The following is a 124,547-nucleotide window of genomic DNA, read 5'->3' on the forward strand; positions in this document are numbered from 1 at the left end:
ACTTACTCTTCTGTGACTTTGATGACGCTTTACTTGTTTTTGTTTTCTCACTAGCCCTTTTCTCTTCCAGAACTACATCCTCCAGTTGCTTTGCAATGGAATCAGATATGCAAGATGACAACATATTGTTATCTTCCTCCTGCTTCAGCATCTTTGATGGGGTTTTAGTTGTCTCCTTTCTAGGTGGCTTTGTATTATCACTAAGAGCCATGTTGCCCATCTTCTCAGCTATTACTTCTGAGCTCACATGTGTTTCAACTGATGGAGATGTACCTACCATGCCATCTTCACCAGGAGCAGCATTCCTAGAATCCACATTCTCGATTCTGGACAGCTTAATTCCAGCAACTTTGTTCTGCATAGCTGGCTTTTGCCCTGAAAACAGAACACAAGCTCACTGTTTCTTCAATTGTTCGAAATTTAAGACAGGCCGAACAAAGCGCAAGAATGGAGTTAAGCATCCTTTCATGTACAGAAATGTGCCTGCAAATAAAACTACCATTACTCTGGTAGACATTGTACAAAACCATAGACCAACCCATAATGTTTTCAGAATCCTAACAGAATGTCAATATTCTTCAAAGCGCAGGTTCAACCGCCTCAGTAGCACAGTCATGCTGTTTAAAATTTAAAAATGCAGCAATAGATATCAAGATCATTCCATTGGCTAAAACGCAAGGTGAAGTAACCTCCATTATGGAGCCACGATCAGGATTCCACGCCAAGGCTAAAACACAAGAGAAGGCAACAGTACCTAGCTATTCGCATCCTTCCATACTTCAAATCGCAATTATAAAATCGAATGCAGCTATGAGCAAGCAAATTATGGGATGCTCACCTTCGGTAGTGCGGTCGCGGCGCGGGACATACCCCTCGATGGCATCCGAGGGCCCAACCCAGTCCTGCAGCGTGACCTCCCCTGACCCAGAGACCTCCTTCTCCTTGATCTCCAGCTTCCTCCCCCCGTCCTTCTTCTTCTCATCCGCATCGCGAAACCCTAACCCTTGCCCCTCCCCGGCGCCGGCGCCCTCGACGAGCGCGACCACGGCGTCGAGCCGCTCGGGCGGGACCCCGAAGGGGCGATCGGCAGGGAGCGACGCCGCCAGGGCCGCGGAGGCGACGAGGCAGCGCTCGGAGCAGAACCTGCGCGCCTCCTCGAGGTCGTAGACGCGGTGCTCGCGGAGGGAGATGTGGAACCGGGGCCCGCCGGCCGCGGCGGCCGCGGGGAGCGGGTTGGGGCACGCGGGGTTGCCGCAAGCGTCGGCGATGGTGCGCTCGGTGACGACGTCGTCGTAGTCGGCGCGGGAGAGGAGCGCGGAGGCGGCCGCGTGGAGGAGGGCCTCGTTGGAGGCCGCGGCGCCGTCGAGGAGCGCCATCTGGACGCGGAGCACCGCCGAGGCCACCGTACGCACCGACGCCGCCGGACCCGCGGCGGCGGACGCCTCGGCGGGCGTGGAGCTCATCGTCGGGCGCGGGGAGGGAAGGTTCGAGAAGGCGGCGAGGGGTTTGGGGAGTTGGGCCGAACTGGGGGAGCCGAGCTGTGGAAGAAGAAGCGTTGCAAAAGAAGCGTCCTGCGACTCGGCCTATTTGGGCTCTTGGTAAGGCGGTTCTGTGCGGTCTGGGCCGCATAGCCCAGCATGCTTTCTTCTTTTTTTTGGCCCCGACGAAACAGCCGGGCCTTTTTGTCTGTTCTGGGCTTTGGGTGGGCTAGTTTCTTCGAAGTACTTAACAATTGCTAGTTTATATCCATTTCGCTCCTTTGCTTTCTTCTTCGTTGCGCTTTATTGGCAGCTGAATTTGTTGAGCCAGAAATGGTTGGAATTAAAAAAAATGCGGGTAATTTTTTTTTTGCTATTTTACATGGACGCACCACCAAGTTACCTTAGACCTAAGCTTCCTGCAAGCTTGATTTCGAAGTCTGCAAAAGTGGTTACAAAAGGGTTTTACCAGTCAATGTGCAAATTTTCTAAATTGATTTAAAAGTTCCTTAATTTGGGGGTTCTCTATATCAATATGACCGTAAACCCATAGACTTGTCTGGGTGTGTCATTTAGGTCTATGGACTCTCAATGTTTAACAGCTCTCACCTTCCCTCCACAATGTATGGATCGTGGCTCTAATGATCTTCACAATTCAATTTGATCTTTATATATTATTAACTTAAAATTATATAAAATTAGATCTCAGCTCTTTTAAGATCCAGCCCTTAGATTATGTACATTAAATTTAAGACCCTCATGTAATTGTATCAAAGTTTTTTCTTTTATTTTAATAAAAAAGTGCAGCTCTCATACATTTTGGAGAAAAAAACTGTATCAAAAGTTTGATGGAAAAGCCTCTCCGCGGCTACCCGCCGTAACATACAAGGAAACCAAAAAGAAAAAAGATCCTCTAAAAATTTCTCACGTGATGATCGTTTCTGAACTGGAAGGGGGCCAAGAAGCAGAAACTTCGCATGCCCTAGCTAGAATGATAGAGGACCGGGCAGCTAAGGCCATGTTTGGATGGAGTGTGAAAAAGTTTTGAGGAAAACTTTTTAGCACTTTGACCACTAATTAAGGGTATTAAATAAAGTCTAATCACAAAATTACCTCCACAACTATGGTACTGTAGCACTTTCTCTACCTAATGAGGCCTTTGACCGTACGATTAGTGAATAATTGAGCGCGGTCACTGTAGCATCACTGTAGCCAATCATGATGAAATTTGAGTCATTAGATTCGTCTCGAAAAGTTACACCCATCTTTGAAAAGGTTTTGCAAATAGACTTCATTTAGTACTCCATGCAGACATTCGTCTTTTTGTGAAATTGTGATGTGATGGCTAACCAAACATGGCCTAACTGACGGTGCCACGTTGGACCCCACGTGTGCACCCCCAAGTCCCGACGAATTTGGAATTGTGACCGACACCACACACCTACGTTCTTGACCGCTCTGCTGAACGCCTCAAGCTGCCACCTGCCCACATCCCACTTGTCACCGACGAGGTTGCCCCCCCCCCCCCCCCGGTCTCACATGCGTACGTCCCGGGTAGATCTCTCTTTCTGATTGCACAAAATCTTCTTCTGTTTTTGAACGAAAATGATCTCACTTTAGCTAAATATAAATATAAAAGCAGCAACATGTAGTGTTCAAATTTGCAGCAGTAAATATATTTCACACTGTGCGTGCATGCATGAGGTTAATAATTAGAGAGCGGGAAGGGATTCCAAATTAATTTCACATGAGCAGTATTACACTTCATCAGTTACCACCCTAGCTACTAGCTCGTTGCTCTCAACGTAGACTCCACAACAATCAAATAGACGGTCACTCACAACAGAGACGTCCCAACTGACAAAAATGAAAAAGGTGGCACGCCACACATCTCATCCACACACGCACCAACCACCACTGCACCGTACCTCTCGCTCTGGCATGCCCACCTGTGCATCATGCCATGATCACACTCGTTTAATTTCTCCACCCTGAAAAGAAAAACTCGTTTATTTATTTGGGTGCGATTTGATTTGTCGACCAAAACACAGGCTTTTTTCCTTACTGGAAACAAAGCTGCTAAAACCGATGAAGAACAAGTCGCGCGCCAAGATCAACTAACCATGTGCCGACCGGGACGCGCGCACACATGCGTCCCGGCCTTGACCACAACGGCCGGCGGAAGATGCACGGCGCCTTCATTATTGGTGCGAGGCTGCGTCGTCCAGGCTAAATTAATGGTATGATATGTGGTGGCAGCTTTAACTTAGTTTAATTTTATCAGGATGATTGGAGCATGAACACAGTTTATACAACTATATGCAGTGCTTTCACGAGCATGTCTTCCTTTTTCCAGATGGCTCTGTGTTTTTTTTTCTTTATGAACTGAAAAAGCAGGGTGCCTTGTCGGTTTCAGTATGCGTTTCTTTACTACTCTTGGTTCTCTTTTTTCAATTGTCAGGTTAAGTAATGGACAATACTATCATCAGCTTTACAGTTAAGCATGCATGGTCCATGACAAACCTACTTTAGTAGTTTGTACAGAATGCAACGCTCCTCTTGGTATGACATCAGCCACTAGCTACTGCCAAATACTGTATGCAACACAAGAGAGTACCACTAGCAGGCTCTAAGCAACTCCTTGAAGGGGGTGAAACTGTGACTTAATCAATAGAAATTAATGTATAACATCAACGCTTTAACAAGTTAATTAATCATCTATCTCTGCGTTATGGTCCAAGTACTTGTGATGTACCGAAATGGTCATAGATAGTTTCTGTAATTTGCATTGTCTAGGAGAGAATTGAAGGCACAGTATACAATCATAGAGTAACATCCCCAGCTGCACTGTACCCGGGCTAATCCTGAAAGTATCCTACAAGAATCTGTCTTAAGTTCAACGTATACTAATCAACAAAATGTCGTATATATATAGCAGCAAGTACTACACAATGATAGACTATATATGTCTTCCAAATGAACAGACACACAAATTAAACTAGCTAGCTAGCTAGTGGGGATCACATGTAAGTTGTGGCCCAGCCCTAGCTAGCTAGGTAGCCTGTACCAGAACACAATTTTGAACGGACAAGCAAATGGCAACTCACAAAAGCAAACCTTATAACCACTAATAATAATAAGAAATAAAGGAGACATTTATGCACAAGAATCAACCATCTAATTTTTCAATAAGTATTGTCCATGGATTGTTTTGTCTAGTCATCAAACACAAAATTAGCATGCACATTTTCAATTCCTTACTTGATACCAAAAATGGAATTGCTGAAAATAAACAACAAATAAGCAGTGAATTCCTTACTCATCATTTTTAAAATTTCCTTTTTGTAGTCAGCATGTAATTTTGTTTTACTAGAAGGCCGAGTTTTTAGGATGTAACAAACACATATATATTCTTCTTAATGAAATGCTTACTCATGCAAGTTCTAAAAACCAAATTAAGACATGATACCGTGGGCACAGCACGTACACCAACCATATGCCAGGGACGACAGACGCTTAGATCATCGATCGACCCTTGATCAAACTGAAAATTGCATGGCACCAGCATTATTATTGGTCCAGGCAAAGCTCGACTGTTGTGTATATATGTCACAGCACAGTGTTCTGATCAAACTAGATCTAGCGGCTTTAATTGATTGGAATGATATCATTGGTGCATGAACAATAATACATCATGCATGCATAGGCATAGTCTTTCGTCTTTCCAGATGCCTGTATGAATTTTTTCAATTTTGTGTGAACTGCATGCTTTATGGTTGCTGTGAGCATCTCTTTATTGCAAATTCAAATTTATGCTCAGATTAAGTATGTGTGGATGGTATATATGATGTTCAGCTTTTACGGTAATCATGACTCACGGAAAGCTTATTACAGTAATTTGTAGGTGTCGCACTTGCTCACTAGCTATTAGCTTATATAACTAGTCATTCATATTTCATAATTCATTCTTTGATGGAACATGCATTTGGTTATCCTAGCTAGCTAAGTCATGGCCTCTTCTCATGATTAAAAAAAAAGTAACACGTACGTACGCATGCATCTATCTTCAGTTGACAGCCGCCGCCCCAGTTGGCGAGGACTCATACGCAATTCTTGGACCCGAATCTGAGACCTGGACGTACGTACTGAAACTTTGTTGATTGGCGCCTTGTTCCTGCTGCTGCAGTCTGAATTTCCAACGTTGATGCATGTATGCTTGCTTGCTGCAAGCAAGTACTACGCACTATATATAATCCTTCGTTCGAAAAGGTATACACATACAGTGCATGCGCGTGCACTAAAATCTTTTATTAGCCCGTATATATTTTAGTGCACGAAACGCACAAGTTACTAGTATATATATAAAAGTTGCTAGTGGGGATTCACATGTTACTTGTGGCCCAGGGCTTCCAACTTTAAAAAACGGTCAAATGGGAAGAAAGGTAGCGGACACAGCTGGCATTGGTAGTTCCATGCATCCCCCACCTCCCCCCCCCCCCCCACTACCCCAAAAAAAATTGCAAAAAAAAAGGGTATTGTCCAGGGTTTGGAATTTTGCGTTGGCTGTGTATACGGCCGGGGTGGAGGAGGTAGCGGTCAGTAAGTGGTGAAGCTACATGTACTCATCGGGGTCGTCGGACCCCGACAAAATCTGCAAATTCCTATGTATAACACTGTTATATACGTATTTGACCCCATCATCTCAGTGGAGCTGACCCCGGTGGCAAGCTCGGCTGGCTTCGCCCCTGCGGTCAGTACTAGTCCCCAGGTGGCTGTCACATGCGTAATTTGGAATCTCAAGACTAGGGACAATGCCGGGTGTCGTGTGTCGCATGCATGCCTTGCTTGTTCCCTCAAGACGGAATCTCTGTCCATGGTTTGGCAACTAATAAACCGGTATTATTAGCAACTGTGCAAGTAGGCATCAGCGCATGTGTACTCGACTCGATCGATACGAGCATCGAGCATCAAGCTCAAACTATATGTACTTGCAAAATTATATTCTAAACGATGAATGACAGTGCACAAGTATGAAAAAAACAAAGCTTTAATTTTGAGCAGGTATATATAGCCGTTATCTTTACTTGTCTTTTGCCAAATTGCCTGGAATAAAGCATGCAGCATATGCACGCATCCTCGGCATCTAGCCACCGCCTGCTCTCTATCCTTTTCTTCTAAACACCTTTATTTGTGTGTGTGTGTGTGTATTTACGTGGACCACACACAAGGATATATCATATCATATATAGACGATGCAGATGCAAGTGTACATGTAGCTACGTGCAGCACGATAGATGCATGCACATGCCAGCTGTGGAGTGGTTCGTTAAGCAAAGCCGCCCATGCCGGCCCGGCAGCTGGCCTTGTTGGAAGCTTGCTGCCCAATTTGCGCACGAAACGCTCAAGTTGCGGACACGGATGCGTCGTCGTCCACGTCACGCGCGTTGAAAGTTAAACGGGCAGAGAGTTTGGTCGCCTAGCTAGCTCTACTGCGTACCCATCCCCCAGCTGGCCTGACGCTCAAGTTTGTTATCATCATCATAATCTATCATCTTTCGTTTTGTTGATCGATCCGGATGTATCTCCCCGCAGCCTGCATGAATTGACCGGTCACCTTGCTAAATGTAAGCTATACGAAGGCATGCATCATGCATCGATGATGGAACACATAAGTTCAGCCATTAGCTAGCCAGTTATATATGTTGGCTAGCAGATAGCTAAATGCATGCAGCGATGGACGAGCGACGGAAAGAGGTGGACAATTCACTTATAGTTCAACAGTCCCTCTTATATGCAGGCTCTCTCAAGCCTCAAGCGTGGTAATTAGAAGTCAACTGCAATTATTTTATTTTATCGCGCCCGGCAGGATTCGAACTTGATACCTCTGATTTTAATACCATATTGAGTTGGATTGACCAACCAATTTAACCAAAAAAATTAAACTGATGGAAAGAGGTGGACAATCTATTATCTTAATACAATAGTGTTAAAAGAAGCCACCACGTTCGCCGAGAGAGTCTAGAAATTCCCACGTTAATCTACAAAAGAGAAGAACCTACACTGTTGGATTTTATGAAGATCTAACGGTCAAGACTAACTCAAAGAGTCCATATCCAATACGACCAATAAATAGAATTAAAAAAATAAAAATATGGAAGTTGGTTTCCAAACGAAGTAGGAACCAGAATAGGAAACAAAATACCTCAACGAAAGTATCATACGGATTATAAATATAATAAAAGGAAACCTGATTCCATAACCCATAAAAAGAAACATGATCCAGTTATATATTTTTATTAACGTATCATAATGGCCTATCCATGGCTTTCAAGAGGACATGTACGTCCACCAGGACAAAAAAGGGGGGGAAAATAGTGTGAGCCGAGGGAGTGCCACGATTGTAATGCTTGAAGAGGAGGGATCAAACCAAGGCAAGACAACGGCGAGATTAATCCGTTTGACCAATCTCCATGCACAAAAGGTCACCATGAACTCCAGCAAAACTGATTCGGGGAAACACAGGATGTAGTAGGCAACAGTGTATGCCACTTATGAGTTGGAAAGAAAGACCGGGACGGGGGGTAAGAGAGAGAGAGAGGTGGAGGGAAAAAAAATTATTTTTCCATACCAAAGAAGGTGATTGGTAATCGATTGAGCATGGCGTCTTGAGAACATATTCCCTATGTATTTTTTCAAATATTTTAGAATTAAAAATTAAATGAAGTAAAATTGAATATTCCATAGAGTCCTACCAAATAATAAATTCGGTATATTAGCCATTAGTTTTTACATGGCTTCGGAATTGAATAATCAAATATGAGTGTATTTCAAATAGATGTTTGAAATAAAAATAGAATCGACCATAATTTGTATGTAAATAAAAGGGAAAAAAATCAAGAGGCACAAATTAATATTAATCACATGGTTAGTATGTGGAGGAGGTCGTATGGCTGCAAACTTCACATTTTATGATGAACAAATGCAGCTAAAACATAGTTATAATGGTTTAAATAAATACATAAAACTATACTTCTCCTCAACTAACCTCCCCTTTATCATGAAAATGAATACACATTCCACGTCATACAGTAGGATGATAGAAAAGGACAGTATCTTGGTCTAGGCCACTTCAATGAAACAATGATAATGAAAAATAATATTATTTGATAAATTTATTTCCAAGTAAAAATACAAATGTTAGTATAAAGCAATCTAGTTACCCGCGCTATTTGCGCGGGCAACCTTGCTAGTTTACTTATACTTGAAACTTCAGCCGTTGATAGCACGGCAGCCGGAAATGGGCATGCATCTCGGCTGACACCGATCGACGGTCCGAAATGCCACGGTTACGTTACGTACCCTAGCTAGACTGTTCCTAGCATGTGGGGCAAGTGCTTGCTTGCTTCCATTCGCGCATGAACACTGAACCACGGATGCAGGTGAACGCATTGAATTGCAGATGGAACGTACAGGTGCAGTGCGTTGCTTGAGCTGTACGTCGAGATGTCGCGACTGTGCTACCGTTTTCAGATGGATGAATGGATCGGCTGTTGGTCGCCTGCAAAGATTACTGCAACTGCACATAGTACACGAACGGCTAGCAGAGCAGCAGTACGCCCCCTGTACGTGCAAAGATTATCTGTATGATGGCAACCGATCAATCGATATGATGGATGCACGCAACGACCGGCGATCGGACGGAAGAGATGGGCATATCGCGCTAAGAATAGTAATAATTTTTACTACTAATTACGGTATCAAACAAAATCAGTTTACAAAACCAACTTCAGAACTCCGCGCTAGTGACCCTGAAGAATCTAATGAGATCTTTGACCGTGCGATTAGAAGATGCTTACTGTAGCACCACTGTAGCTAATTATCGATTAATTACCACCATTAGATTCGTCGCGAAAAGTTACACCCATTCCTAAATTTTTTTTGCAAATAGACTTCATTTAGTACACCATGCATGCGAGATTCTCTTCTCGGGAAATGTGCGCGCTAGGATTCTTGCACTTCCAAACAAGGCCATGGATCATCATGGGATAGATGGAAGAGCCTCGAATCCGCGCGCGGCTGCTGCTACCGACGGTGACGGGTCATACGACTACGAGCACGTAGTACGTGAACCCTGTTGATGAGAAGTCACCGTACGTACGTGCGTGCGCCCCGTGCTGGCGACACGCACGCACGCACACGGCACAGACGGAGGTTACCGGCCGGCCTGCCGGCGGCGATCCTCCGGCAGCATCCAAGAAAACCAAACAACCAACAAGCGACGAGCGAGTGCACTGATGCTCGTCGTCGTCGATTAAAGCATTCATTCATGGACGGCGCGCAGCCAAAAGGGTGTCAACAAAATTAAAAGACGTGCCATCGAATCGATCGACCGATCGCGGCGTGCAGGACGGACCGATGGGAACGTGGCAACCACCCGCGCGCACCGGATCGGATGGATCGGATCATCCACGGGCGCCGGCCCATGTGGATCAGCATAAACACGGAGCTAGCAAGCCGCCAGCCCGAAAGGCCAAAAGGCTCTCGCGCGGCAAGTGATCGTGTGTGCGGAACAGGGGGGTGACGCCGCCGCGCCAACGAACCAACGAACCGACGTATAGATGATGGAGCCAGCGAGAAGCGCGCGACTCCACGGCGGCGGCCCGGCCTCGCGGGAGGGAAAGCTTGCCGGCGGCGAGGCCACGCGCGCGCGTTCCTCGAAACCCACAAAAGATGGAGCCGGCCACGAGATGTCTAGCTAGTAGTCCGCCTAGCCGCCGCGTGCTAGCTAGCTAGCTCTACGCCTCTACGTGCGTATACTACGTTTGGTAGAGGTAGGCAAGTTGCCAGGTAGGTACGTACGTAGGAGTACTTCGTAGTAGTAGCTAGAGAAAGCTATAGGACACGACCGTCCGTATGATATCTCTCTCGCTGCAGGCCCCACATCTTCAGAGAGAGGGCCCAACATCTTACATCTTGAGAGGGAGGGAGCTGAGGAGGGGGAGAGAGTTTCTCTGATTGGTATCCAATTGCATTGTATGCCTCGGCCCGGACGGACAGTGCATGATTCCAATGCAAGGACCAAGAAAACCATGGACCGGTACCAAACTGTGTCGTGCTACGTACTGTCTGCACTGTACCGCTAGAGCCGCGCGCCGGTTGGCCGTTCCCTGTCACCCCACCCGACCGAGATGACGCACCGCTCACAACTGCGCTCTCTCCGATCCAGCCGTCAAATATTCGCGGGTGCGAGCCGGGCCGCCGCAGGCAACGACGCCGAGCCCGGGCCGGCGGCTAGCGAGCGAGCGAGCTGATAATGATATATACCCCACATCCACACCCCCAGCAGCAGCAGCCAAGCGCCACGCTCCACCAGTCCACCGGACCAACCAGCCGCGCGCGGTGATCAGCTAGTGCGGTGGTGTTGCTTTCCGCTCCGTGGGCGCGGACCGGCATCCAGCGGGGAGGATGAAGAAGGTGTCGGTGGCCGCGGCGGCGGCAGCGGCGCTGCTGCTGCTGCTGCTGCTGGCGGCGGCGGCGACGGAGGGGAGCGAGCTCAAGCTGGGCTACTACGCCAAGACCTGCCGCGGGTGGGAGAACGTGGTCAAGTACCACGTCGCCAAGGCCATCCGGGCCAACCGCGCCAGCGGCGCCGCCCTCGTCCGCCTCATCTTCCACGACTGCTTCGTCAGGGTACGTACATACATATATAACTCGCTCGCCGGCTCGCCGCCGGCCGCCGTCGTGATTCAGCTCGATCGAGAAAAGGGTATTTTAGTTGCATTTCAGAAGAATATATATACTTGGTTGATTGACCGAAATAACTTAAAGCTGATTAGCTACAGAGATCATCGTTTACCACCGTTACCAAGGCCAAGCACACAGTGCACCTAGTTTCTAGCTGACTTAGAAAATGCTGGGAGCTGAGCAGCAGTAACTAACCTAACCTTTCGTCCACTGCAACCGCACATTTTTCACAGGTGCTAAGCCAGTTCCGCCAAAAATAGTCCTCATGCATGGATGGCTATTATTGAGCATCTTCGCTCTTGTTTTCTTTTTGGCTTCAACCATAGTAGTACTCATCATATCCGTCAACCGAAGCAGCAACTGCATTGTTCCACATGTACTAATCAAGCGGTTACCGAAACTGTCAACGCTAATAATATACCGTTTTTCTTCAATTCAATGCAACCACCTACTACCTGGAAAGTGGAAAGCACATACGACCGACGAGAGAGAGAGAGTCCTAACAGCACACTCCTCCATCGCTCTGAGCTTCGTTGCCGATAAGCATGCATGTCTCCCAGTAAAGTTTCCCTGTAGCTTAGCTCCAGCACGCTGTCGCCGTCCATACAGCTTTCGCTCACCACCAATCGTCATCAGTGCAGCATGCTGTCCACGAATAGTCTGATGCCGCGGTCCAGTTTCGTGCGCCGGTTGTTCACTCCAACATGGCTGCCTAGCTAGCTGGAGAATCCGTCAGGAATGTGATACTTCCCTTGGAGTACTTAGGCGCATATCGACTGGCATGTCCAAGGCTTTCTTTTAGGTAGGGCCCCCCAGCAGGGATGGTGCCCTTTTTTTTTTGTCATTTGCTGATTGTGGCTCCCATTACATGTGTTCCTGATTGGTAAGTGATAACTAACATGCAAGCAACTAAATAGCAAGGGTTGATTAACTATAATATCTAGTACGAACATGTAATCAGTCACATTCTACTTTATTTAAATTCATTCCAGGGAAAAAAAGGTAAAATCTTTGTTAGAACTAATCAGCTATATAGTACTAGCTACTACTACATATCATTGTGCATAGAAGAATTAATTGGCCATGATACCATACCGGCCATGTCGCTGTTACACATGTGGAAGTTTCTTCACTAGTTTGCAAACCCAAGTGGCGCGGAATGAATGGGATGTAGATGGAGCGAGGCTATTGATTTGTCCTTGCTTATTTTTTATAGCATGGAAAGCAGAGCTGGAAAGGGCTACAATGCAAGGAAAAGAAATTAATAAAGATGACTAGCATTAGCCACACACACACTTGTATATCCACATCAATCATTGAGGCTGCACTACTAGTCCTCCAGAGCCCCTAAAACTCTGGTTTATTTATCAGAAATCTCCAAGGCTCCAACTAACAGTGTGTTTTGTTTGAAAAAAGGGCTGGGCATGCATTTACTTACTAAGTAGTAGTGGACATCCTTTTATTTAAAAAAAATGTCCAATGTATGTTAAATCTTGAAATATAACCAGCAGTTTATTTGCTGAAGAAAGATCTACATTATGTTCTTAGAACAATGAACAATTCAATGAGTAATGGCCCAATAATAATTCAAAAGACACCCCTGCCGACACTACTTCATACTATGAACATCCTTTTCCAACAACTATGCCGAGTACGTTTGACGGTTTGAGGTCCAAACAAAGCTATAATTACACGCACAGTACCGTACCGACGAAATGGCTTGCCATGCACACTTGACACGTCACTCTACAGCAACGTTGCTATCAACTAGTAGTTGGGCCATTTATTTATTGGGAACGTATCTAGTGCAAACCACAATCTTCGTGAAAACTCATGCAAACTATGGAAAAAAAATCGTCTAAATTCACCAAAAAAATCACTCATATAGATGATATGATGATACACAACCTTGTAAAATATCTTGTCCAAACTCGACTTCGTTAGTGAGATATGAAAATAATAAATTTCTAACAAATTATCTGGACAACTTTCTGGCTTGAAATTTATTATTTTCATATCCCACAAACAAAGTCGAGTTTGGACAAGATATTTTACAAGAACGTACTGGTAGTAGGGTTCTCCTCATTAATATGTTAGTTGTCTTAATAATTAATAATCATCATCTCTCGATTAGCGTTAGCTTAAGCTACACATTGGTTGCAGGGTTGCGACGCGTCTGTGCTGCTCGACCCGACGCCGGCGAACCCGCACACGGAGAAGACGGCGCCGATCAACATCGGGCTGGCGGCGTTCGAGGTGATCGACGACATCAAGGCGGCGCTGGAGGAGCGGTGCCCCGGCACGGTGTCGTGCTCGGACATCGTGGTGTTCGCGGCCCGGGACGCGTCCAGCATCCTGAGCAACGGGCACGTGCACTTCGACCCGCCGGCGGGGCGCCTCGACGGCAAGGTCTCCCGCGCCGCCGACGCGCAGCGCGACCTCCCGGACTCGACCTTCACGATCGCCGAGCTGATCCGCAACTTCCGGCGCAAGAACTTCACGGTGGAGGAGCTGGTGATCCTGTCCGGGGCGCACGCCGTCGGCGTGGGGCACTGCTCCTCCTTCCGCGCGCGGCTGTCCTCGCCGCCGAGCCAGATCGTGCCGGCGTACCGGAACCTGCTGTCCGGGCGGTGCGCGGCGGGGCCGGACCCCGTGGTGCCCAACAACGTGCGGGACGAGGACCCCCGCGCGGTGGCGGCGGCGTTCCCGTCGTTCCTGAAGAAGCTGCGGCGGAGCGGGGACTTCCTGGACAACAGCTACTACCACAACAACCTGGCCCGGATCGTGACCTTCAACTCGGACTGGCAGCTGCTGACGGAGAAGGAGGCGCTGGGGCACGTCAAGGAGTACGCCGAGAACGGGACGCTGTGGGACGAGGACTTCTCCGAGGCGCTGGTGAAGCTCAGCAAGCTGCCCATGCCGCCGCGCAGCAAGGGGGAGATCAGGAGCCACTGCCGCGTCGTCAACGGCCACCACCACCACTACCACTAGCTTCGATCGATTCCTATATATCTCGCGCTCTGCTGCTGCTGCAGGACGACAACGCAGTGATTACTATATCTCGTTCATTCTATCTCTCGCGTTCATCATTTGATTGTTCATTTTGCTGTTGATGCTGTACGTTTTTTTTTCCTATGTGATTTTTTTGTTGTCTTTCTGGTGTTGTTGGGGGATGTAATGTGATTGATTTGTTATATGATCTTTGGGTGCACAAAGTCACGGAAAAAAGTTGGGACATGGTCACATCCTAAGAACAAACCACTCAAGTTGGTTTGGACTTTGGACAAGAGTCCAATTTTCTTGTAATAAGGATAGATTGTCCAATTAAGAAAGTAAAGTAATTGGCCGGCCGATTGGCTCGGAACTAACAATTCTCCTCATGTGGATGCCATGATGGGTGATGGATTATCTATCTGGTATTCTGGCCTGGACACTGAAGATCCTTGTGCGCACGCTCTGAAAGCCAAATCCATGATGGGCCAACATATGCTGCTATGCATGTAGGAGTATACTATGTACTACTAGCTACAGTGGCTACTCCACTAGCTCCGTAGCTAGCTGCATGAGATACTTTGGGTGCAGAGCACAACCAGAAGCAGAACCAGTCGCCCCCCACTGAACGAAAGGAATGCCGCCAGCACCCAGCAGTGTGGTGCAAAAGCGAAAGACCGAAAGTGCATTGCTGTGTGGAGTGCACGGTAGCAGTGCTAGCTGCAATGCAAGGCAGCTCAGGAGCACATCTAGCCGCACATGGAGGCATCATCCGTGCCATACTTTTTTTTCTCCTTTTCTTTTATGAAAGAGCAGCACAGGCATGTCATGCATGAGTTCTTGACGATGGCGCAGCGGGAGCTTGCTTGCATTGCCGTATGTGGTGTGTGCAGCTTCATGCATGCTCCAGGTTAATCTAGTTCTCTTGCCTGCCTCCACGTCAGTTGGTGATGCCGTTGGATTACCAGAATACAGTGGCCCTGTTTGTTTTCGCTTATAAGCGGATTCTCAATGGAAAAAAGCCAGAAACCCATCCAAACGGTTCGATTAAAATCGGCTTCTTTCCACCGCCGCTTCCACGGAAATCAGAAAAAACAACGTCAACCCCGATTCTCACCACCGTCTCCCCGAGCTCGCTTCGGCGGTAAGCGAGTGGCTTTTTCCCTCGCAGCCCCCGCCTCTCTCTGCTGTCACGCCGCCGCCCGCCCTCCCCTGCTGCCGCCGCACCCGTCGCGCCGCCGCACGCCATCCCCGCGCCGCCGCCTGCTGTCCCTGCTGCTGCCGTGCCGCGGGCCATCCTCCCCTGCTGCTGCCGCGCCGCGGGCCAACCCTCTCCTGCCGCTGCGCGGGGCCTTGAGCCGGCGCCGGAGCACCACGACGAGGCGAAGGCGCAAGTGGCGGAGCAGAGCAGCAAGCGGTGCAGCAAGGCAGCAAGCGCTGTGTGAAGAGATAAGGAGAGAGAGAGAGTAGAAAGGGATAATGAGAGGTAGGAAAAAAGAAAGAAGAAAAATGTGTGGATAAAGATTCGGTAGGAAAAAAAGTAGGAAGAGTATATTTAGCTTTAAAATATACTTAATATTATTGTGATATAATTATCTAGTCAAGATACTAAAAGAATATAAAAATTATTGACTTCTACTCATATTCAATGGAAAATGAGATATCATCAGTTTCAAGGGCACTTCAGACATTTTACTACTTATTTCAGAGAATCAACTCAGAATAATTAAGATTGTCAAACACCCAGCTTATCCAGACAGCCGATTCTTCAGGCAGTTAGCTTATCTCAGAATCATGATTCTCAGAAAAACGAAGTCCAGGAAAACAGAAACAAACAGGGCCAGTAAAGCTCGCCAGCTCTTGTGTTGGGCAGTTTGGGGAAATATGGCCCACCTAGGAAAAATTTGGCCCGAACTGGCTAGCTAGAATTACTCCGCATGCATGCTGGTCCATGGGCCGAAAATTGCCCTTACAATCCTCAAACGCGGCCTGCTTGCCGGCCCAGATAGTCCTTTTTTTTTGTTAGGGGCCGGATCAACCGTGTCCCCACACGTGCTAATTATATTTAATATAAAACAAAATTTATAGCTAATAATTATAATTATTTATCTCACATCCTCTTTTATCTATTAAAAATTCTAACACATACTCTAAAATGCATAGTTATCATTTCATTACTTACTACTCCCTCCATCCAAGTATAATAGATATATTTCCATGGCACAATGACTAAGGGCACCAAGTGTGCTTATTAATCTCATAAGTGCAACATAGACTTTTTGTTGGTCCTCCAATATTTTAACTAGGAACTCATTGTTTCTAGAGCTATTGATTGCCACAGTTACCATTTTTGAACATTTGTAGTTTTGAAATATAGCTATCAAAAGTGGATGGAGAGAGTAGTTGCAATAGATTCCATTTTGCATCACACCTCTATAGTGTTTGATATATATTTAATTAAATTATTGTTTACAAATTAGTATTCTTATCTCTTTCGTCAAATTTGAATACATGGTGTACATGTCGTTAATAGCATTATTTATATAAACAGTTGCATAAATAATATATTAATAATGATAGAAATAGTCATTTAGAATTTTATATTGGTGTACATTAACATTTTGTTACCATTATATAATTTACATTCATATTTAGGGTTACCTTAACTTTGAATAATAATATAATGGGATAATTTATATGAAAATTTAGGATGTTATTTGTATTATTTTATAATAGTATAGGTGGGTGATTTACATGAAGATTAGGGGGTTACTTTATTTTTTTTTAAATGACAGAGGTGGGTAATTTATTAGGAAAGATAACAGATTCAAGAACTATTATAATTAGAGTTGTTGGATTGATGGCCGAATGTTTGAGAATTTCTAAAATTTCTTTATTTTTTTAGAGCGCCCACCTAGGATTTTAAGTGGTTTTACGTGGAGCTTTTTTAAAAAACCACCAATTAGTAATATTAAGATGCAGGCTTGATGTAAATCAGGATTTGCCATGTATATGGCATTTGAAACGGAACACTACATTTTCCCCTCCTGGATTCCTCCTACTAGAAAAAAGGGTTGTTTGTTCTTTACTTAAAAAAAATAAAAAATTGATTCTGAATATCTCAGATGAACAAATCCATGTATATGTTACCATGTAAATCAGGATTTGTTTGTTTGGTACCAACGAAAATCACTCTGAACTTTTGTTTACATCATGCACCCACCATCTGAGTTGCTAAACTTTAGATGCTGGAAGCCTGGAACACTCTAATCGCGCGCCAAAGGTGAGATTTAGTTTTTCTCAGCTAAGCAAATCCATGAATTCTCGACTCCAGAATTCAGATGCATATCGAAACGAAACGAACTGACTGATGTAAGTTTAGGATCCCCAACATTTTTGGCCAGTTCATCTTCAGCATGATATTGCACAGTAATGCATGACTAATTCTGTCCTAAGCTAAGCTGAAGACTGAAGGAACCAGTTAACCACACAAACATGGACTCGTTAGCATGATACCTGTAAGCTGAAGAAAGGGAGGAACCTGCAGCACTGATGACATGGGAACGAAGCTCCATTGTGCCGGCAGGGAATGTAGCAGATTTCTGATAATCAAACATTCGAACCCCCGTCTGAACCGGCGGACTACCATGGCATCAGGCTGCTGCTGTCTTGCTGCAGCAGCGTGCCGCGATCTTGATCTGCTGGAGTTCACACCCTCCGTCTTCGGAGCTCGGACCCTGACATGGACGACCAGACGCCTCGAAGGAGCGCCGCTGCCGCGACGCGTTCCGGCCATGCTCTCCGCTGGTGCCGCGGCGAGTTCGGTGATTGCGGCCTTTCCTGCAGCCTGCTGCGCCAATTACAGTTGCAGCAGCTTCTGATCACCACCGGCGCCGTCCAGTGTGCCCGCCGCGCGGCAGTGGGACGAGCGTCCCCGGATGCCCGAACGGATGTAGAACTTCCACGAACACGACGCTGACTTCCGTCGCCGGCGAAGTGAGCAAGTCGTCGCTGCTTATCCTGAGCCACCGGACTACCGGCTGCAGCGCCCGACTCGCGAGGACGACGCTCTTGAGTCTTGAGGGTCGAGATGGTCCCAATCTGGACCGCACAGAACGGATCCGACGGCTTGCAGGCACCCAGGGGATGGACGGTATTTGAAATACCGTCCACCCTTGGGGTCCGCCCCGTCCACGACGCGGCGCGCCGGAGCGGCGCCGAGTTCAGGCCGTCCCTGGCTTTCCAACCCCCAGTCCCCCCTCCTCGTAAGAACTCAAGAGGCTCGCCTTGCATCCGATTGGCGCTGGTGGCCTGGAGCCCTAGAGGGGAAGGGGACCGGGACAGGTGTGCTACCGCTGGGCTCGCGGCGGGTGTCAGGAATGGCGCGCGCACAAAGCGCAGGCGAGACGTTGGCGGCCGTCTCCTTCTCCTCCGCAACACTCAATCCCGTGCCCCGCCGGCCAGCCTGAGAGAGTCTTAGCCGCCTGACGCGGCTTGCAGAAACGGACGTTGCATGACGAGAACGATGGTGGCCCAAGTCTCCGCAATGTTGGGCGGCGCCGGCGCCGATGATGACGACGCCGTCGTGAGCGCCTAGGCTGACACTAATAAGGCGGTCGGATGCGGCTGCTGCTGTGGCCACTGGCCACTCGCCACGGTCGGCAATCGACGTTGTTGGCTTGGAGCTGCACAGTGCATCCTTGGATGATGCCAGATTGCCGATGTGGAGTTTCCTGCCCAATCCAATCAAGTTTGTACGCTGTAGTTGTAATCCTGCAATGTTCAGGATTTTCAACGACAAGTTTGCCGGCGGTGCGAACGACTGGCCACGCGAAGGAGGACTGCAGTCTATAGAGCTTCGGGATGCCAGATTGTCAGATTCATCCTGAACCGCTTCCATGACAGCCGCCGTCATATATTCACAGTGGCTGTCACATGCATGGCAACTTTTGGGGGTCAGGTCCTGATTCAGTAAAAGTACACTTTCACATTTCTCTTTGTGGTCTGTTCTTCGACATCTTGTTTCTGCCATCCCTCTAGAGTCATATATTGACAGTCAAAAGCAGCTTAGTGCAATTTCTCTGAACACCCTGCTTCTCTGCAATAAAGGCACTCTTTGCCATGCCCGTTCACCTTGGTTCCATGAGATGGGAGGACGTGGTAACCGTGTGATTCGGCTGTTCTAGCTAGTGTGTTTCTTCCTTGCAGTTTCTAGTTTTTAGTAGCAGCCATCGCTAATCCAGGAAAACATAGCTGTATTTACTTGCTGCTGCAGAGTGCAAATAATTAAGGACTGGATTGCAGCCAGTTTGCTAGATAGTTCAGAAATGGCAGTGCTATCATTAATTTCGGATTGGACTTGTGTATCCAAATGTAATTCCATCGATTATGATGAGGGGATTCACATTGAGGCTTTGGGGCTTGATTTGCAGCTTCAAGGCAGGGACAAACAAACTGATCTCCAGGCAGGACAGGATTTGTTTGTTTGTTACAATAAAAAATGACCCTGAACTTTTGTTTACATCTTGCACTCACCATCTGAGGTACTAAATTTTAGATGCTGGAAGCCTGGAACACTCTAATCGCCAAAGGTGAGATTTAGTTTTTCACAGGTGAGCAAATCCATGAATTCTCGCTTTTTTAAAAGAAAATCCATGGATTCTCTACTCCAGATGCACGTCGAGTGATCTGCTAGTTCACTGAATGATCTAAGTTTCGTACCCCAACATTTACTGTGGTTCGTCTTCAGCATGACATTGTTAAGTACTATCCTGAGCTAGACTGAAGTAACCACACACAGACATGAACACATGAACTTGTTAACATGACATTGCAAGCTAAAGAAAGGGAAGACACAATCGTGCCGGCAGGGAATGCAACAGATTTCCGACAAAGCTGCCGAGCTCGCATGATCTCCGATGGGGTGACAGGAAGTGACCAAGACCAATCAAACATTAGAACATCCTTTGAACCGGCGGACTGCCTTGGCATCAGCGTGCCGCTGGTTCCATCCTCCGTCTTCGGAGGACAAGGACGAGTATACGCCTTGCAGGAGCGCCGCCGCCGGGACGCGTTCCGGTAGTGCTCGTCGCCGGTGCCACGCGGAGTTCAGTGATTGGGGCCTTGCCTGCCGCGCCAAATCTAGCGCTAGCATCTTCTGATCACCACCAGCCCAGGCGGCGCGTCCATTGCTTGCGCCACGGGGAGGGACAAGCCTCGCCGGAGGCCACAGCAGATGCACCACCTCCACGAACACGTACCGGCGAAGTGCCACCTCTGGCCACCGTCGCCGGCGAAGTGGGCAGGTCGCTGCTTCTCCTGTGCCACCGGACCACTGCATGCCCGTGGCCACCGGCTGCCGAACGCGACTGGCGAGGAAGACGCTCATGAGGGTTGAGATGCCCCAATTTGGACCACACAGAACGGATCCGACGGGCTGTAGACATCCGGGGGTGGACGGTATTTCAAATACCGTCCACCCGGTCAGTATCCGAGACGCCGTCCACCCTTGGGGTCCTGCCCGGCCACGGCGCGCCGAAGCGGCGTTGAGTTCCGACCATCCCTGGCTTCCTGCCATGACATCCTCGCCTTCGCGGCGCGCAACGCGGCAACCATACTCAGCGGCGGGAGGATCCGGATCCGCGACGACGCCACGCCAAGACGACGCCATCCGCCGCGGGCGCAGGGACGGCTTGTCCGTGGATGCCGCTGACGCCGTGCTCTTGGGCCCCGCTCCAACTTCGCCGCAAGGGCCCTCGGCAAGGGCGACCTCACCGCGCATGCAGTCGGCGCCTCTGCTCGTCCGTCGCGACCGCCTACTACCAGCCGGCCCTACTCGTCGCGGGGCCGAAGCTTCTGCTGCAGACCGCGGCGAGCGACACGACAAGGACGGAGACCATGACGATGATTAAAAACGTTCGAGACATGGACCCGGCGTTCCGGGCCGCGTCCAGCTACAGCGGGGTCAGGGTGGACACACGGCGGCGACTAGAGATGGAATTGGCGCTGGGAGTGCGACGAGCGTCGTCGGGAGCCCGAGCAGATGCAGCAATTCCGCCAACACGTCCGATACTTCTACCGCTGGTCACCATCGCCGGCAAAGCGGGCAGGTCGCTGCTTCTCCTGAGCCGCCGGACCACCGTCTGCGGCGCGCGACGGGCGAGGAAGACACTGTTTTCCTTTTGAGAGTGCTGAGGAAGACGCTATTGAGGGTTGCGATGCTACAAATCTGTACCGCACAGGACGGATCCAACGGCTTGTAGGCACCCAAGCGTGGACGGTATTTCAAATACCGTCCACCAGGTCGGTACGTGAGATACCGTCCAGGGTCGCGCCCGGGCACGGCGCCCCGGAGCGGCGCCGAGTTCAGGCCGTTCCTGGCTTCCACCCCCCCTTCCTCGTAGGCACCCAGGAGCCTCGCCATCCTGCATCTTACCGGCGCTAGTGCGATGGTTGGCCTGGAGCCCTGGAGGCGAAGGAGACCGACAGGTGCGCCGGGCGCGCGGCGGGGGGCAGGCATGGCGCGCGCGCAAAGCGCCGGCGAGATGTCGGCCACCGGCTCCTCCGCGCCACTCAATCTCGTGCCCCACCGGTCCGCCTGAGAGAGTTGTAGCCACTTGGCAACCATCGTTAGCCTCCGTCCCTGCTCTTCCTCTCGAAGTCCTCTCCGCACGCGCGACAAGGAGTGCGGCACAGCTCTTGACCCTGTCGATGACGAAGGCGCGGTTTGCAAAAACAAACGTCGCGCGACGAGAACGACGGTGGATATCACAGGCAGTATGTAATCAAGTCTCTGCAATGTTGGTCGGCGGCGATGATGGCGCCACCATCGGAAGCGGCGGCTGCAGTGCCCGTGCCACTCGCTAGGGTCGGCAACGTTGGCGGCTTGCAGCTGTGCAGTGCATCCATGAATGCCATGCCGATGTGGAGTTTTCCGACCAATCCAATCAAGTTTGTACACTGCAGTCATAATCCTGCAAGTTTCAGAATTTTCAATGACAAGTTTGCCGGCGATGCCAACGACTAGCCAGGCGGCCAGGCCCAGGCGAAGGAGGACTACAAAGCTCCTGTATGTCAGATTGAACCTGATTATCTTGCCTGACAACTAGGGCTGCACGAAAAACTCATAACTCACTAGCTCGCTTGACTCGCTCGTTAATTGCTCGACTCGAGCTCGACTCGTTTTATAATGAGCCAGCTCGTTTCCAGCTCGGTTCACGAGCTGCTCGCGAGCCATAACAAGCCAAGTTAAATCTCAAGCTAACAACTAAATTGGCTCGGCCCATATAGCCACACATCCTTTGGCAGCTTTTGGTGTTTATATATTACCTACAAACCTGATGAGTCTAGCACTCAAGCTGTTGCTCATTTATTTTACCTACAAACCTGATGAGTCTATCGTTGACTTATGGTTATGGTTGTGGTGGGTTGGACAAAAACTTTGTGGAATTGTGGACCAATCCCTGGATGTATTATATTCTCCGTTGTTAAAATTATAAGTATTTTGTGTGTTTTTGTGGTTTGGCTCTCGAGCCAAACGAGCTGGCTCGAGCTGTTTAGCGAGCCGAGCCAGCTCGTTAACGAGTAGAGCTATAACAAGCCAAGCTGTAACGAGCCAAGTTGGCTCGATATCCAGCCCTATTCACCGTGTTCGGCTGGTGCACCAGCCTCCAGCCCTATAGTATTTCTCTCTCACATCGCTCCAGCACTAGCCTCCAGCCACCAGCCAGGTAATAGTGTTTTTCTCTCACACCACTCCAGCTCCAGCCTCCAGCTCCAGGCTGCCGAACGCAGTGACAACCGATAGGATCAGGTCCGGTTCAGAAAGTATACTTTCACATTTCTCTGTTTGGTCTGTTCTTTGACTTTTTATTTCTGCCACCACCCCTTTGGACTAGTTCGGCGGTAAAAAGAAGCTTAGGCCTTGTTTGCAAAATTCAAAAACTATCATATCACAAGAGAATCTTACAACCACGGAGCATTAAATCTAAACAAAAATAATAATTGCATAGTTTGTTTGTAAATTGCGAGACGAATCTAATGAGCCTAATTAGATTACGATTATACACTAAATTGCTACAGTACTCATGCGCTAATGATGGATTAATTAGTCTTAATAAATTCGTCTTGTAATTTACAGACGAGATCTGTAATTAATTTTGTGATTAATGTATATTTAATACTTCAAATATGCAAAGATTCAATTTCAAAAACTTTACAGGTGCAATTTCTCTGGACACCCTATGCTTCTCTGCAATAGTACTGGCACTCTGCCATGCCTAAGGACCTTGGTTCCATGAGATGAGAGGACGTGACCGTGTGATTCGACTGTTCTAACTAGTGTGTTTCCTCCTTGCACTATGTAGTCTTTAGTACCAGTCATCTCTAACTCAGGAACAAATTGCTGTGTTTTTACCTGCCGCTTGAGAGTGCAAATTAAGAAGTGCATTGCAGCCAGATTACCAGATAGCTGCTGCAGACAGTTTAGAATTAGCAGATGTTGAGAAAGAAGTACAGCCTTATGTATGTCGTCAGAAACCTTATTGCCATCATTAATTTTGGGCTGGACTTGTGTATCCAAATGTAATCCCATGGATTATGATGGGGAGATTCAGGGAATGCAGCAACTTTCTGATAAGCTGTCGAGCTCGCTTGCTCTCCGGTGGGCGACGGGAAGTGATCACCAAGACCAATCAAGCAATCGAACCCCCTTCTGAATCAGCAGACTGCCATCCGCCATGGCATCAGCAGGCTGCTGCAGCAGCAGCCTGCAGCGGGTCACACCCTCCGTCTTCGGAGCTCCGACCCTGACAATGACGACAAGCCGCCTCGTAGGAGCAGTAGCACCGCTGCAGCGACGCGTTCGGGGCATCCTCTTCGCTGGTGCCGCGACAAGTCGGCGCCAATTCCAGCGCCGAAAGGTCCTGGCGGCACGTCCACCGCCGTTCAGTGAGCGCGGCACCGGACAAACCTCGTCGGATGGCAGAGCAGATGCAGCACTTCTGCGGACAAGTCCAATCGTGATTGCGCGGCGCTTGCCACCGTCGCCGGCGAAGTGAGCAAGTCGCTGATTCTTCTGGGGCACCGGACCACCGCGGGTCCGCGGCCACCGGCTGCCGCGCGCGACTCGCGAGGAAGACGCTCCCAAGTGTCGAGATGCTCTCAATCCGGACCGCACATGTCGGATCAGACGGCTCGTAGGCACCCAGGGGTGGACGGTATTTGTCCACCCGGACGGTAATTCGGATACCGTCCGCCCTTGGGGTCCTGCCCGGCCCCGGCCATGGCGCGCCGGACCGGCACAGCACTGAGGCGATCCCTAGCTTCTACCCTCTTCCTCACACGCACCTGGGAGCCTCGCTGTCTTGCCTCTGACAACCGCCGGTGTGATATGGCCTGGAGGCGAAGGGGGCGACGACGGAGGGAGCTGGGTGAGGCGGTGGCGGGACGGCATGTGGCAGACATGGAGCGCGCACAAAGCTCCGCCAGGACGCCGGCGGTCGATTGGAGCCACTGTGCCACTCGGTCCCGTGCCCCTCCGGAGATAGTCGCAGCCTTTTTTACCATCGCTAGCCTCAGCCGTCAGCCCCTGCTCTTCCGATCCTCCCGGAGTCCTCGCCGCGCGCGCGACTAGGAGCGCGACACGGCTCTGAGTGACGACCGGCATGCTGAACACGCGGAGGCTGGTTGAAGAACGGTGGTGGACACCATGGGCTGTAACGAAGTCACCTCAATGTCGGGCGCTCGGCGAGGATGGCGCTGTCGTAATAAGCTAAGCAGCTGGGCCGCCGGCCGCCGCCGCCATGATCATCGCATCCAGGCTCCAGTCTAGGCACCACGTGGGCGACGTTGGTGCAGGCACACAATCACTCCAATCTTCATAGGCACGCATGTCAGTGGAGCCACAGCGGGCGCTCTCTGACGACGGTGAAGTAACCAACACCAACCAGCCCTCTTCTGAGCCGGCAGGCACCACCATGGCCTCATCGGCGGCACTTGCTTCTTCAATGTCGTTTTACTGTGAAAGCAGGATTAGATCAGAGGACGAAATGACTGTTCACAAGTTAGCTAAGCTTTTATTTGCAGGTGTTAGACTGTTAATAGACATGTTTGGGAGCTGAACACACCAAGTCACCAATTTCATTGATGTGTTCATAAAACTTAGGCCATGCGATAATTTCATCAATCTCAAGCTCTACGCCCAATTAATATAACTAGCCTATCAACCCGTGCTCCCGCAGGGGCTAATTGGAGTTATTCTAAAAATAAATCATATAACTACGAACTATAATTATCTATCTCACGCACTCTCATCTATTAAATATTCTAATACATACTATAAAATATATATTTATCATAATATAGTTGCAATAGATTTTATTTTGCACCACACCTCCATGTGTGTTTGATATATATATTTAATTAAACTATTTATTTATGAATTAGTGTTCTTATCTCTTTCATCGTACATGAATACACATTGACACTTATCGTGGGTAGTATTTTATATAAATAATAATATAATAATAATAGAAATAGTAATTTAGAATTTTATATTGACATACTTTTATATTCTATTATAATTATATAATTTAGATTTAGATTTAGGGGTTATTTAACTTTTAATGATCACATAATTAAATAATTTATATACAAATTTAGGGGTTGATGCATTATTGTTTTAATGGCATAGGTGAGTAATTTACATGAAGATTAGAGGGTTACTTTAGATTTTTTATAATGGCAGAGGTGGGTAATTTAGATACATATTTAGGGGGTTACTTTAGTCTATTTTTATAATGGTAGAGGTGGATAATTTATTAGAAAAAATAACAGATCCAATGACTATTATAATTCGAGTAGTCAGATGGATGGCTAGATGTTTTTGATTTTTGTAAGAATTTCTAGAATTTATCTATTTTTTAGAGTGTCCACCTATGATCCTAGTTGGCTTCACGTGGAGACTTCAAAGGAGCCTCCAATTAGTAATAGTAAAATCTCATGGAAAAATATTATTCAGAAGGTGATGCTGTTATGTTTCTAATAAAACCTGCTTTACACTACAAACTAAATTTACGGAAATAGGGAATAAAACATTTCCAGCGAAAAGCTCAAAAATGTTTAGGCAGAATGAACTATGGCCTATCATGGGCCCACGATAATTCAGTAGAATGAGAAAAGCAGCCCATCTTACCCTACATACCATTTCCTTTCCTTTTCAGCCCACATATACAGCTTAGCTTGTAGGCACAAATTGTGTTGGCAAATTACTACGAATTTCTAACAAATTTAATTGACGCTTCGGACAAGAAATTTGACTTGCATGTAATAACAGCTTATTTTATACTACGGGATTCCACTTCTTTGCCGTGTGCTCGCTAGGAGCACATGGCAAAAGCCACAATGCACAAGGCATAGATCAGCCGGCAAAGACAAGTTTTGCATGTGCTTTTTTTCCGGGGCACACAGCTTTTGCCGTGTGTTTTTTCACGCCCACGGCAAAAAAAGTGCCCCCTGACACCATCGGCCCTAGAAATTACCTTTGCCATGTGCTAACGGCAGGCACACGATAAAGTTCAAATGTTTGCCGTGTGCCAAGTGTCCAGAGACACAGCAAACAATGACTCCTTTGCCGTGAGCCAACGGCACACGACAAACAATGGCCTCTTTGCCATGTGCTAGGCCAGGACACACAGCAAATAATGGTCACTTCGCTGTGTGCCCTCCCAAGGCACATGGCAAAGCGTCAATTTCATCCTTTTTTTTGTTTTGGCACGTATATGAAATCCCAATCAAATATCATATGCAGTTCATATATTTCAAAATAAATATTACAAACATTTCATAAATCACAATAAGCATCACATGCAATCCATCAAACCACTAGTATACTTGCCTGTGCTCTCGATTTGCCATGTGTTTATTTCCTTGGCACAGGGCAAATGTAGACTTTTCCGTGTGCCTTATTTGTGTTGTGTGCTTTTAGTTCTGCTCACGCCAAAAATTGTGTTTGCCGTGTACCCAAAATTTAGCACACGGCAAAGTCTAGGGCACACGGCATTTTAGCAGTTTCTGATAGTGTTAGTTGAGTGGAGGGAGTGTATAAATTAAAACGAAGACAGATTTAAAGCAGCAAAGAAGACGATCTGGGAGTGTAAATAATAAGAAATAATAAATGTTTTTCTTCCAGTTCATTATACACCTCTGAAGTTATAGAAAGGAACATCTAGTGCATTGCAACTTGAAATATCAAATTGTTGCAATGCATGAGCACCTGGATGTTGACAAGAAGTCTGGCTTAATCAGCTAGCTATTGACGACGTTGCCGTACTTCCTGACCTGGCCGGCCGTCCCGGTGAGCACCTGGATGCCGCCCATCTTCACCAGCGCCGCCGCGAACTGCCCCATCCACGTCGCAGCGTCGCCGGAGTTGTTGGCCACCTTGGCCGCCGTGTAGCTGCTGGTCCGACACGAAGAGCCCCTGCCCGGTCACCAGGTTGCTGTAGTACTGGTTGCTCAGCACGTTCGGGTCGGTCACGCGGTTGTTGTTCACCACCGGGTCGCCGCCGCCGGTGCCCGGCGCCGGGCACACCGTCTTCAGAGCGGCGTCGTAGGTGTTGTTCATGGTCGGGTCCACGGTCGGGTACAGTCGGCCGTTGACGAAGGAGCAGTGCGCCTGCCCGAAGGAGTGCGCGGCGGAGAGCGTGACGAGGTCGTCGACGCTGAGGCCCTTGGCGGCGAAGTTGCTGATGAGCTCCTGGAGCTTGAAGATCGGGGACGGGATGTTCTGGAGCACGTCGATGAAGTTGGAGACGACCCCGTCGCGGCGGCCCGACGGCATGGCGAAGCTGGCGAAGCCGCCGGAGACGACAGCCGAGTCGCGCGCCGCGAAGGCGAGGATGTCGGCGCAGGAGACCACGCCGGGGCAGACGGACTCCACGGCGGCCTTGATCTTGTTCGCGGCGTCGTAGCCGCGGAGCGCGATCGCCTTCTTCTCCACCTGCGCGTTGTTGCTGGTCGGGTCGAGCAGAATGGACGCGTCGCAGCCCTGCAAAACCCATCGATTTTGTTCATATCCGCTTTTCATCAACCTTAACAATTTTTGGATAATATTTGCCAGTTGCTACTAAGCAATAAGAAGATGATGGATTACCCTGACAAAGCAGTCGTGGAAGAAGAGGCGCATGAAGGCGGCGCCCATGGTGGGGTCGTTCCTGACGATCCCTTCGGTGACGCTGCGCACCGTCTCCTCAGCCTGCGGGCATGACGAGCCGTAGAAGTTGTTCTGCAGCGGCGACTGCGCCAGCGACGCCGTGCTCAGGGCAGCAGTCACGACGAACGCCATGAGCAGCATGGTCTTGCATGACGATGTCGCCATCGCCGTTCCTTCCTCAGCTTAATCTACTCGCTGACCGATCTCCAAGCTTTCAGAAAGCTTATTAGGATATAGCGACCAAGTGTTTACTGAAAGGGGACGTGCAGGGAATGTTTGATGGTAACGGTGATCTGGTACCTGAGGGTATATATAGATCGTCATCCATGCCTCTACATAGAGTTCACTACATCATTATTTTCCTTTTTTTATAATGTCAACCGCAACTAATGATTTGGAAGCTGATACCACCACACCATAAAGTGCCTATAATACAAAATATTATTGGCTACAAAAGCTTTGTTGACATTCCCAATTGCCACCTGGCAGGAGGTGGTATATATGATATATATACATGATCTTATATAATTCAGGACAAACAACATCAAAATAAAGCGATATGGAAGATTTGTAAGGACATGATTCCCGCTAATTAATAACTTGTGGTAGTTGATTCTAGCTGGCTGTCGTCAACGCGTACTCTATACAGAATGAAGCTGACTAGCAAATGTTCTTTCACATTTGCCTAGATGGAAATTAGAAATTATGAATGGTGTTCACATATTAAAAGTTGAATCTTCAAATCCTCTAGAGAATTTCTTAGGTAAACATACATATATAGTCCATCCGTCCTAAAACGTACGAGATTTGAGTATGTCCTAAGTCAAACTATTTTCAATTTTTATACAGAAGAGTGTTACTGTCTACTACATCAAAACGTAAACTACAAAATATATTATTTCATAATATGATGGATATAATTATGCTCATTTGATATTGTAAATGCTATTTTTCTTTTCTATAAAGTTGTTTAGACTTAAATTATTTATAGTTTGACTTATTGCAAACACAAAAATCCCTTCTACTTTGAAAAAGCCTATAACAAGGTCAAATGGAATTTCTTATTACAGTCGCTTCGGTTGAAAGGCTTCTCGTCCAAATGGATAGAGTGGATCAAGTCTTTCATCTCAGGCGGCAGTGTAGCAGTAAACATTAATGATGAAGTGGGACCTTATTTCCAGACTAAAAAGGGAGTGAGGCAAGGAGATCCCCTTTCACCTATCCTCTTCAACATTGTGGCCGATATGCTCACGCTTTTTATAAATAGAGCGAAAGCAGAAGACCAGCTAAGTGGTGTGGTGCCGCATCTCATTGAGGGTGGGTTATCTATATATACTACAATACGCTGATGACACAATCTTATTCTTAGACCATAATTTGGAGCAGGGTCAGAACATGAAGAACATCCTTTGTGCTTTCGAGCAACTATCCGGTCTCAAGATTAATTTCCATAAGAGTGAAATTTTCTGCTTTGGCCAAGCAAAGAACTGTGAAAATCAATACATGGAACTATTCGGGTGTAACCCTGGTACTTTTTCCCAATTAAATATCTAGGCATTCCTATTCATTATAGGAGATTGTCTAACAATGATTGGACGAAGGTCCTAGAAAGAATTGAAAAGCAGTTGGAAAGGGAAAAACCTCTCTAACTGGTGGCCGACTGACTTTAATCAATTCGGTCCTCAGCAGTATACCATTGTACATGATGTCCTTCTTCGAGACCCCGAAAGGGGTCCGTAAGAAGTTAGATTATTTCCGTTCTAGATTTTTCTAGCAAAGTGACGAGCGTAAGAAAAAAATATAGATTTGCCAAGTGGGATATCCTGTGCCAACCTAAGGACCAAGGGGGCTTAGGGATACACAACTTAGAGCTAAAAAACATAGCCTTGCTCAGTAAATGGTTATATCATCTGCTAACGACAGACGGTACATGGAAGCAACTCATCCGCATTAAGGACATTGGGACAAAGCCACTTGTGCAAGTCCAATGGAAAAACGGAGATTCTCATTTCTGGGCAAGCCTAATGAAAACGAAACAGGAATTCCTAAAATTCAGAACATTCATAGTTAAAGACGGGTCACAAGTGCGTTTTTAGGAGGATAGATGGCTAGGCAATATAACTCTCCAGGAACAATACCCTCAGCTTTACAATATAGCCAGGAAAAAACATGATACGGTGGCTGATGTACTAAGCACACAGATCCCAAACATATCTTGGCGGAGAGACCTAATTGGCAACAAGCTGATATCGTGGAACAATTTTCTATCTCGGCTAGAGGGAATAGAACTAAGACAGGAGAGAGATGAATTTAGATGGAATTTAGATCAGTCTGGTGTTTTCTCTGTGAAATCACATTATCTGGGATTAATCCATCAAGATACCCCAAATCTGAATAAGAAACTCTGGAAACTGAAGACCCCACTGAAAATCAAAATCTTCGTATGGTATCTCAGGAGGGGTGTCATTCTCACAAAAGACAACCTAGTGAGACGAAACTGGCAAGGAAATCAATAGTGTTGTTTCTGTCATGAAAATGAAACAATACAATATCTATTTTTTGACTGCAGGTTCACTAGAATGTTATGGGCTACAATATATGCGGCCTAGGGATTACCCAAACCTTGCAATATGTCTAATATGTTCGGAAGTTGGCTAAATGGAATACCCAAAGATTTTAAACCATTAGTGCTTGTGGGCGCGGCAGCCTTGTGTTGGTCTGTTTGGCTCTACAGGAATGCGGTGGTGTTCGATAACAAACAATCTTCTCTTTTTTGCAGGTTATCTACTTGACGACACATTGGCTACGTACGCGGGCTATCCTACAATGTCCTTCTTCGCAGAATATCCTTGTAGCGGCATCTCATTTCTTGGCGCAGGTGGCCAAGGATTTTTTTTGCCCAGGCTCATGGGTGGCGGTATAGTCGTATGATTGACGGTCACTAGTGTACCCAGTGCCGTAGGCTCCCGCACTGTGCGGGGTTATTTTAGAACTCTTTTTAGGCTGTGTGCAGTTGCGGCAGAGGCCGGGAACATTTCAAGTTGATGTATCACCTTGATGTATCCTCTTGAAATCAATAAAGTTTCCCCTTTCCAAAAAAAAACTTGGTAGTTGAGTATATAGGACTGTTTTTCTTGTTGTATCAGCAAGTACCTAAATCTGCACACCATCATAGTTTCAGTACAGGAAAACAAGTAAGTTATGATTAAGGAAACTATTGTTATAACCTGTTAAGGTCACATATGATTTGTGGGTATATTGTTGAAGTATATTTTACTAATCTTTTTCCGAGTGCAAGACATTTTAGTTTTGTCCTAATTTAGTTAAACTTCTCTAATGTTGACCAAAGTTATTGAAGAATCCATCAATTTCGACAACAACAAATTGGTTTCATTAATTCTATCAATAAAATATGCCTTGATAATGCATTTATTTAGAATCGTAGATGTTAACATATTTTCTATAAACTTTATTAAAGTTAGAAAAATTGAATTTGAACAAACTAAAACGTCAGATAACTTGTTTAAGACTTTCTTTGGCAAAAGAATGCAATGCAAATGCATACGAAACGTTTTTTCGGATTTGTTTGGACAGCATATAGTCCTTGTGCTACCTAGCTCAATAATGTGCTTGCTAATATCCAGCATGGCCAGGTTCGGCTAAGACAGAAGGTTTGTTACAACTAACAAAACTTAATATATGCGGACATACATGCGCAGCATGTTTGTTTTCTTCAACCAATGTCATGTCGACAGTATCACTAATCGTGCTTCACTCCGTGCTTAACTTTTGTTAATCCACCGACTCCCGACCGGATCTCAATGTCATTCTTGTTTAACTTTCCCACCCTGTACAAACCACACCTCAACGCGGTATACTTATGAACCCGCCGCCCGCCACGGTAAAAGTCACACGTACATATACCTTCCATTCGTTTATTTAATATATAGACACTCTCAGCATAGTCGGTGAAATTAGTGTTTTGGTCCGATCAGCGAAAAATGTTATTTTCCGACAAAAGTTGGAAAATCTATTATCTTATTATTTGGCCACCAAAAGGAGCCTCCACGTTCGCTCTCAAAGTCTAGAAATTCCCACGTTAATAGGAGAAAATAAGAGAAATTAAAATTACCCATCACTGCCATTACGAAAAAATAGCCTAAAATACCCATATACATGTTTATAAATTACCTGCCAGTTCTATTAAAATATATTTTTATTTATAAATATAAATATATCCATCGTTTTGCATATCAAGCTACATATCATGCATACCTATAGGATACTAGCAGCAAAGAAGCACTATTGATTACTGAAACAAGTAACATGTGATGAGAAAGATTTAAGTTTATAAATAATAATTAGATAAAAATACGAGATATATTTAAAATATCAATACTAGACGCGCAAATGCGCGGGTCACCCCGCTAGTTTTTAATTATTTACTGAACATATAGCCTCTATGAGTGCCAAATACCAAGTGCTAAGTTGTAGTGTAGTGGTGGAAGCTCTCTGGCTCTATGTTTTGAATCCTTATTTTTTGCTTTTTTATTGGCAATTTGCTCCTCTGCATATACAATAATTGTTGTAAAAACTAAATAGGTGCAGCAAGGACTCAAACCTGAGCCTCTTAGTTGGTATTATCGAGAGCAAAACACTGAGCTATCACCCAAGTTGCAAATGTAGCTTCTCTACTATTTCTAACAAGCTTTATAAATATTTAAATTTTCAAATTTGAGCAAAGTTTCTAATAAAAAATAAGGAAATTCACGAATTTCGTTTATTTGTACATGACCGAGACTTTAGCAACAAGCGAAATATAATATCCTGGTTGACACTCTCTTCCGCTGCAGGAGTACATCTTCTTGAAAGATAATAAGTATATGGATTGTATTATGTGCTAACAACCCTCCAATTGTGTCGGTATGCCTTGTCAACAAACAGACACCATAATTAGTCGACAACGTCAATCATTGTAAATCTCCCCAGATTGTCCAATATATTGGTAGATACGTGCCCATCTAATCATACGTGACCTTAATGAATATATTGGAAATTTACAAAAGACACCTCAATGTCTGGTGTTTCAAAAAATGAAGCATGCTAATTGACCATATTGTCTTGGATAAAGGTCCAATGTTATCCTAGACATTGTGTGAACTGAGGCTGCAGAAAAAAATAACTTTACTAATGTTGGTTGTTCCATTCATGTCATGGCTGCCATTTCCAAACCGAGTCATAGAGACGACACGGACAACAGGAACAAGTTGCAGGTATAGATGTCCAACGGGCCAGCCCGGCACATCGGGCCGGCACGGCCCATTACTGCATGGGCCCACACGGGCCATCGTGCTTTTCGGGCTGTTTTTCGGGCCGTGCCGGCCGTGAAGCACGTCAAAAATAGCAGGCCGTACCGGCCCGTGAAGCCCCGGCCTCCTTTCCTTCCTCCTCATCTCCTTCAGCCCCGGCGGTGACGGCGGGAGAAGGTGCGGAGGCGACGACGGGTGGCGCGGCGCGCACCGACGGCGGGTGGTGGCAGGGGCCTGCGGCAACGACGACGCGCACCGGCGGGCGCGGCAAGTACCGGCGGCGGCAGGAGGAGATACGACGGCGATGGCGGGTGGTGCGACAGCGACTGCGGGAGGCGCGGCGTGCACCGGCGGTGGCAGGAGGAGGCGCGGCCTGGCATCGGGAGGAGGCAGGAGGAGGCGCGGCCCGGCGGCCGTGCGGGATGCGCTGCGGAAGGAGGAGGCGCGGGATGCGGCATACCATGGGAGGAGGCGCATGGGAGTTTAGGGTTAGGTTTTGTGAGGAGGAGGGGATTTGCTGGCCGGCTGGGTGGGCCGGAGGAGTTATTGGGGGCATCGGGCCGCTATCGGGCCGATTGTTGGGAGCGTGCTGTGCCCGTGCCGGCCCACATGCTTAGGGTACGGCCCAAGCACGGCCTGCTCTCCCGGGCCGTCCCAGCCTGAGCCCATGGATCATCGGGCCGGGCCGTGCTTGGGCCGACCAAAAAAACAGACCTCAGGCCGGGCTAACGGACTCGGGCTGCCTGGTCATATATAGTTGCAGGCTGGCAAAGTGGACAGAATACAGACGCAATGAGGGGAGGAGGATCAGAGGCAGGTATCAAAGCGGTCCACACGGGTCAAGCTCAACAATTTACTGGATTATCAGGGGTCACTATATAAGAAAAATCCAACGGATTTAATTTTATGCAACTTTAATTTGTTCGTGTGAAATTTAGATGGTGCTCTACAAGAAGTGTGGAACCTTCATTTAGTTATTCAACTGCTTCATTCTGTCTGTCGGTAGGGAAGAAGTTCCCGTGTTGAAGTCAACAGCTTAATTAGCTAGGTCCTTCGAATCTTGCCCTAAGCTAGCTCTTGATACCCTACAAATCCTCAAACAAACAAATTCTCAAACAACTTATGTAAGCTATCCTGATCGATATTAAGCACGTATTACTCCGCATGTCAATGCGGCGATGCATGTCAACACACCTAGTATAGCTAGATAGCTGCGCCGCACGTAACTACCAATGATTGTAGCCAGTTTATGGCGTGTCAGTACCCTCACAAATGGTGCTAGAGTTATCTTACACACTCGTCTTCTTCCTCGTGTCATGATCTATAAATACCCCCAAAGACACACTGTGTTATCACCATCAAACATTCTCTCATTTCTCCTTTGGTACACTCCTCCAGAGTTGTGGAAGCTTTAGCTAGCTGAAACTGAACCATGGCGATGGCGGCCTCAGCATGCAAGGGCTTGCTGCTCGTGGCGTTGGCTGCTGCCGTGCTGAGCACAGCGTCCGCGACATTGCAGTACGACTTCTACAGCTCATCGTGCCCCAAAGCCGAGGACGTGGTCCGCAATGCCACCATGAAGATCATCGCCGGCAACCCCACCATGGGCGCCGCCTTCGTGCGCCTCTTCTTCCACGACTGCTTTGTCAAGGTGACCATTAATCAATTGATATGATCGTCTTTATGCGACATTTTTCACAATACCCTATTTTTCATGTCATACACAATCGGTGTCGTTAAACTATCAAAAATCGGTCAGATGTGTATTTTGGGCATAAGCAAACTGTACTACTTTTGTATTTGATGTTCTTATGGTCGGTGTCGTTAAAAGTTAAAACCCTTGATGTGATTTTCAGGGCTGCGACGCTTCCATCCTGCTCGACCAGTCGAACAGCAACCCGCAGCCGGAGAAGCTGGCCATCCCGCTGCGCGGCTACGACGCCGTGAACACGATCAAGGCGGCCGTGGAGGCCGTCTGTCCCGGCGTGGTCTCCTGCGCCGACATCCTCGCCTACGCGGCGCGCGACTCCGCCATGATCTCCGGCGGCTTCACGTTCGCCATGCCCGGCGGCCGCCGCGACGGGGTCGCCTCCGACCTGAACGACATCCCCGCGAGCCTCCCCTCCCCGTCCATGCAGGTCCAGCAGCTCATCAGCAGTTTCGGCGCCAAGGGCCTGAGCGCCGACGACCTCGTGGCGCTCTCCGGCGCGCACTCCTTCGGCCAGACGCACTGCTCCTTCGTCACGCCCCGGCTGTACCCGTCCCTGGACAAGACCATGGACAAGGCCTTCGGCGCGGCGCTGCAGAACGAGTGCCCGCGGCGCGGCCCCGGCGGCGCGGTGCTCAACAACAACAACGTGACGGACCCGAACGCGCTGACCAACCAGTACTACAAGAACGTGATCGCCGGGCAGGTGATGTTCACGTCGGACCAGACGCTGACGAGCAGCGCCGCCACGGCCAAGATGGTGCAGGACAACGCCGCCAACCCGGTCGCCTGGATGGCGCGGTTCGCCGGGGCCATGGTGAGGATGGGCGGCATCGAGGTTCTCACTGCGACCCAGGGCGAGATCAGGAACTTCTGCGGCGCCACCAACAGTGGTAGCTAGACGACCGATAGAGCTGCCTGAAATCTGCATACGTTGCAAATCGATCGCTTTGTTGTTGCACTCTCTTTGCACTTCATTTATCTATCTATTATCTTATTATTTAGCCAACAAACGGAGCCTCCACGTTCGCTCTCAAGGCCTAAAAATTCCCACGTTAATCGAAGAAAAATAGAAAAACTAAAATTACCCACCACTGCCATTACGAAAAAATTAGCCTAAAATATCCATATGTATGTTTATAAATTACCCACCAATGCCATTAAAATATATTTTTATCTATATATAAATCTATCTATCGTTTTGCATATCAAGCTACATATCGTGCATATTTATAGGATACTAGCAGTAGAGAAGCACTCTTGATTACTGAAGCAAATAACATGTGATGAGAAAGATTTAAATTTATAAATAATAATTAGATAAAAAATATGAGATATATTTAAAATATCAATACTAGCCGCGCAAATGTGTGGGTCACCCCGCTAGTTATCTTAATATAATAGTGTTAAAAGCAGCCACCACATTCGCCGAGAGGGTCTAGAAATTCCCACGTTAATTAAAAAAAAAGATATACACCGTTGGATTTTATTAAGATCTAACAATTTAGATTAATCTAAAGAGTCCGTGTCAAATAAAACTAATAAATATATAGACTAATCTGAGTCTCACTAAATATTTATGAATTAGAAAAATAGAAATAAAAGGTACATGTCCGTTACAACAATAGGAGAGAGACTAGAAATTATGTACATATTATTTTCTGATTAGATTACATTCCACATTGATGACGAGAGAGGAGCCATGCACTATATAAACTTATTTTCTAATCAGATTATTTTTTCGTATTGAGGAGAGATAGACTATAGATATCACCTACCATTATTTTTCTTTATCAATATCACCCGCTACTATATCTTAGCAGGCTTCGATGCTGCTGAATTGCAAGTAAATGAACAGGAGAAAGCTAGACAATTATATATCGAACTACACAGCTTGGAAACCTCATTGCAAAAGTGTTTGAAGTAGGCTACAAGTTAAGGCAAAACACATATTGTTCTCTCACTGGAGTTGTTAGCAGTAGCCTAGCCAATAATTCTCTACATGATACAGTTTTGATCTATGTGAATGCATCTCCATCTATATATGGCATGCTACTAGTGATCCAGCAAAATAGCACGAAATAGAGATATGACAATGGTGTAACCAAAATGTCATATGCATCCACTCCGATGTTCACAATAACATGCTCAAAGAATAGAGCACAGACCTCACCCTATTAGCACTTCCACATCTTCGGGCACAACCACTACTGGTGCACCTTATTTTGTTGCTTTTATAACCAGTTTACCACATGGGTATAGTCTTGCATGAGTAGTTGTTGGTGTCACAGAAAATAACAAACTACATAAAAATTGTCACTTTTATGATAGAGGAACTCACCAGCCAGCGATGTCCAACTGTTGACACAAATTCTGATGACACACTCGAATGCGCAAGAACGCACAGCAAGATCATCAAATCGATCAACACTAATAGCCTCTCTGCACAGACCGATCATACTGGTTATGCGGCCCGGTCAGACTGGTGCCCCAGGGAGACGATAGAAAACCTAAAACCACAAGCTCGGGAGGGACCCGTCGGAGCTATTGGAGCTAGGGTTGCTCTGAGGTTGGCAGGCCACTCAGAACGCCATCGGACGTCATAGAGACAAGCGAAGAACAATATGGGGTTGGAAAAGTTAGGGTTTAGAGGTAAAAAGTAAAGGATAAATGTGTGAGTCGATTAGGATTACCTTCAGTCGGCCGTGACCCTTCATATATAGGGTTTAGAGGTAAAAAGTAAATGATAAATGTGTGAATTGATTGGGATTACCCTCAATCGACCGTGGCCCTTCATATATATAGGGTCGGGAGATCTGTTCCCATCAGAAGTCGAAACCCTAACAAACTCATGTCAAAATACAACTCCTAACTCGGATTGGGCGTTTTGGACCGGTCTGACCGGTCTCCGAACCGGTCTGACCGCCCTGAACCGGTCTGATAGGTCAGACCGGGGTGCAGATCTTCCGGTAGGCATAACTTCCTCATCCTGACTCCAAATTGGACATTCTATATATGCATTTTGATCGTCTCAATGTGATCTAAGAAATGGTGAAGTCAATTTGACAATTTGATAAAGTTGTTATGGCCAGCCTAACCGGTTTATATGACAGGTCTGATCGATCTGTCCAAATTGTCCAGCAAATCTGAACTGTGACAATTTTGGGTGTCAACACCAACATCTGGACTGGAAGCAGCAAGCTAAAGACCTTCACATGCGGGTGCAACATCAAACAACTCAAGGTGAAAAAACATATGAAACAAAACACGAGTGTTACAATTTACTAAATTGTGAATTTGAAGAACAGTGCAAAGATGCATGTTTTTCTTCTAATAAACCTACCAGCAAATAAATGAAGATAAATGTTACAAATAAATGTTACAAAATAAACAGTGCTAAGTAGCAGCTAAACAATAGCATCTGCTAAGCCTAGATGTGACCTTCATCATAATGTTAATATCTTAAACACCACTACGGATGGTGATGCTGCAAAGAAGTGACTCTAGCTGTAATTAGATTGCTGGCAATCTAGCTTTTCATGGAGTAATTCTAAACTAAAAGAAAATAAGGCAGTGTGCAATTTAGAGAGAATCAGGACAACCATGGATAAAAGCACCATAACTTAATAATAAAAACTTACAGGGAAAAAGCATCACCAACACAAAAGGAGAGAGAGAAAAAAGGCAGGATTAGTCATATTATTTTGTGAAGGTGATGTCAACTAAGAATGATAGGTTCGGTTCGCTAAGAAAAAGTTTAGCTGCATAGGAGAAAATAGAAAGTAAATACACAAGAGGTAGAAGGAAAAGCAGCAATAACTAAGAAAAGACTTCGATCTACAAAGCGATGAGAGTCGCTAGACTTAGAAAGCGCAATGATAACTAGTTACAGAGATAAGGATCAAATGATAGCACTACATCATAACCACGACACGATCCCAACACAGTTGTTGGAACGACTATCACCCTAACTTAGTCTACACTGTCATTGCCATTGAGGTATGGTGATTACCACTAATAATAATGAAAAGCAGTGAGACGGTGATGTCTTTCTGCGTAGAATTGTGATCAATGGTTGTCCAAGAACTAAAAATTTAGAGAACAAATGATGAATGATAGAGCTGCAATTGGGTGTTTGGGAAGGTATAGACTACAAATGTGAAGTGTCTAGAAGAGAGTTTTTTTTTTTGCAAGCGTAACAACAAAATTGTTGGTGATGGTGCACGATTCTTAATAATTAAAAAGTGCTGCAACTATGAGACAAGGGGAGCTTGGAGAACAAAGAAAATAAAAGAGACATTTAGATACGTGACTTGAGAGGTCGCATCCAATTCTTTTTAATGTTTCGATTCAAATTCAAAACTAAATTCTAATTATTATATACAGTAGACACTCAGCTAGATGTTTTTAAACCCCAAAGATAATTTATCACCATAATTAAAAAATAAAAAATTACATAGCTGGCCAGCAATAAAAAATTATATTTATATTAAAAATATAAAATATTTATTTTAAAGTAAAAACTCAAATGTTGGCATAAAAGATGCTAGGTACCCGCGCTATTTGCACGGGTCTCCTTACTAGTTTGTAGCATTTGATCCGCTGTGACTTGACGGCGGGTGTCAAAATTGTCAAATTAATTTATGTTTTGTAATTCCGCTATTTTTAGATGTGTTTGTAGTTTATGTTTTTGTTCAAACAACATATATACATACAAGCAGGTGCAGTATTGTAGTCTTCCCTTACATCTCTATCTCTATCTTTATCACTATCTCTATATTTATCTCTACTATTTCTAAAGCAAGCAATGATTTCTTATTGGTCCGTAGATTGGAATTCGAATCGGAACCTAAATAAATCAATCGGAATCCTAATCGAAACCCAGACAATCAATATCTCGTACGATCACAGTACGACTTGCACCCGAAATTAAAAAGCACAAAGTTGGTGATCTTATATTGGTCTATTATAGTACCTATTGCAATGCACGAGTTATAGGGCTTGTTTATTTAAAAGCCTCCCACCAAACAGGCTGCAGAAGACGCACATGCAAAGCGAGAAGTGATGGAATCGGCACTTCCGCCAGACGCGCTCTTGCCGTGCGATTGGCATCATCCCAATTCCCAACATGGCTAATAAAGTTGTCCCCACTGGTCATACTCTATTTTTATCCTATAAAAAGAATATTCTATTCTGGTTATCGAGATTCTCTCCTCTATACAAATTTTTCTCGCACACATCATACTCTATATCTCATCCTCTATACCTAGGGATGAAAACAGACAGGAATAGGCGAGAAAACCCTTCAACCGTCTTCGTTTTCATATTTTATTACGGGAAACATGAGTGGAAGCAGAACAACCGGGAAAAGGAGCGAAAATGGGATATACGGGCTGCAAACGGGCTGCAGAAACGGACGGAAATCAGAAAATTTAACGGAAAGCCGACGTCCTCGCGTTCGCGTTCGCCATGCCCGGCGGCCGCCGCGACGGGCTCGTCTCCGACCTGAATTGCATGTATGCGTTGAAAATTAATGGGTGCCTTTCTTTAAGGGCGCGTTTAGTTCCTTCCCCCAAAAATTTTTGGATGTCACGTCAGCACTTTGACCAGATGTCGGGAGGGCTTTTCGGACACTAATTAAAAAACTAATTTCAGAACTCACTTGGAAACCACGAGATGAATCTTTTGAGGCCTTTCACCACATCATTAGCACATGTGGGTTACTGTAGCACTTATGGCTAATCATGCACTAATTAGGCTCAAAAGATTCGTCTCGTCGTGTAATTAGTTTTATTATTTAATTACATTTAGTGCTTCATACATGTGTTCAAATGGGAGGTGAAAATTTTTGGGTGAAAATTTTTAGGAACTAAACGGGGCCTAAAAAGAAATAAAAAAACAAGCTGATTGTTCTGGGCAAGGAAAAAAAAAGAGGCCAGAACGGGGCCTCCAATTCTTTGGGCCAATGCTTCGCAAACCCATGTGCTAGCCCAAACCAACTCAGCCGAGTGGCCGAGTATAACGACGGGCCTCTTTTATGGAGTTTTATGTTTTATTTTTAAATTGTGTTTTTAAAATAATTGCCGGAATAAAGATTCTGCAGAACTTATTCCGCTTTCCAGATGGCTCGAGGGCCGGCGAGATTAAAACGATATTTAATTTCGCCATGTGAACTGGCGAGATTCAAGTCTAGCCAAACTGGTGAGATTCATGTGGTGAGTTAAGTATAACGCAAAAAAAGGTGAGTTAAATATGAGAGGGGTTTAGGTAAATGGAAGTATGAATGAATCAACATGCCATGCAAAATATGCAAATCAAGAAGCAATACATATGCAAATCCAATCACTGACAGATCAGGGAACACCAAGTAGCGTGCACTTGCAAGCAATCACAGAAAGGTGAATATCCATGGCAACACTGGCTCGTCAAAGTATACTGACAATGTCAAAACCACGGAGCCAAATGTCTGGCATCAGTGGATAGCATTACCGTCAGATAAGACATCGGCCATGTGTTGCCACTACAGAGAAACTACAGGATGCAAAGTTCATTCTAACACAGATCGGCCCATCCATCAACCATCTAATTGGGCAATGTACATCGGAATCGCATTTAACCTGTGGAAGCAGTTCACAGAGGCCCGAGAAAGTCACCAGCTATTGTAGCAAGAAGCTGGAATTGGCGGTCGGCTTCCATCCAACGGAACCCCATGACCTTGAAACGCACGGCAGCGACCTTCTCCAGCTTCGAGTGTTCATTCATGAAGATCGGGTTCTCCCCACCAATGTACTTGTAGTCGCTCATCGACTTCTCAGCCATGAAGATGCTCTCGATGGGTCCAGATTTGAGAAACACACCATGCTTGAGGATCCTATCCACGTATCCAACCATGACCTCACCCTTCATAGGCTTCTGCGTTATGCAGGTGAACGTAACTGGGAACAGAACATCTCCAGTTAGCTCACGCACTTTCCCTTCAGATATCGCCTTCAGCTGATTGACGGCAATGTAGTACCCATGCTCCTTGGAAGCCCTCCTATTCGTAACATCCTCCAGAAGACGCACAATGATAGCCTTACGGAGCAGGAGGCCCTTGCGGTCCAGCTGGCAAGGTGAGATCAACACATTCCATGACATCTCCGCCTCAAGAAACACCATGGCTGAGTACCTGCCAAAAGATAAAGATAACAATCTTAGTAGTTTGGTGTGCATTTAGCTGGTTCAAAGGACATGTTTATTAGCACATTTCAGGGTAAAACTTTGAGCGACCCATTCTTTCACAGAACACATACAATTGTGCATGAAGTATCATCACACAAATAATTGATGAACAAAATATAAAACAAGATTCTGTTTTAGACAATGTTAACTAAAATTTGAATGTCAACACATAGTTATGGAGTATGACTTTGGTTATCAACTGTAGGAAATAGCCAAAAGTTGGAGGATGCTTCTCCCTTGTGCAGGCGTTGGGGGCTCATCCCCTATCAACCTATCATCATGACAAGAATGATGTCAGATGATGAAGGAGCGATAGTTCAGGCTTTCAATTCGTTTACAGCTTTATAATCTGATACAGTTCTCCTTAAGCTTATGTAGAGGACTCTCTACTCTACTAACAGCTTAAATAAACTAACTACTGGAATAAAAAATATATTGAACCTTAGCCATCATAGAATCGAACTAGCATTTTCTACTTACTATAGTTGCCTCACAGGTAACATCCCACCCCTATGCTGTGTGATTGTGTTCTTGAGAAATTCTCCAAAAAATGAGATAAAAGCTCTAGAATAAATTCTTTGGGTTGGGGTTATAAGTAGTTGAGAAAATCGCAGTTTTAGGACTCCAATCACTGCGCTTTGTATATTTGCCATTTCAAACGTTAACATTGTAAAATTGGTACTCCAAACATCAACCTCTTGATTATACTGCAATTTAGGGTATTTCTCATCTTTTCTTCTACTCCCTCTGTCCCTTTTTAACTATCGTCGTCGGTGTGCGTGCCATAAATTTGACTCGATTTATAGAAAAAACGTGCAACATTTGTATCTCCAAATAAATTTGTTAAAAACTAGATTAAAAGATAATGATATTAATTATGTATCATAAATGTTAATATATTTTTATATAAAATTAATCAAAGTTTTTTTCTCGGGAAGCGAAAGCGACAGTTATTTAGGGACGGAGGGAGTATTCTTTTCAGGTATTTGGCAGATGAAAAGACCCTTTTGCCCAGCATGGACTTCTCGTTTGGACTGCACAGCGCACATCGTATCCTCATCTTCTCTGATCGTGACCTAGACCAGTGCCGTCTCCATCGTTCCGCCAGCCGCCGCCCCTCCTCCACGCCTGCCCCTCCTCCACGCCCTGCCCCGTACTTGCACCATGTTCTGATGATTTCTGAATTCTCAGTGCGCCCCTGCTGCATCTTTGTAAATGCTTGTTGTGTTGTGATCTGATCATTGGAGACGTTGTTATAGTAGACTAAGACTAGTCCAAGCAGCTGCAATTTGACATTATTAGTAGGACAGAATATTTTGGCAGTCTGACAACTCAGCATGGTCTGACAACTCGATGCTTGAAATCCTCACAGCGCAGCATGGTCAGGCGGTCAGCGAAGTAGCAATGGGAAGCTCCGAGCTCTCAGTGTTCTCCTTGCCCCATTCCTTCTCGTCCTCGCTGCCTTGGCCGAGGTGGCCGGCGGTGAGCTCGCCATGTTCGTCGTCCACGTGCAGCCTCAGGAGGGCCAGGTGCTTGCTTCCGCCGACGACAGGAAGTCAGGGACGACAGGTTGTTCCTGCCCGAGGACAGCCGGATCGTCAACGAGGACCACCACATCGCCAGCAGCTTCGCAGCCCGGCTGACCCGGGAGGAGCTCGACGGCGTTCCCCGCCCAGCGCCCAGGACGGCGGCGTTCCCCGCCCCCAGCAGCGATGCGGGTACAAGGGACTTTTCACACCCCAAATACATGTAAAAGAAAACAGCAAAGATGGGAAATACACCAAATGGCATTATAATCAAAGAGACACATGTTTGGAGTCCCAATTTTACGATGTTAACATTTAGAATGGTAAATATGCAAAGCGCAACGATTGGAGTTCTATTTTTACATTTCAATCAGAAATATAGTACTACAAACTGTTTAAGCATATATTACAGTAGTCCAAAACAACATAGGGCTCGCGCATAACAGAATGTGGCGGCAGAACAGAGAAGACTAGGGATAAGGGATGCCCTTCCGCCCAAGCCCCCACCTGCCGCTGAAGGATTTTCTAAAATCCCATCAATCAGCTGTGCCAACGCTCCAATCGCATTCTAGGCAGGGGCGGAGACAGATCGAATTTAGTAGGTAAAATCATGGTCAGACTCAGATCCGAATACAAATACCATATGTTAGGGGTTTGGTTGTTCGATTTCGCGCAGCAGGGAGCGAACAGAACGGAATGGACGAGCGTACCTATCGGACACTCGCCGGCGGCGAAGCGCCCGACGAACAATTGGCGGGCGGCGCCGCTCCCTCTGAGGTCCCTGCTCGCCGCTCCCAGGCGTGGGGAAAGAAGAAACGGAAAGTCCAACCAGCAGAGCGACGACGTTCGGTGATCCGGCGGCCTGCGCGGCCCGTCGTGTGTGAAGAGTTTCCTTCACATTCGTGGGCTGGGCCAAAGCAGAGAGCGGCTGGGCTACTGTTGAAATATTTGACAACACGATTGACGAGTACATAGAATCTATCTATCTATACTATAAAATCTATTCTATACTATAAAAATTAAAACAATTGAAATCCTTTTTCACCAAAATTAGGCCTACCGTACCTCTCACGGAAGTTCCACTTATCAGGACAAAAAGTTTGACGAAAGAGGATGGAGACCCATTTTTGATAGAAGAAAAATGTTTCTACCAAAAAGCTAATATTTTTTACACAAAAACTCTACCATACCCACCCACCCTACCCGCATAACACTTTCCAATTATTTGGATTGGCAATTCCTCCCTTTTAGCAATCAGCGATGACTCTTTCCATTAGTTTTGATTGACACGGCCGACACCTCTCTTTCCATTTGTTTTGGATTGGCAATGACACCTCTTTCCATTCATTTGGATTAATTATTCCTTTTTCTTGGCAATCACCGCAGGAACCTCTTTCTATTTATTTGGATTTATTCTCGCTCAACAATTTTAACGTCACCGGCGCAAATTACGCTCCTTGTACCTTCCAAAATTCCAAATCTTTCCTTGTGCTGCTTCACTTCTATTTTTTACCTAGCCTTCTAGGTGTACCCACATAGCGTACGTACCTTCTTGATGCACTTTGCGGTCCGCAATTAGTTTTTTTAGTAGAATTTAGTTGTTTTAGTAATCGATCGATGTAATACAACTTTACTTTGTTATATCATCAAATTTTGAGTCTCATGTTATTTTTAAATATAATTACTCTTTAAATCTATATTATTTTTAATATAATTATTCTTTAAATATGTGATTGTGGCACGTGCACCTCTACTAGTTAATTAGAAAAATAAAGCAATTTGGACGATAGAAGTAACTAGTAGTGAACCTAGGATTTCAGAGAGAATATGCCACTGACATTTTTTCCCACTTGCAATAAGGTATGGTCCATATATAATTCGGTAATAAAATTTAAACTTCACCGAGAAATTCAGTTACCAAGAATATAATTTACATTCTAAATCTTAAATTCAACGGTTAAATACCAAAATTGCATAAATATAATACAAATACTTCAAACATACTAGTTCAAATGAAAACAAAAGCTACTTGTCTGGTCTACAATTTCTAATGCTTATGGAAGTCTCGATTATGTCATTTTCATCCACCTCAAAGAAAATATTCCGGTCAACGAATGTGACAAAGCAACTCTTTCAAGGAATTGTTCTCAACCATTAGTCCTTAATTACCGCATTCTATTTTTTGCCACATTAACAAGAGTGATTGCATCAATAATGTGATATACGTACTAAGCTAACATGTCATGTGGCTCAAATCATGTACCGTATAGAAGAAATTTAGAATAGAGAGATTTGAACAAACCTTCAGCCTTAAGGAGCTGCGAACATGGCTATAGGGGCGTCGGCCTCACGGCAGCAGGGGCGCCGGCCTGCAGGGGGCAGGGCAGCCGGGGGCGCCACCACTTCGACCTGCACGGAGGGGGCGGCGAAGTCTTGCAGGGAGCCAGGGAGGGGGCGGCGGTTGTAGGGTTAGGGCGCCTGATCTGGATGGGGATTGAGGAATTGGGGAGAAGAGAACAAACCAGGATCCGAAGGAGGCGTCGCCAGACGGGAAGGCAAGGTGGAGGAGGCCCCCTCCGGGCGGCGGGGTGGCGCGCCGGAGCAGCCGAGCAGGCGGCCAGGCGCCGATAGCGTGTGTCGCGTCTCGTGTCCACCTGGGGCGCTGGGTGCGGGCAGCTTCGGAGGGAGTCAGAGGCAACGGGGGGTGGGGGGGGAGGCGGGTTCCTTGGCCTCCTAGGGGGCTTGGACTTAGAATTGGGATGGGAATATTTTTTTCTGAGTGGGTCAAAAATTTAGGTATGTCAAGGCATACCCGCCCCACTCATTGGGTCCGCCCCTAGAAGTGGCACGTGTAAACGATGGCGTTAGCTTCATCAATGTGATGAAGGCTGGAACGTTTGTCTGGTCCGTCTAAAATGCATGCACCAGTATAGCCCTAGATTGCATAGTAGAGAGTATTAGAGAAAACCATTGCATAGGGAGTGCCACAAAGAAAAAGGCAAAAGATCACAAACTCTCAAATACATTTTTAGTTCTATAAACTTGTCCCGCGGTATCATGCAGATCCCAAAACTTTCAGGATGCTATTTTTAATTTAACATAATACAAATAATATTTTGCAACTTTAAGTTAATGAAATTTTTTTGCTACTTTAAATTTAATAAAATTGCTATTTTGATTTTTTTATTGAGAATGGTAACAAATTATCTTAATAAATTTATACAAAGCGCATTCAAAGTATAAATAGTTAGTAGGAAATATTCAGGATTAACATTGATATTTCCATGTTAAACGGCAACTATAATATCCATAGTTGAAATCAAATGATCTAGGTTAACCCATGATATATGACTAATAAGCAGCGAATTCAGAATTAAAATGTTATTAGTGTTAAGATTTCTAAATGAATCGACTGAAAAATAGTTAAATAAACAGTCCATTTTAAGTACAATTAACTAATGGCAATTTTCATAGATATGAAAATTCGCTTTGAGAGTTTACGGACTGAAACGACATGGTGAGACAAGTTTGGGGACCTGAAAATGCATCTTAAGAATTTAGGGACTAGAATAACAACTCCGGACAAGTTTAGGGATCTAAAAATGCATTTTGAGAGTTTATGGATCTAGATGACACTCTAAGACAAGTTCGAGAACCGCTATATATTTTATTTAAAAAATGAACATTGGTTTGTAATGTATGACATAAAAAAGACATAACCAAAATTGACAAAAAAATTATTTCAAGAGCACGGCTGATGAATATGGAAGATGATTACATAAAATTAATAAGAAAATAAATCAATCCGATGGTTGGAAGTGGTGGCCCGTTCAAAGCTCTAGATCGAGGTTGCAATGACTACTTGACTACTAGTAGCTGTTGACGACGAAGCACTTCTCCCTGATCTCCCCCTCGTCGCCGGTAAGCACCTCGATGTTTCCCATCTTCACCATAGCCGCGGCGAACTTGGCCTTCCATTCATCCTCGGCGGCAGCGTGGTACTCCACGATCCCCGCCGTATTGGGGCTGTCGAGCAGCGTCTGGTCGGAGGTGAGCACGACCTCGTGCGCGAGCACGTTCTTGAAGTACTGGTTGTCGAAGGTCGCCGGCGTGACGGGGTCGAGCGGCACCACCGTGGGGTCCATCTGGTCGTCGCTGGACGGCCACGGGCACCGCTGCTTGAGGTGCTCGGTGTAGGCGGGGTCGATGGACGGGTCGGCCTGGCCCAGCTGACCGCTGAAGTTGTAGAGGCGCTGCGTGAAGGAGGAGCAGTGGGAGCGGCCGATGGTGTGCGCGCCGGAGAGCGTGACCATGTCGTCGGCGGAGAGGCCCTTGCGCCTGAAGCTCTCGACGAGCTCGTCGACGAGGTCGGTCGGTCCGGGGACGTTGTTGTCGAGCACCTCGTCGGCGTTGGAGACGCAGCCGTCGCGCCGCCCGGAGGGGACCTCGTACCCGACGCCGCCGGCGAGGTAGGCCCCGTCGCGCGCCGCGAAGGCGACGACGTCGGCGCAGGAGACGGTGCGCGGGCACTGCGCCTCGAGGGCGGCCTTGGCGTCGTCGATGACCTCGAAGCCGCGCATGCTGGGGTTGTTGGCGACGGAGTCCTTCTCGGCCTGGTGGTCCGGCGTGGAGTTGATGAGGATGGAGGCGTCGCAGCCGCGGACGAAGCAGTCGTGGAAGTGCATCCGGATGAGGCCGGCGCCGAGGCCCGGTTCACGCTCGAGGGCGCGGCGAACGGCGTTCCGCACGATGTCCTCGGCCCGCGGGCACGAGTCCTTGTAGAACCCGACCGCCAGTGACGGCGAGGCGTGCGCCGACGAGGCAACGGCGAGCGCCGCCAAGGCAAAGGCCAACCACGTTGACCTCATGATGAACACGAAGGATTGTTTGATCAGTCAGATGCTACTCCGATTCTCTGAAGTTGTAGATCGAGGCGCTGCTTTGAGCTCGAAAGAGATGGTGATTAGAATTGAGATCGATGAGGAGTTGCGCAGCTGCTGGATCTCTATTTATATATACAGGGAGCGCATGCATGCATGGTGGTAGCAGTTGGGGATGGATAGCTTGATTGTGCACCGAGTCAACACGTGAGAATAAGACCCAAATCCTGCCATTGCCAATGCCCAAATAATGCAACGCAGCCTCCTTACGCATGCATCAACCTAATAATTAAGTAACAACTTGTGGTGTGTCCTTGCATTGCATACGCATCAACCTAGCTAACAAGTAGCAACTTGTTCCTCAAATATCAAACGCTTGCATTGCAAGAACCGTGTCAGTGGACCTAGTAGCACAGAAGTACGGCTGCATCACGAATCTTGATGAGGACCGATGGACGGTGCTCGATGAACCATGCAGGCAATTTTGACTTTGATGTTGTGATGCATGGTACAGCTGTAAGAACTGGTAAGAGTAAGGCATAGAGAGGAGAAAGCAGCCGACAGTGTGGTCTAAATATAAATGTCACCGTCTACCTAATGTTGCCTAACTTTGTTGTAGCAGCAAATGATTTGCAAAGCAGAGTTGTTTAACGAAAACGACGTCGATCGATCGGAAGGTTTGCTTGAGAAAATTCTTCTCGACGAAGTAAAAGTTTCTGATGTTATTCAGATTATTATTGGCATGGTCGATACCGCATGACCGGGACAAATCAAAGCCGTGCGTGCATCTGTTTGATTGCAATTTGAAGAGTTTCTGTCGACCATCTTTTATTTAAAAAAGAGTTTCTTTCACTTTCCATCGTTTACATTTGTCTCTCATAGCACCAAGTCAAAGAGATCGATCTGGTGATCATATGGATTATGTTATCATTAGGGCGACCACAATGCTGGTGGCCGACTTCGGCAATAGGAGTAGACCCTACACTGACATGGCAATAGTTGATTACGACTTCTATAATGGAGAGGCGAGATAAGGTGGACCCCACTCGAAAAAAAAAATCGAAACCAACGTTGCAGGACGGGCGGACGGACTGGGGTGAAATTTGAAAGTAGAAATATTAAGGTGATTGCATGGCAACATTCACCGAAAATCGGCAAAAAAACATAGTGGATTTTAATTGCATGTGATAGTGCATTGCTGAGGTGGACAGCTTGCATATTAAGAGAAATCTTTAGTGGAGACCAACTATATAGGTTTTATAGATGCCGGCAGTAGTGCTATGACCCGGTTTCTACTGCTTCCGATGCCCACAATGTTTACAACCTAACTGCACGTAGCCGGCCTTAGCACAACGACCGAGTACATATGAACAGGTGAGAAGAGTACAAAACCAAAGTCAACTTGGTGCTATATTCAATGCAAGCAACAAATTAAATTAAACCTGCCCCTGGTAAACCTTCAGCGTTTTAACAGGCTATATATCCCTCCCCTAAGTCAGATCCGGCCGGGTAGGCATTCCAGAGAACTTTTTCTGACGAAGTTGTAGAGCTTTAGAATACTAATATGCAACAGGCTTGAAACCTTCAGTGTCTTTGAAAATAAAAAAGGAAACCTCATTGCAGATGATGCAGGAATTTTTTAAAAGAAATTAAAGTACGTTGATGCAGTAATTTGCTATGAGCAAATGCCTAAGAAATAAAATAAAATTAAACTTGATTGATGTTGGTGCAACAACTTGCTGAGGGAAGTTGACAGAGCAATTCGGTACGAGCAAGTGTGAAAAAAATGATTGTATTACAAGTTGAAAAGGACCTCGCTATAGGCAGGGACGCATTTGCCAAGATCAATTTTGAGTTTTTGATCAATGTTATAGGTCAACTCTTTCTAGGACTAGCATAAACGCACGTGCATGTCACACATGATTTAAAAAATTAATTAGCTTGTAATCCGAAAATGCATTGAATTTTATGTTAATTAAATTAATATTCAAATCAAATCACAAAAATATATACCGTGATAGATGTCACTGATATGTCGATACTAACCTATTGCAACAGGAACAAAGCTAAAATAATTAAGCGGATGATTTTTACAGATATAGAAATAGAGGTTTAAGTGTTTTAAGCTTTATACTTCGGAGGTTAGCAGAAGGTTTCACAAGACACATTGAATAGTACTCACGAATTGGGAAAATATAGATGTGGGTTTATTAATTTGGAGACTATCCAACCCCCCCCCCCCCCCCACCCCCAACCAGCTGATTTTTTTAGTCTTGACTAGTGCGCGCACGATTCTTGTTGGAACTACCCCTTTTTATGGAATTTTAAATTCTTCACCACCTTGGATTTTTTTTCTAGAACTCTTTGAATGGTCACAACATTTATTCTTTTGAGATTTTCCTTTGATTTTTTATTAACATGTAATTTTGACAAAAGCACTGTTTAATTAGAAGCCTCACACCCGCAGCTCACAAGGTAGCAATTGATGTGTTTTGTTGTAACCATGACAGCAATATTTTATTGTCATGTTGCAAAATTTATTTAAAACTTTGTTCAGATTGCTTTTGACTAGTAAACTTATATGTGTGAAGCTCATTTGTTTGAGAATCAGCTATATATAAGGTGTTAACTCAACTTTGAGACCAAATTATGGTGGGAGCAGCCGCTTTAGGTGGTGTTTATTTCATGGGTCTTTTCCATAAGTTCCTGAGTCTTATGAGTCTAAAAATCCAAACTGGAGAGTCTTTTAGACTCTAAAAGGTGGTTGTAGTCTAAAGAAGAAAAAGACCCTCTTGAAGAGCTTTTTGGGTCTTTTAGACTCAAATTCCACCATACCCCTTGCGGGCCCCACCCCTCCCCACCACCACCGTCACCCGTGACCCCTCCCAACCCGTTCCTCCCCTCCTCTGCGCCGACCGCCGCCCGCGCCGCCGACCGCTGCCCGTGCTGCCAACCGCCGCCGCCGACCGACCCCAGCCGCCAACCGCCCCCCCTCTCCTGCGCCCCCCCACCCAACCCTAGATCCCCGCCGACGTCGCCCGCGCTACCAACCGCCACCACCGACAGCCCGCATCCGAGCTCGGTGCGAGCTACGGAGGGCCACGGCTGAGCTCGGCGCGCCGCCGGGGGCCTGGCCACTCTGCTGCCGGGGTTCGCCCGCCGCGGCCGGCACTCGGAGGAGGGTGGCGCAGGGGAGCCGCCGCCGCCGGCGGCCAAGGAGGGAGCGAGGAGGGCCGCCGAATCCGGCTGCGGCCAATGGGGAGGGGCAGATGTGCTTTGGATGCATGAGGGGCAGTTTTGTTTTTTGACAGCTTCATTTAATGATCTTTAGACTCTCTAGTTTCTGAAACCAAACAGGGTGGGTCTAAAAGTTTTAGCCCAGGGACTTAAATTAGCTCAGGGGATTTTAGAAACCAAACATGGTCTTATTATGCTAGACAACATGGACGAGTCGACTAAGAGAACATATCTATTTCTTGCAATCTACACAGTTTCCCATTTCAGATGAGAGGGCTAAGACAGCTTGGAACCTCTTTTGTTCTCTTTTTATTTTCTTTTTTGAGGGATTGCTCTTTTTTTTTTCTTTGGAGGGTTGCTCGTTTTGTTTCTTTGTTGCGGAGGGAAATTTGTGACTCCAGAGTGTGTGAAGAGCTTGGCCCACTCAATAATTTGTCTAGGCTCATTCTTCTGTTGGGCTCAATATTGCATGAACCTCCTAGGCCTAAGTGGTTTCAAATCCCAAACCCGGCTCAACGGCAGAGTCATGTAGTTTTTTTGTAAAAAGAAATATTCTCTTTTTTTGCACAGGATACACCCTCCTCGCAAGAAAACGAATAATGGCAACTGGCCCAAAAAAGCTCAAAAAGACTAATGAAAAATCATTTTTGTCCAAAGAACTTCAATAACTTTGAGGAAACTAGAGGGGGCAAGCCTCTACAGAAATTAAATAAAACTATAGAAAAAAGGTTTCAGGATTATATTACAAAGGAAACAACAATGAGAGAGGGAAGGAAAAAGTGAAGGAAAAGGAGGAAACCAAACTAAGCAAAAGAAAAACAAAACCAAAATGCAGGGATTACAAAGCGTTGAGCCAATTCTGCAATAGCTAGAGAACGAGAGCTGTTTGATTTGAGAATGAGAAATTGAATTCCTTGAAGAAGTGTGCCCTGCAACTTTGAACTGAAGGACAGATACCCTAGAAGAGCCAACCATTCCTTTCCTTCCAAATGCACCATGTCATAACAATGATGATCTCCATAAAAAAGGATACCTATAGCTGGTTCTAACAAATGAGATGACGATGGATTCCCAGCAGGCCCTAGTAAAATTTAAAAATTCTGTGGAGGCGGGCTACAAACCCTGCACAGTGCAGCCCCGTCTTGATCTTTGACGCGTGGACAGGAGAGAGCATCGAAGGGATCCTTTCCTTGGCTTGGCAAAGGCAATACAGCTCGGCTTTCAGCTCGTTGCCACGATTGGCTACCCCATCAGATAGTGTCCGCAAATATCGCGCCTCTTCGTGGGTGCAAACCCAAACCCCTTGGACGCCGCCACCATGGTAGGAGGTGAAGGGTCCCAGAAGGACGATGACCCTACCGCTAGGTACATCGGCACCACCATGGAAGAAGGAGGAGGAGGTGCCATGGAAGCTGAAGGATCCCAGGGTTTCGACGCAGGAGAAAGGCTTATTGTGCCCTCATCTCATCTGCCTTCGCTTGCCTTATTGATGCGTAAAATGGTGGGATTGGGTTAATAGCCAACACACGGATCGCTCTAAACTGAATTACAAAAGCATGTTTTGGTATAATAACTAGAATATTTCTGAAACCATCACTCAATTAGGTTGATTTATTCCCATCAACCAAGTCACTTCCAAGATGATTAGTTTAATCATCCATGCTTAACTAAATCATTTGGGAATGAGTTTAATCCAATGCTTGACTAAATCAATTGGGCTGAGTTCATTCATTGCTTAAGTTGTCCAATTTGAGTTCAGACTTTTTGAACTACTGAAAGTTGGACAAGTCATTTTGAAGACTGCTAGAGTGTGAATGCATGCTGCAAGTAGAATGCTGTAAGTTTATCTAAAGGGATTGCAACAAGTTTGACATATAGGTATTCAAACTGCAATGGAGAAGCTACATATTTAACCTATTGTCTAAATCAGCAGCAGCAATAGGCATCAGACAGCAGTATAGGAAACCTATTATCTAAATCTTAAGCAATAAACATGAGAGCTCATGTCTCAAGGCATCATATTTGTCAAAAATTGCTATAAGCTAGATTTCTCTGCTCACGCATCTCTATACTCAGAGTAATCTCTCTTTTGTAATATATACTTACATTGTACAATTTGAGAACTTGATATTGCAGCAACAAACACTGACTAACAGCTTTGTTCACTTTAAAAAGAACACAGAAACAATTAAATGCTGCAATGTTGTCAACTGAAAGCCACCTTGATAAGCAAGGGGAAACTACACGGTCACTGTATCTGCTTGACAAAGTAGTCTTTACACAGAGGAACTATGCTTTCAATGAAAGTTTGTGTGCTAAATGGAAAGTTAAGCTCTGGCATCTCCATTGTCGGTTCACCTGTGTAACGAACATGGCACCATTTATGCCATTTCGAGTGATTTTGATGATCGTATGACAACGCAATTAATGGGACTAATGCTTTTATTAAGTGAATATTTCTAGATCCCAGGGATGAAGTAAAAATGTCATACAAAGCAAAACACGAAGAAAGAACTCTAAGAAACGGTGAATTGGACGAGTTCTGCAGAAACCAGTAGCACCGGAAGAATCGATGCCTATAGCATCGGTGCATCCGATGGTTGTCGGAAGATCCGACGCCCTGGCATTAGTGCAAGACTGAGCGCCTCTGGAGATCAAGTAAAAAAAGAAGATGTCGTGGCTCTACGAGGGGGGCCACAACCGGGTGGTGTAGTTCACTCGCCTAATCCCTAAGGGTGGTTACTCGGGGAAGTGCCAGCGATACCTCAGATCTACTCTTCGGACGAGAACACATGAACACTCGGGGCTTTTATAGTGGTTCGGGCCGCCGGAGCGTAATACCCTACGTCCACTGGGAGTAGTATTGCTCTTGAGTCTGTGGACGAGTCTATCCTCTGCCTCTAGTCCCTTTTCGGACTTGAGTCCTTCTCTAACGGACGTCTCCCTTTTAAAGAGCAAGGAGGGCGCGTACACAGGCGTTGGACCCCGACAGGTGGGCCCAACAAGGATGTATACTATACTAAATAGACACCAATGGTGCTACAGTGATGGAGAATCTCTTGTCGGATACGCTTCATCGTCTTATAGACTCTCTAACCGAGGGGGTCTTCTCCTGTCCCATCGGCGAGGCGCCCGTTGTGGCAGTGTAGGTTGCGGCGTAGACTGTTGGGTCTACCGCGTAGGCGTTATGATACTCTGTCGCCGAGTTGTCGTGTCTAACTGGCGTAGCAGACTAACGCGCATGGCGTGAGTGGCGCCAGCGGTTGTACTGTGCACCTTGGTAACACGCAACCAACAGTACAGCCTGGCAAAAGTCTCATCGGGCTCTGCTGTGGCAGAGTGCACTTAACGTCTCCCGCATTGAATGCGGTAGGTGGGCAAGTCTTCCCGATGAAGCTTGGCAGCCGCACGCGCGTACCTGCGCCTGCGGACACGTGGCGGCTCCGGACCCCCCCCCCCAGGCGGGGTGTCTGTTCCCTCCCTGCTGAGAGGTCCGGATAGCATATGGGGGTCCGGGACCCGTGGGAGGTCCGGGGCCCCTGGCTGTTTTGGCTGAGTGCTCCCTTCTCCGGGACACGTGGTGACACCGGATCCGTCCCCGAGTGGGATGCGGGTCCGAGACCGTTGGTCCGGTGAGATGGAGTCGGACCACAGGGGTCCGGCTACCCAGCTCCTTTGGGCGTAGTTACGGATAACTACGAGTCTTGACACAGCAAGAGGGGGTACCCTATTCCAGAGGTACCGACAGAAGTGAATCACCGGTTGAACCAACGGTGTCAAGTCAAGCATCGGTGCATTCAACGTACTATATTCCAGAGATGATGTCAAGTGCCCAGGAGCCAAGTCTTCAGCACCGGTTTAACCGATGGTGCATCGGAGCATAACGTCGGTGCAATGACGTCAGCAGAAGTGGGAGGTCCAACGGCTAGTCCTGGCACTGTGTGTGACCGGTTTAACCGACGCCCTATGCATTGGTTTAACCGATGGTCCCTGGAGTCGCTGTAGTTGTGCCAGGAAGCCAACGGCTACTTCAGTTGCTGTGAGTGATCGGAAGAACCGATGCCCCTGCACCGGAAGTTCCGATGCCTACGCAGAAAAACTGCTAACGGCTAGTTCGACTTGGAGGTCTATATATATGTGCTCCCCCGGCCATTTGAAGATTGCTGGAGTCCCAAGACATCACACACACATCCAAGAACACCTCCAAGCCATCCAAGAGCATAAAGATCAAATCCTTAGTCCTTAGCACAAGCTTTGTGAGTGTTAGTGCTTGGTTAGCTCTTGAGTGAGTGATCAAGCAAGGTTTAGATAATTGTGCTGTGGTTCTAGAGTGAACCAAACTTGTATCTCGGTGCGCCGGCCTCCTTGGAGTATTGGTGGCTCGCCGGCACGTCAACGACCCTCCAGCTTGGTGTGGAGAGGCGTCGACAACATTGTGATTAATGTGACCGTGATTGTGTTCATGGAAGAGATTTGATTGCCGGAAAGCAATACTCTTTATGAGTGCTTCAACAACGTGGATGTAGGGACGTCTTTGTAGCAATCCGAACCACGGGATAAATCCTCGTGTCGAGAGTTTGGTTTCTCTCATCCCTTCTTTAAGCTTCCGCATTTCATATTGCAACATTTGTGCTTTTATTTTCATAGAGTAGTATCTTGATAGGATTGGATATAATTTGCTAAACTCTTTTGGAACGAGGGTTTCACATTAAAGTGAACCGTAGTTGCACATTTAGATAGCTTGTTTTAGTTTAAGTTTTGTGCAAATTAGTTGGAGCCATAGATTAAGATTTTTAGAGTGCCTAATTCACCCCTTCCCCTTTTTAGGTTAGAGCACCCGATCGCTTTTAACCTAAGCTTGAACATTGTCAGTTATTTCAGGATTAAAAGATTAACTTTGCAGCCTCCTTTTCAGTCTGACTTCCTACTGCAACACTGATGTAATCATTGGCTTGCTTAAACCTTCGTGGAGTGATAAACTCCGCACAATATATGAAATAGGATGTGTCAAACACTGGATTAGGGGCCTGGATGATAACATTTATGAAAAAAATAGGCCTCAATTCCCAATCTAACCAAATAGAGGATCGGCAAAGAACACAGAACATAGGATTTTCCATCGGCCTCCACACCCGCTGGCAGCCAGACGCGGTCGCTGCTGCCTCCACACCCGTCGGCGCCCAGGCGCGTCCGCTGCTGCCTCCCCGACCAGCCGCCCTACTCGTCGCCCACTCGGCCCGACCCGGTCGCGCGCAGCCGCTGCACTTCCGCTGCGTCTCCTCCCCACCTGGCCGCCCGGCCCCACATCACCTGTGGTTGTCTCCCCTCTGCCGCGCCTCCTTCCCGGCCCGCACCATGTCGCCCGCGGCCACCTCCCCTCCCTCTACAGCGCCCGGCGCGGCCTCGCCGCCCAATCTTGATTCTTGAGGTGTGATGTTCGTGGCCACGATCTGACGAGAAAGGCAAGCGACAATAAACTGGAAGCCAAGCCATAATGTTCGTCCAAGCCAAGCCAAGTGACAACAAGCTCGCCAGCGCGGAGCCAAGCCAAGGGAAGGTGCCGTTCGATGCTCTCTCCCGTCCACGCGGCGAACATCCAGACGGGGCTGCACTGTGCAGGATTTGCAGCCCGCCTCCACAGAATTTTTTTCCCCTCCAAAACAGGTGAGCAACCGTTTCCCTTTTTTGTAAGATGCACATTTCTCAGGTGTATGATTCCAAGACCATATTAGCATAGGACATGCTTGTAATGTGCGGGTTCATGAAGTTAAAAAATAATAATCAAGTTATTTCCACAAACGTGTACATATTTTAGAGGTTCCTTTTAAGTAGGAAAAAAGAATATACTCTTGCAAAGACCGGCCACAGTTGTGAGGGGGAAAAACACTTATCTCATGCTTGTGATGACAACAAGAGATGCCATTTTAAGAATTAGCATGGTCATAGTACTCAGTGCATACAAAAATTTCTTCTAAATGTATCGGTTTGAGATGTCTTCACTGCTACACATCGATCTTTAGCGGTTGTCTTGATCATAGTCTTTAGCGGTTGTCTTGATCATAGTTAGGCCTGAGACTAATCTAGGCATTAGTCCCGGATCCGACGGCTAAGAGCGGAGAGCTCTTTAGTCTCGGTTGAAGCCACCTACTGGGACTAAAAGTTTATCCTTAGTCCCTGTTGGTGGCTCCAACCAAGACTAAAAGTTACCTTTTAATCTTGGTTGGTCACACCAACTCAGACTAAAGGATCCTCCGAGACTAAAAAAGATCTTTTAGTCCCGGTTGGTGTTATCAACCCGAACTAAAAGGTGGTCAATAGGATAGTTCAATACAATAGCATCCCAACAGACTCACATGCCTTGTGAGGGAGGGGGGGGGGGGGTTTGGCAAGGAAACTATACGCGAGTTAAGAGGCTTTGAGTTCAAATCCCATAGGGTCCAGTTGTAGCAACCGGGACTACAAATATGGAGGTTCCAAACCGGGATTAAATCCCGCTTCAATATATACTTCAATATTGAAAATAGTGGTCAAAGTTATAGTTTTTTAGCACAGTGCCGTCATCCAAAATGAAAATGCCAAGCATTCATGAGTGGATGAATTATTTTGTCGGCACAATGGAGTAACTGTCAGACCATATGAAGAAGTATATATGAGAACCATGTAAAATCCAGATTATACAATGCGGGGGGAGAAAAAGGTATGGCATCTAGCACAGTTACGAGCATGTGCATGATTTTGGCAATCATGTGTGCGTGCCATGTCGGGCCACAAGGATCCAAAGTGAGTGCCCTACATTATTCTGGAACGAGAAAAAAAAAAGGGTCAGAAGCCGGTATCCTGTATCTCTCAACCTCAATCAGGCCAAGCGGCAAGCGCCATGCATGCGCATGAGGCGGTAGGATCCAAGAGAGAGGACGGCGAGCCCCAGGCCCCCAGCGGCACTGTCCTCTGACGGAGCAGAAGATTCTTCTTCCTCTGCCCATCCAGCACTTCAGCCACCTTTTCTGGCTTCCCAGCAGCCCACGGTAAAGCTAGCTAGCTGCAGATGCTGTCAGAGGAGAGAACCTTCGCCCCATGTCCTCTTGCGGGACCACCAGTTGTTTTGTTTAGCAACGTGGATCGAGCGATGATTAAAGATGCAGAGGAAGGATCCATCAACTTGGAGCAAAGGTTTCCAGTAAAAAAGACAATGCTAGAGGTGATGCACAGATTGCAGAAATGGTTGGTTGGTCGTGCAGGTATTCTATCGTAGTCAATGCATGGCTGGCGCTGGCAGTGAGCAACTGAGCAACCCAGCACTAGTTGACTCGATCGCTGACAGTTTTGCTCCATTCCCCGGCTCCGATCCCGATGCGGTTAACTACCTCGCCAGTCGCCGGTACTGTCGTAGTAATAGTAAAAGCAGCAGGAGCAGAAGCTTCTTCCGGCGGCCGGTCTGAACTTGCCACATGAGGCCAATCAGCAGGGTCATCAGTCGTCAGCCATCACCAAACTGTAGCTCGTGTCTGTCCATGGCGCCATCTCCATGTACTTGCTCGTTCATGCAGGTGTTGTGCTGCCGATAATTGGAGGAGGACCATGCCGCGGCACATGCGCGCATGTTCTTGGTTCGTTCGAGCGATGTGGAAAGACGACCAGGGACACGGAAACAAAACATGCCTCGCGCGCTGCCGCTGGAGGTGCCCGCCAGGCAGGAGATGCCCCTTTGCCATTTGCAAATTGCAGGGCTCTCCCTCTCCGTCTACCTCCCTCATGTGCTCGATCGTGGTAGTCTTCTACCAGAACCACCGGTTCTGCTTGCTAGCTAGCTTTCACACGCGATGCAGTGCGAGAGGTCTCAGTGACTGGTGACTAGACTGTTCGTCGTCCTAGGGGCAATGCAAACAGAAACTTCAGGAGATTGTCAATTCAGATGGCAGAAGGACAGATACATGCATGGATTGCTGTTCCTCATTTTTCCAAAAGAAAAGAATGCAATGCAATCTATTATTTACCACCATTGTAGTAGCAGATGACCATCCTGTTGTGTGCCGATTAATTCTACCATCTCTTCCTCATATGTTACAGCTTACACAATCATGCGCGCAAGTGGTAATTGTCTAAGTACAATGCAGAATGGAAGGAATGACCAGCATATGTGTCATGTACAATTAAGTACACATGAATAATGCAGGTGGGTGGATGGATCGATCAATCGATGGCGGCTCTGATTTGATTTGAGTTGTCTGAAAGTTCCCGATCGACGATGATTTCCTTTCCCTAGTGTGCTGTGCTGATTAGTTGACCTTGTTGCACTTGAGCCGGATCTCCCCGGGCGGTCCGGTGAGCACCTCGATGCTGCCCATCTTGACCATGGCGGCGGCGAACTGCTGCGACCAGAGCGTCCGGTTGGCGGCGTAGAGCGCGACGAGCGCCGCCGTGTCGTTGCGGTCGACGAGCGACTGGTCCGACGTGAACACCGCCTCGTGGGTCTGCACGTTGCGGTAGTACTGGTTGTCCAGCTGCAGCGGCGTCCGGAAGTCGAGGTCCACGACGCGGTCGCGCCGCCCCGTGGCGGCGGGGCACCGGCCCCGGAGCGCCGCGCCCAGCGTGGCGTTCATGGCCGCGTCGAGCTGCGGGTAGAGGCGGCCCGAGAAGGAGGAGCAGTGGGAGCGGCCGATGGAGTGCGCGCCGGAGAGCGTGACCATGTCGGCGGCTGTGAGGTTCTTGGACGCGAAGCGCGCGACGAGCTGGGTGAGGTTGAAGGAGGCCGGGGGCAGGTTGGCGATGGCCTCGGAGGCGCTGGAGACGCGGCCGTCGAGGCGGCCCGACGGCATGGCGAACCTGATCCCGCCCATGATGCGCGCCGCGTCGCGCGCCGCGAAGGCGACGATGTCGGCGCACGAGACGGTCCCGGGGCAGCGGCGCTCCACCACGCGCTTGGCGCGGTCGATGACGGCGAAGCCCCGGAGGCTGGGGAAGTTGGGCCGCGAGGTCTTCTCCACCGTCGCGTTGCCCGGGGTGCCCGTCGGGTCGTCCAGCAGCACCGACGCGTCGCAGCCCTGCGAGGAGGTGTGGGCAATTGGCATTGGCATTGGGGAATGGCTGGCATTGGGGGATGGCGGGGTGCGAACGAGGAGGCAGCCAATGGCGCACGTACCCTGACGAAGCAGTCGTGGAAGAAGAGGCGGATGAGGCCGGGCCCGTTGCCGGCGTCCTTGCGGACGGCGGCGTGGACGATGGTCTCGATGAGGGTCTCGGCGCCCGGGCAGGTGGCGTTGTAGTAGCCCACCTGCAGCTGCGCCTCCGACGGGCGGAAGCCGCAGCACGCCCATGCCACGACGACGGCCGCCACGGCGAGCTGCAGCCGTACTAGGGGAGCCGGAGCTCTGGTAGCAGTGGCGGCGCTCATCTCTGATGGTCTGCACTCTGCACAGCAACCACCACGGCACCACTGTACCGAAGCTAGGGGATAGTAGGAACAAGAGGGAAGAGCAGACGAGCCTTTGTATATATACAAATCGACGCCGGAACTACCGTATGTATCAGAGAAGGACCTACACTGTCACTGGCGAAGTAGGAGCTAGCTAAGCTACCTTGCTAGGAATAACATGGCCACCAGCAGTGATCCAGCGTGCCATATGTGGTGTTGACCAGCGTGAGGTCTTGTCTGATTGGGACCTGCAGCAGACTGACTGCAGAGTGCCTGCAGATCTGTGCTTGCATGTACTCTCTCGCCGCCACGAGGGGGTTGGATTGGGGCGCGTGGGCATCTAGCGCGGCCGGCTGTGGGGAAGGATGCATGGAACATGGCTCTTTTTTTGTTCGCGCTACGTTAGTGAATAGTTATATTTTAACGGCTAATTTTGGTGTCAAATAAATTTAATTTATAAAATCATCACCAGAACCCCTGTGTTAGTGACCCTGAAGAATCTAATGAGGCCTTTGACCACGCGATTAGAGTACTGTAGCATTACTATAGCAAATCCGATCGTTAGTACACCATGTATGCGAGATTTTTTTTCGAAAAACATGAACACTAGAATTCTTGCCGATCCAAACAAAACCACAGTGGCAGTGAGATGCGGAGGACTCGGACGACCACAAGAGGACGGCGCCATGCGGAGGGGTCGGAGGAGTGCTGCGGTCGTGCTAACTGCGATAAAGCGCCTGATCCGGATCCTTGGATTCGTTCAGAGCGTAAATCCAACCATCCGATCGTCAGATTCCGTTTCTTAATTAGTTAATTTATTACTGAATTTGGCTTCAGATTCAACGATTTTTAGTACCTTTTAGTAGGAAGTACGACTAGCAGCTCTGAGCCTCCTGCATGCTACTAGCAGCTATGAGTAGGCCAAGGGCGTGAGCACTGAGCAGAGCGTCAGGTTCAGTTTCACCCTTTATACGTTCGTGCTATTTCCACTGGAGATAACTATTGAAAATGGTAAAAACTCGTTCACCAAACGGTTTTCAAGAATTTTGAAACGTTGCACAAGTGTTATGTTTCCAAGTTCTGGTATGTACTCGCAGAAAAGGCTCAAATTCGATCATTAAAAAAAGATGCAAAAGTCATAAACCCCGGGTGCAGTTGTGCAGCATGTTTCTTTTGTCACTACAGTGCATTTATCTTTTCATATATGAACCTACTCGCATTACTTTGTGTAGTAGCTTATATACATTATTAATGAGTAGAGTTGTAGATCAAATGCATGTCGTATCAAAACAAACTAACGAAGGAGTAGTGACAGAAGTATAGAATGCGGCTGCCGGTTTCACTGTATTTTTTTATTCTGCCTTCATTCAGTCATCCAGACTTGGACCTGTGACGCGAATAGTGGGCCTTATAGTGACAGTAGTGGGCCTTATAACTGTGCAGGCCTGGAAAAAGGGATCGGTACTCTAAGAGGCCATTTTTTCTCTACGCGGAACTTTAAAAAGCCCGAGAACTGGCGTGGAGCCTAATTGTACGATCGCCTAGATTGGTGGGCCGGTCTCTTAAGAGCGAGCGCCAAAATTTTGGGAGAGAATTATTTTCTTAATCCTAAAAAAATTGTGCTCAGTTTTTTATCTTTTTTCTCTTAATTTTGGCTATTTAGCTTTCAAAACGAGTTTTGTTTAGTTTTTTGACTCTTCCGTTACCTGTATTTAGATCTACAGTCTAATTATAATCAAATACATCAGTATAGGTTTTAACTTTTAACCTGGAAAATGATTTTCGTGATTTTTTTATTTACCCAATAGTAGAATAATTTCTTGATATTTATAAATCTATTTTTTATTTTTAAATCACAATAATATGGTAAAATAGTGAAAAACTCAGTGGAGTCATATCTAAGCATGCTGAATCCAGCAAAAATCACTAACATGTCATTTGAGTTACTGAAAAGTAGATATTGTTGCTAATAAATTACTAACTCGTTTTGAGACCAAATACCCAAGTTCAAAAAAAAAGGGTCAAGAAACTCATCACAACTTTTTATTAGGCCAAGGAAATAATTCTCTCAAATCTTGGACGAACCCCCAACTATTTTTATTTTATGTTGTAGAGTGAACAGAAACCAACTAGCAACTAGGCATGAATGCGAGCAAGAACAGTCACCTCTGAAATGAAAGGCACTTCCTTCAAAAAAAAAAAAGAAATGAAGGCACAATTCCTTCAAGAAAAATAAAAGAAATGAAGGCACAATGATTTGATTAATTTGTTTTCCAAAGAAAGAACAATCTCGTGTATGTTTTTTTACAAATATGATATTTTTCTTTTCAGTGCAAAAATGACGCAAACTATTATACTACATAGCCTACATATAAATCACGAAATCACTTGTAATTTGTACACCATGAGACAGGATGCAAATTTCTGGTGGGTGGAGTCAAACTATATTAGATGTGACCTAATTAATACTTTGCTCCAATAATAGAGCTATGCTACGTACTCCTTAACCATTAATCAAGGTTTGTTGGTGCACAACTATGTGGTGATTTGACAAGAGAACCTTAGCATTTTGCCAAATTCAGTCTCCTCATTTCCTAATCTTTTCGCCCCACACATGCTGCAAATGCAATAGTGAATCACTGCACCATGTTAAGTGTTAACTTTCATAAAAGAGTTACTACATCAATAATTCCAAGTTTTAATCCTCTAAAAATCTGTAAAGACTTCAAATTTTGTACATTTTTTTAGGGAAACAGGAGGGGCACGCCCCTACTAAAATTTATTGGAAAAAAAACAACAGAGACAAGAAAGAAAAGGAGAAAGAGAAAAAGAGGAGAAAGAAAAGAAAATAAAGGAAGAAAAAATAGAAAGACTGTAACCAAAGTTCAAACCTTGTACATATACATACAGTGTAAAGTTTTGAATTATTCCCCAGCCACAATTCAGCGAAGCGTGCACCGTCTTTGTATTGCTGTCGGCCGGCCATGTGATCTGACTTGGGACAGGGGTCACCCGGGGAAAATTATCTGCACGGTCTGAAGTTGACTCTCACAACGTTGTTTCTGTGGACACACAGTGTAGAGAAAGTATCTTTGTCTTCCTTGTACATAGTCAAAACCCTAGCTGATATCTCTGTATTCTTCTCACCTCCTCCCATTTGTTGGCTGTTGTTGTGGGTACAGCCAGTGGCGGAGGGTGAATCATAATCAAGGAGGGGCCAATTTTAGAAGGTGTTACTGTATGCACGGCTTCCATTGCCAGCCTTTTCCTACTTCTCTGCGGTCAGTCAAGTTGTAGTATGCGGCTAGTATGTACTATTACTGCTGTGCCAGTCCTGCCTTCTCTGCTTTCCATTGCAAATACGAGGCTTAACACTCGGCTTTTGTCAGAGTCAGGGGGGCCAACGCCCAGTTTCACCTCTATGAGGCTCCGCCACTGGGTACAGCTACCTAAGCTACTACCTGTTGCATCGTCGATGGCCCAAACTAAAAGTGTTTCCACTTTCCCGGTAGAAACGAAAATGTTCAGAAAAAAAGTTGAAAAGTGCAGCGATTAATTAGATCTAATCAAACCGCGACTCTGATCAAATCATGATCACGCGTGATACATTCATACATAGCAGCTGGAGGAGGAATGAGTTGATATAACTCGGTGCTGAAGCTGCATACTTTTCTGCCTTTGTAACAAGTGATATAAAAATGATGGAGATCACCGAATCTCTTGACTAAGTGCGAGCTACAAGGTAAACGAAAGCAAAGTAAACCCTAATGTAAAGAATTTCATGCCCTCCGATCCTCCAGGCTCTTACGTCCGTCTCTAGTTATTTGTCCCGGTCAGACGTCCCTGCCGACCCTGTCAATGTTCATCCCTGAAACTTGCACTTTGTCAGAGAATGTTCACAAGCAACCTTCACACATCCTTTTCTCTTAACAACTCTGCTTTGCAAATGATTATGTGCAGCTCCTTCTACAAAGCCTCTCTGAGCAACATGAGGTGACATCTACTGTCGGTTTGTGTTCTCTCTTAGACTCTTACCCTTTCTGACTACTACAAAACCAAAGTGAAGTTTTGTTCATCACGGCTCGCCGTTGGCGGCGCCTCGAGATACGCGAGATGGTGATACTAAGTCCACCACTGACACGGTTTGCGTGCGTGTGGCAATTGGACACGAAATGTTGATATACTACTTTAATGATGCTGCATGGAAGGAGGCTCTAGCTAACATTAGGGAATGCAAATAAAGAACGGGTCTTTTTGTTGACTCGGTGCACAAACACAATGCTTCCATGTACACGCCATCTCCAACTGCCACAACATGCGTGCTCTGTATAAATAGAGGCCCAGCTGCAGCTCCATTCTTCATCTCCTCATCAGCTTCCAAGTCTCTCGAGCACAATTCTCCTCATCTTTCATTAAAAAAAAACAATTCTCCTCATCTCCTGGGCAGCAAACTTGATTCCCGGAGAGTTAAGAGCAAGACTGTGGGTTGACGGCAATCCATTGCAGATCATGATGAGGTCGACGTGGTTGGCGTTTGCCGTGGCGGCGCTCCTCGTCGCCTCGGTGGCACACGCCTCGCCGTGGCCGCCGGGGAAACTGAAGGTCGGGTTCTACAAGGACTCGTGCCCGCAGGCCGAGGACATCGTGCGGAACGCCGTCCGCCGCGCCCTCGAGAGTGAACCTGGCGTCGGCGCCGGCATCATCAGGATGCACTTCCACGACTGCTTCGTCCGCGGCTGCGACGCCTCCATCCTCATCAACTCCACGCCGGGCAACAAGGCCGAGAAGGACTCCGTGGCCAACAACCCCAGCATGCGCGGCTTCGAGGTCATCGACGACGCCAAGGCCGTCCTCGAGGCGCACTGCCCGCGCACCGTCTCCTGCGCCGACATCATCGCGTTCGCGGCGCGCGACGGTGCCGACCTCGCCGGCGGCATCAAGTACCAGGTCCCCTCGGGGCGCCGCGACGGCCGCGTCTCCATTGAGGCCGAGGTGCTCAACAACAACGTCCCCGGACCCACCGACCACGTCGGCGAGCTCGTCGAGAGCTTCAGGCGCAAGGGCCTCTCCGCCGACGACATGGTCACGCTCTCCGGCGCGCACACCATCGGCCGCTCCCACTGCTCCTCCTTCACGCAGCGCCTCTACAACTTCAGCGGCCAGCTGGGCCGGACCGACCCGTCCATCGACCCCGCCTACGCCGAGCACCTCAAGCAGCGGTGCCCATGGCCGTCCAGCGACGCCCAGATGGACCCCACGGTGGTGCCTCTCGACCCCGTCACGCCGGCGAAGTTCGAAAACCAGTACTTCAAGAACGTGCTCGCGCACAAGGTCGTGCTCACCTCCGACCAGACGCTGCTCGACAGCCCGCGGACGGCCGGGATCGTCAGGTTCCACGCCGCTGTCGACAAGGCGTGGCAGGTCAAGTTCGCCGCGTCCATGATCAAGATGGGCAACATCGAGGTCCTCACCGGCGACCAGGGGGAGATCAGGGAGAAATGCTTCGTCGTCAACCACTACTAGTCACTTCAACGAATTAGCTATAGTATAAAGATTGCTGTTTCCACGTTATAGTCGTCGAGGTTTTTTCTCCTTTTTTCAATGTGTGTAATTGAACACGTTTGTAAAGTGAAATGATATCAATGTTAGTAGCAGGCATCATTACTACGCAGATTTGGAGTGACTTGTCCATCGCCACACATAATCAATTTACTACGTCTTTGTGAAATAATCTTTAGGTTAGCGATTTTTGTTGCATATGGTAATAAAAGAAATAAAAACTTGTACATGTTTCCCTCCCAAATGAAATCATTTTATGTATTTTGTTTGGGTTGTGCTATATGTCACAGCTAAAATCTTAGCTCTTCTTCTCAGCCAACAGTAACAATCTCAATCCATGGTACCAAAAAAAATTAACTGCTCTTTTCAAACAATCGAAGTTGTTGTTCTGCTTTATAATTTCTTATTGAGGGGCCAAGCATTTCCCAGTAAATTTAGACATTCCCTGAGAAGAAAATTAGCAGCCAATATTTCCCAACCAAATATCATATGTCGATCACTTGATAAATAACTCTTGAAGATTATTACCTCAATTAGTCTTAAAAACTTGGATATTTAAAAAATTATAAAAGGTTAATAACCATGTTCTTTCGCAAAAAAAGGGAGTGTCGACGTGTCACCCGGGTAATTTTATTTTCCATTACGAAGCACATTTCAACCAATAAGATAATGACATGTCAAATCTAAAGGAAAAGGAAAAAACTGAGTGGTAAAGCCATTTTTCAATCAAATAAGCCAAATACATCAATCAGATTAAAATTGAGTGAAAATAAAAAGAGAAATCACTCAAATTACATATCAGCACTCAACATGTACTAAGAACAACAATAATAACACTAAGATGAGCCAAAAATCGCACAACAACAAGGTACATATCAGATATTAGAACAAAAAAAATTAAACATCACTGATGACATCTTATTTTTATATCTGGAAGATGAAAAAACAGCAATAAGCAAAATGCAAGAAATCGCACGGAAAACTAACTAGAGATTAAACGAAGCATACAATGCGGATTGTGCTTTTTTTCTTCTAAAACGAATGCGAACTGTGCTCTTATGTGTATGCAATCTTAGCGAAATGCTGGAAAAATAACGATTTAATATTGTCGTTAACCACAAAAACAACTGAAAATTACACATTGCATGAAGTACAGTATGCAAGCAAACACATCATTGCGTGGAATTAGACGTAAAATGTTGCTCGACAGTCGACGGGTGGTACATATGGGGAGCTTGAAGGAGAATTGTGTATGCCCATAATGGAATGGCCAACTCGTGAATGTCCCTCTCCAGCATCTTAGCTCGAGATCACCTCGAACCTAGGGGAGAATGTAACAGCCCACGGGCTAGAGTGGGCCGGGCCAAATTCGTGAGTACTGTAGCAGTACTGTAGCAACACGATTTGATTCCGTTCTGGAAGTTGAAGGGGACCCAGATCAGCTTAAATACCAGGCCTAGGATAGTTGAATAACTCCGGTTGCAACTTTTTGTGCGAAGCGAGGACGAAAGCGCAAGAGAGTTATTTAGCAGGTGAGGAATGTTAATTACTCTATCCTGCTTGTTATGTGTGAATTGTCAACCGTGCGGTGTGATCGTGCGCTTGGTCTTTGGATTGCAGGTACACGGGCGTCGAGTGTCGACAGAGAGTTGCCATGGAGGAGCTCAGGCCGGGCGGCAGCTGTGGCGTCCACTCCTGGATCGAGGGCGCAGGCGGCGACGGAAGGCGGGTTTCTTGGTTTGCGCCACAAAACCAAGGAGTTGAACGGCGGTTGAAGACGCCAAGTCGTGGAGGTGACGGGCGTCGGTCTCGGCACTGACGGAGGCGACGGGCGTCGACGGCGTCTAGGGCCTCGCTACGGGCGAGGAGGTGACGGGCGTCGGGCGGCGTCTAGGGCCGTCAGAAGGCCGAGGCGGGAACGGCGTCTAGGGCCACGGCGTGGAGGCGGGAATCTTCCCGCGCGAGGAGTTTTGGCGGTTTTCTCAAAACCGGCCATCTACCCGGGTTTCGCGGACCCTCCAAAACCGCGGACCGGTACTTCATCGACGTGGCGGCATCGCAGCAAAGACTTCGAGTCGAAGAAAGAAGCTCCGCCGTCGATCGAGGGTGTACAGCGGGCTGCTGCAGACCCGACCGGTCTGACCGGTCTGGCCGCAGCAGCTGGGTATAAAAACCCCCCACCAGCCCGTGGCTGGTGGAGTCTCTTGAGTCTTTTGTTTTCTATTGGTTTTTCCTTCTCCCTGCCCCTGCTCTAGGTTAGGGCCAAGGACTCCAACGCAAAGAGAGTTTAGATTATAGCTATTCTCTTCAATCTAGTGGGTGGATGATGGGCGGATGGCTCTAGCTGTTGTATAGGTGAATTCCTCTGAGAATTAATGGATGAAATTTGTTTGTGATTCACTTGTGTGTGTGGAGCATCTCGTCCTCCCCTTCTCTTGCGTTTTGGGTTCAATTCTCCTCTTTTGGTGTGTTTCTTGTTTGGAGGAGACCAACCCTTGATTTTGTGGTTTGATGAACTCTTTGGAACGATTCCTATGCATATAGCCTAGTGCCAAACCCCCTGAATTCATGGGTTCTCACGAATTAGCGATTTTGTGTTCTTGAGAAAACCCCAATCCTTTTCGATCTTTCCTCGATTTCTCTCGATCTGTGAATCTTTTGGGTGATATCTTTTGGGAATATGTTCACGGGGGTAGTTACGAAGTTTTCCTCCAAGTTTCGCTGGATTTGGACTTCGTTTGCTCAAGATTTGCCTTTTGAAGCCTTGATCTCGGGCTGTCTGGAAGGGACCGGTCTGACCGGTCTCTGAAACCGGTCTGACCGGTCTGGATTTTTGAATTCCAGCCCAACCGGTCTGACCGGTCTGTGCTAGCGGTCAGACCGGTCTGACTCAACAGTGCTGCTGTTTGTGGAGTTTTTCCAGTTTTGCTTCCGCGAAGTTTTCTAGGGTGTGCAGCTGTGAGATAGCTTGTCAATAGCTATTCTCACATACCCTAGGTGAAGGGTTTGAGGCAATGTTGGAAGTAGCGGGCTATGAAATTTAGCGGAGCCTCCTCTGAAACGCTATGACAGCTATAGCGGCCGCTATAGCGCCGCTATGACATTTAGCGGAAATGAAAAAATCAGCAGCATTTAGTTCATAAGTGCATACATTTCAGAGCAAAAATGCATAAGTTCATAAATATCATGAGTTCATAACAATAAAAAACACACAAACAGTGATAAAGATAAGGTATTCACTATTCACTTATTCAGGCATCATGGGCTTCAGTTCGACAATTCTTCTTCTCCTGCTGATGAACTTGAAGTAGAGGGTGATTGCATTGGCTCATCTTCATCATCATCAGAAGAGGAAGCCTCCTCTTCGTCATCCAGAACAGGGATCAGCTTCCTTTTCTTCTTCCTATGGTCCTGGTTACTTCCCTTCCTTTTCTTTTGCTGTTGTGATGATGGTTCTACTTCAGCTTCAGCATCATTTCCTTCTTGTGCTTGCTCTTGTTCCTGTTCGGGAATGCCTGTGATCCACTCATTGTCTTCGTCTTCATCAAAATCAACCACAATTGGGTCTCTAGTCTTGTCTTCCCTCTTTTGCTTCAATTTGGAGTTGAATTTCACAAAAACAAGGTCTTTCATTCTGTCATGGCCAAGCTTATTGCGTCTCTTTGTGTGGACCTATTTTAAGTACCAGACCAGTACACCATAGATAAGTTGAGGGCCTATTTTTAGACTGTCTATGTCTAATAAAAAAATTTAAATGCTTACTTGCTCATATGAACTCCAGTTTCTCTCACATGCTGAAGAGCTACAAGTCAAACCAAGGATTCTTGCAGCCAATTTCTTGAGGTTTGGTGAACTTGTGCCATGATTCAGCCACCACTTAGCTACATTAAAAAATAGCACACATTAGAAAATGGGATAAAAATAAATAACAAAGCAAATGATGAAATGAATTTTATCACACCTGGATCAAAATTTTTGCTTCTCCATTGCCTTCTAGCAATTTCCTTTCCAAATGATCCATCCCCATCCTGATATTGCTCAAGCTCACTAATGATCTGGTCTTGTATATCTGTTTTGTCAACCATCTTTGTGATGCAAGTTATTAGACCTTCTCTAAATGTTTCATCTAATTCAATTTCCAACTTGTTTGGATAGTAATAATATGGATTCAAGTAGTAACCAGCTCTATGCAAAGGTGATTTGAGCTTGTTGTCCCATCTTTTGTCAATTATATTAAACACTTCCTGAAACTTGACCTCCTCATTGTCAAACCTCTCAGAGATGTCATTCTTTGCTTCTAATAAAGCTCCATACAAGAACCCCATAGCTGGTACATCACTGTCCATCCTCCTAAGCACATTAACCATTGGCTCAAAAAAATTGATAGCACAGTCTACTCCTTTCCAAAATGGGTCAGACTTCACAATTTTGTTGGCTGCCTTCCCCTTCACCTTCTTCAGATACCCCATCTCATTCATGTCATCAGATCTGAAGAGCCTCATCAATTGTTTCTTATTCTCCTGCATGCTCTTCAAGTTTAAATAGGCAGTAGCAAACCTAGTAGTGCCACACCTAACCAAGTCTTTGCCAAGAAATTTCCTCATCAGGTCAAGAACCCTTGTATGAGCATATAGAAATACTGTCAAACTCCTTGCTTTGCTTATTGTTTCATCAACTAAAGGTAGCTTGCCAATGTCTTCCAACATAAAATCAATACAATGGGCAGCACAACCATTCCAAAATATGGATGGTCTCTTTGCTTTCAACATACCAGCAGCAGTATCATTTACTCTTGCATTGTCAGTCACCACTTGAACAACATGTTTGTCCCCAATGTCTTCTATACACTTGTCAACTAGTTCAAAGATGTATTTGCCATCTTTCCTAGCAGCTGAACAGTCCACTGATTCTAGAAAGCACACCCCATATGCACTATGAACTACCAAATTCATCACCCCCCTGCCTCTTTTGTCTGTCCAAGCATCTGTCATGACAGTACAACCATGAAGTTCCCAAGATTGCTTGTGTGCCTTTAATGTATCCAACACTCTCCTCTTCCTTTTCTGTAAGAATTTTCCACTCATCTCTTTCCTAGAAGGCCCTCTCAAGTTCCTGCCATAATCTCCAATTGCCTCAAGCATAAGATCAAAGCTTGGAAGTGTGACTGTGTTGTGTGGAATACTTGCTTCATAGAAAAACTGGGAGATGTATTCACATGCTCTGTCCCTCTTCTCTTCTCTCTTCTCAGTAGATAACTTTGATTGTACCTTCTCAGCCAGCCCTGATTTACCCTTTCTTGCAGCTACAACTTCTTCTGGAGTTAGCTTACAATACTTCTCAATAGGGCCACTGCTGGAGCTACCTTTTACTTTCTTAAGCACAACAACAGCATTGCCAGCATCAGTATCACTTGCTTCTTCTCCCTCTGAATGGCTCAAATCCACTATGGCTCTATCTTCCTCTTTCTCCTTAGCCTTCCTTTCCCTGACATTAGCCTTCCCTTTGAGAAATTTGAGCATTTCCTTCTGAACATTAGATGGAACCTTACCACACTTTGCAACATTAGACTTTGGTACTTTTGCAAGGTGGAGCTTGATTCTGGTTATACCACCATGGTATAAACCTTTGCAATAGTTACACCTAAGAGAGTTTTTCTTGGTAACATCAGGCATTGTGCAATGCTTCCATCCAGGATCAGTTGAATCAGTAACTATAGCTGCTGCAGTTGTATTTATGGATGCAGTACTTGATAGGCCTACAACAACATGGTACATAGTTCAAATCAGTCTACTACTCTACTGTCTACAACTCTACATCAATATTGGTCTACATTCTACAAGTCTACAACTCTACGCAAGTTTCAATTTCAGGATGACAAAGAACTGCAGATCTGAAGAACAGAAGTGATAAAGTGAAGAACTTGCCTTGCATGCCTGGAGCACTCTCACTCTGAGATGGATCAGGTTCTGATGTTGGCTCACTTGGCTGAGACATCGTTGTAGTTGCCGGCGGGTGCAGAGGCAGCCGGCGGCGCAGAGGCAACCCGTGGTGAAGCAGTTGTTGGCTTGTTGCTCGGCCACTTGATGCTCCTCGCTGCCTCAGTCCACGGCTTGGCCTCGCTCAGGGGAAGAAGTCGCCGCCGCCGCCGCCGCAAGAACACTCGCGAGTCGTGACTCGCCGCCGTCGCCGGATTTTGGATGTATCGAGTGGGGAAAACACAGAAGAGTAGGGTTTCGCCTTGTTTATATGCATCAGTGCCTCAGTGGGCTAATATTGGGCCAAAGAAACGTTGGGTAGACTGAGTTTTGATATCGGACATCGGTAGAGTAGTAGACGCGCGGAACGCAGGGCGAGGAGCCATTTTGCGCCGCTAAACGCTACGCGACGCTATCCAAAATAGCGGCGCTATTTTGCGCTTTAGCGTGCGTAGCGGCGTTAGCGGTAATAAAAGCAATATCGTGGCGGAGGTCTTCTCCAACCGCTATAGCGGAAGCGCTATAGCCCGCTACTTCCAACATTGGTTTGAGGTGATTTTGGGATATAGGCCGACAGATCGATTTCGAGAGAAATTTTGATCGGCTCCCATTCACCCCCCCTCTGGTCGCCGGCTTCGGTCCCTCAGCAGGTGTGATTCACTCAACGTGCAGAGTACATCTTAACCGTTATTCCGGGTCAGGTCGTTACTCTGGTATCAGAGCCAACTCTCGCGGACGTGGCCAAGAAAGGAGATCCTAGTGGTATTTAGGTTGGTCTGGTACTCAACGGGGACGTCGAGCCCTAAGGGGGATGATTGTATCAGCCCACGGGCTAGAGTGGGCCGGGCCAAATTCGCGAGTACTGTAGCAGTACTGTAGTGACGTGATTTGGTCCCCTATTGGAAGTTGAAGGGAACCTAGACCAGCTTAAATACCAGGTCCAGGGTAGTTGAATAACTCCGGTTGCAACTTTTTGCGCGAAGTGAGGATGAAAGCGCAAGAGAGTTATTTAGTAGGTGTGATTTACTCAACGTACAGAGTAGATCTTAGCCGTTATCCCGGATCGGATCTGAGTTACACAGAAGACATCAATCGTCATGAACCCGATCGTTCCGTGCATTCACGATGAACTTGGCACCGATCGACACGCTCCTCCGCGCAAATTCACCTTTTCCGCCACCTCATCCATCAACGGTGACCCGAAACCAGCCGCCACTGACAAGCTCGTTGGAGGCAATGCTGGTCATCCACTCATCCTCACCTAGCTAGGGATTTGCTGGAGGGTTGGAGGCTGCCTCGTCTCATGGCGGCTGCACATCAGTACAGGTGATGATGGAGTAACAAGCCCTACCTCAAGTCTTGACAATCGAGCTGAAAATCGACAAATGGGTCGGACCGAACGAAGAAACAAATTAAAAGTGCCCCACAAATGAAAGGATAGAAACATCCACAAATCCCACAAAATAGTTGCACGAATCACCAAGTCATCACCACCATAGAAAATGAGTGAAAATACATCAACAAAACAAACGGGTGATGGATAGAAATTTAGAAGAAAGAGAAACATTTAAGAAGTCACAGAATACATCACTTTGGTGATTTTGTGTGCTGGGCTTAGGATGGCTGCGATTGTTTGTAGATTATTGGGGGGATTTGATTAGGTCAGTGGTTTGTTGTGGGCTATATTATGCGTTGTGTTTGTGGCCCAAAGCGACTTTTGTTATGGGCTGAACCCTCATCATGGGTATTTTCATTGTTTTTGTTACAGGCCCGTAGTATACAGAAGTACTTGTTTATTTTTTTTGAAATAGTAGCACTGTAGCAGCAGGAGTCAATCCAGTTACCAGAGACAGAAGGGGTAAGCGTCGCATGGGAGAGGAAAGCAAGAGCTCTTACGATTTTACAAGTCACACGGTCCTGCAGTTATTTTGGTCGTTCCATTCTTGACACCATCGGCGCGATGATTATCTGCCGGGGGTTAAGGTTAGAGCCATTCACCAGATACTTCCTTTTGCAAAGTCATCAAGATATGTTAAAAATTGATTGAAGTCTATCAGAAAATTAAAAAATTCTGAAGTGATAAATGTGACTTATATTCAAACAGACAAAAACCTAACAGATCCCTTTACAAAAGAGTTATCACGAAATATGATAGAAAGTGCATCAAGGGAGATGGGTACGAGATCCATATAAATTATCACAGTTGTAACCCAACCTATGTGATCGGAGATCCCGTGAATTAAGATTTAGGAAGAATAAACTGTCGGCGAACTGAAAAGAGTAATGATTAGACCCTCTTTGAGTGAAGATGCAATACTCTTAGTTGCTGTAAGACAGGTTGGCTATTTGCCTTAATGTGTTTCTGTTGGCTCTGATGAGCAAAGATGATGTCCTATAGAGCATTCTTGAAAGAACACACCTATATGAGTCTGACTGTTTAACGTCGCAGTCTGAGAGATTTGGGTGATCTCTAGTAAACTCATGAAGAGATCAGGGAGTACGACGTATATGCTCCATCCGCGGAGCAGGCTACTGGCTGCCATGTACTGGTTCGGGCTTTGAGTGAATCTTGTTCGCACAACACTTGTAATTCAAAGTTTAATCCATTGTTCAAGTTGTGAATGAGTGTAGCTTGAAGCTCTAAGCGAGACTTCAACTTAACAGTCCTTGCTGAAACACTAGTATATAAACAGTAGTGAGAAACAAGAAAAATCTCTTATAGGTATTTGAGATCTGGCGGGGGATTGATGTAATTTGGGCTTGGCCCATGAGCAATTTCAGAAATTCCAATTAATTCTCAAAGGCTTATGTAGTGCATGAGGAAGTGAATTAGTTTGCAATCCTTTAGTCCCACCTTCCTAGATGAAGTGAAGTATGACAAACTTAAATATGGAGGTTGTATTCACTCCTCGAAGATATGTGTGTGGGGAGAGAAAGAGAGCTCCACACGCGCTCGCTCGCTTGCCTTGCATGGCGTGGCGTGGCGAAATACGCGGGCGCACGTAAATGGTCCGCCGAAATCCGGCCCCTCGCCTTGCGAGGGCATTGTTTCTTTTTTGCTATTTTTGTTTTTGTTTACTTGGCTTTTAAATCTACCTAGATATGGAATCCTAATCGGTTTTACCCGTCAGTCTCTACCAAAACACGATCTAATCGAGTTAGGGTTTTGCCTCTCCTCGCTGCTGCGCTGCCTTCGTAGTTTGCTCCATCCCGAGCGCCGGCGTGCATCGGCGAATGGGAGAGCAGGTCTCCGGAACCGCTCGCTCTCGTGATCCTGCACCGGGAGAGGGCGAATCAGGTTTTTGGGAAGCGCCAAGCGCGACTGCTCATCTCCTTCGCCACGCATCCTCCGTCCTAGTCAGCTGCTGCGGCATTTCGTCGTTTGCAACGCCGGTTGCTGCGCTCCGTTCGGAGGACCGTCCTCGTCCCGTCTGCGCCGTTCGTCTTCCCAGCGGCTCCCGCTCAGTACGTATTATGTGATCAGATTTAGTTCATAATTATGTTTTCTGAGATCATGTTTATGATGTTTGTACTGTCTAGTATGTTAGAGTCTTGCATGTTAGGTTTAATTCTCGTCATGTTAAATCTAGTTCGGAATTTAAACTTACAATTGTCTATTTTTCCAATATGAAGTATTAAATCTAGACGAAATAAACAATGAATCGTATAGTTTGCTTGTAAATTGCGAGACCAATCTAATGAGTCTAATTAGGCTACGATTATACACTAAATTTCTACAATAATTGCTACAGTACATATGCTCTAATGATAGATTAATTAAGCTTATTTATGTAATTAGTTTTGTAATTAATTTATATTTAATATTTTAAATGTGCAAAACTTCCATTTCAAAAATTTTATGGGCGTTTAAACGAGGCCCAAATCTTTTTTACCAATTGCTTGCATCGGCTCGGCCGCCGATGTTCCAGATTCATGGGACAAATGGATACCATGCATTCCTCTTTGGGCCAAAACTCTTGGAGGAGGAGAATCTACTACTGTCCTCTGCTCCTCTGTTGCAGGCCTGCAGGGTTTGCTGCCGCCTGGTTCTGGTTCTGGCCGCCGCCGCGTTCCGGAGGGAGGACGTCAGCGGGGCGGCCGGTCGCCGCCGAGGAGAAGCTGCACGGAATGAGACGCCGGGGCGAGGGCCAGGGCGCTGCGGAAGTCGAACGCCGCCGTTGGAATGCTGGATCGGCGAGAGCTGAGGCTGCAGCACTACGCCGTTGGAACTCTTTCTTAAGCAATCAAGAAACATCTATATATCCAAGTAGATAGAGCATCTAGTAAAAAAGTTGTGAACAAGTGGCGTGGCTTCCAGTGACTGGAATTGAACAACCGTACGCTCCTGAATGGCCACGATGGATGATCCATCGACAGCCAAAATCTTCGCCCGCCTACTTGAATATGAAAGCTGCACAGTAATGAGAAAACACAGATGCCGGCGTCGGTGGGCCGGCGCCCAACGGTTCAGTGTAAAAGCCCAGTGGCCAAAGTCTGGACTCTAGAGGAGGAGGATGTATAGGTGCATCACCAATGAACGAGAAGAGAGGAGGCGGGTGGAGGATTGCTTCCGTCCTCCGCACAGGCGGAGGCAAAGTTCGAGCTCTGAATGCTCGATCGTGGCTTGGGTCACACTGACGCAATAGTAGCACTTGCAGAGTTGCAGTTCCTCCACTCTGCCCCTTAGCCTCGATTCGGCATTAAGCAACGGGTGCTGCAGAGAAGCAGGCAGTTAGTCCTGCTAACAGGGAGGTGTGTCCTTTGGATTTTCTGGTGAAAGGAAGCGCATTTGTCCTAAAGAGAAACCCTTTTGCATTCTATTAGTTGGAAAGGAAAGAAGGATCGACGTCAGCTTCGATCAGTGATTAGACAGAGCCTTGAGGTTTCCTCCTCATGTCTCTTAAGTGCATGGATTACATTTATGCGCGCACAAAGCGCGGGGCTGCATGAATCTTGTGCGGTGGGTGGACATGGATTCAGAATCTCTCTCCATGTCCACCGCGATCTCCCATGGCGAGCAAGCGCTGATGATGCCCCTCCAAACTGAATATCTGATTGGTGTGGGTAGGTGAGTGCCCAGTAGGTGCTCCTATGACGTGTGACCGCATCAGAGTCACCACCTTCCTGAGCTCTCCGTGAAATCAATCATGCAGGGGGAAGAAAAAAAAGCTTTGGCCTGCTTACACAAGCTTTGTTTGGTTGGTTCCAGTAATCTTAGAATACGATTCCCGAGAAAAAAATCTCGCATACATGGAGTACTAAAAGAAATTTATTTGTAAAAATTTTTTAGGAACAGATGTAATTTTTCGCGACAAATCTAATGACGGTAATTAATTGATAATTGACTACAGTGGTGCTACAGTATCATCCTCTAATCACGCGGTCAAATGTCTCATTAAATTCTTCAGGGTTCCTAGCGCAGGAGTTCTAGAGTTGGTTTTGTAAACTGACTTTATTTGACACTCCTAATTAGTGGTCAAACCATGTTCTAAAATCTCTAGAACATAAACCAAACAAGGCCACATGTTGGAGCTGCCGATGAAAAGCGGAAAAGGGCCTGTGGTGCGGTCTTGGTAGGTGAAGTTGCTGTTGGTCGTCTGGCCGGCCTGGGTAGTAGTAACCACTGTTTGGTCTGCCTAAGATGTCCCTCTCCTGCTACCTAACCTCCATGGACATGGTACACACCACCACCGGTCAGCAGATCGACCTGCTCGGCCTTGGCCTTGGCCTTGACCTTGGCGTGGAGCGACGGAGACGACTTGAGAGACTCTGCGGAAGGGCCCGGCTGTAATGATTTATTTGCAAGTGGATCGATGCAATTTATTTGCAAGTCAAGTAGTATCTATTTTTTTAATCAACGTAAACCAAAAAAATGTATGAAAAATGGCACCTGAGCTGAAATGCTTTTTGAGAAATAGGAAGACAACCAGCATGCACGCCCTCCTAGCTTCCATCAAATTATGAAACCGGTACAGCAGAGCCCCCCACGGGAAAAAGAAAGAAAGCAGAGCAACTGGGTGTTCTTGTTCTTCGATCTGCGCCTACATGCATATAAGCTCTGCAACAACTGTATCTACTTAAGTTTCGCAGCCGGTGCGAGGTGGTTAGTTGTAATGCGCGATGACTCGCTACGGTGCCACCTGCAACAATGCTGAGCGTGAGCGAGGCAGGCGAAAAGGAGAGCGGTCAAAGTGCAGAGATGAGATGACCTGTTAGGTTAACAACTTCAATCAGTGAGCTCCATGGGCTGTAAAGCTCAACTAGTATACACACACCCCCAACAAGTTGGAACAAAGTCCAAACAACAAATTGGTTCATCATCAGGCCCTGCCACCTTGGCCACTTTCACCTGCAAGTTGGCTGCTAGCTTACGCGTGATTGATTTTTGTTTTGGCGTTTTGGCCCGTTCTGACGAACTGATTAGTAGGGCGCGATTGATTTTATCGTGGAAATAAAGCACGAGCACTGATGAGCAAGAGCCTGATTAATGGAATGAAGGGAAAACAAAGTTGACCAAAATGAACATGTCAAGCGAGGTGCGTTTTGTGTCTCATCTGTCGGATGGGCCAATGCCAAGCATCCACGCAGGACGACCACGCTAGGTGCGTTGTGCTGTGTTCGTTTGGTTTGTTAGCCAACCGCCAGTAGTATTGTTTTCTCATACTAAATCAGTACCAGTTACCAGCCAGTCAACAATTCTCTCACAACAAATCAGCATCAGCCGTCAGCCACAGCCAAGCAAACACACCGAAGTGGTCCGGTTTTCTAAGTGAAGAGGAGTATGGCAGCCCATGCACGTACGATCTCGTGGGGGTATGGCAGCATATATGGATAGAGTGTAAGATTTTCATAAAAGATGTATAAATACTTAATAAATAGTACATATATATATCGGGAGATTGACGAGACGTGTCCACCGATGATTGCTGGTGCTGTTATTTGTCATTGGTGGCCTGCGCGATCGGCTGCTGAGAATCAATGTCTGCATGCAGATACCTGAGAGAGGAGGATGCCCAACTGCCCGCCCGTGCGTGCATCGCAGCCGTGACTGCGAGCGAGACTGTAAGTGACCCAACAAATCGTGTACGCACGTTGTTGTGTGTGCGTGTGTGGACCGTGGTTGACCTGGCCTGCAGCTCCGGCTTTTAAACTATGTTTAGTTCTAAAAATTTTCATTCGTTATAATAATTTCGAATGCTTGATCACTAATTAGGAGTATTAAATGTAGATAACTGACAAAATCCATTCCATAACCCTCCGGATTCAAATCACGAGACAAATCTAATTAACCTAATTATACAATGATTAGACAATATTGTGCTACAATAAACAACATCTAATGATGGATTAATTAAGTTTAGTAGATTCGTCTCGTGATTTCCCGTCCATCCATATAATTAGTTTTATAACTAGTCTACGCTTAATAATTTTAATTAGTTTCGCAAACGTTGTAAAAAAATTTGCCCAAAATGTTTTGCCAACTAAACGGGCCATTAGTTTAGCCTGCACCGCAAAGCTAACGCACCGCTACAGCCTACAGCTTGTGCAAGTCAATGGGACCCCAGGAAAAGCAAATTCTGAGGGCGGCGAGAGAAATGGATGAAGGGTTTTCTTTTTCTTTTCCCCTTTGTTGCTCGTGATTTGAGGCGGATTCTCTCTCTTGCCTGATTTTTTTTACTACTCCCTCCGTCTCAAAATAATTACACATATAAAGTTTAAAATTTGTCCAAAAAATGCTATTTTGATCCAACTATTACAAAAAACAAGAGTTTTCGGAGTTTTTTTTACAAAAGAGACAAGACATTATCTAGATCTTTCTTATAAAAACAAAGGTTATTTTAATAATTTTACACCCTACATTGGTTTGCGTGTTTAATTTTAAAATTATATTTATTTTAGAACGGTGTGAGTATTAACGAGGCTAGGGGTGATGAAGGCGGTGATCGATGAACCTGGACATGAAATCCAGTAGAGAAAATTCCTTGCATGGCCCTAGAGGAAATAGGGCTTCCTTGTGTGGCCCTGGAAAATAAAACTTCCTTGTATGCTCTCTACTTTATTTTCGATCCCTTCTGTGGCCTTCCCGTCACCTCCCGTTAGAAAATCCGTCAATGTCACACGGGCCCGGCGGCCGTCTGCTCCACATCCCCCCACCCCCGCGATGCAGGCCCCGGCACCGTCGCCGCCCCGCGCCCCCATTGACCTGTCGTTGGAGGCATCGCTGCCGCCGCTGATGAAGGCAATGACGCCTTGTGCCAGTTTGCCCACCCCGCCGCACGGGCCATGATGCCTTGCTCCTCGCCATGCTCATCGCCGCGGCCGCCACCGCCTCCCCGGCCACGTGCGCGTCGTGGACGCGCCGCTCTCCCTTGCCTCGCGTGCCCCTCCTGGACCTCCACACCTTGCTGCTGCGTGCGCTGCGCGCCGCCGGCGCCTCCCCCGGCGGCGGCGTCCTCTGGGAACACGAGCGCGCCGGAGGGAGCAGGCCGCTCGAGCAGAGCCGAGCCGCCCGGCCCCCGCCGCGCTGCCCGCCCCAGCGCCGCCGCGAAGGCCCGCCCAGCCCCGGGCCGAGCCGCCCCCCCTGCAGGCGGCCGCCGTGGAGGGAGGAGCGCCACTGAGGGCAGGCGGCCCCGCCGTGGGAGGACGGAGAGCAGGTGTGGAGGGCGCCGCCGCGAGATCCGCCGGGGAAGCGGTGGTGCTCGAGCTCGAGCCGGTCCTCCCGCGGAGTGCAGAGGGACAAATCCCTCGCGCGTGCCGGAGCGCCGGGGAGGGAGGCCTCCCGCGCTGGATCCGAGCGCCGCCATGGCCACACAGGCTGGATCCGGTGTCCACCCCGCGCATCTTCCACCGCCGGCGAGGGAGAGGAAGGGGGAGGGAGGAGGAGCGCCGGCCGTGTGGGGAAGAAGAGGGGAGAGAGATAGGGGAGGGGAGGTGGCGGTACCCGCTCTGCCCCGCCGAGCTGCCGCTGGCAAGGCGCCCCTGCGCGCGGCCGCTCGCCACCGTCGCCGGCCCACGCGTCGTCGTGTGTCGGGGCCGCTCGGCCCGCCCGCCGCCGCAGCTCGCGGCGCGCTCGGCCCGCTGCTCGCCACCGCCGTGGCCGCTCCGGCTGCCCGTTGTGGCCCCTCCACCGGGCGCACGCGAGCCAAGCGGGAGCAAACTCGCCGGGGCCGGCGCGCGGCACGGGGCCGGGGCTCCCCTGGCGGGAGGTTGGGGAAGGGGCGGGCCCCACCTGTCAGTTGGGCGCCGAGAGCCCTGTGGCCGCGCTGGAAGGACGGCGTTGGCGTGCCGCCCAACGGAGGAGTCACGGAGGTCACGGCAAGGCCATACAAAAGATGCAACATAAAAATCGGATCAAAGAGGGAAGTTTCAACTCTTCAGGGCCATAGAAGAAAGCGTGATTTGTTCTAGGGCCTTCCAGGAAATTTTCCCAATCAGTAACGCGTCATTGGCCAGGAGGCCGTGTTCGTGCTGCCACGCCGACTCGGAACCGAGCGGGCCGTGGGCCCCGCCGCGGCGGTCGGTGAGCAGGGGCGGGGCCGAACAACGCGGCTCCCTGGTCCACGGGCCCACCGGCCAGCGACCCAGTAAAAAACCACCCCGGGCCTGGGGGAGAGTTTGGTGGGTTCGGGTCGCTGTCCCCCACCCAACCCACCCAGCAATGGCGTCCCCCCTCACCCGTCGTCGTCCCTTCCCGCCGCCCGATCCGACCAGATCAGATCCGACGGCGGGCTCCCCCGGCGCCCGCGCCGCGCCTGCCCGGGGCGTCCTATAAATCGGCCGGCGCGCGGCCCAGCTCGGCGTGCGCTGCGGCCGGGTCGGATCTGAGACGAGCGACCATTCCTCCAACTTATTACCATCTCGCTCCCCGGTTTCCTCCTCTCCCCCCCGCCGCCGGATCGGATCGGATCGGATCCGCCGACCACCCCGCGCCGCCGCCGCCGCAGCAGCAGCAGGTGAGCGTCCGTCCGTCTGTGCCCACCCTCCTCCCCGTCTCCCTCGCCGTCGGTCCGCCGCGCTGCTCTGGGGCGCTGCCCCGTAGGGTTTTGTTTTTGTTCCGCCGCGTCTTTCTAGGAGCTGACCGGAGGGTGTTCTCGACCCGCCGTCCCGCGATTGCTCGCCCGGTTGCTTCCCGGCTCGGATGGTGGGCTCGGGGTACGCGCCCTGGGCGTTTCGTGCCATCGGCGCACAAAGGTTGCGGCCGCCATGATACGTTTTCTCCCTTTGGTTTTATCCGTGCCGACAAATGTAATGTTTGCTTTTTCTCATGCTAGAAAGTAACCCGATGCGTGGAGAGGAGGGTTTGTTGTCGGACCCACCTGCTTGGAACGGTAGTGGCTGCTGCTTGGCTGGCGCTCGTGGAACTCTTGTCGTGTTCTAGACATAAAACAGCGCGTGGTTGGATCAAATGGACTCCTTGGAACCCCATCCATGTGTTAATTTTGTTATTTGTGGTAAAATATAGTGATAATCTGCTTAGGAGTGTTTTTTTTAAAAAAACAACAACGTACAGTGTAAAAGGTTGCTGCTGAAATGATAGTGACGCTGATTTTACTTCTCCTGAAATGGTTAGGAAAAGGAATCGACTTTTACTCAGTTTTGTCTTATGATCTGCAAACAAGCCACACGCTCCCAAACGCTTTTTTTGCTAGGCAAGCTGCACGTGCTGCTTTAGGATTGCTGAGAGATTTTCTTTAAGCAAGCTGCTGAAATTTTTGAGCTGCTGCTTCTTTATTATAATATGTTCCGTGATGTTCCCTAATAGATGTTACTTTTTAACTTACAGTAGGTGTGGAAGCATGCTTGATTGATTAATCTGTTCCTAGGAGCTCATTTGACAACTTGTTGCGTTTATGCTGATTCGTTCCAGACCTTTTAGATTCCTTGTGCTTTGCATCCACTAGCCACACGTATGGACCATACTCTTGCGCCGGTGGATCAGAAATACCAAAGCTTGTTTTTGAGGATTTTGTTTGACTTTGCATGGCGAATCTCTCGTCCTGCAGTGTGTGGCCTTGTTATGTGCCAACAATACAGAATGTTTTATGCGCCATAAGATACAAAGATGCCCTTTTTGTGCTTGTTTACTAGCCTAACTTTTCTTTTCTTTTTTAATTATTGTCTTTAGTCCATGAGACAATAGGACAAATTCTGCTAATCCTTTTTTTGACTAAAAGGAGTACAATGTTTCCTGGAAAGCTGATTATCCTGTCAGTGTGCTATATAAACGTTTTGACAAATTGTTAGCTATTTGTCTTACATATAGGAGCCAGTCTCGGTTTTGTCGATCCAGCAATTGCTTTGATCACGATAATTCTTAGTTTGTCAACCATATTGTCTGCAACTAAACATTTGTATTGTCTGCTGCAGATCAGAGAAGATGGCCGCAGTTGACACCTTCCTCTTCACCTCCGAGTCCGTGAACGAGGGACACCCTGACAAGCTCTGCGATCAGGTCTCAGATGCTGTGCTCGATGCTTGCCTTGCTGAGGACCCCGACAGCAAGGTTGCTTGCGAGACCTGCACCAAGACTAACATGGTCATGGTCTTTGGTGAGATCACCACCAAGGCCAATGTCAACTACGAGAAGATTGTCAGGGAGACTTGCCGCAACATTGGTTTCGTGTCAGCAGATGTCGGGCTTGATGCTGACCACTGCAAGGTGCTCGTGAACATTGAGCAGCAGTCCCCTGATATTGCTCAGGGTGTGCATGGCCACTTCACAAAGCGCCCTGAGGAGATTGGAGCTGGTGACCAGGGACACATGTTTGGGTATGCTACTGATGAAACCCCTGAGCTGATGCCCCTCAGCCATGTCCTTGCCACCAAGCTTGGTGCTCGTCTCACTGAGGTGCGCAAGAACGGGACCTGCCCCTGGCTCAGGCCTGATGGAAAGACCCAGGTGACTGTTGAGTACCGCAATGATGGTGGTGCCATGGTGCCCATCCGAGTCCACACTGTCCTCATCTCTACCCAGCACGACGAGACAGTCACCAACGATGAGATTGCCGCTGACCTCAAGGAGCATGTCATCAAACCTGTCATCCCTGAGCAGTACCTTGATGAGAAGACCATCTTCCACCTTAACCCATCTGGTCGCTTTGTCATCGGTGGACCTCATGGTGATGCTGGTCTCACTGGCCGGAAGATCATCATTGATACCTATGGTGGCTGGGGAGCCCACGGTGGTGGTGCTTTCTCTGGCAAGGACCCAACCAAGGTTGACCGCAGTGGAGCCTACGTTGCTAGGCAGGCTGCCAAGAGCATTGTCGCTAACGGCCTTGCTCGCCGCGCCATCGTCCAGGTCTCCTATGCCATTGGTGTGCCTGAGCCGCTCTCCGTGTTTGTTGACACATACGGCACTGGCGCGATCCCCGACAAGGAGATCCTCAAGATTGTGAAGGAGAACTTCGACTTCAGGCCTGGCATGATCATCATCAACCTCGACCTCAAGAAAGGTGGCAACGGGCGCTACCTTAAGACAGCAGCCTACGGTCACTTTGGAAGGGATGACCCTGACTTCACCTGGGAGGTGGTGAAGCCCCTCAAGTGGGAGAAGCCTTCTGCCTAAGGCGCCCTTTTGGAAGAAGCTTTTGGTCTGCCACGCTTATCATGTTTTGTGGCTCCTGTGTTGTGATTCTTGATCTGCCCCTTGCTGTCATTTGTATTGTACTGTCCTAATAAGTGGTACTTGTGAGGGTATTACTGTGTCTGGTTATTTACTTAGAGGAGGATTTATTGTCTAATGTTTCTGGTTTTTCTACATATGTAATGGTGAATCTACAGGTTACTTTGAGAAGAAATGGAACCTGCTGCTTTCTGGTTACCTTGTCATGCTGTGAGCCTGTGAATGCGATTCCTCGCACGATGCTAATGATCTATTGGTTCGTTTGTCAGTGTACGTGTTTGGTGAGGCTACAGTAGATATGTTTGATGAAGCTGAAATGACTTGAATGTATGTGTTTGTGGAAGCTGCAACCTGCTTGTGTTAACTGAGCATCTAGAGTGAGTCCCTTTCTTGTGTAGGTGACATGGACTGATACTGCTCACCTATTTCTTATTGACACTAGTGGCGGTTGGTGAGCAGCCAAATAGGAATTAATGTAATTAACAGGTCAGAATACTTCCTATGTCAGGCGTCAATTACAATACTTCTCATATCAGGCGTCAATTACGATAACAACTCAAGGAATGAAGGCATCCCGGGTCAGCTGACCATGTCAGTGGCAGCTTATCTGAATCTCTGAATCTTTCGTTTCTGGTTGTGCTATCTCAATCAGTTTTCTTTCTTCATTCTGAATAGTAATGCTATGTCAATCTTAAGCCATGTTTATGCTGTCACCCTCTTAACTTCTGCTTATGCATCTGAAAATTTTGTATCCTGTTACCGTGTGTTTGGTTGGAGGACTCAGTGGGATAGGTTGGGTCCATCCCTCGTTTTAGGGATGGCTCCAACCCCTCCCTTGTTTGGATGAAAAAATATCAAGAGGTTAGGTCGAACTCAATTCTTTGTTTGGTTGAAGAGATTGAAAGGAGGGACGGAGGACCATGCTCACGCCGTTGGCTTCTCCATCTTCTTCCTCCAGCGGGCCCCACATGTCAGTGGCACCGAAGCTCCTTCTTCCTCCTTTGTCCATCTTCTTCCTCCTCCATCCACCACCGAAGCCGCGCCGCCCTCCTCCACCGGCAGCCCCGCCCTCCTCCGCCGGCCGCCCCCGCCCTCCTCTGCCACTCGTCGTCGCCGGACCGCGCGACCGAGCTCGTCGCCGGATCCGCGCACGACCGAGCTCGTCCGGCACCGCCCTCCTCCGCCGCCCCGCTCTCCTCTGGCGGCCGACCCCGCCCTCCTCTGCCGCTTGTCCTCGCTGGACCGGCGATCGAGCTCGTCCGGCGCCGCCCAGCCTTCGACCCGCCACCGGCGCGCCGTAGCCCGGCCTCCACCGCCCGCCGCCGATGCGCCGGAGCCCGGCCTCCGCTGCCCCGCATCCTTCATCGCCCGTCATCGCAGTCTCCGTCAGCTCTGTTATTGGACGTCGCGAAAAGTGGGTTCGCTGCAGGAGGTTCGCTCCGTCCGTCGTTTTTCGAGGAATCGGCCGAACCCGCATATTGGAGGAATATTCCTTCGCGGAGCCAATCCAACCCACCTCAATTGCATCCAAACAGCCATGGGAATGGGTCCAACCCAACCCAGCTCGCTCCAACCCCCAACCAAACACACGGTTAGTTCTGCTCTTCTGCTGATGTCTAAATATCTGAAAGTCTGACAAGCATGCCGAGGTCACCTTGTGCCTAAATCTCTAGGAATCTGTGATGATTGGGATTACATTGGAGATGAACAGCGCATGATGATTCGCTGAAGATTTTTCTGCCCGTCTTAGCTGGCGGCGGCTGCTCGTGTTGGATATGACCCAAACAACCTTACTGGACTGTTTGTTATACCAATTGCCAAAGATGTACTCCAAGCTGAAACTGCAGGTCGACCGACAGATGTTAAACAAACGACTTGCAGTTCCACTTAACAAACCAAACGCGTGCCAAATGTGTTAGGTTTGTTACCTGCTGGTTGCTGGTGACTCACCGAATGCCAAATGTAGTTACGTGAGGAGTTGCTTGAGCTCTTTTGCCTCACATGCACTCCATGGAATTGACAGCGATGACACCTTTTGGTCGTGAACAAGGAAGCCCTTGGTATTGGGTAACAAAGTAGTAGAGTTTTGGAGAAAGACACACTTGACAAACTAACTGCAATGGTGAAAGGTCATTCTTTCCTTTGCTTGAGTAATACATGACAAGTCAGCAACCACTTCACAATACAAAAACTCATATGGGCCAAATTGGTCCTGGCACCAAATGGCGGCACATAAGTCAGAAAAGGCTACCACTTTGTTTTATTTTAGAGTAAAGTCCATCACCGGTCCCTAAACTTTTGTCGTTGTGTCATACCAGTCCCTAACCTCACAAATCGACCATTCAAATCCTCAAACTTGTTCATCTATGTCATCTCGGTCCATAAACTTGTTTCACTGTGTCATCCCGGTCCCTATACTAGAAAATCAAACGTTTACGTCCTCAAATTTGTTCAATCATGTTATTCCGGTCCCTAAACTTTATTTTGAGTCTCGTATGGGTCAAAACAAGACGATCTAAAATCTATATATCAAAAAGTAATTCATAACTTTTTCATATGAACTTAAATGAAAATAAACTTTATATCAAAATGGTATCCCTCGACGTAATCTACAATTTTGTAGTTGAAATATTTTTGAATTAAAACTGTTTAGGGTCTCAAAATATTGTTGTAAGTTTATAGATTTTGAAATTTAAAAGTTAAAATTAAATTTTAAGACTCTAAACAATTTTAATTCAAAAAAATTTCAACTGCAAAGTTGTAGATTTGTAGATCACATCGAGAGATACAATTTTGATATAAAATTTGTCTTCATTCGAGGATCTAAACAGATGATTTATAAGTTTAGAGACCGGAATGACATAGCCAAACAAGTTTGAGGATATAAATGATCGATTTACGAGTTTAGAGACCGGGATGACACAGTCGATCAAGTTTAGGGACCGGTGACGCACTTTACTCTTTATTTTACATTTGACGCCCAAACATATATAGCTAAGAAAATCCAAAAATCTACTTCTGTTTTCAGAACTCGAAAATAATGCTCCTAAACAATCCAATCACCGAAATCGGCGCGTCTGCTCTCAACCGAACAGAATCCAGAGCGATTGCAAGAAAACATTCCCTTTGTGGCTCGTTGTCATGGCCCCACAAGGAGCGAGTGATTAGGAAGAATGAAATCATGATCTGGGGAGCCTAAACCACATGCAAATCATCATTGGTATGGCCAGCTCATGACCGTATACCATCCCCATCATTTCAGAAGCGATTTCGTCATGTATGCATGTATCCCTGTTTCTTGGTGCTACCATCCAGCAACCACTGGCCATCAGACGAGTACCATGCTTTTTCTAATGCATTTTTTCTATCTCTTCAGAACTCAGAAGAACGTATGTGTCGATGCAGTTTTTTCAATTCACGGTAGGGATTGGTGTCAAGAGGGGTGAAGTGATCGAGAGAATATGGCAGGTCGGTCTGATCATCTGAAGAAACCTGAATGCACATAGGGCAAATAGGGCAACAGAAAACAACTGCATAATTTCCCTCTGAAAGATTTATGTCGATTCAGTCTGGTTGTATGAATATTCACAGAGAAAAACAAATAGGGTTTAGGTGTTTGCATCAGAAGCTTGCGGCGGCGGGATGGAGCCGCAGCAGCGACAGACAGCTAGCACTGTAGCATGTGAGACAACTTGAGCAGGGCAGGCAAGCCGCCAAGCCGACCTGACTCGAAAATAATGCTACAGTAAATAATCTCTAATGACTGGTTAATTAGGCCCATTAGATTCGTCTCGCGATTTACAGACGAGTTCTATAATTAATTTTGTGATTAGTCTATGTTTAGTACTTCAAATATAGAAATATTCCCTTTCAAAAACTTTACACGAAGTAAAATCGTGTTTACGCTCTGTCGACCGTTCTGTTGAATATTTTGGGACTAGATCAATCATGAATCTCTGCCCTTCTTTTTCCGAAGTAAAATCGTGGTCTTTTCTCGTCTTTCGTTTTCAAATTTCAGACGAGCATATCGCACATCACATAGCGAGGGGTTTGGGGATCACACGCCGACACGCTTCCAAATCCCTGACGATTGCTTGCTCGTGCATTGGCATCAAAAGTCAGATAGAAATGGTCCGCACCAATCTAATTGCAGGAGCAGCTGCGCTCCTGGGTACGGAGTCAACGCTGCCCAAGGCTCTAGCCGTGTTCCGCTTAATCAGACTGATTCAGCGACTCATGATTGACCAATCGGCGCTGTTAAGTTTTTTACTTCCTCCGTTTTTATTTGCATATTGTATTATGTTTGTCTTAAGTTAAATTTGGTAAATTTTAACCAAATTTATAGAAACAATATTTACAATAGCAAATTTGTTTAATTGAATCTACTATATAGTATATGTTGATAGTGCATATATAATATGTGGGTAGTATAGTTATTGCTATATTTTTATAAATTTAGTTAAAATTAGACAAATTTAACTTAAGACAAACCTGATACAATATATAAATAAAAATAGAGAGAGTACATGATATTTCCTCTTGCCACGGCAAGAAAGTAGTAATTTTGTATGACATCTTAATGCAACTTTTCAGTTTTACTATAGACATGGTTTGCCAACAAAGTCTTCGAGCACCATCTTAGTACTAATCAACTAGGTTCAAAAAAATAATTACATTTTATTCACATTAACACTATTGTACATACAACCAGTTTTTTCTCTTCATTTTTAGAGGAAATGCATTCTCTTACCTAATTGCTCGTGGCAGGCTTTGCAATCTTGAAAAGTTCTATACTTATATTACAATAAAGTCGTGCAAGCGGACGGTATGGCATGTTGTTCAACTCTATTGCGATTCCTCAAATTCGTGCCGATTTCTTTTTTAATTTTTAAGATAAAAAAGATCGTGGCTGAGAATGTAAAGATGAAACCTGAATCTTTCAAAAATAATTTGACCATTTGAAAGAGGGACATGGTCAACTGAAAGTTCTTGCTGCGTGAGATGAAAGCTTCGGGATTTAAAGAAACAAAAGAAAAATGGAAGAGGCACATGGGCATTTGCCTTTTGCCCTTTTTTTTTTTAGGAAAGCCCTTTCTCACACACGCATTCTGACGAGACGACCACACCACACGGACACGGAGGACCAGCAGGCAGCAGACCAGTCGCAGCAGCAGCGGTGGTATATAAGCTCACCGCTGGTGACCGGCACAGCGCTCCGCCCGTCGGAAGGAAGGAGTAGCCCGCTGTACCAGCTGCCTTCCTACTCGCTTCCCTTGCCGTCCTCCTCGCCTACTTCGCCCCCCCCCCCCCCCCCCTCATCCGGCGTCGTCTTCCACCGTCCTCCGCCGGGACACGCAAAGGTGCGATTTTTGACGCCGGATTCGGCGGACCCCTCGCGTTCCTGCTCCTGAAAGGCGCCGCAGTTGCTCTGATCTGTGGTTTCATGCGGTTATGGTTGCTTGTGATCTCTACTTTGGGGGCGGTTTCTTGGCCGGTTACTTTTGTGGGGCGGAATTGGGTTGCTGGGCTTGCGGTTCTTGGCGGCCTGGAGCGCGAATCTGGAGCCTGGAGTGGGTCGGAGCTCCATCGCTCATCGGCAGCCGGTCAATCTGCAATTCGTTCTAGTTACTTTGGTTAGGTTGTTCTGGTCATCCCTTGCTGAATTCGTAGCGTGTGGAGCTTGGGGGAAAGGCCGTTGTGTGCTCTAGTCTTGTTTAGTCCTTCTGTTCCCCCTTTTTCTTCCGTTTGCTGCAGGGAAACATGCTTCTGCGTAGGTTTCGTAATCGATTCTTTCGAGCGATTTCGTGATTGGAGGTGGACCCAGAGTAGCGTTAGTGTCTCGCCAGGGATTAGGTGAAAATGCACGTTTTATTGCAAGTGTGTGCCACAGTGACATGGAGCCGATAGTTCATCCATAGAGTGGAAAGATGGTGCTTCAGTGCTATAGCGATTGCAGGTTTGGCAGTGCGAAGTAAGAGCTGGAGTGAACATGATGCAGTTTGCCTTTTGGATTGGACCTGTTCCATGAGCTGGCGTGTGTGAGAATGGCATGGTTTATGAGCTGTGGGCACGAGGGAAAAAGTGGCCTCTTGGGACTGGCACCTTGGAGCAGCAGCAGCAGTGCACCGAACTGGTGGTGATAAATTTTAATGCAGCTATTATTGAGATGAATCTATAGGTCATGTGACTAATGTAGTTTCAGCATCTAGAATTTCCTCTTGTTTCTGGAAAGAAGCATATTTGCAAGGACACATCCTGTGTTGCAATTGCCAAACTGTTGTTTGGTGGATGGTTAATCTAACTGATTTCCAACCAAAGTGCATAATTAGGCTCTGGAGCTAAGGTGGTACGAAACCTCTAGAATACTGAGAAAAGGTAATCTAACTGATTTCCAACCGAAGTGTGTAATTAGGCTCTGGAGCTAAGGTGGTATGAAACCTGTTGAATATTGAGAATTATAAAGGTTGTCCATGCAGAATGAGCTGTTCTTTGATCAGCTTCATAGCAAGTGGCAATTGTTAGTAGTTAGTATACCTTCCTTCCAGATACCCTATATTTTAATCTGCTAAAGCAGTTGGGAAACAACAAAGAACACAGGAATATCTCCCATGTTTTTCTTTGCATGAATAGTTTGCGACATGTGGGTCATTTTGGCTGCTCTGGACCTATGCTAGTCTGGCATTTAATGGATATAAGTGAAGATGGAACCACAGGGAGCAAGGGAGGAGGGTTAAGGGGTGCAGGAGATAATTCATTTTTGTAGTAAACATTATTTTATGGACTATGTGATGAATGCATGACATGGGAAGGGAACAGTTACTTATGGAACGTCGTTGCCTTTCCAATTAATTGTTCTTCCTCTTTCTTGGCCCTCAGTGAGTCAGTGTTCAATCATCTTGCTGCTTCTAATAATCTGTGCTTGGTTCCAACCTCCAGATCTTGTTTCTTCAATAGAATATGTCGTGCTTTGGATGCTGTGGTGATGAAGATGCACAAGGAGTACCAGATTCCAGGAATCCGTACCCAGGACACCATCCAGCAAGTAAGAGCTCTGGACTTGTTGTAGTCCTATGCACTGCACCATTTCTCATACCTTGTATTTACCTTTGGTGCTTGATTATAATTCCTTAATAAAATTCAACTGACCTGCAGGGAATGATGCATACCGTCCTGCTGATCAACCTCCCAAGGGTCCTCTGCCTGTCAAAATGCAACCCATTGCAGTCCCTGCCATTCCTGTGGATGAGATTAGGGAGGTGACTAAGGGTTTTGGTGATGAAGCTCTGATTGGTGAGGGCTCCTTTGGAAGAGTATATCTTGGTGTTCTAAGAAATGGTAGGAGTGCGGCGGTCAAAAAGTTGGATTCTAATAAGCAGCCCGACCAAGAATTCTTGGCGCAGGTCCATATCTCCCTTGTTAGAAACAGGAATCTGTTTTTCTTTTTTTCTGCACTTTGTAGCCATTCTGACATGCATCTGCAGGTGTCTATGGTGTCAAGGTTGAAGCACGAAAATGTTGTTGAGTTGCTTGGTTATTGCGCTGATGGGACCCTACGTGTCCTTGCTTACGAGTTTGCTACTATGGGCTCTCTTCATGATATGCTTCATGGTATTGCTTTCTGCATCCTTTTTTTTAATCTATTGGGAGATTCGTGCGATGTCATGATCTAAAATTTTACTGAAAAGAAAATTTTACATGCTTAATAAATGTAGAATATGTCTCATTACAGGAAGAAAAGGTGTTAAAGGAGCTCAACCTGGTCCAGTTTTATCATGGGCACAACGTGTGAAGATAGCTGTCGGGGCAGCAAAGGGGCTTGAGTATCTTCATGAGAAAGCACAGCCCCATATCATACACCGAGACATCAAGTCCAGCAATGTTCTTCTTTTTGATGATGATGTAGCTAAGATTGCTGACTTTGATTTGTCAAACCAAGCTCCTGACATGGCAGCTCGGCTTCACTCTACTAGGGTGCTTGGAACATTCGGATATCATGCGCCTGAGTATGTTCCAATTTCCTTTTCAATTGTTCTACAGATCTTTTGATTAATTTTAGCCTAATGTTGCTTGAAATTTTCGGGTCAGGTATGCAATGACTGGACAACTTAGCTCCAAGAGCGATGTGTATAGCTTCGGAGTTGTTCTTCTCGAGCTGTTGACTGGAAGGAAACCTGTCGACCATACCTTGCCAAGGGGACAGCAGAGTCTTGTGACATGGGTAAGTTTCATCTACACACCTCTTTGTGCTCATAAGCTAATTGGACCTGTCTTGCTTACCAATGTAGTGTTGGTGGATCAAATTTATGATTTGTTCAATTCTGGCAGGCTACCCCAAGGCTTAGTGAAGACAAGGTTAGGCAATGTGTTGACTCAAGACTTGGAGGGGACTATCCTCCTAAAGCTGTTGCAAAGGTACTATGAACAACCTTTCTTCTGAAGTATGCCTAACTAAAGTTGGTTATCTCAACTATTTTGACAAATTGCCGAAGAAAGTTAGTAACTGAAGAACAAAGTGATGATTGTAGAAGAATAGATGAGTGAACAGTCTTTTGTTGCCAACTTGTCTTCTAATGTCGTTAAAATGTCTAATTCTGGTATTGCGCTCATAGAATTTGTTCAGCTACTTGATATTCAGCTTTAGTTTATTATGCTAAGTTTTGATCCTTTGCTACTGGTGCTATCAGGTGTTTGTCCTTGAATTAGCTGTCCTTTGTTGATCCATCTAAGGTTTAACTTAATTTCTTCTCCTGTGTTTGAAACAGTTTGCAGCTGTTGCCGCATTGTGTGTTCAATACGAAGCGGACTTCCGGCCAAACATGAGCATCGTGGTCAAGGCGCTCCAGCCCCTGCTGAATGCGCGGGCGACTAACCCCGGAGAAAATGCCAGATCATAAGCGTCACGTCATCGTACCCCCCCCCCCCCTCTCTCTCTCTTGTATGATAGATACGATATGAGTCGACAATGTCGTTCTTGCGGACGTGTGTTGTGATTATTCTTCCCCCGATTTGTAAACATCAAGATTCTTGTACCCCCACAATATTTGATTCTTTCTATCGGTTGCAAGATGACCTATTTATTGGTGGCGTATCATACATATCTACCAGGAACACGCTACAAACCACGTAGTGGAGCTTTAACTCCATATGCTTCACTGATGATGGGTAACACTATGGTCACATTGGGATACATCATCTACCTACAATTGTAATGAAACCAGTACCCAGCTTTGATACTGGTTTTCAGTCATATTTACCCAAAGTTTACCTCTTTTGGTCATGTTGCCAGTTAGATAGCATTGCCATTTTTTTATTGACAAATTTTCAAGAACCAGTTCATTCAGCATTTGAGCCACAGAAGCAGGTATTTGCCATCTAGAAACTGTAGGTTTGTGATGGACTATGGATAAAAGCCCCCATCCCTCCCACTATAACACCTGGGTTTTATGGTCGGGTTGGTTAGGTAGGGCGCGCTAACATGGTACCAGAGCCGAGGTCCCGGGTTTGAACCCACTCGGCCACGCATTTCTGCTTCGCGATTTCCCCTGCGCCTCTCGTGTGCTGGGACCTGCTACGGGCTACGCCGAGCACTAGAATCTGCTGCGGGCTACGCCGGGCTCGCACGCCGTAGGGGGAATGATGGACTATGGATAAAAGCTCACATCCCTCCCACTATAACACTTGGGTTTTATGGTCGGATTGGCTAGGTGGGGCGCGCTAACAGTTTGAAGTACAGAAGAATAACATTAAACCGCAGCGACCACTGCAGTAACTACTCTGAGATTATATGATGTAGATCCATGACTACATGACTGCTCATGGGCTTACACGAACTAGGTAATTAGGTGCCACTAAAAGACAACTTATGAGCTTACATGAACTGGCAGAAACTGCACTACAGAGTACAGACTACATCTAACAGGACTAGGATCAGATGTCAGCAAATTTCAGTCTGGACATCTGATCGTGCAGCATGCTCAACTGCCCTACTCTACAAACTAATGTAAGCCGCTGCATCAACAGCTCCTTAAACTATAAACTATGAGCTAGCTGCTCACCTAACACTGGAATCTTAACTTCTTTACACATCATTGGGTTCAGGATGCCTGCTGTTTTCATCGTTTCGTAAGGATCACTAGGGCTAGCATCGACATGGAGGCGATGAACTTGAAGCCCGGGTTCTCCCAGAAATTCTCCTTGATGCCGTGGAACGAGCTGTTGGGCTGCTTCATGGCCACCTGGTCCATGAGCTCCTTGAGTGCCTTGTCCCTTTTCTCCCCCATCTGCAGAATAAAATGGGTGAACCATCTGATCATTGACCTGAATATTTTCCACACACAATTATGGCCAACTGCCCTAGCAGGGATTGTTGATCCACATGGTGTTGATTTATTGATTCTAATTGTCAGAGATCACATTGATGGTCAGTGGTAAGATAACACATTGAAAATCTGAAGTCCCAGTCCCCAATTCAAGTAGCATAAATGAACTGAAAGGCATAAAGTCTAGAAAACCAAGACAAATAAACCATATGATTCACATGTTTGATGTGCTAACAAGCAACACTAATATATTATGGCCATACCCTCTTGAGTTTTCGCATCTGAGATTGTGATTCTTGAAGACAAAATTCAAGCTTCAGAACCCTCTTCTTCAGTTCCTGATCAGTCCTCCGGTGCTTTTCCAACTATTCAACAAACAAGAAATCTCACGTAAATAAACATCGATTCAGCACTGTGGGAAAATAGCATTTGTAGCCAAATTCTGAAGGAATTTTGTGGATGAAAGATATAGGGTGTACTTGTGATTCTAATTCCTTGGTCTTGTTTGTCCAATGAGCAGATAATATCCTGATTTCTTCTCTCAACCTCGCAATCTCTGTATCCTTAGCATTCAAAAGGTTGTTGAGATTCTGAACATTTCTTGGTGAAACATCAGATAGGATCTTTAGAAGCTCGTTATCTTTCTCAGACTTGGAACCAGCTTTGGCAACTGCATCCATGATGTCGGTCTCAATTCGTATAACTTCATCTTTGAGTTGCCTCTGTGAGAGCTCCCTTTCTTGCAGATCCTTCTGGAGAAGATCAAGCTGCTCACCTAGTTTGTTCACTCGAAGTTCGTGCTCTTTCAGCGAGCAGTCCTTCTCATTCAGCTCTTTCAGCAATGACAAGCACTGCACCTGAGCTGACTTGGCTGATGCAGCACTAGCTTCTGCTGTAGCGCGGGTAAATGAAAGTTGTGTTCTAAGATCATCCAACTCATGGAGGTACTGCATACAAAGATAGAACAGTTATTAAGAAAGTGCATCTAGCTTGGCCGTGCAAAGGGAATATTTGGGCATGAGAAAGCCACAACCATACAAATTAAAAACGCCATAGGAACATAGACGTGAAAACATTGGATGACTAGATATTTGATATAAACTCTGGTGCAACCGTCCTCGCAGAAATTAGTAGCCAACAGTCAGAGAAGGAATTTAGTGTTATGTCAAGACCCAGGACCACTCACCCCTGTTGATTCATGTTTTTCTTTAGAGAAAGAAAGAAAGAAAGAAAAGGGGCCCAGACCAGAAAATCAGAGTGAATCAAGGTAGTAATTGTCACCGAGCTGTTGCCATTGCATTACACTCAAATTTCTTGGCACTAGGCATATTATTTAAACTTATCATAAGGAGATTCAGAATAAAACAAATAAACACAAAACAAGACCATGACCTGATGTCCAGTTTATGCCCATATCTCCAAGAAATCGCAGGGAGTGGCATGTTTGGTTGTGAAAGCTCTAGTTGAAAGATTTGTGTAAACTCAAATGGAGGATTAAGGGAAATCTTTACCTGTTCTGTGCTACTTGTGGATGAACGCAATTGCTCATCCTTCTCCTGTAAGCATTTCTGCAGCTTGCTTACTTCCTCTTCCATGCTCATTGCCTTAGTCTCTGCAACCTGTCAGGATTTTTCCCAGATCAGCACAACTCCACAGGCAGTCCTGAAGGTACCAATTAGCAATTACAAATGACAAACTAACCTTCCTAGTTTGGGATTCCCTCACAAACAGCTGCTCCTGGGAAGCAAGTTTATGTCTCACATCTTTGAGTTCTGCTGCCAACGACACCACATTTCTCCTAAAGCTCAACTTCTTCTCTGTAAGATCCTTCAACAACGGATCCAAATCTGATGATGACGAAACTGATGATGATGGCGCCACCTTCTCTGAGACGGACATAGCCAAGCCCAGGCCAGAAGAGAGCTGTTTCTCTCCCAATCACAATCGGCAAGAAGACTATACAAGAGTAATCACATGAACCAAAGCTCCTCAAGCATGGTATTATTTGCTCCAAGGACCAACACAGAGGCTTGCAGCAAGCATCCCACGGGCAAGACAAAAGAAGGGAGCCGAGCTTTCTTTAACCAAACCAAACACCTGATTGCCTCCCAAGTAGTAGCCCTCTTTACACAGGTCAGCACAAGCCAACCAGTAGCTTTCACTGCAGAAAACAATAATGCTATATGAGAGGAGGAAAAAATGACAGCAAGCGTCCATTTTCTTCGGATCAAGCCATCAAGGCCACGAGTTCATGTGGAGCCAGACATTTGTCTAGGCAATACAATGACAGAAGTGTAGCTTTCAGTACTGCAAGTAATCGAAATGGCAACCAGGGAAACCAAAGCAAACAGATATTATCCATATTGCAAGTGACTTGTTCATGTCATTTATTAGACTTGAAAAAAGGGATCGAATTACGCATCTACGGACTTGGTCAACCAGCGGGTACTATGCAGCAAAATTAGGAGTAGCATGTTTTTGGCGCTTGGAGTCAACTTGATTCACGGTACCTATGTTTATACTGACAGCACCAAAGGACTAAACAATGGTCCTTTTTGTACTGTTTAGTTAGTTAAAAAACTACCTACATAGGACCAAGAAAAGGCATCTCCCTCGGTGCCTGCAAATAGATGAGGACAAAAGCATCTCACCCCGCCTGGGAATTTCAAACCAGTTCAAATTTTTCCAAGGAATCCGACAGAACCTTCTACTGAAGCTAGATACAACCGAAAATACTCGAGTCTTTCCAGCACCAGAGCCCCGAAAAACATCTCCTTTTTTTTAGGATTGTAAAAAAAAGTTCGAATTTTTTCAAACAGGGGAACTGTTAGAGGAGTAAGGGCTTATTGGGGCTTAGCCCATTAGAATTTATTACTCGCTTGCTTAGAGGTCAAGTAAACCTTTCTATATAAGGAGAGGAGATGTATCAATCGAGATTAGAAGGAAATCTCTTCCCTCTTGCCGGCGTTCCCGGCGTCCCCAACCCTACCCGCCGCGCCGTGAACAGTACCCGCGGCACTGTAGCATCGCGGGTACTGTAGCGCCGCCGCCGCTTCCCTCAGCACTTTCTCCTCTCGATCCCATCAGCGTCCATAACAGGAACGCTACCCCACCCTGAGAACGTTGCGGATTTTACTCTTCCGGGCGAACAGGAAGGAAAAATGGGATCGCCAGAGAGCACCCGCTATCTCCGCTCAAAATCATCCGAGCTCCCAATCTCCAGCCCCCGGAACGCAGGCAGGGTAAAAAAAAATGCAGCGAAGCAAAACTCAACAAGCACTGTTGCGGGTGAACGACTCGGCATGAACAAACAAACAGAGAAGGGAGGCGGAAGAACCACGCACCTCGAGAGCGAAACCACCCCACTCGATCCCAGCGGAGAGAGCGCTGCTCCCCTCTAGATGACGAGCTTAAGAACCACGAACCAAACACGAGCACTTGTTCCGCTCTCAGATATCTCCTCCCGTCTCCATGGCTAACCGCCGCCACCACCACCACCGGAGCCGGCGCGCTCCGACGGCCGACAGGGGAGGAGTATATCCCCCGCTGATTCCGCCGGGTCTTGGGATAAACCTCCTTCCTTTTCCGCTTGATGATTAAACCCGAGTTGGCGCGCGGCGAGACGGGGGCCAAGGAAATGGAAACGAGGAAATAAATGGAAGGGGTTGGGGAGATGGGGATGATGAGCTGGGATCCAGGTTTAAAATCGAAAGCTGACGTGCGGGGCCCGCGGGGGCGGCGCGCGGCAAGCTCCACATTTTTCGTCGGGGCGTGCGCCACGTGCTGACCTGGATCCTCTGTGCCACGCGACTCGCGACGCGATAGCACACGCCGCGCGTGACCCCCCGCCAGGTGTCGTGTACTAGGGTGTGAGGTGTGGCATGGCCATGAGATTAGTGGTGTCGAGGAAGGGTACATGAACAAGAATGATTGGTGTAGTTGTAACCGAATTGTTGGCAAATGATACGGTGAGTTGGAAAAAAGATTTTCTTGATACGGTGAATTGGTGCAATATAGGCCATAAATGATTTTCTTGATTTAAGAAAAATGATACGAGCTGTGTTTAGTTTCCTGGAATTCTAGGAATAGTAACACTCTGACTGCTAATTACGGTGTCAAACAAAATAAGTTTACAAAACCAACTCCGGAACTAGGTTACTGTAGCATGAGACGAATCTAATGAGGCATTTGACTGCGTGATTAAAGGATTGTTACTATAGTATCATTGTAGGCGATCATCGATTAATTACCGTCATTGGATTTATCGCGAAAAGTTACACTCATCCCTGAAAAGATTTTGCAATAGACGTCATTTAAGTCTTCATGCGGAGTCCAGAAGATGTACTGTTCCTGAATGCTAGGAAAGCAAACAAGGCCACGGTGAGTTGGAAAAAAAGATGCACTAATATAGCTTGAATTTGTGTACTCATGGCGGTTGAAAGCAAGTTAAAGCTAGGATCACGATCCGGTGTGTCAATTGTCGCTGTGTTCGCTTGACTTGTCAACCAACCAGGCAGCAGTATTGTTCTTTCATACTAAATCAGCACCAGTCACTAGCCAGTTAACAGTATTGTTCTCACAACAAATCAACACCAGCCATCAGCTACAGCCAAGCGAACACAGCGACATCGACAGATAGAATAGCTAATATACAGTGGCGGATCCAGGATTTACCCAATGAGGGGCTCATCTCCCTTCTTCTTCCTCCAGACCCCTTTCTTCTTCCTCTCTCCTTTCTTTTTCCTTCTTCTCCCTCCTGATTATGATAAAATCAGGAGATGCTAGGGATGCCACAATGTACGAGCGTCAGGATGCAAGTGAGTCGCGTTTGGGTCAACCGGTGACCGACCCAGCCTACCCATATGTAAATATTTTGGGTTTAGGGTTAGTCTGACCCATTACAACATTTACACTAGTGATCCAATGGGTTAACCCAAAATAGTTACACCCGCCTGGAGCTTTCACGCTCAGAAACACCATTGTTGGTCGGCTGGATGCCAACGACAACCACACAAATTCAGTGAGAAGCCTGCTGAGTCCCGACTACCACAAAAGCATACCAAATAGCTCCAGATTAAAATAGAAGCACGATCCATGACAGCAAATTTAAGAGCACACAAACTCAGTTAGAAGCCTCCTGAGCCTCCTCCTGAGTAGCTCCAGATTACAACAGAAGGGCACAAGGGGTGAAAAGGACTGCACAAACTAAACAGCCGATCAGACTACAGCTAGATGCCATCTCTAAATCTCTAAATAACGAAATCTCAGCCAAGCTCTCAACCCTCATTGGGCCACGTCTACTCTTTATCGAGAGCTGTCGGTTTCATTTTGAACGATCCAGATCAACGTCGCAACTCACCCGTCGCCTCGCATCCGGCGCCACCGCCTAGACTATTCTGGAAAGCAACTACGGTGAATTAAACTCCAAGCAAGACTCTTCGTCTTCTCCATCCCAATCATAAAAAAAACCTTGTAGGGTACCCAAAACCTTGTACTCGAGCAACAAGAGAGGCTCTAACTCTCCCGAGCGCTACAGTTGAGAGAGGCGAGAGGGCGGCGACTCGTGCTCCCGCCGGCGGGAACGCCGATCCCCTCCATCTCCGGCGGCTTTTCGAGCCTCGGATGTGTGGGGGATCCGCGTCTCCTTGTCCGGCGGTGTAGAGTAGGTCCTAGGTCATCTAGGTTTAGGTTTCTGGGCGCCGTCGGCGGCGTCGCGGCGGAATAAGTCCATCCAACTCCTTCATCGTCTCGATGGCGCTTTCTCTGGCGTCGGCGAGGGGCTGGTGAGGGCGGGGTCTGACGGAGCTGGGTGCCTTGCTGCCGCGAGGTTGCTTCCGGTTCTCGGAGATTCCGAGGTAGGAGACATGGCCGCGACTCTTCATCCAGGTATGGCTTGGAGGTCGCCGGCAGGATGCAGAGGGTTGGCTGTGGGATTGAGGTTTGCAGGGTGGGTGGACCGCTTCTCTTTTCTTGCCGTTCGCCGGCGGGGAGGGCGGATCCATGGCCAAAGGAGCTCGGGGTGTGTCCCCGGCCGATGCGCTTTCTTCGTTCTTCTCTACTGCGGCTCGTGTCAAAGCTTTGCAGCGATGGGGTTCCTTCTGGTCTTGGTGTCCATGTCATCTTGCTCTGGTGCTGGCCATGGTCACGACGGAGGAAGGCGACGGCGTCGGCGACGACCGGTGGCCACTGCAAGTGCAAAAGATCTACAGGATTTTGTTGTATTATTCTTTTTCTTTAGGGTTTTTTGTGCAAATGTGCGTGGACAGCTGTTCCCTCTGTATGTTTCTAGTAGGTGCCTGTATCGTCTGGGTCTTGTACACATATGCTGCTTGGTATAATACAGGTATCTTTTATCAAAAAAATCATTAAAAAAAACTCTTCCTCTTCTCCGTCCCAATCGTCAAAACTCTGCATCCCAACTCCTCGTAGCACACTACCACTCATCCAATCTCAAGAAGACAGGTAAACTCGAGTTCTCCTTTCGATTTCAAGCCGTCCTTGTTTGTTTCGATGCTGTGCTAGCGAGATGCGCCACCGACGGCGACACCCCGAATCAGCGCCACGCCGCCACCCCACCCGACGCTCACTGCCGGCGAACAACCATAGCGGCCGTGCCATCAGCACACACGCGCTCGCCACGAGCTGCGCGCGGCCTTGCACCGCCTCACCCGCGCCTCCGCGAGCCACGGCCGTGAACCCCAACCGACAGCGGCGGCACCACCCCAACCGACGCTCGACCCGCAGCGAAGCCGGAGAGACGCGACCACAGCACAAGGCACCTGGCGCCCGCTCAGGCTCGGAGACCTGAGAGAGCGCGCGCGGACGTAGCCAAAGGAAGGGCGCTTACCCTCGTCGTCGCCTGCCTGGCGCCTCCCTTCCCTGCCCTTGGAGCTTCACCGAGCACGCCATCCAGCGCACTTGCAGGTGGAGTGCTCATTGGAAGATGCCCGATAGCTGCTCGACGAAATGTCTCCAAGGCAAGCTACTCACTGAACCAACGTTGGAACCAGACGTCTTCTACCTAGGAACAAGGTGGCAATAAGGTCCTTGGCCAGTGGCCACATCTTACTTGCGTTCGATGAACAAGGTAGTATAGCATTTGATAAAATTAGCTCTTTGTTGTCCAAGACCTGCTATGCAGATGCATGAAGGCTCTTCGCTAGTCTTCACTAGTTCTTCTCTCCACCCGCCCTGCCGCCGCCGCCGTCAATCAAGAGTTGCGCGCGGGCGCGGCGGCGCGGGTCGTTGGCACGTCGTAGGCAGCCGCACCTGTGTGCTTCTTGGGCATCTCCAGATGGGGACGTGGCAGGCGCCGTCCTCCCTCGCCAGCCGGCCTCCTCATGCAAAGGCAGCTGGTGTTGACTCATGTGCCAGCTCGTCTCCCGGTGGGTCCTCATGAGTCAGACTACTAGATCGAGGCTCACGTCAGCTCCACCGTACCAGTACGGACTACGGAGGACGACACGGCCGCCTTTTTTTTTTGCCTTGTGCAGTTGTGCTGACGCCATCGTCTCCATGCACTGCACGTGGGTTCTCCTTGTGCAGTTGTCCTGAGCGGGGGCCTGCTAGATCGGGCCCACCACGTCAGTCTCACGATCACGGTTACCTAATCCGGAGCCAAACCGGCATGATGCAAATTTGTGCAAGTACTGTCCAAAACACATAATGCAAAACGCTCGTCACTACGGTAATGACGGCACTGCATCATACTCCATCCATAATACAAAACACACACGTACTTTGAGGTTCAAGCTTTAAAAATCGTAACCTGTAATCAATTATGTACATTTTTTTTAAACTTTGTAGTGAAAAATACTATCATTTGATCTTATGTTTAAATCTACAACTTTCATATGGCTAGCTTTTTTGTTGCTATAAATCTTATGATAGGGAGATACTAAAAGTTACTCCCTCTGTTTCAAATTATAGATTGTTTGATTTTTTTTACATCAAGTAAGACCACTTATCTTATTCAAAAAAATTTATGCAAACATAGTCAAGTTTAAATCATTCTTGAAGAACATGTATTGATAAAGCAATACAGAACAAAAGAAATAATGCAACAACACTAATTCATTTTTTTTCAAAAAAAATAACAACAATGCTATTCGAGAATAACTAATATTTAGAAAAGATCAGACATTGAGTGATTCGTCTAATAATCAGAAATTTTACTCCATGTATAAACTTGCATTCGGAACATGATTGTTTTAGAGATGAACGGTCTCCAAAAGGGGCCCATTAAGGTCAATTTCGTGGGCTGGTTCGTTGAACCGACGGGCCGACCCACACCACCCCCATTAGGAGTTCGCACATCCACCGATTCATTTGGCCCTACTGTCCCCCGACTTGAACAGCCATGCCGCGCCGCCTGTGTCTGGTAATCGTCTCGCTAACGAACACCAACTTCTCCGTCTCCTTCCTCCCCTTCCTTCCCCTCCTCGAGTCCCCGGCGAATGTAGCGGTGGCAATCCTGCTCCGTCGCTGCAAGGAACCACACGGGCCGGCGTCTAGAATGGAGTTCCTCCCGGACAGCCTGCTCGTGCGGCTCCAGAGCCGCGCGCGGGAGACGTCGTATCTCCACGCCGATGAGGATGGCATCGGCATCTTCCTTCGGCCTCACTGCGCATCCGCGAACGCGGAGTGGGAGGTGCAGCAGGTCTAGCACGACAGAGCCGACAACGTCCTTCTCCACAGCGCCACCTCCGGACGCTACCTTGCGCGAAAGCGTTCAGCGTGGGTTGTGGCGGCGGTCTCGTCTTCCTGCGGAACATGCACTTCAACCAAAACCTCCGGCCCGCGGGCTGGCACCGCTCGGGACACAATTACGTCACCGCTGACTGCAAGAAGGGCCCGACGGCGCACTGGTTCATTGAGGCAGCTCTTCCCCTCAACCCGGCGCCGCATGTACACCTGACTCAGGTGAGTTCTGCATCCTTTCCTACCTCCCTCACGCTACCTTGGTCAGGGCTGGGTTTCTTGCAGCCAGCGATTCAATCTTTCCCCTGGGCATGATGTTACTCTGGGTTTTCCTCGGCGCAAGCTTCTGCCAACGGAGATTGTCCCCATCCGGGTCCCAAGATTGGCAACGGAGAGTGTTAGCGCCGCCATGCTATCGGTGCTCGGCAAGCGAAACAGATTCATCGGCTACATCGACGTTGGCTCCGTCCTCGGCCTGGTCGAGGTGCTGGACGGAAGCGGACAGCTTCTGCGGGTGATGAGCGCGCGCTCAAGGATGCGCTCGGAGGAGGTCTGCTCCCACATGAGCTGATTGCGCTCGCCTTGCTTGTCGGGAGGGGTGGCGGTGTGAAGATGTTGCCCTTGCTCGTCATTGTGAACGAAGCCCACGGTAACGACAGCGATGGCAACACAGCTGGTGTGGACGACATGGCCACGGGCGCTGATGCAGACCAGGGCAGTGACATCGCCGACGAGGACGAGCCCAACCCGGACTAGGGTGGTGACGGCGCCGACGCCGAGGCCAAGGAGGTCGCCAATGCCGATACAAACTAGGGCGATGAAGTGCTCGAGGACGATCTCGCCGGCACCGTCGTGGGTGCCGGCGCGAGGTCCTGCAGGGTGCTGAAGTGCCCGAGGACAATAAAAACATCTCGCTACAAGATCAGATGGATTAACTGTTGACCCATGCATGATCTGAATCTGATCAGTTGCAACGTGTGGTGACAGTCTTGGCTTTGATTGTCCGCAGATACTTGCCGGACACGCTCAACATGCGGAACATCATGGCGAACGAGCGCGCATCATCAGCGTCGAGAACGTTGATGAAGGGTGAGCTGGAGCGCTCCGGGTCCGCCATTTACTCGCACTTGTACTTCTTGGGCATGTCCATGACGTGGTAGGCACCGCCGCTCTCCTCCGCCAGGAAGAACTCCGGCATGTCGAGCTCCAGATCCCTCTTATTACCCGCCGTGCCATCGTCATCGTTTTGTTTTTGAAAATAACTATGAAATTCTAGGATTCCCATCCAACTAAGTTATCGTTTCAACATCATACTGCTCAGCGTTCTCCATCTTGATCTTCTTCATGAAGTTATGATCTCCAAAGGAGCCTTTAGGACACTGATATTTACACAAGAGTAAAGTCTATTTTTGACCATCCAACTATCGACTGCGTCCGGATTTGGCAATGCAACTCTAAAACCGGACATCCGCAGCCATCCAACTCTTAAAACCGTTCATGTTTGGCCATCGAGCTGTTTTGCTGGGTAGTTTTGCTGAGTTGGACGCCACGTGGCGGTGGGACCCACCTGTCAGGCCTCCTCTCCCTCCTCTCTCCTCTTTCTCTCTCCCTCTACCTCTCCTCTCTCCTGTCCCCGTCGGCACGCGCGCCTGAGCTCCGCCATCCCCGTCGGCCAGGTAGGCGGCCGGAGCTCCGCCATCCCCGTCGGCATGCGCGCATGAGCTCGAGCTCCGCCGCCCAGGCCGGCGAGTGCGCGAGAGGGGCGGGGCACACCGGAGCCGAGACAAGCGGAGGACCTGAGGCGGCGGCGGAGGAGGAGCCGGAGAGAGGGAGAGGAAGGAGGAGGGAGCAAGGGCGGGGGACGGCGCGGCCGCCGGCGGCCCCTGCTCGCCTCGCCGACCGACGCCACCGTGTCGAGGGAGCCGGCCAGGGCCACCGCCGTCGCCGGAGGCCCGCGCGTGCCCTGGCCCGTTTGCCGCCGTCCGGCCCCGATCCGCCATGGGAGGGAGGAGGAGGAGGTGCTCCCGGATCCGGCCGGCTCCGGAGCTTGAGGGCCACCGCCCTGCTCGCCTTCGTGGGCTGGCCTCCGCGGTGCCCGGCGCCAGAGGAGGATGGGGAGCAGGGGTCGCCGAGCCGTCCGCCCGCGCGCGGGATGCCTGGCCGATCCCGCCGCGCGCCGGCTCCGCCTCGTGCAGGCCACCGGAGCTTGTGGCGGAGGGGTGCGGGAGGGGAGGGCCCCAGGGAGCCTCGCCGCGCCAGCCGCCGTAGCTCCTCGGCCTGGTGCAGGGGAGGCCGCCGCAGCTCCTCGCCCGCCGGCCCGGCGCGGAGGGAGCAGGGGAGGCCGGCGGCCACCGCTCCGCCCTACACCGCCGCAGGAGCTCCCGCCGTGGAGGGGAGCAGGGGAAGGGGAGGCCGCCGTAGCTCAGCGGTGTTGGACAGGAGAGAGGAGAGGTAGAGGGAGAGAGAAAGAGGAGAGAGGAGGGAGAGGAGAGCTGACAGGTGGGTCCCACCGCCACGTGGCGTCCAACTCAGCAAAACTACCCAGCAAAACAGCTCGATGGCCAAACATGAACGGTTTTGAGAGTTGGATGGCTGCGGATGTCCGGTTTTAGAGTTGTATTGCCAAATCCGGACGCAGTCGATAGTTGAATGGTCAAAAATAGACTTTACTCTTTACACAATCATATCATCTCTCTAAAGATACTAATCCTTCTTTTCATTTCTCTTTCACCAATCAAAATATCCATCATTGTACTTAGCATATTCCCCATTGGGGGAAAGCTAAACCTCACCCGAGTGATTTGGAGGCTCTCCTCACTCGAATTTTCTTCTTTACCATCTATACCTCCTTCTCCAACTCCGGCGAGCATCGCCGCCGAGGTTAGGGTTCGGGTTCTGGGTTGCTGGGGAGCCGCGGCTCACCGCCAGCCTTAGAAGGAGGGCCGGCGGCGGGGGTGGTGGTGGCGGGAAGAGGCGGCGGGAGAGGCTGGTGTAGTGGTCGACGCGGGCGGGCTAGGGAGGCGGCGGTGGCCGGCGCAAGGAAGAAGAAGGTGGGGAGGGGTGGTGGCGGGAGGTAGAAGATGAAGGAGAGTTGTTGGATTTTAATCCAAGGGTCCAAAAAATCGAGTGAGAAGAGGTGTTATTTCACTCGCGTGAGGGATAGACACTCGCATCTGGACAAGAGGGGAGGAGATCATCTCTATATAGGTGCTCATGTTTATTGTGGTGTTACCATGTGGCAACTTCCACACTCTTCTTTACAAAATATCTAACTCTAGAATTTTCACTCATCCTTATCCAACCATGCGTCCATGCCAAATATCTCATTCAAGAAAATTCCTACCTTTCCATAAAGCATGACAACTTCTCACTCCTATGATTTCCAAATTCTTCTAGAATCTTTTCAAGTATGCACTATTATTTTCAGCAAAAATCTTACCACAGTCACCTTTAAGGTTTCACAAATATATTAATTGACCACATTTTTATCTACAATTAATAAAGAAAATAGTTGATGAGAATGCAGAGAGAAAACATAATTGTATCAATAAACAATAAAAAATATTCACAGTACAAGATCAGATGAAATCGACAGTTGATCCATGCATGATCTGAATATGATCAGTTGCGACGGGCAGCGGCCATGATTTGCCGGAGACCCTCAAGGCCTCAATATGCGGAATAGCATGGCGAGCCAGCCTGCCTCGTCAGCGTCAGGGGCGGAGCCAGGAATTCTGAATAGGGGGGGGGGGCGACTAAACCCGATCACCATAGTATATTGTATATACGAATACAATGAGTATATTTCATCAAATATTCGCTATGTATGTAGACCCAAAGCACATTTAAGTACACAAATGCATAATACGATTCATAAAAACAATACATGAAAAAAAGGTTTAGCGACACTAACATTTTTCATTTGAGTCGAACTCTGCGTGACTTCATGTCCCAGAAGCCGTCAATAAGTGATTCGGTAGTGAACTTTATTGCAATCTCTTTCTCAATGTAGAGTATCAAACAATCTCTTAGAAGGCCATCTCCCATTTTACTCCGAAGTCTTGTCTTAATCAGTTTCATTGCGGAGAATGCACGCTCTGTCGTTGCAGTTGTAACCGGTTGGGTTAGAACAAGCCGAATCAATCTGTCAAGTGACAACAAAAAATAATTAATATCTACAAACTGAAATATAGTGACAAAATAGTAAGCAACTAAAAATGAGAATAATAGGTGTTATATAACCTGTCAATCAAATAATAATCATCTGATTTTCCTGTTTCTTTTAGCCGACGGCAAAGATCAGCAACATGAACATCTTGTCCTTGTACTACCTCATTCACCTTGTCTTTCTTCTTGAAAAAAGATTCAATTGTCTTTAGTTTACGTTTATTCATGATTGCCCTAATGCCCTTTACAAATCAATAGCTCAATCAGATTCAAGATATTAGGATTTATAGGATCATAGTATCATACTACTTTAGTAGGAAAATAGAAGTTAAATAAGATAAAAAAATACGAAATGATTTCTCACCTAGGAAAATAGACGACATGGTTTATAGTGAGACCGATTGCCTGGCGCGGCAAATTGGCGCCCTGGCCAACAGGCGACGACCGCCGGCCGGCGGCAACGACAATCGCGAGCACTCCGCTTCACACTCAGGTATGCAGGCCGTAGGCGGACATTGGGGAATTGGGGAGGCCGCCAGGCCGGACGCGAGAGCGATCGCGAGATGCAGCAGAGATCGCTGGGAAGGGGAGGCGTCGCGAGTCACGAGATGCGGCAGGGATCGGGAACGTGAAGGGGAGGCGAGACGTCGCTGGGCCCTGGTGCTTGTCGATGGAGAATTGGGAGAGGAAGGGTGATTAGATTGTTAAAAGGCCAAGGCCCAAGTGAGTTTTTCTTTGGCCCATAACATTAGATTAGTGGATTGAATAGAATTAAGAGTACTGAATTTTTTTTTGCAACTTTGTTGGGGGGGCCATGGCCCCTGCTGGCCCCCCTGCCTCCGCCACTGGTCAGCGTCGAGAGCGTTCGTGCGGGGCAAGACCGAGCGCTCTGGTCCGCCATGTACTCGCACTTGTACTTCTTGGGCATGTTGGTAGGCGCCGCCACTCTCCTCCTCCGCCGCGAAGAACTCGGGCTTGTCGGGCCCCAGCCCCTCTTATTCCCCGCCGTGCCGCCGCCGTCATCAGTCAAGAGGTGCAAGCGGGCACGGTAGCGCGGGTTTGCTGCCACGCCGTTGTAGCCGCACCTGTGCTTCTTAGGCATCTCCACGTCGTGGTAGGCGCCGTCCTCCCTCGCAAGGAACGCCGGCCGGCCCAGCTCCAGCGCTCTCTTCTTCCTGCTAGGGTCCCCGTGCGCCGCCGGTGTCGGTGTCGAGGCCTCCATCTCTCCACGTGACCGGTAAATAAAACCCCATTCTGGTAAGGGAGCTCATATAGACGGCGGCGGCGGCGGATCCGAGCGTGGCACGAGTCCGAGTCGTGGGACGAGTCGGATTAACTCTAGGAAGTAGAACTAATTCGGCCTCCTCACACGAAAGGCAGGCGTTGATCAACGAGCGAGTGTTCAGAGGAAGACGAGGAGCCAGGCCAGCCTGAGTTGATTCCTCTGCTCCATCATCACTCACAGGGGGCGGGCACACTAAAAACAACAGACCGCCATAACGAGCAGAGGATGGCATGCTGGTCATCAGTTGCTGCAAAGCAGGGCTTTGCATTGCAGGAGGACAAGTCAGTGCAGGAGGTTCTCGACAAGTAGCCTCACATCACAACTCACTGAATACATGAAATCGACAAACACCAACGGCACAACAGAGTACTCCAATTGTTACATGCGTGGCTATCTGCTGCTGTGCAGAAGAAAAAGACATATAGTTTTACTGTAACAAACACATGGACAAATGTACCTTGCTGCTGTTACATGCGTGCAGATCAGGAGCCAACAGCATCAGCATGCAGTTCTTCACACTTCAAATTGATTTGCAGGTATTTCGGGTTGGAGAACTGCACGTTTGGAGGTGATTTGCAATTCATGAGCTATTGAGGTTCAGGAATTTCACTCAAGGCAGGCAGGTAGGTAGTAGCACCAAGCGTCCCAGCCACCAAGCCAGGCAGGATACTTTTCAACTGCAGGTTTCTGATAAGATGCCGAGCTCGCATGCTCTTCGATGGCCGACGGGAAGTGAGCGAGACCAATCGGTCATTCAATTCCAAACCCACTTCGTAACCGGCGGACTACCATGGCATCAGCCTGCTACTGGCTTGCTGCAGCAGTGTGCCACGGACACCCAACGCGGTCACCACCCCTCCTCCGTCTTCGGAGCGCCGGCCCTGAAAAGAACCGACGACCAGACGCTCGCGCTCGTCTCGTCCGCGACGCGCTCTTTGCAGGTGCGGCGCCAAGGTCGGTGACTGCCAATTCCAGCGCGAGCAGCTTCTGCCATGTAATCGCCATGGCCGGTCGTGGCCGCGCGTCCAGTGCGCGCTCGAAGTAGCCTCGCCGGAAGCCGGAGCGGACGCAGCACCTCGACGAACACGTCCGATCACGATCACGCCACCGCCGCACACAGTCACCGGCGAAGTCTCCAGAGCCACCTCGGTCACCGGCTTTGCCGGCCTGCCGCGCCGCGCGGGCCTGGCGAGGAAGACGCACTCCAGCTGCCCCAATCTGGACCGCAAAGGTCGGATCGGACGGCCTGTAGGCACCCCAGGGGTGGACGGTATTTGAAATACCGTCCAACTAGGTCGGTATCCGTCCAGGGTCCACCCTTGGGTCGCCGCCGGCCACTGCGCGCTGGTCTCGACGCCGAACTCGGGCTGTGCTGGGCGCGGCGGGCGGCGGACACGGCGAGCACACACACAGAGCTCTGCCGAGACGGCGGCCATGCCGGAGAGAGTCGCATCCGCCTCACCGCCGCTAGCTTTACTTTGTCGCCTTGCCTGCTCTTCCTCCCGGAGTCCTCGCCGCGCGCCGCGACAGGGAGCGAAGCGATGACCAAGACCATCCAATCCTCATCGTCTTCCAAGCCGTGCGGCAGCCCACCATGGCCTCAGGGCTCTGGCTGCTGATGCCGCAGTGTGGCGCGGAGGTTGGTTGCCGGCGCTGGCTCACAGGATCCCCGCCCCGACCGCGCGTTCCGGACACCGTCATGGCTGGTGCCTGCCGCACCGAATTCAAGCGCAAGAAGGTCTCCAATCGGCGCCGGGACAAGCCTCTCCAGAGCCCCAGATGCCTAAGCGGGCGAGGCGCTTCCGCAACCACGTCGTCTGGTCATGTCGGCGCGGCGGCGCCACGGCTGGTCACCATCTTTGCGCCTGACGAGGAAGACGTGCTCTATGGTGCGCCTAATCTGGACCGCCGAATCTCGATCGCACAGCCTATAGCCACACACGGGTGGACGGTATTTCAAATACCGTCCAGCCCTGGGGTCCAACTCCGCGCCCGCGCGGCTTCACGCCGCGGCTTGCCGGAGCGGAAGAGCACCCAGGCCGTACATAGCTTCCGATGCCGGCGATATCTACGCTTGATTCACTGTCGTATTCCGGCAGGCCGCGAGTGTTCCCTCCAACAAGCGCGAGCAGCTTCTAATCACCATGGTCGGTCCTGGCGGCGCGTCCAGTGCGTTGCGCCGGGAGTAGAGCCGCCTCGCCGGAAGCCGAAACGGACGCAGCACCTCGACGAGCACATCCATCCGTGATCTCGCCAGTCGCCACAGCTGGCCACCGTCGCCGGCCAAGTGAGCAAGTGGCCGGCTCGCCGCTTCTCCTCAGCCACCGCGGCCACTGACTGCCGCGCCGCGCGTGCCGGGCGAAGAAGACGCTCATGAGATGCCCCCATTCTGGACCGGACGGCCAATAGGCACCTTGGGGTGGACGGTATTTCAAATACCGTCCACCCCGTCGTTATCTGACATACTGTCCAGCGTCCAGCGTTGGAAGCCTGCGGCATGCCCAGCCACCACGGCGCCGAACTCGGACCGACGGGCTGCGCTGGGCGTGACGTGTGGCACGGTGCGCACACAAAGCTCCGCTTGGACGGCGGCGGCCGGCTGCTCGGCTTCCGTCGATCCTATGCCACGCCGGAGAGAGTCACTTCCGCGGTCCGCCTCACTGTCGCTGGCCTTACTGCGCCCCCTGCTCTTCATCTCGGAGTCCCCGCCGCGCGCGTGACGCGACACGCGGCTCTGACGCGGCCTTGCTGAAGACGCAGAAGCAAGTTGCAGCAGAGCTCGTGTGAGCATGGCGAGAACGATGGTGCACGCGAGGTCTCCGCCATTTTGGTAGGCGGCGAGGATGGCCGATGGCGCCGTCGTTAGTATGGAGAAGATTTTTCATAACCTGCATGCCGAGTTTGCATGCTGAACTAGTCTGACAGATGATGTACGACAACCGGGTAAATCGCATTTGAGGCAGGAGTTGACATGGCCGGAGTTGGCCATCCGAATAATTCCGGAGCTCATTGCTGGCAGCTTTTAAGTTTCTGGGTCGACCGGGTCAAGGAACGGGGTCGAGAGTTGTCACTTTATAAAATTGTGGTACGAAGAGGGTATACCTCTATGGAACGATAAATTATTATGTGGAACGCAACTCTAATTCATCCGAGTCGATATCTTCGGGTCGATGCGTCTTTAAAAAGACAAAAACTATATATATATGCGCGCGCTATTAATGAAGAAACTAATCTGCACAAGCATATAAGAAACATACAAAATAGTATATCTAGATCATACTGCACGTACTCAGCTTATTATCTAACAAAAACCACATCAATCCGCTATCAATAATCTTCTTATCCCAATTAAATCTGCTAGCAATGGGGCTACGACCCCTCTCAAACCGGGATGCGATCCAACTTTTAATGAGACACTGACCTTTTTTGACCCCGACCCTCGAATCGAAACGGCGTTCCCGGATCGTGGGACGAGGCATCGGCTCCGAATTCTGTTACTATGATCCGAACACCCGCCATGAGCACCGCTCGGGACGTTGGCCGGCACCGTTGCAGCCGCAGCGGGGGCAGGGACAAGCCTCGCCGGAGCCCCGGGATGGCGAATTGGGCGAAGCGCTTCCGTTGTCCGCAAGTCGTGCTCGCGCCTGACGAGGAAGACGCTCTCCGCGGTCGGCCTAATCTGGGCCGCCGAATCCCGATCGCACGGCTTGCAACCACCCAAGGGGTGGACGGTATTTGAAACACCGTCCACCCTTGGGGTCCAATTCCGCGCTGGCGCTGCTCGCTTCAACGCCGCGGCTCGCCGGAGCGCGCGGCAGAGCACCCAGGCCGTCCCTTGATTCCCGGCGCCGGCATTCTAGCCGCTCCTCCGTATTCCGGCACGCCGCCTGCGGCTCCACCAAGCGCGCATCTTAGGCCTGACGGCCGGCGCCGTAGTCCAGCAGGTGGTCGGGCTGTCCATGACGCCGGCGGCGTGAGCGCACAGGGCGGTCTCGTCGGAGGTGAGTACGCGGTGACTGCTTCGATGCCGATGCCGTTACTCATAGTCGATGATCTTCGAGGACCCTCTCGTCGTGGCCTCGTGTGTGCTCATCGGGAAGGACTGTTGCAGTCGCAGCTAACGAACAAGGATGTCGTTCCTACTGCAAAATCAGCTCACTGAAGCATTACGAGTAGAGGAAGACGAAGAGCCAGAGCAGAGGAAGACGAGGAGCCAGCCACAGTTGATTCCTCTGTTCCATCTGTTTCCGAGCAGAGGATGGCAATTGGCACGCGTGTGCCTGCCGATCATCAGTTGCTGCATGCAGGTCATTGCGTTGCAGCAAGAAATGAAGATATGCCGGAGATGACACAAGAAGCCTCACATCAAACTCACTGAACATGTGGCACAACAGAGTACATCTCCCACAATGAGAAGACGGTGTTTATCTAGTTTTGTACAGAAAAATGTCTTACTGTAACGAAAAATGTCTTACTGTAACGAAAAATGTCTTACGGTGCAGATCAGGAAACAGCTGCTGCACGCAGTTCTTCATACTACTAACCAATTCTTCATAAACTAGGAGCACGGCAAGCAGCCTGAAATAAACCTCATCACAAATATGACGGATTCAAGTAGCCCAGGTAATGCACACATGATTTTGCAATTTATGAGGTTCAAGTATTTCACCGAATACATACAAACAAGTAGTAGCACCAAGCCAGGCAGGATACATCGAACCAAAGAATCCAAGAATATTTAATCCTTCCTGGTTGTGTGGAGGAACTAGCTGTTCAAAGGTCCTCTCAATATTGATCACATCCACTTCAGAATAATGGAATAATGACTCGTTTGTGTCTTCAGTGCAACCTAGATTAATTTTTTTTCTCAGATTCTTTTTCTTTATTAGCAACGAATCTGTAACATTTTCATCTGCTACAGCATGATTGTTAGATTCAGTGTTACAACAAATCACTAGCGTTATGAAATTTGTACACACTAACCAGCAAGAGGCTGCTGCTGGCTTCCAAGAACCTGACAAGAACAGACAACCAGACGACGCCCGCATTCGTCTCCTCCGCGACAACGTCCTGCCTCGCAGTCGCAGGAGCACCGCCGCCGGGACGCGTTCTGGACGTGTTCTTCGCTGTTGGCGCGCCAGTTCCAGCGCGCGCAGCTGCCGGTCTCCTCCAGTCCCGGCATCCGCTCGTCCAGTGCGCGCGGCACCGGGACGAGCGAGCCTCGCCGGAACCCCGAGCTGGTGCAGCATGCCCCCGGAATCACGGACCCGTATGATCGCGATGGCGCCACCGCTGGACGCCGTCGTCGCCGGCGAAGTGAGCAAGTTTCCGCTTCTCCCGAGCGGCTGAGCCACCGGACCACCGCCGCGGGCACCGGCTGCCGGGCCGCGCGCGCCTGCGGGGAAGACGCTCTTGAGATGGCCCCTAATCCGCAGATCCAGACCGCACATGTCCCATCGGACGGCTTTTAAGCACCCAGGGGTCGACGGTATTTCAAATACCGTCCACCCGATCGGCATCTTAAATACCGTCCGCGCTTGGGGTCCTACCGTCCCACGGTGAGCCGTGGCGCCGCCGAACTCAGGCTGTCCGTAGCCTCCACCCCCTACCTCGTAGGCACCTGGGAGGCTTTCCATCTTGCATCTGACCAGCCATGGAGGCGAGGGGGCCGACGGGGATGCTGACCGCCTGGACGGGCGCCGGCAATGCTCTGCCGAGACGCCGGCGTCGGCGGCCAGCTCAGCCCAGATGTTCAGACGGCTGTGACTCTCTCCGGCGGGGCGCGGCAACGTGGAGGAGGCGACCGCCGGCGAGTCGCCGGAGCTTGGTCCGAGCGCCATGCGTCCGCTGGCTAGATGCGTCCGTCCAGCACCCCCACCCCGTCGATCCCTTAGCATGTCATTGGCTAGATGCGAAGACGCCATGACTCCGAGGTGTCGGAAGTCGGAACCGGAGGGGATTAGGGATAGAAGCTAAGGAGACCTGCAGAGTGCTGCGCCGCTCCGGCGAGCCGCGGCGTCGAGGCGCGCGGGCGTTTCGTTGGACCCCAAGGGTGGACGGTATTTGAAATACCGTCCACCCTTGGGCATCTACCGTCCGCCGGATCGATATTGTGCGACCCAGATCGGCGTACGGAAGGAGTCTCCCTTCCTCGTGGCCTCGTCTGGCTCACCGACCCAAGGCCGTGGTGCTCTGCTGGGCGCCGGCTGAAGACTTGCTTGCTTTGCCAGCTAGGTGGGCTGGCATCAGCAGCCGCCGGAAGCCATGCGTGGTGGGCTGGCTGCTGCCGTCTCAGAACTCTGAAGAGGAGGGTTGGATGCGCGGGCTGGGTCCCATGGCCGTCGGCGAGCGGCGCGACCCGAGACGCGCGCTTGTGCAGACTGGAGACATGGTGCGGCTGCACCGACGCCGCCCACGCCGTGCCCTGGACGCCGCCCCATCCAGATTCCAGACTCCATGCTTGTGTGGTTACATACATCAGTCTATATTTCTCATGCTTTATTGTGCAAAATATCGGTCGAGACTTCTTCAAGTGTCCATACTTGAGGGAACATCAATCAGCTGATTTTGCAGGTGCAATGGCAAGCCAAGGCTAGCATCAGACCATTCCTGGGATCATGATTACTGTCATCCCTGCTACGATTATATTGGTCTGAATTCTGAACTGATTTTTCTTTCTGATGAATACCCGAACTGATTTTTCATGCCGTCTGTTAGTCAACAGGAAAGTAGAATTCCTAACCATATGGCAGGTCCAGTTCAGTGCAGCACTGATCTTTGCTATGTTCAGTTAAGCGATCGCTGGATTGTTGATTGGATTGGCCTCTGATGGCCTGTCCAGCGAAATTCAGAGGTAGAACCAACCAACCAATTCACCAGGCCAACGCATGCGGCGAGGCGAGGGATGCAGAGTTCGCGAAACTGCAGACGTGGATCGCCGGAACGCGACGGTTCTCCGGCGAGCCGCAGCGTGCCGCGGGAGCAGCTACGGCGCTGGCACAGGTGCGCGGGAGACCAGAGTTGCAGCTGCATGGACATGAGAGTTGCGTGGTATGGCTGGCGGCGTTGCTTGCATTGCAGCGATGCGCCTCCACTGGCCGCCGTCGCCGGCGAATCGAAGCGAGCAAGTTGCCGCTTCTCCCGAGCGGCCGAGCCACCGGACCACCGCCGCGGGCACCGGCTGCCGGGCCGCGCGCCTGCGGGGCAGACGCTTTTGTGATGGGGATGTCCTCTAATCCGCCAATCTGGACTGCACATGTCCAATCGGACGGCGTTTAGTAAACAGGGTGGACGGTATTCGAAACACCGTCCGCCCGTCGGCATCTCAAATAGACAAAGGGTCTGTTTAGTTTATTTTGCAAAAAAAATTTATAAAGGAATCTTGGTCATTTGAAGTAATAAATGAAATTTATTTACAATTTTTTTGCATAGATGGGTTGTAAATCGCGAGACGAATCTAATGATGCTAATTAATCCATATTTAATCAATAATTAGCGGATGGTTACTGTAGCATTACTGTTGCAAATCATGGATTAAGTAGGCTCATTAGATTCGTCTCGCGATTTACAGTCCATCCATGCAAAAAGTTTTGTAAATAAACTTCATTTAGTGCTTCAAATTAATAAAATTCCGTTGCAAAATAATACCTTTACGGTGTTTTTGCGTTTACATGTAAAGAAATAAACAGTGACAAATACCGTCAGCGCTTGGTATCTTGCCATCCCACGGCGAGCCGGGGCGCCGCCGGCCGAACTCAGGCTGTCCCTAGCTTCCACCCCCTTCGGCCCTTCCTCGTTGCCACTCGGGAGCCTTTCCTTTCCATCTTGCATCTGACCAGGCATGGAGGCGAAGGGGACCGACGGGGATGCTGGCCGGGCGCGGCGGGACGTCATGTGGAGGACACGGGCGCGGACAGGGCTCTGCCGGGACGTCGGCGTCGGCGGCCGTTTGACGAGTGACGACCAATCGACCATCGCTGGCCTCCGTCGCGGCTCTCCCTCTCGGAGTCCTGGCCGCGCGCGCGGCCAGGGGCGCGACGCGGCTCTGTGCCCGGCCTGTTGAAGACGCGGACGCTGGTTGCGGAAACAGATCGAGGTCGCACGGCGAGGACTCGCCAATGGTGGACGCCACAGGCAGGCAGTAACAAAGTCGGGCGGTGGCGATGATGGCGCCGTCGTATGCAGCAGCCGCAGCCGCCATGTTCGCCTCCAATCCAGGTGCCGCGTGGGCCACATCAGTGAAGAAACACTCTGCACTGTCCGGCTTGACATCTTTTAATACTGAAATCGCGTCGCGGTTCTAGGCCACGTAGGCCGGAAGACATTGGCCGTCGGATCGCGATAGATAGGAACGTAAATTTTGCAAAAAAAACCTCAAGCTTTATTAAAATAAACACGGAGTCAATCAATTTAACGGAAAACCCCTCGGACTTTGTGGAATCTTACTTTACAAAAAAACCTGAAGTTTTAGTAATCGTGCCGCACTCCGTGAATTTTGTAAAAAAAACCCTGGCCTTTGTTAAAATAATTATGAAGTCCATCAATTTTATGAAAAACCCCTTAAACTTTTCAGTAATCGACCGGTACTCCGTCGACGCTAAATTTATCAAATAACCCCCGCAGTCTACCAATTTTACGAAAATCCCCCCAGACTTTTTGCAGTTCAATTTCTTGAAACAAACCTGAACTGGAGGGCATATTTCTGCGCGGCAACGCCGCGCAATGTTCTAGTCACTGAAGATACGTGAGGCTAATGTCACAAACTAAAATTCTCTCATTTACCTTGCTCGCTTGGCCCGGTTAATTCTTGCCAAATCAGATTTGGAAACTCTAGTCCCCTTGTCTCCTGGAGAAATTCTGGGCAACGGCATAATGCATAGTCAGAATGCATTGAGTGGAAGACAGAAGGAAGCTGCCATCACCTGCGGTCCGCCAGAAGGTGATGATCTTGTTGGAGGTGGCTGCGGATGCCGACGACGACGTACGGGTCTGACAGCAGGCTGGATCAAGGGACGATGTTGTTGGAGGTGGTTGCCGCCGTCCTCCACTGTCGCAGCCGCCGCCGAGCTCGAGGGCACAAGCGTAGGAGTAGGCGCGGCAGTCGCGGTCTGGGATGGAGAGCGGGCGGGGGGGGGGGGGGGGGGGGGGGGGTCCGACATGGCCGGCAAGGAGTTAATCGCCGACATGCTGCTCTTCCTCTACGCAGCCACCAACCTGGCGTCCCCGGCCGCCGTGCTCCGTTCCTCCAGCCTGCTCACGGCCGCAGCGCTGCGGCCGGCCGCCTCATCCGGATCCGCCTCTGCATCGGGAGGGGCGGCGTCGGGGACGAGGCGTGGCATCGAGATGAGGGGGGCGACGTCGACACGCGGGGGCCGGCGCGGCGTCGAGGGTCGAGAGGTGGCGCGGCGTCGAGATGAGGGCGGCGCGGCATCGAGGCTGAGGGCGCGGCGTGGTGGTGTCGCGATGGGGTCGGCGCAGGGGCGGCGCCGCGATGGGAGACGAGGGCTGCGATGAGATTGGGTTGAGTGGTTGACCCAGCCTCCTTAGCACTAATTGACACTAAAGTTTTATGTACCGGTCCAATGGGTAATTATACCAAGCTTTTATTTTTGGATACTGGATCATTAGGTCCACTCAACAAAATCTGCATCCTGGTACGAGCGGCGATGAGGAGGTAGCTAGCTAATGATTGAGGATTGTACGTGTTGGTCGAAAGCAAGTAGTTGCAATGCTAGATGTGCCGGTGTTTGTTAGTAACGATGACGCGAGGTCACTGTTAGATTGGCATACATGCAATGGCAGAGATGGAAAACTTAGAACTTTGTCATCATAGCCATAAGAAGAGTTCGCAGGTAGAGGCCGGGCAACTTTCTCCCATTTTTCCTCCCTTCCACATCCACTACGGGAAACGGGTCCTTTGCCGTGTGCCACAGTAAAGTCTAAAATACCCACGGCAAACCCTTTGCCGTGTGTTGCACACGGCAAAAGACACACGGCAAATAGGACCTTTGCCGTATGCCATTTATCGGGCACACGGTAAAAAGTTTGCCGAGTGTCAAAAAAAACACATGGCATAAATGCTTTAAGAAAACTGATTCTAAAAATAGAAAATTTTTAATTCAAATAGGACCCCACCGGTCAGCCACAGCCCATTCCACCAAAGTCAACTCGCAACCAATTTTCATGCACAACGCGGTCGACGGGTTTCGAACCCGCGACCTCCCCCTCACATCTAACCTTCTCTACCACTACACCACACACTCAGTTGTGTCTATACTTTATTTTCTTTCCCCATATACTATATTAAACCGAGTCTAAATTGCTTGTTTGAGACCCTAAACGAATTCAAATTAAAAAGTTGTCAACTACAAAGTTTCATAACTTTTCGAGATCTACAACTTTCGTTTTGGAAGTTTCTTCATCCGAGATTATTTACGAAATTTAAATTTCACTTTGCCGTGTGCCAGATCTGGGGCACAGTGCTTTGCCGTGTGACTTGATCAGGCACACGACAAACTTTTTTTTTACTTTTTTCCTTCTATTTTTGTTTCCTTCTTCTTTTATTATTCCAAATTGATTACCATGCACTTTGAATATACTTATCAAATTCACTCAACTATATATATTCAATTCTTCTACTCATATTATTGCATTATCTTATGCAGTTATAGATCAAAATTCAATTTATATAAATTCTATAATTGCACTTGATACATTAAAATTATCAAGTGGTTCCAAAAAATTACCAAAATTTTACACGAAACAATATATATTGTCTAGTGGCTATAGAAAAATTTTTGAAGTCAAACCCAAATTTGATCGTCACTTCCACTCCAAACCTAACTGCTTCCTTCTCAACTCTCTGATTCTTCTTCGCAGATGTTTCCAATTGTAAGCATCATACGTGACAAAATTGCGAAACCCACTCAAATTTTTACCGCAACCTCCACATATGATATCATGAGATATTGACAAATCTCATAATTTTCAGACTTCAATTGATTTTTTTAGAATTTTGAAATCATTCAAGCACAATTTGTGATCGTATTTTCTGGACAAGATGTTTGCAATTTCTTTTTATTTGATAGGTAAGGCCTCAAACTATGTTAAATAACATGAATATCATTTTTTAATTATTTTATTCTATTATTTGAATCACTTACTGTTCAAATTTGACTTGATTCAAAAAATTGCTTGAAATGTAATTAATTAGTTAAATATATCAAATAAATACAAAAATATATCAAATTTTAACATGGAGTACCACATGTTGTATGTGAAGTGTAGAAAAAGTTTCGAGGTGAGAAGACAAAATTTTTTTATTACTTTGCCGTGTTCCAAAATAAAACACACGGCAAAATTTAGCTTTGCCGTGTGTCAAAAAAAGCACACGGCAAAGTATTATTTGCCGTGTGCTAAAAAAAGCACACGGCAAAGTATGACTTTATCGTGTGCTTTAATTTTTCCGTGTGTTTTATTAAACACACTCGGCAAAATTTATATTTGCCGTGTGCGCGTGAATTTGTACTCGGCAAACCATGGCGCACACAGCAAAAACGAGGTTTCCAGTAGTGATCCTACGGCCATATGGAACTCACGCGCTATTCTACGGCCATACAGAACTAGGGTGACTGCGTGAGCCCCGGATCGGATCATATGGATATATAGCATGCATGCATTCTGCTGCTGCGATAGGATTCGAAGCAACTGCAAACCAGGCCAGGAAATGAGAGCATGGCGGCAGCCGCATAATATCGCGTGTTCAAGGTATTTTAGACAACTTTGATTATTAATTAGAAATATTAAATAAAAATAGTTTACGAAACTAATTTCACAATCTCTATGCTACTTCGCGAGATGAATTTAAAATAAATCTCAGTGGGAGTATTATAAAAGTGCCATGGACATTAAATATGCTAACATGTACTAATAATTTGAGGAGAGAGAAAAGATGTGTGTCATAAAATATGAGAGGAGTGTCATGGTGATGACACTCCACTGGCACAGTTCTCAAGTTCAGTCTTGGTAACTGTGTCGATGACACTCCCACTGAGACTGGCCTAATGAGGTCTTTGTCCGCATGATTAGAGGATGATTACTGTAGCATTACTATAGCCAATTATAATGGAATTTGGCTCATTAGACATCTTCAAAAATTACACCCATCTGTGAAAAGGTTTTGCAAATAAATTTTATTTAATACTTCATGCGTGTAAGATTTTTTTATAGCCCAAGTTGCGCTAGTGAAACAAACGGAGCCACATTCGATCCACATCCAAATATTCGGTACTCGGCAAAGTTGGAGGCACACGCATACACCGGATTTTCGGTGGTGAATACATATACTTATTAGCTGCAGCCATATACAGCGCATACAAAGAGGATTAATCAACAACAATCTGCATCTCGTCAGTAATTAAATTAACAACTAGCTAGGCGACGACCAAGGAACTTTGAATACTTACTCGATCGGATTTTATAACCAAGCTAGCCAAAGTGTGCTTTGTGGTCAAATCACATGCAAGGCCGGTTACGTACTAGTAGTAGTACCGATTCCAGTGCTGTGGTAGCTGGTTCCGTATGCAGTACGCACGCACGTACGTATTCAATGTGGGTCCGTCACGGGTGCGTCGTGACGGGACTGAACCATTCCTTTCCCACAGCCAGCCCAGCGGCAGCGTGGTATAGCCGGTATCCATCTCTGATCTGTTTGTTCACCAGGCATGACCTACGATCGGTCAGCCCACTACGGCCCAAGCCCAACGACATGGCCACCCATTATTAGGGCCTGTTTGTGACTTTTTTTAATTTTTATATTATTTAATTTTTTATTTATCAAAAATATATGCCGCAATTTTTTTTTTTGCAGATCTGGCCTCCTTGAACTGGCGGCAAGGACATACCGCCGGATGAACCGGCGATAAGGTGTTATCGCCGGTTCATCCGGCGGTATGTCCTTGCCGCCAGTTCATCCGGTGTTATCGCCGGTTCATCCGGCGTAATTTCTTTTGATCTGGGCAGCTCACTTTCAAAAAATCATAACTAATTTATATGAACTCGGATGGATATAAACTTTATACAAAAATTGTAGATCTCGATGCGATCTACAACTTTATAGTTCAAAATTTTTTCATTTGGAGCCATCTTGGTGCTCAAATAATCGACACAAATTTTAGATCTAAAATTTAAATTTTGGTCTCAACACTGGACAACACACCTTCAAAAAATCATAATTAATTTATATGAACTCGTATGGAGATAAAAATTATATAGAAATTATAGAAATCACCAAGATCTACAACTTTGTAGTTCAAAATTATTTCATTTGAAGCCATCTTGGTGCTCAAATAATTGTCACAAGTTTCAGATCCAAAATTAAATGTTCGATCTGGAGCATTTATCGATTATTTGAGCACCAAGATGGCTCCAAATGAAAAAAGTTTGAACTACAAAGTTATAGATCTTGTCGAGATCTATAATTTTCATTTAAAGTTTATCTCCATCCGAGTTCATATATATTAGTTATGATTTTTTGAAAATGAGCTGCCCAGGTCAAAAAAATTCCGCCGGATGAACCGGCGATAGAGTACTGTAGGCGGTATGTCCTTACCGCCAGTTAAACTGGCGACAGGAGGCCAGATCTGCAAAAAAAAATTTGCGGCATATATTTTTGAAAAATAAAAAAATAAGTAATATAAAAATTAAAAAAACTCCCTGTTTGTTTGAGCTCCGGCTCCAGCTCCGCGCCTCGCTTCCGTACCGGAGAAGCCGGAGCCGCGCCAAACGGTGATTTTGGTGGAGCCGCTCCAAGGCATTTACAGGAGGAGCCGGAGCCGTTTTTGTACTGTTTTGGTGGAGCCACAAATAGCAGCTCCGTCGCTCCGGCTCTGGCTCCGCGTGCGGAGCTCTCCGTGAGGAGCCCGAACAAACGGGGCCTTAGTATCAAAATAAACTTCTCTTTATGCTTGGTCATTCAGCTTCAGTTACAGCTAGCTCTACCAAACGTTATAAACTTATTTTTAAGCCTAGCTATACTATTATCTGTTCATAACTAGATGCATTAAGAACTTTTGCCCAAGATTATTATGATTTATACGAGGTCCTTTTGAGCCTAACTATACTGGTACATCATCTCTAGCTCCTCATAAGTAGATGCATTAAGAACTTTGACTTAGCTTCTAGAATAGTCCATGAACTTGG

General features: G+C 47.9%; 11 protein-coding genes, 1 long non-coding RNA gene and 1 pseudogene across 18 annotated transcripts in view; 5 read left to right on the forward strand and 8 right to left on the reverse strand.

Moving 5' to 3' along the window:
• LOC120664173 (putative RNA polymerase II subunit B1 CTD phosphatase RPAP2 homolog) overlaps positions 1-1,554 on the reverse strand; it is a 3,638-nt gene extending 2,084 nt beyond the window's left edge. The window contains exons 1-2 of the mRNA XM_039943227.1: positions 839-1,554; positions 1-375 (exon numbers count right to left, since the gene is read on the reverse strand). The exon at positions 1-375 is cut by the window's left edge and continues 510 nt beyond it. Coding sequence (XP_039799161.1) covers positions 1-375; positions 839-1,463 — 1,000 coding nt within the window. The 5' untranslated portion in view covers positions 1,464-1,554. The remainder of the gene's footprint in view (positions 376-838) is intronic.
• A 9,148-nt stretch (positions 1,555-10,702) lies between these two features.
• LOC120664175 (peroxidase 2-like) lies at positions 10,703-14,593 on the forward strand. Its single transcript, XM_039943229.1, has 2 exons — positions 10,703-11,168; positions 13,386-14,593. Exons 1-2 carry the CDS (start codon positions 10,944-10,946, stop codon positions 14,211-14,213), a joined length of 1,053 nt encoding a protein of 350 aa, XP_039799163.1. The 5' UTR covers positions 10,703-10,943; the 3' UTR covers positions 14,214-14,593.
• Positions 14,594-27,518: 12,925 nt separating this feature from the next.
• LOC120666394 lies at positions 27,519-28,590 on the reverse strand (annotated as a pseudogene).
• A 6,523-nt stretch (positions 28,591-35,113) lies between these two features.
• LOC120664547 (peroxidase 2-like) lies at positions 35,114-36,343 on the forward strand. Its single transcript, XM_039943811.1, has 2 exons — positions 35,114-35,385; positions 35,591-36,343. Exons 1-2 carry the CDS (start codon positions 35,167-35,169, stop codon positions 36,341-36,343), a joined length of 972 nt encoding a protein of 323 aa, XP_039799745.1. The 5' UTR covers positions 35,114-35,166.
• A 5,428-nt stretch (positions 36,344-41,771) lies between these two features.
• Positions 41,772-46,895, reverse strand: LOC120664176 (DNA-directed RNA polymerase V subunit 7-like). 4 transcript variants are annotated; one of them, XM_039943232.1, is made up of 4 exons: positions 46,712-46,895; positions 46,492-46,621; positions 42,851-42,934; positions 41,772-42,610 (listed from the first exon to the last, which is right to left on the reverse strand). In XM_039943232.1, exon 4 carries the CDS (start codon positions 42,598-42,600, stop codon positions 42,073-42,075), a length of 528 nt encoding a protein of 175 aa, XP_039799166.1. In that variant the 5' UTR covers positions 42,601-42,610; positions 42,851-42,934; positions 46,492-46,621; positions 46,712-46,895; the 3' UTR covers positions 41,772-42,072. The 4 variants fall into 4 exon arrangements, with proteins under 4 accessions (XP_039799166.1, XP_039799165.1, XP_039799167.1 ...); XM_039943231.1 differs by lacking the exon at positions 42,851-42,934 and having other exon boundaries at positions 46,712-46,894; XM_039943233.1 differs by lacking the exons at positions 46,492-46,621; positions 46,712-46,895 and adding an exon at positions 44,900-45,049.
• Positions 46,896-47,920: 1,025 nt separating this feature from the next.
• LOC120667346 (peroxidase 5-like) lies at positions 47,921-49,161 on the reverse strand. The gene has a single exon (XM_039947441.1). It carries the CDS (start codon positions 49,055-49,057, stop codon positions 48,059-48,061), a length of 999 nt encoding a protein of 332 aa, XP_039803375.1. The 5' UTR covers positions 49,058-49,161; the 3' UTR covers positions 47,921-48,058.
• Positions 49,162-60,238: 11,077 nt separating this feature from the next.
• LOC120664178 (peroxidase 5-like) lies at positions 60,239-61,801 on the reverse strand. Its single transcript, XM_039943234.1, has 2 exons — positions 61,446-61,801; positions 60,239-61,347 (listed from the first exon to the last, which is right to left on the reverse strand). Exons 1-2 carry the CDS (start codon positions 61,695-61,697, stop codon positions 60,583-60,585), a joined length of 1,017 nt encoding a protein of 338 aa, XP_039799168.1. The 5' UTR covers positions 61,698-61,801; the 3' UTR covers positions 60,239-60,582.
• Positions 61,802-66,095: 4,294 nt separating this feature from the next.
• Positions 66,096-67,446, forward strand: LOC120664179 (peroxidase 5-like). The gene has a single exon (XM_039943235.1). The coding sequence runs from the start codon at positions 66,228-66,230 to the stop codon at positions 67,239-67,241; it is 1,014 nt and encodes a 337-aa protein (XP_039799169.1). The 5' UTR covers positions 66,096-66,227; the 3' UTR covers positions 67,242-67,446.
• Positions 67,447-70,544: 3,098 nt separating this feature from the next.
• On the reverse strand, positions 70,545-73,271 carry LOC120667514. Its single transcript, XM_039947576.1, has 4 exons — positions 73,202-73,271; positions 71,239-73,032; positions 71,040-71,158; positions 70,545-70,949 (listed from the first exon to the last, which is right to left on the reverse strand). The coding sequence occupies exons 1-4, from the start codon at positions 73,269-73,271 to the stop codon at positions 70,545-70,547; spliced, it is 2,388 nt and encodes a 795-aa protein (XP_039803510.1).
• A 9,759-nt stretch (positions 73,272-83,030) lies between these two features.
• LOC120664180 (S-adenosylmethionine synthase 1) lies at positions 83,031-86,075 on the forward strand. Of its 2 annotated transcripts, XM_039943239.1 has the most exons (3): positions 83,040-83,443; positions 83,524-83,580; positions 84,620-86,075. In XM_039943239.1, exon 3 carries the CDS (start codon positions 84,630-84,632, stop codon positions 85,818-85,820), a length of 1,191 nt encoding a protein of 396 aa, XP_039799173.1. In that variant the 5' UTR covers positions 83,040-83,443; positions 83,524-83,580; positions 84,620-84,629; the 3' UTR covers positions 85,821-86,075. The 2 variants fall into 2 exon arrangements, with proteins under 2 accessions (XP_039799172.1, XP_039799173.1); XM_039943238.1 differs by lacking the exon at positions 83,524-83,580 and having other exon boundaries at positions 83,031-83,205.
• Positions 86,076-91,086: 5,011 nt separating this feature from the next.
• Positions 91,087-94,968, forward strand: LOC120664181 (probable receptor-like protein kinase At2g47060). Of its 2 annotated transcripts, XM_039943240.1 has the most exons (8): positions 91,087-91,237; positions 92,814-92,919; positions 93,030-93,277; positions 93,359-93,485; positions 93,607-93,880; positions 93,963-94,095; positions 94,203-94,289; positions 94,640-94,968. In XM_039943240.1, the coding sequence occupies exons 2-8, from the start codon at positions 92,835-92,837 to the stop codon at positions 94,769-94,771; spliced, it is 1,086 nt and encodes a 361-aa protein (XP_039799174.1). In that variant the 5' UTR covers positions 91,087-91,237; positions 92,814-92,834; the 3' UTR covers positions 94,772-94,968. The 2 variants fall into 2 exon arrangements, with proteins under 2 accessions (XP_039799174.1, XP_039799175.1); XM_039943241.1 differs by lacking the exons at positions 91,087-91,237; positions 92,814-92,919 and having other exon boundaries at positions 93,210-93,277; positions 93,376-93,485.
• A 647-nt stretch (positions 94,969-95,615) lies between these two features.
• On the reverse strand, positions 95,616-99,871 carry LOC120664182 (nuclear envelope-associated protein 2-like). Its single transcript, XM_039943242.1, has 6 exons — positions 99,541-99,871; positions 97,898-98,357; positions 97,708-97,815; positions 96,676-97,143; positions 96,460-96,561; positions 95,616-96,157 (listed from the first exon to the last, which is right to left on the reverse strand). The coding sequence occupies exons 2-6, from the start codon at positions 98,093-98,095 to the stop codon at positions 95,990-95,992; spliced, it is 1,044 nt and encodes a 347-aa protein (XP_039799176.1). The 5' UTR covers positions 98,096-98,357; positions 99,541-99,871; the 3' UTR covers positions 95,616-95,989.
• A 1,147-nt stretch (positions 99,872-101,018) lies between these two features.
• On the reverse strand, positions 101,019-119,880 carry LOC120664183. Of its 2 annotated transcripts, none has more exons than XR_005670795.1 (2): positions 119,130-119,880; positions 101,019-101,392 (listed from the first exon to the last, which is right to left on the reverse strand). It is a non-coding gene; the product is annotated as an uncharacterized LOC120664183 (long non-coding RNA). The 2 variants fall into 2 exon arrangements; XR_005670794.1 differs by having other exon boundaries at positions 101,019-101,401.
• Positions 119,881-124,547: the final 4,667 nt, after the last annotated feature.

Source organism: Panicum virgatum, chromosome 3N (assembly GCF_016808335.1).
Source record: "Panicum virgatum strain AP13 chromosome 3N, P.virgatum_v5, whole genome shotgun sequence".
Classification (NCBI taxonomy): domain Eukaryota; kingdom Viridiplantae; phylum Streptophyta; class Magnoliopsida; order Poales; family Poaceae; genus Panicum; species Panicum virgatum.

Bases quoted from the DNA above. Each gene is read 5' to 3' on its own strand.
- LOC120664175 (XM_039943229.1), top strand. From the start codon at position 10,944: ATGAAGAAGGTGTCGGTGGCCGCGGCGGCGGCAGCGGCGCTGCTGCTG. The intron at 11,169-13,385 runs GTACGTACATAC...CATTGGTTGCAG, and splicing joins TCCACGACTGCTTCGTCAGG to GGTTGCGACGCGTCTGTGCT.
- LOC120664547 (XM_039943811.1), top strand. From the start codon at position 35,167: ATGGCGATGGCGGCCTCAGCATGCAAGGGCTTGCTGCTCGTGGCGTTG. The intron at 35,386-35,590 runs GTGACCATTAAT...TGTGATTTTCAG, and splicing joins TCCACGACTGCTTTGTCAAG to GGCTGCGACGCTTCCATCCT.
- LOC120664176 (XM_039943230.1), bottom strand. From the start codon at position 45,162: ATGTACTCGTCAATCGTGTTGTCAAATATTTCAACAGTAGCCCAGCCG. The intron at 42,611-44,899 runs GTACGCTCGTCC...ATCTTTTGGCAG, and splicing joins CGCCGGCGAGTGTCCGATAG to GTACTCAGCCATGGTGTTTC.
- LOC120667346 (XM_039947441.1), bottom strand. From the start codon at position 49,057: ATGAGGTCAACGTGGTTGGCCTTTGCCTTGGCGGCGCTCGCCGTTGCC.
- LOC120664178 (XM_039943234.1), bottom strand. From the start codon at position 61,697: ATGAGCGCCGCCACTGCTACCAGAGCTCCGGCTCCCCTAGTACGGCTG. The intron at 61,348-61,445 runs GTACGTGCGCCA...ACCTCCTCGCAG, and splicing joins TCCACGACTGCTTCGTCAGG to GGCTGCGACGCGTCGGTGCT.
- LOC120664179 (XM_039943235.1), top strand. From the start codon at position 66,228: ATGATGAGGTCGACGTGGTTGGCGTTTGCCGTGGCGGCGCTCCTCGTC.
- LOC120667514 (XM_039947576.1), bottom strand. From the start codon at position 73,271: ATGTCTCAGCCAAGTGAGCCAACATCAGAACCTGATCCATCTCAGAGT. The intron at 71,159-71,238 runs GTGTGATAAAAT...TTTTTAATGTAG, and splicing joins AAGCAAAAATTTTGATCCAG to CTAAGTGGTGGCTGAATCAT. The intron at 70,950-71,039 runs GTAAGCATTTAA...TACTTAAAATAG, and splicing joins ACTGGAGTTCATATGAGCAA to GTCCACACAAAGAGACGCAA.
- LOC120664180 (XM_039943238.1), top strand. From the start codon at position 84,630: ATGGCCGCAGTTGACACCTTCCTCTTCACCTCCGAGTCCGTGAACGAG.
- LOC120664181 (XM_039943240.1), top strand. From the start codon at position 92,835: ATGTCGTGCTTTGGATGCTGTGGTGATGAAGATGCACAAGGAGTACCA. The intron at 92,920-93,029 runs GTAAGAGCTCTG...ACTGACCTGCAG, and splicing joins CCCAGGACACCATCCAGCAA to GGAATGATGCATACCGTCCT. The intron at 94,096-94,202 runs GTAAGTTTCATC...CAATTCTGGCAG, and splicing joins AGCAGAGTCTTGTGACATGG to GCTACCCCAAGGCTTAGTGA.
- LOC120664182 (XM_039943242.1), bottom strand. From the start codon at position 98,095: ATGTCCGTCTCAGAGAAGGTGGCGCCATCATCATCAGTTTCGTCATCA. The intron at 97,816-97,897 runs GTTAGTTTGTCA...AAATCCTGACAG, and splicing joins GGGAATCCCAAACTAGGAAG to GTTGCAGAGACTAAGGCAAT. The intron at 97,144-97,707 runs GTAAAGATTTCC...CTTTGTATGCAG, and splicing joins CCACAAGTAGCACAGAACAG to TACCTCCATGAGTTGGATGA.